At 36.5% G+C, this 123201-nt stretch overlaps 1 protein-coding gene across 7 annotated transcripts; it reads left to right on the top strand.

Annotated features, from left to right (window-relative positions):
- Positions 1 to 203: 203 nt before the first annotated feature.
- YTHDC2 (YTH domain containing 2) lies at positions 204 to 91723 on the top strand. Of its 7 annotated transcripts, XM_031666397.1 has the most exons (30): positions 204 to 592; positions 1766 to 1856; positions 11571 to 11767; positions 13181 to 13380; positions 19437 to 19603; positions 20554 to 20656; positions 21890 to 22046; positions 25634 to 25741; positions 27506 to 27654; positions 28917 to 29052; positions 34670 to 34796; positions 35393 to 35458; positions 39576 to 39754; positions 39984 to 40080; positions 40161 to 40248; positions 40336 to 40416; positions 42448 to 42530; positions 47601 to 47706; positions 49847 to 49966; positions 50331 to 50603; positions 52657 to 52783; positions 53863 to 54068; positions 54459 to 54654; positions 66663 to 66772; positions 68489 to 68781; positions 71374 to 71551; positions 77369 to 77572; positions 78335 to 78517; positions 79639 to 79726; positions 79819 to 81596. In XM_031666397.1, exons 1-29 carry the CDS (start codon positions 406 to 408, stop codon positions 79717 to 79719), a joined length of 4293 nt encoding a protein of 1430 aa, XP_031522257.1. In that variant the 5' UTR covers positions 204 to 405; the 3' UTR covers positions 79720 to 79726; positions 79819 to 81596. The 7 variants fall into 7 exon arrangements, with proteins under 7 accessions (XP_031522257.1, XP_031522259.1, XP_031522263.1 ...); XM_031666399.1 differs by lacking the exon at positions 11571 to 11767; XM_031666398.1 differs by lacking the exons at positions 79639 to 79726; positions 79819 to 81596 and adding an exon at positions 91592 to 91723 and having other exon boundaries at positions 219 to 592.
- Positions 91724 to 123201: the final 31478 nt, after the last annotated feature.

Genomic DNA, 123201 nt, shown 5'->3' on the forward strand with positions numbered 1-123201 from the left:
TGGGAGCCCATATATGCTTACTGCAGGAATTAATGAAGGACTAAACGAGATAGCAAGGGAGTGAATAAGAAGACGAGGAGCGACCCTTGGCGGGCGGCGGGGGAAGAAGTCCGCACCACAGCTCGGCAGAGCCTCCCTTAGGCGCGCAGCGGCGGCCGCGCTGAGGTCACGGGCGTCGGCCCTGGTGACGTCATTACGCCCGCGCTCCCCGCCTCGCCGTGATATCAACGGCGCAGGTTTCACTTCTGCTGTTGTGGTGACTGAGGGCTTTCTGGTGACTTCAGCCCAACGCAGGCCGTCTGCGGAGCCGCCGGGTAGTGGCCCCGGAGTCCCACGGTCTTTGTCATTGGCTGTCACCCAGCAGGCCTGGCCGCTCCCGTGCGGGGAGACCATCTCTTCAGGGCAATGTCCAGGCCGAGCAGCGTCTCCCCGCGGCAGCCGGCTCCTGGCGGTGGCGGAGGCGGTGGCCCCTCGCCGTGTGGCCCTGGGGGCGGCGGGCGGGCCAAGGGGCTGAAGGACATTCGCATTGATGAGGAGGTGAAGATCGCAGTCAGTATCGCGCTGGAGCGCTTCCGATACGGGGACCAGAGAGGTGAGGTTCCCGACAGGGACCCTGCTGGCCGTCAGGACACCCCCTCACCCCAGCGCCCCCAAACCTGGGCCCACCGAGTGATGGGGTTGCCTCCGAAGAGGGAGGGAGGACCCGGGCCACCGTCCGGGTCGGGCCTCAGCGGCGGCACCCGGGTCTGGAACGCGGCTGTTAGCCCTGCGGTAAAATGCGAGGTGCTCTGCGCATTAGTGGGGTTATGGGTACTTTGCTCGCTAGCTGCAAGTGTTTTTTTCCCCCGCGTCTTTCAACAGCCTTGGGCGGTTAAGCCACGGTGTTTCAGATATTGGTTAGCCCTAACCCTTAAAAAAATTTTTTAAGAGAGTGTCACCTTAATTGTGGCACGTTTAAGCTACAGATGTAGAAGAGCAGAAAGAAATCAAACATATAAGTAAGTGCACCGGTAATACGTTTGAACCCTGAAGCAATCACGCTACCCACTTAAACTTGTTTGGCACACGAAGCCTCTTCCACACCTCCTGAGGTTAGAAAGCCACTTGTCTTGGATCATATAGTGCAGAACCAGCAACTGACCTGTGGTGACCTGTACAGTATGTTGAGGGCTCATTCGGACCTGCGGGCTTAATTAGGGGACCTCTTACTCTGGACTCTTTATAGTAAAAAATGGGGAATGTTCTGGACAGAGAGATTCTGAATTCACATTAAAAAAAGAGAAAGCCTCAGCAGTATATAACAAATCCCTCTGAAATAGTGAATATGAATTCTATACAGTTTCGAAAGCAAAGACAATGGAGTTTCATGTTGAGAATTCATAATGTTTGAGCATATCTCATCATTTATTTTGTTAACTAAACAAGTAGGGACCAAGTTAAATATGTTCAGTCATTATACCAACTCAAAATTCCAGCACAAGTAAGAGGAGTCGTTTATTGGTGAACATCAGAGGCCTTTATCACATTTAGGTTTAATACATAGATGTCTTTTTATCAATATCAGAATTCTGGTAGACGTTCAGTAGTTATTAATAAAATATATTAATTTTATTAACTTAGAATATGAAATATAAAGTAAGTTAACCTCACATAAAGTATAATAAATTTGATTGTCTATGTTTTTCATATTTTATGTCTGTGTGTATTACTTGAGAGAAAATTGCCTATCTACAAATTGTACTGCTTTTATTTTTTTCTCATGTAGAGATGGAATTTCCTTCTTCTTTGACCAGTACTGAAAGAGCCTTTATTCATCGACTCAGTCAGTCTCTTGGTTTGGTCTCTAAAAGTAAAGGGTAAGCTGGTAGCTTTTCTTATTGTTTTTAAAAAAAGATTATTTGCTCAAAAAAGGGAGAATGTTTCTGAGTACGTTTAAGTAGTTATTACTGTTTTAACTTCACATTCTTAATTGTATCCTGTGTAGATAAAATGATTCAGGTCTGTACCAAATTCACCTCTTTCCTCTTCCTTCTGTCTACCTCTCCCTGCCTTTTTTGTTTTGTTTTCTTTTTCCCTAGGAAAATGCTTTTTCCTCTACCCAGCTTAGGTTCCTTGGCTGGGACCCTGCAAATTAGACTGATAAAAAACATATTAACAAGAGAAAAACATAAGCTCATTAAGATATGCATCATGCATACATAGGGGAAAACTCGATAGTAACTCAAACTAACATGTGTTACTAAAACTCGATAGTAACACATCTTTATTAAGATGTGACATCTTAATAAAGAACAATGAATTTATTTAAAAAATGACAAGACAAAGGAAAAGGACTTTGAACTTGTAGGTGCAGTAAATTGTGGGAAGGTATATATGGGGAAACTAATGGAAGGTATGTGTTGTTTTAGCAAGGTTGGTTATGTAGGTTCCTCTGGTGCTGTCTCTGGGTTAAGAGTCTAGAGTGGTTTCTCTTATTAAGAATAGTCCTGCCCTTTCTGGTAAAGCAGGGGAGGGCAGAGTTCTTTTAGGTCTGCTTCTTCTCAATTGCCTTCAGCTCAAAATAATCTTTATGGGAGAGTGACATATATTTGGGTGGCATACTCTGAACTCTTTCAAAGGTAAATTTTAAGATGTAAGAAAAAAATAGTTTAAAAGTTGAAGTTGATTTCTTGAGAAAAATATTTTTATTTTTTGATAGAAATGAAATCTCATTTAAAATATTGATGTACAAAAGATAATAAGTACAATTATTTATGAAACTTATGTCTTTTACTGTTACTGCACTGTAATAGTAAGCTTTAGAACATATGTTCATTGTTTTCTTTCCTACCAAGTCAAGAATCTGATGATTAGAAATAATTTTAAAAAGTGGTACAGGAGGAAATTGTTTTGTTTTGTTGGGAGGATCACAGAGCTACAGTGGGGAAAAGTCATTTGAGCCATCCAAACTGAAAAACTCTAAATTCTGTGGACCTATTTCATTTTGTCAGTAAGGATGGTGGGATCAATATAAAGGAAGCTTTCTCACTGTTGGTGCTATTGACATTTTGGACTGGATACTTCTTTATTCTGTTTTGTGTACTGTAGGGTGTTTAACAGTATCCCTAGCCGTTACTACTACATAGCACTAACACCCCCAACCCCAGTTGTGACAACCAAAAATGCTTCTGGAGGTTGCCAGATGTCCTCTGGAGAGCAAAATTGCTCAGGTTGAGAACTACTGACATGGAAAAAAAAGATAAAATTAAGTAAATATATTAATTAATAAATCTTCAGACGGTCCCAAGATGAAAGTAGCTGATGTAGGAATGTCTTGCATATGACTGCTTACTACAGTGATAAATTACTGAGATGGGATTTAGTTTAGGTGAATGTGCATTTTGAACATCACTAAGGCCGGTGCTGGAACAGTGGTTAGATTCCTGAGTGTGCCCATATTATAGTCCACTAGGTAGGTAAAATACTGCACCTGAAAATAAAAATATAGTTCAGAGCCATAATACCTTATCCTGAAACACTTGGGCTAAATATGTTTGAGATTCAGATTTTTTAGACTTTAGAAAGGTATTTGGGTATATTTGCAATATGTTATGTAATCTACCTAATAAAATATGGCCATCACCTTTAGTCACATTTATATTTTTGCTGGAAATTTTATGAATATTCACACTGAGACTATTAGTAACCTCATGTCAATGTAATCACATGATCACATTTGATGTCAAATGAGGTTACTGCAAACTTAGAAGTTTCCAGTTTTAGCACTGTTTGGGTTTAGTAGTTGCAAGTAAGAGGTTTTGGGTCTGAGCTGGGAAATGCATGTTATAAATGTACAATTCTGTAGCTACGTCATTTCTATGGTTACATGGGTCTTGCATTCTAAACAGCTAACTTAGAAAAGCAGTCCATTAGAGTAGACTTCCTGTCCTTCTCTTCAGTATCATAGTCGTCTAAGAGTTGATCTGGAATGAATAAATATCTTGGGAAGGAGAAATCAAGAAGGAAGTTATGGAGACAAAAATGGGGAATGCGGAAACATTGAAGAGCCAGAGAAAGAAGAAAAAGGAAAAGAGATGCTAAGGGAAGCAAGGCAATGCCGTCTATTTATCCAGTCCCTAATACCTATAACCTTAATGCTTTCAACCTTCTTAGGAAATACCCTAGCTACTTCCCTCTCCTTTTCATCTTTGAGTAAACTTTGTACTATATTTTCTTAGTGGTCCTTGTGATTTTCAAATGCCTTTTCTTCTTTTCACAAAAAGAAATAAATCACTTTGAATCTACTTCTCAAATCCTTTCTTTTCATTTGTATCAGAATTTGTACCTGACTTATATTTCATGAAATAATCTGTTCACCCTTTCACTTTTTTTTTGTAGGGGGAGCGGGGGACAAGGTCTTGCTCTGTCACCCAGGCTGTAGTACAGTGGCATGATCATGGCTCACTTCTCACTGCAGTCTCCATCTCCCAGGCCCAATCAATCCTCTCACCTCAGCCTCCTGAGTAGCTGGGACTACAGGCATATGCCACCATATCCAACTAATTTTTCTGTTTTTTGTAGAGGACAACATCTCACTATGTTGCTCAGGATGGTCTTGAACTACTGGGCTCAAGCAATCCTCCCTGCTTGGCCTCCCAAAGTACGTGAGCCACTGGGCCCAGCCGGATTTTTGTGAAAAATCTTATTGACTTGGCAAGTTAGTTTTCCTCTGTGTGTGTGTGTGTGTGTGCGCGCGCGCGTGTGTGTGTGTGTGTGTGTCTGTATGTGTCTGATATTATAGTTTCTTAGTACGTATTTGAGAGGACACCTGGTATAAAGGGCAGAAAGCCTGGATTCTATTTCGAGTCTCTCATTGCCTCATTCTCTTATTTGGGCTTCTTATATAAGTTTTAAAAGACAGATTCCAGACTTTTTGTGATAGTTCTTAATTTTTTTCTGGTCAGTTTTTTTCTTTTTGATATTCTTTCTTTCAAAATTAAGCCATTTGTGATGGATTTTGTTTTTCATCTTCCAAATAATTGACTTTTACCTGCTTTGATTTTATTTATTTATTTATTTATTTATTTATTTATTTTTGAGAGTCTTGCTTAGTCACCCAGGCTGGAGTGCAGTGGCGCGATCTCATCTCACTGCAAGCTCTGCCTCCTGGGTTCATGCCATTCTCTTACCTCAGCTTCCCAAGTAGCTGGGACTACAGGCACCCACCACCATGCCTGGCTACTTTTTTTTATATTTTTAGTAGAGACGGGCTTTCACCATGTTAGCCAGGATGGTCTTGATCTCCTGACCCTGTGATCCACCTGCCTCGGCCTCCCAAAGTGCTGGGATTACAGGCGTGAACCACTACTCCTGGCTTTATTTTTATTTTTTAGGAATCTTCCTCTGTTGCCCAGGCTGGAGTACAGTGGCACAATCATAGCTCACTGTAGCCTCAAACGCCTAGGCTCAGGCTATCCTCCCAAGTAGCTAGGACCACAGGCATGCACCACCATGCCTGGCTAATTTAAATTTTTTTTTGTGGAGATGGGGTCTTGCTATGTTGCTCAGCCTGGTCTCAAACTCCTGGGCTCAAGTGATCTCTTGCCTAGGCCTCCCAAAGTATTGGGATTATAGGCCTGAGCTAGTGTGCCTTGGACCTGTTTTGATTATTTTTTGTAATTGCTTGTCTTTTAGTGAAAACATTCTTGGAGTAAAAGCCCCATTTTGTGATTTTTAGTATATCCTAAAGTTTTCTTTGAAATTCTAGTCAGGTTTCACATACCAAAAATTTCACATCATTATTTACTTCTTTTCCTCAACTTCAAAGGTTGTGTTTAAAGTCACACTGAGGTCACTGTGTTTTAGTCCTAAAGGCTCACTTTTCTAAGTCTTTGCCTTGTTTATAACAAAAACAAAATCCCGTCTCGATTTTTCTCAGTCCAAGTTAGACAAAAATGGATTTTACAAAATGAACTTTGTTAAAAATCTGTAGAATGGGAAAATATGAAGTATATGAAAGTAGATTTTCCAAGTACAAGTTTCTTATTCTGTGACTGCTAAGGTCACTGCCTAATAGGTACCAAATAGAGTACCAAGTACTCTACTTACCCTGACCAGAAGACTCCCAACCTACAAGGACATTCCCCTTTTCAAATTTAGATTACTGCCCATCTTGCCTCCTGTCTTGGAAAGTTGCGTACTGCATTCTTCCTCTCTCCTCCCAGCTAAAGTAAGAAAAATGGTTTTCAGGTAGTGAATTTTTGGATATCCACTAAAAAGAAAACCTGCTGTGTCCAATAATAATAGGAGTTAACTCTTTTTTTTAGTGGCTAAAATTATCTTACAGTTCTGGAGGTCAGAAGTCCAACAACACAGGTCCCATGGACTTAAAATCAAGATATCGCAGGGCTGCATTCCTTGAGGAGGCAAGAGCAAACATTTATTAAGTGTTGTTGTGTACTTATGCTAGGTGCTTTAAATGGATTATCATTTAATCCTAACAACAGTTGTTTTTTTTTAATCATTATATAAATTTAATCAAGATTAGAAATTTACTCACACAAATGCCTATTCAGAGGTAATTTAAATGAAAGAGTCAATAAACATAATTTCTTTTCTTATTACTTTTATTTTACTTTAAGTTCTGGGATACATGTGCTGAATGTGCAAGTTAGTTACATAGGTGTACATGTGCCCTGGTGGTTTTCTGCACTTATCAACCCATCAGCTAGGTTTTAAGCCCTGCATGCATTAGATAGTAGTCCTAATGCTCTCCCTTTCCTTTCCCCCTAACCCCCGACAGGCCCCAGTGTGTGATGTTCCCCCCATGTCCATGTGTTCTCATTATTCAACTCCCACTTATGAGTGAGAACATGCAGTGTTTGGTTTTCTGTTCCTGTGTTAGTTTGCTGAGGATGATGGCTTCCAGCTTCATCCATGTCCCTGCAAAGAACATGAACTTATTCTTTTTTATGGCTGCACAATAAACATAATGTTATTTTTACTTCAGTTTTTCGTGGAGAATCAAAGAGAGGGACACCTCCTGTTTTTTATGAAACTAGTATAACTTTGCTACCTAACTCAGATAAAGAAAATATTAGAAATGAAAATTATGAGCTTATCTTACTTATGATCATAGGTGTAATATGCTAAATAAACTATTATTAAATAAAATAAAAAATTAGATCACGTTTAAACTGGGGTTTCCCAAGAATAAAAGGATTACTGAAAATAAAATAATCTCTTAGTTTTTTTTTTCTTTTTAATGAGAAGGAGTCAGCATTCTCATATTTGGATGAGAGCCTTTGGGGCTGATTCATCTCTGGCCTGGTGTTTACCAAAGGGAAAAGGATAGACCTTGACCTGAAAGTGGGTGACTCCCATGGCCTTAGTGCACTTGCTGTTTACAGAAGTGAGTGACAAGGACCAGTGGTTCCTTCTTATGCATTAAATGCAGCAGGATGTATGTCAGAGCATGCCTTCATTTGTGTACTAGTGTGGATATAGTTTATTTTTCAACTTTTAAGTTCAGGGGTACACGTGCAGGTTTGTTACATAGATAAACATGTGTCAAGGGGATTTGTTGTACAGATTATTTCATCACCCAGGATTAAACCTAGTACCCATTAGTTATTTTTCTTAATCCTCTCCCTCCTCCCATCCTTTACCCTCTGGTAGACCCCAGTGCCTGTTGTTCCCCTCTGTGTGTCCATGTGTTCTCATCATTTAGTTCCCACTTACAAATGAGAACATGCAGTATTTGGATTTCTATTCTTGGGTTAGTTAGCTAAGGCTAATGGCCTTCAGCTCCATCTGTGTTCCTGCAAAGGAGATGGTTTCATTCTTTTTTATGGCTGCATAGTATTCCATGGTGTATATGTACCACATTTTATTTATCCAGTCTACCATGGATCTTAACAACAGTTTTATAAGGCAGAGTCTATTTTAACACTTGGCACCTGTGTAACACATGAGGCAATTAAAGCCTAGAGATGTTAAGTAATTTTCCTGAGACCACACAGCTAGCAAGTGGCAGAGCCAGGATTTGAACACAGTTAATCTTAACTAATTGTTTTTTGATGTTCACATGAAGTTCATAGCAATGTAGGAGGTGCTTTGAGGAGTTAGAACAGAAATATTGGATAGATCTCATCTTCAATTTAGCTTATAGTTCATTAAGACCAGAAAAATAGGCCGGGCGCAATGGCTTATGCCAGTAATCCCAGCACTTTGGGAGGCTGAGGTGGATGGATCACCTGAGGTCAGGAGTTCGAGACCAGCCTGACCAATACGGTGAAACCCCGTCTCTACTAAAAATACAAAAATTAGCCGGGCATAGTGGGGCGGGGGGCCACCTGTAGTCCCAGCTACTTGGGAGGCTGAGACAGGAGAATTGCTTGAACCCAGGAGGCGGAGGTTACAGTGAGCTGAGATTGTGCCACTGCACTCCAGCCTGGGTAGCAAAGCAAGACTCTGTCTCAAAAAAAAAAAAACCCAGAGAAATAAATTTACTGTAGGCATAGTGACCATGCCTTGAAAGCAACTGTGCTGTTTGGTGACAACATGAAGTGAACTGGTTGGTTTATTAGTTTTTAGGTAGTCTTAAAAAAGTACAAATTAGTGTGATGCAAACTTTAATACATTTCCAATCCTGTATTACAGTATTGGGGAGAAAGTGGTTTGGAGCTAGATCTTTGCATCTGTCTGCCTAATGGAAATATAAATTAAGGGAATATGAAATTAAGTATTTAGTAGGCATCAACTGAATGCCTGTTTTGTTGCTGTTGTTGTTTGTTTTTAAGAGACTCCTGTGTCTGTGAGCTTTTTAAGTAGTCATTTCAGATGTTGGCTCTTCAGCTGATCTTTTAAACTGTTTTTAGATTTAGAAGTAGGGAATATCGAGGCATATGTTTATATTTGATTTAAATGTTTAGTAACATCCTTTGTAAATTAATAAATTGATTATTATTAACATTGTGTCAAATTTGATTACTTATAGCATCATTTTTCTTTCTAAGGAAGAAGCCATTGAAATGCCAAAATGCATTGGTTACTTTTATTTTTCGAAAGTTAGATGTTATGATGCTCTCATCTGTAATTTTATTACATTTACTTTTATATTTTGAAGTTGCATATGGGGTTTACATTTTATTTTAAAAACTCTTGTGAATTTCACTTAGCTAGCATATTTTCCATATGTGCAGCTAGTTTTTAGTTAATTTTGCTTTGTATAAAGGATTCCTGTGTTTATCATCAAACCATAGTTTCAGTTATCATGAAATGAAAGCATAATGAGGAGATCCATTTGTTAGTTTACATAGTACAACAAATTTCTACTGTATTTAATGTTTCCATCCTCACAACGAGGTGAATATTTTACCAAAAATTTCATTAATCCTTTTATGATATATTAGTGTCACTGTGGTGCTGACTGTGGTAGGAATAATCAGTTAAAGCACAAGTAGAATCCTTTACTAAAACATAAAAACTATCAAGTTGATATTATCTTTCCATTCTACCATATGTGTTCAAACAGAATTCAGTAAATTTTAAATGGTAATGGCTAAGTAGTCCCACCTGCTTGTTATGAGTTTTTTAAAATACCTAAATGCTATATTAGGTAACCTATGTTAGGAAGGTTTCAATCTGACTTATTATTTCAGTTGTGAGCTTGTTGAGAAAGGGTATATTTTACTCAATTTTGTATTCCTGGCTTCTACCATAGTGCGTGGCATAAAGTCAGTGTTTGGTTTATATATGATAAATGACTAAGTGAATGAATAAAATAAAATTAAAGGTGAAATATAGCACAACCTTTCTGAGATGATTTTTAAGAAAATTAAAGCATCTTTGAGTTCTTAAAAATGTGAAGTTTGAAAAATTAACCAATATACAGTGTCAGAAAAGTAAAATGATTTGCTGTTGATCATATAACTAGTTGAAAGTTTATTACTAGCTGAATATTAGCCTCCTACCATTTGCCCTGGTGCTCATTTCAGCTCACTTCCTGCCTTTTGTAGTTAAAATTTTATGAAATGAACATCACAGAAGGGAAATGAATTATTGAGTCTATAATGACTGTCCTGAAGTTTCAGAAAGGTCCATGGGAAAATAACCTACTACAGAGAACGTTTCTAGAATTCAATAGTTTGAATTTATCATGGAAATAACTAAAACTTCTAGATCAGGTTAAATTTTATTTCATCTTTATAGCATCATTTTAAGCACCACCAAGTACTTGTTAAGGAGTAAATAACAACATAGAAAGCTTATAATTCATTGAAACATTCAATAAGGAGTTTCCAGAAATTTACCTCGGTAAATTGGAAGCCTCACTTAGAACACTTATATGCTAAGACTGTATAGGTTAATCACTAATTTGATATCATTCTTACTGTGAAGATACTGTTGACAAAATTTACATCTAATGAAAATTGAAAAATTATAAAATTTGCTTTGTAAATTATAAATTTTTCATTGTAATTAGGCTCTGTTGATTATTTCTATAGTATAATAGTGACATAAGAAATGGCAAAACATTTTATGAAATATTTTGGGTAACTTAAAATTTAAGAAATAATATCGTTTCTGACTATAATAATAGTTTTCATTTATTTAGAATCTACTTTGCAACAGATACTGCACTTTGCTCGTATTATCTTAATCATATGAATAATCCTTTGAGGTATATATTATTATTGTGTCAGGCTCAGAGCCATTAAGTAGTTTACCTGTAGTGCCACAACTAGTAAGTGGTAGAGGTGGGATTCAAGCTCAGGTCTGTGTGCCTTTGGAGCCTGAGCTCTTAATCAGTATTACACTGCTACATTATAGGCATGTATTATGAAATCATTCAAAACACATTTGGGAACTTCCTGTTATATAACACTATACTACTCTTAGAGCTACAGAAGTCATAAAAGATATGCTCAGTCCTGGACCAGCTGAGGAAACAATACACCTACAGTAAATACCTTGAACAGTTACAAATCATCATTACCTTATAATTGAAGAGTAGAACCAGAAGCTCTGAAAAATATTTTATTAAAAATGCATCTGAAATTATTTGTCAGTAATGCTGATTTATGCTTTTTTGGTCCAACCACTAAACTTGGCTCTCATAACAGGTTTTCATGGGAGTGTCTCATTACCAACTTACTGTGGAAACATTCACTGGGACATATCAGTCTGAACTATGGACCATAACTTTTTCATTATCATTTTTAGATTCTATTGTTCAGATTGATGTTTTCCCCCTCTGTATGCTTCCCAGCATGTATTATATTAACTGGTGATGTTTCATCTACCATGAAGTCTGCTAAAGACAAACTTTAACACTTAAGGGTAAGTAAGCCTTTTTAGTGGACTTAAACTTGGATTTGCAGCACTTGAAATTTTAACTGAAAATAGTTTTATGGCCACTTTAGCCCAAATCTTTCTTTATTGAATTTTTTTGGACTTTCAGCATCTTCTCCCAAAGCATTTTGATTTTTTTCAATGTTTTGCTTGAGACATATTTTCTAAGTAGGCATACATCATATGTGAACAAGTTGACTGTATATAGTAAATAAATGATTTTTATTAATATTCAGAAAGGGAGCAAATAGATACCTAACTGTGAAGAAGAAAGATGGATCAGAAACAGCTCATGCAATGATGACCTGTAATTTGACTCATAATACAAAACATGCTGTTAGGAGCCTAATTCAAAGATTTCCTGTCACCAATAAAGAGCGTACAGAACTTCTGCCTAAAACAGAAAGAGGAAATGTGTTTGCAGTTGAAGCTGGTATGTATTTTCTGGGGAGCTTCCTCATTTACCCTATTATTTGATGACTATTCTTTTTCTATTTTAGATTTATTTTCGAAAACTAAGATGAAATAAATTTCTCCATTGGAATAGTTTGTTAGAAATGATTAAGAGTTGTAAAAATTTGAAACAAAGTGTAGTGTTAAAGCATGTAATTAAGTTGAACCAAGTTTTTTTTTTGAGTGTTATAATAATATCAATAGCTACCATTTATTGAGCATTAACTGGGTGCGAGGCGATATACTAAACCCTTTATATGGGGCCTTATAGCAAGCAACCCTTGCAAGGTAAGAATTTCCCCTATTTCACAGGTGAAGAAACTGAGGCTTAGAAGAATTAAATAGTTTGTTCAAGGACACCAAACCAACCAGTAAACTGCAGAGTGGGTATTTGACTCCAGGGACTAGGCTTTCCTATATTATGCTGCCATGACACACTAATAAGTGAGATTTTGAATTGGGGCTTTAGCTCTGGTAAGAGATTGGACAGAGTCTTCAGTACGTTAAGTTGCTCAAAGGTAGATAAATAATGTATTTGGGTTACAAAATAAAGATGTAATTTCACTGTTTGGAAAGATCACTTCCCTAGTAAGAAAACTATTTATTGCCTATGGTGATAAAATTTACATAGTTATTACTGTCTATTGGAATAGATCAGCAGAATATAGAAAATATGTGGTCCTAGATATCAAAGAACTTGCACTTTAAACATAGACACACAAACATATTTTGAGCTACATGGATATAAGACATTTCATACCTCTTCTTTATTCCTGTCTGTTTAGTTAAATGTGGATGTTGGGCTAAAATACTCCATTAGGAAATTTGTTAACATTAGGACCCTTATATTTAACACATAATTATTTTATTTGATCACTTAGTCTTACATGTATAACATTAAACATACATGGGATATTTTCTTTTTTTGTAATATGTTTTCCTAATGTAGTGACAGATCTTATAAGTATGCACATTATTTCCTACTATAAAAATTTAATTTTCCATGAAATTATTGATAGAAATTTATAACAAGCCTAAAAATCATTTGGATTATCAAGATTGTTTTATTTTTAATGGTTATTGAATGATTTATTTTTATCAGTTTTTAAACATTATGTACCAGAAATATGTCTGAGAGGTTTGCTTTCTAATTGGTACTGAAATTTGTAACATGTTCAATGAGAATAGTATGTGTAAGAGTACAATTGAGATATTGCTTGACAACTTTATATAGACTGAGTAGAGAAGAAAACATTTGAAAGGAATTATGTTAGAAATTACCTCTTTTGACATGTTTTTCTCAGTTTGGCAAAAAAAAATACTTATTTTTATTTTTAACACTTCTTTTTCAGTGTTGATCATACATTTTTTGTTCTTTTATTCATTTTCAAAGAAAACCGGGAAATGAGCAAGACAAGTGGGCGACTCAACAATGGCATACCTCAGATTCCAGTGAAAAGAGGAGAATCCGAATTTGATTCTTTTAGGCAGTCTTTACCAGTGTTTGAGAAACAGGAAGAAATTGTTAAAATAATTAAGGAAAATAAAGTAGTTTTGATTGTAGGAGAAACTGGGTCTGGAAAGACCACACAGGTTTGTTTCTTTTTTGTTGTTTATAGAAAAATTATATATATATATAGTCCCATATTATAATTTTATATCAAATTTACACTGCATATGTTTAAAAAAACAGAAAAAGAAACTTGTGGATATTATAGTAATGGTTATTTCAGAAATAAATTATTACTGGAATATATTTGGAGAATTTGTAGAAAGAAAATGTTTTAAATAATTTACTTATTTTTAAACTAGTGCATTAGGCCTTTATTTAAACAGAGGTGGGAAAGCGATTTGGTATCATGGAAGGAAGATGGGCTTTGGCCTTGAGTTTAGATTCCAGTTCCCTCACTTATGGAAGTTCTAGGCTCTTTTTGTAACCTCTGTGAGTCAGAGTTCTCATTTATAAAATGAGACTAATAATTGCTACCTTTCATAGTGAGGTGTAAAGATTATCTCTGTAAAGTGCCTAGCATAGTGTTTTGCATATAGGAACAAAAGTAAAAGCAGTAATAACATATTAATATGAAGTTGACTGTAGAATGAAATTAATATGATAGGTTTGACTTGGATTTTTAGAATCAAAGTAACTCCTTATGAAGTTTCACTCATAGGATAACAGATTGGAAGTAGTAAGTATGACATCATATGACTTTCTTGTGTACATTCTTGCAGCATTTCAGCTTAAAATTACTAAAATTACTTTGGTTTTAATAGAGGTTCAGATAAAATAATAAATATATTTGTAGGTTTTCTTCCTTTAGGGACATAATTTTGTTTTTGACAATTGCCTAAGATTTGATTGTATTGGTTGGTTTAATAGGCTTAGTTTCTAAGGCAAGGTGGGAGGAGAAGTTGATTATAAAGTTTACCAGTTTTTTACTTGAAGGACTTAAACATTTTTACAGAATTATGTCTCTGTCCTTAAAACTTGATCCTGTAAAACTGAATAATTAAAAACATGATGAAAATTTTTTCTGAAGACAATATACAAGATCTTTCTTTAGCATGAGTTCTTTTTTTTGAGACCAAGTCTCTCTCTCTCACCCAGGCTGGAGTGCAGTGGTGCGATCTTAGCTCACTGCAACCTCTGCCTCCCAGATTCAAGCGATTCTCCTGGCTCAGCCTCCTGAGTAACTGGGATTACAGGCACACGCCACCACGCCTGACTCAGCATGAATGCTTTTATGATTAAGTGAAATTCCATGGAGTTACTCCAGATAATTTGTTTAGCTGTCTTAGATTGTTACAATTTTTTTTTAGGTTGAGTAGTTTTGCCATTAAGTATTAATTGTAGCAGTTCTAATTATGTAGAATAGAGATTAAGGAAGTTTCGACAAAATGTAATAAATAGGTCTTTGTTTAAATTATTTGAATGTCCTTGCTAATGATATCTATATATTGGAATTATGGATGCCTATTTTCACAATTATGTATATCATTTTACTAGGTATGAAAGGATACTTTAGAATTTAATTCGTAGTTAAATATTATACTCTGCTTTTTAAGAAGAAACTATTAATTTAATGAGTTCAAACCTGAGAAATAATTTTGTCCTATTTAAAGAGTTAATTAAAATACTAATATTTTTATTCTTTGAAATATAAAACAGAATGTAAGTGGTATTTTATCTTACCTTTAATGGTATTAGGAAGTTAAGTGCTTTTTGAATTTTTTTTCTTATTTGTGTTCATTGTGTGAAACTTGAACGTTATGGAAAATATTTTATAGAGAGTAGAAGATTTTTTTTTTTCTCTTGAGACAGGGTCTCACTCTGTTACCCAGGCTGGAGTGCAGTGGCGTGCAGCCTCCACCTCCCGAGCTTCATCAATTCTCCTCCCTCAGCCTCCCAAGTAGCTGGGACTATAGGTGCATGCCACCATGCCTAGCTAATTTTTAAATTTTTTGTAGAGAGGAGGTTTCAACGTGTTGCCCAGGCTGATCTCAGACTCCTGGGCTCAAGCGATCCACCTGCCTTGGCCTCCCAAAGTACCAGGATTACAGGCATGAGCCACCATGCCTGGCCAGAAAATGAAAGATTTTAAATTCTCTTGCCACCCTGTATCACTGCATTACTGTCAGAATATCCAGATATGTGCTGGTGGATTTTTGTTTGTTTGTTTTTCTGTTTTTGGTGGTAGTGGTGGTGGTGGGGTTTGTATGTTTTGTTTTTGTTCTCTTTACAGCGTTGTTATATATTGGTTTTTTAACATAGGCTAAGAACATATAATTTTGCATCTTGATTTTTTTTCACAACAGATTTGGATATGTTTCCAAGTCAGTGCCTGTAGATATGCCTCATTGTCTAAACAACTGCATAGTATTCCTGAACATTTTTGTAATGATAATAAACAATGGTGAAAAATGACACTTTACTGTTTGTTGGGTTATATAAGAGTTGTCTCATTTCATCTTCTCAGTAACTCCAAGACATGTAGGTTTTATCTTTTTACAGATGAGGAATAAAAATTAAAACTTATAGATGTTAATCTACTCTAGTTAACATAGCTAAGAAGTGATAGAGTAGGAATCTTTCTCTTATATTGTACTTACTTGTATCCTAATTTTTTTTGCTTATTTGTAGGAATATTTCAATAGGATAAGTTTCCTAGAAGTGGAAATGCCAGATCAAGGATATGGCAGTTAAAAATTTTAACAGCTAGATTCACTAGTTATTGTTCCATAACTCTAAAAAAGAGTTAACATGTTACCATATTGAAAGTATTGAAAGTTCTTGTTTCTCTAAAGCTTGGGCAAGGATGGATATAATTTTTTAAACCTTTATCAAGCTGATCAGCAAAAAATAATATTTTAACTTGCATTTTGTTGATTCTTAGTTATCTTTTATTTGCCTCTTATCTGTTTATCTTGTATGAGTTCCTTATTTTTATTCGTTTTGGCTTAATAATTTTGGATTTATTTTTTGGAGTGTTTATATATTATAGATGTATGCCTGTTGACCATTAAACATCTTAAAAATAATTTCTCCCAATTTTTTGTTTACTTTTTACCTTCGTTTATGGTATCTTGTTTAGTAGTTTTACATTTTTATTTAGTCAAATCTGTCAGTATTTTTCTAGGGCTTTGGGGCATGTTAAGAGTGGATTAATGGACATTTTCTGTATTTATTTATTTATAGGTGTGGTATCACTGTGTTTCCCAGGCTGGAGTGCAGTGGCTATTCACAGAGTTGATTATAGCTCACTATAGCCTTGAACTCTTGCCTCAAGGGATCCTCCTGCTTCTGCCTCCTAAGTAGCTGGAACTATCGGTGCATACCACCACACCTGGCTCTTTCTATAAATATTTTATTCTAATACTTTTATATTGTTTAAAAAATTCATCTGAAATTTATTTTTTTGTATTATATCAGGTAGGAATTTTACTTTTTCTTCATGTTATTTCCAGTTCAGATATAACTTTTATTTAACAATCTGTCCTTCCCTCCAAACTCCCCGACCCGATTTAAGATGCTATTTTTGACCAAATACTAACTTTCTATAGTACCAGGGTCTATTGCTAAATTTTTTTTTATGTATCTTTAATCTCATTATCTATTCCTGCATCAGGATTCTGCTTTTTGTTGTTTACAGTGTGAGCCTGATATTCTTCTTCATTATCTTTTACCTTTTTTAGTGGTTGCTCTAGAGTTTGCAATATACATTTGCAACTAAACCGAGTCCACTTTCAAATAACACTACACCACCTTACGGGTAGTGTGAGTACCTTAAGTAAAAAAATAACCCTAATTCCTCCCTCCTGTCCCTTGTATCATTGCTGTCATTCATTTTACTTATATGTAACCATACATCAACATACATGTACACACATAAGATATATACATACATAATCAACTACATTGTTGCTATTATTATTTTGATCCAATTGTTAAGTGTTAGATCAGTTAAGAATACAAAAAATAAAAGTTAAAAAAAAATTAGTTTTTTACCTCTATTTATTCCTTCCTTAGTGTTCTTTCATTATGAAGATTCAAGTTTCTGGCCTATGTTATTTTTCTTTCTCTGTAAAGAACTTACAAAAAACATTTCTTGCAAGGCTGTGGTCTACTGACAACAAATTCCCTCAATTTGTATTCATCTGATAAAGTCTTCATTTCTCCTTCATTTTTGAAGGATAATTTTGCAAGGTACAGAATTCTAGGATGGTGTTTTTGTTTTTGTTTTTTCTCCTCTCACCTCTTCTCTCCGCTCTTTAAATAATGTCTGAGGAAAACTTGGTTGTAATTCTTAGCTTTGCTCTTTGTAGGTAAGGATTTTCCCCTGCTCTGGCTTCTTTTAGGATTTTTAAGAAGATATCATTGATTTTCTGTAGTTTGAAAATGATACATTTATCTTCTCTTTTAAAATATTTCTTGGTGGTACTTATGCATTTATGCTTCTGGATGCGAGGTTCCGACCTGCAGACCCTGACCCAGTGATGGATGAGAGACATATACTGGCACAGATGTTTTGCCTGTCAGTTAGGCTGAGGGTCTGGGCCACTCACCGACACCAAGGAAGGTACTGTAAAGAGCTGTAGCCGAGGCCCCATCAGCCAGCAAAGCTCACATTTATTCAGTATAGATTAAATGACAAAGGTCTTGAGTAGACACCACTAGAGGGTAATTGACATTGCCGACCTCCCGAGTAGAGAGCAAATGCACGGGGGTTGATTAAAGGTTGGTCTTAGGACCACATGAGTAAACAAGCTATTTAGATAAGCTTCTCTACATTCATATGTATCTATGAGCTCAGCTTTTAAGAGAATTCAGCTGCCTTCAGCCACTTTATGCAAACCCCCAGACTTTCCAAGAGGGTTTGTGTTTATTTCCTATAATTTTACAATTTCTTTCACCATCCTGACCGAACTCCCACATCTGGAGGAACTAGTCAAGTTTAAAAAAAAAAAAAATCCTAGGGGCTGACACATGCATGAAAAGATGTTTTCTTTTACTCACAGTTAAAAAAATAAAAATAAATTATATTTTTTAACTCTAAGATTGGCAGAAATTAAAAAATTGATGATACCAAGTATCTGTATGGGTGTTGGAAGGCAGCTCTTCTGCTTTGTTGCTTTGTTGGTAGGAGTATAAATTGTTTTGAGGAGCAATTTGATAATTTTTTCATATAAATTAAAAATTTGTGTACTCTTTGACTCAGCATTTTCACTACTAGTGATTTCACGACTAGTACATATATCTTTCTAAAACTCTGTGGAGACAGGTGTTTACTGCAGTGTTGTTTATAATATCAAGCAACAACATCAGTAACAAACCTAAAAAACTGGAAATTACTTAAATGTTTAATCATTTGTTAAGTTATAGCATAGCCACGAGATGGAATATGTAGCTGTTAAAATGGGCTAGGTAGATCTGGTATGTTATGTGAAAACTGCAAATTACAGACATTAAGTACAATCATCTCTTTGCATGGATGAAAAACATGCTTGTATATACAAATATTCTGGGTTGTGTAAACATTTTTTTTCTTGAATGAGTTCATAAGTAACAGTAGTTACCTTTATGGAGAAGATATAAGGGCATTGGTGGTAGGGAGTAGGTAAGAATTTGATTTTTAAATCTTTCCAACCTGTTTGAATTTTATTTACAAAAAAGTATCTACAATCCTGGTTTATAGGCTATTTTTGTTTTTTTTTTTATGCTTTTCATCATTTAAAAAATCCCAGTGGAATTTTTATTTTTATTTCATTGACTTTATGGAATAATCTGGGGAGAAGTTAACATTTTTACAGCATTGATTATCCCCATCCATGAATATGGCATATTTCTTTATATATTCAGGTCTTCTTTTATGTTTTTCCAGTAACGTTTTATAATCTTCACATAAACCTTAAATATTCCTGTATATATTTGATTTTAGATATTTTAGCTTTAGTTTCTATTGTGAGCAAGATCTTTTCAAATCACATTTTTTAGCGATTATTACTAGTTACATGAATGTTGTTGATTTTATGATTATATTTGGACTTGTTATAGAACTTCTTGAGTTCTAATGGTTTTTCAGTTGATTCACTTAGATTTTTTGTAGTATGTGATCATGTCATCTTATAGTATTTTAAAACTTTTGTTTCAGATTCCTCAGTTCCTTTTAGATGATTGCTTTAAAAATGGTATCCCTTGCCGTATATTTTGTACTCAACCAAGACGATTGGCAGCTATTGCTGTGGCTGAAAGAGTTGCCGCAGAGAGAAGGGAAAGGATTGGTCAAACAATTGGTTATCAGATCCGATTAGAAAGCAGGTAAAAACAGTTCTCATCTATCTTCTCTTTTATCATGCTTAAAAAAGACTATGTATATTTCATTAAAAATAGAGGATGTGTTAGTTGAAAAGTTAGATGATCATTTTGCTCCAAGTAAGTCTAAATCAGGATATTGAAGTCTTGTCTAAATCTAGAGAAGTTTTGAATGAAGAGTTTGAAAAATATTTGAACCATAGATAAAAATTCCATTTCATAGTTTCATGATCAGTTATTTTACTTATTTGAGCCTCAGTGTCCTCATCTGTAAAATGAGTCAAAGAAAAGCATCTAGAGTACAGGTTTGATGTGAGGTTTATAGTAAACGCTCAATAACTGTTAATGAGTGAATTTATTATCAGTAGTAGTATAAATTGAGCATCTTACATCCAAAAATCTGAAATCCATGATGCTCAAAAATCTAAAACTTTTTGAGTCCCAACATGACACTCAAAGGAAATGCTCATTGGAGCATTTTGGATTTTTTATTTTCAGATTTGGGATGCTCAACTGGAGGTATTCTAAAATGTGGAAAAATCTGAAAGCTAAAACCCTTTCTGTCTCAAGCATTTTGAATAAGGGATACTCAGCCTGTAGTATTAGTAATGCCTTCTTGACAAGTAGTACTTTTTTTTTGTTCTCAGTAATGATACAAAATCTGATTCCATTTGTAACATACTTTATTTGCAAGCAAAAAGTACTTAAGATTTTTTTTGTTTTTGGAGCAGCTGAGGTTCTTTAACAAAATACATCACTTAATATAAAAGGCTATTGTCAGGCAGTCTCACATAACTGCAAAACCATATAGCTTTACTAATAAACTGTACATACCAGTACAGTATTATATTAGTAATATTTATTAAAATGTGTACCAGGCCAGCATTTAATGTGATTATGTTTTAGTTACATGAAAGACTTCCAATTGTGCACTTTATTTTGCTTTTTTTAAAAAGGGTTTCTCCAAAGACACTTCTGACATTTTGTACTAATGGGGTATTGCTTCGTACATTGATGGCAGGAGATAGTACGTTGTCGACTGTGACACATGTTATTGTGGTAAGAATATTGGTGAATTTGTCATATGTAACTAACTCAGATTGCTTAAAATTTAAATACATATGCCATTTCAGGGTAGTCTCAAAAAATTTGAATACATAATTACATTTTTGGAATAGGGTGGAAAAGAGAACCAACTTATTCTTTTGAACAGGCTATAATGATCAAGTTATTTTTTGTCTATAATTATTAGAAATATTTTGTATTACAAAAATAATAAAACCATCTGGCTTTATTGGGGGAAAATAAAATAAGCAGGTAGTTTTTAAAAATGTGCTTTTCATATATGAAAATGATGCATGTACTTAGAGTTCTCAAAAAAAAAGGGGAGTTTTCTTTTATCTCTTTACGTGGTCATTTGATCCCTTCATTAATATATATTTCCCAATGATAGGGATATACTTATAAACTCCATGGTTAAGCTGCTAAATTAACTAACTGCTGATGAACTAAGTTGATGAGTTTACCTCTTTATTAAGGAATTCTAACCTTTTATCTAGTTTGTGTCAGAAAAAAATTAGATTCAGTTTTATAAGCTTGGAATAAGCAGCTTTCAGAAACTTACCCACACCAAAGGATGCACTTCATAAGCTCTGATGCTAAAAGAAACATATTTAAATAGATTTTTTATGTATTAAAAGCACCTTAAATTGGACTTATAATTTTTTGTAGTTTTATATTCTGTGGGAAAAAAGGGCAATATAGACAGCCCTTTGTATCTGTGGATTCCATGACTATGGATTCAAACAACCGCAGGTTGAAAACATTTGAAAAAATACTGTATCTGTACTGAACATGTACAGACTTTTCTTGTCGTTATTCCCTGAAGAATGTAGTGTAACTATTTACCTAGCATTACACTGTACTAGGTAATATAAGTAGTCTAGAGATGATTTAAAGTATATGGAAGGATTTGCATAAGTTACGTGCAAATACTATGCCATTTTTTTTTTTTTATCAGGGACTTGAGCATCCATGAATTTTGGCATGGGGGAAGGCCCTGGAACCATTCACCCACAGATGCCAAGGGATAACTTTACTTTGTCATCTACATTTCATTGTTGATGTCTAATTATTTCTGAAATTCCTGTAATACAAAATTTTCATGAATGTTGATTGGCCTTGTCCACATTTAATTTGAATTAGTGTGAAACCCAGTAGTGCCATTGTTTTAAAGACTTAGTCATCAATAATGTTTTAACTGTTCCATGGTTTTATTTCTCTTTACTACAGGATGAAGTGCATGAAAGGGATCGATTTAGTGATTTTTTACTTACAAAGTTAAGAGATTTGTTGCAAAAGCACCCAACTTTGAAACTAATTCTTTCTAGTGCCGCCTTGGATGTGAATCTCTTTATAAGATATTTTGGAAGTTGTCCAGTGATATATAGTAAGTTAAATTGTCAGATTTCTTCTCTAATTTTTATGAAAGAACACTTTTGGACATTATTTATCCTAATAGAAACTGGGGAATGTTCTGAAGTAGAGGCCATCTATTACTGTTCCCCCTGAGATAGGCTTAATAGTACTTCGTTCTGATTTCAACTTCTCCTTTTCTATCAACAGCTCTTTGGTATTGTGTAGTGAGCCTAATTCTCTTACCTTAAAAGGAAATATGCTTTATTTTCACTTTGTGTTCTGTCTTAAATTGTCCTATAACTATTTCCCTTTATTGGTAGATATCTTTAAAAAGTAGTCTATACTCCCATGTTTTACTTCACATTCACTTCTGAAAATGCTAAAACGACGTTTGCCCTTGTCCTTTATTAAAAACTGATTTTGCCACCAGTCTTTAAAAAAATGATAAATTCCTCTTCGAAAAATACAAAAATTAGGCCAGACGCTGTGGCTCATGCCTGTAATCCTAGCACTTTGGGAGGCCGAGGCAGGTGGATCACAGGGTCAGGAGATCAAGACCATCCTGGCTAACATGGTGAAACCCCGTCTCTACTAAAAATATGAAAAATTAGCCAGGCGTGGTGGCGGGTGCCTGTAGTCCCAGCTGCTTGGGAGGCTGAGGCAGGACAATGGTGTGAACCCAGGAAGTGGAGCTTGCAGTAAGCCGAGATTGTGCCACTGCACTCCAGCCTGGGCGACAGAGTGAGACTCTGTCTCAAAAAAAAACCAAAAATACAAAAGTTGTGTTTACTTCAATGAAATAATACGAAAATATATAGAGAAAAAGTTCAGTTGCCCCATCCTTGTTTCATGTCCTAGTTTTCTGATTTATGGATGTTAACAGTGTTATATATATTCATTCTCACCTAATCTGTGCTCATACAAATGTATGCAAATAGATACATATTTATAATGTTTACAAAAATTGGTTTTATGGATTTATGATTTATGGATGTTAACAGTGTTATATATATTCGTTCTTCATGCTCACAAAAATGTATGCAAATATATACACATTTATAACATTTACAAAAATTGGTTTTATAAAAATGAGCACATGGCTAATACATTATTTTCAATTTGCTTTATCATGAACAGTTTTCCAGTTCAGTAACTTTGTATCTAGTTCTTTATTTTAAGCAGCCGCATAATAAAGTATTTCATAATATTGATGTACTATGACTTATTTAACCATATCTTTATTTTTGGACATTCAAGTTTGTTCTAGATCCCCCGCCTTGCCCCTGCCAACAATGTTACAATGAACATCCTTTTACGTATATCCTGATATACTGGATTTCTAGGGATAGATTTCTGAAAGTGAATTTGCTAAATAAGAGTATATCTATTTTTAATTTTAACAGCTTTTGCCATTTTACTTTTCAAAAGGCTGAAATGATTTACATTTCTGAAGTGTGTAGGGCTATTTATTTGAATTTTTACCATTGTTGTTTGACATTAACCTAATTGCCAATCTAATATTCAAATTTTAGGCAAAAATCTTACTTAGCTTTTCTGTGGTATCTTTTATGGTTGGCTCTCTCTCTTTTTTTTTTTTTTTTGTGAAATGCTCAGATGCTGTAATTCGTTTGATAGCATTGCTGCTTCCTGAACCTCATTCTTCATTATATCCCATACTTTCTGTCTGCCCTGTGGGCTTCTCTTCTTTTACATGGTGCTTAAATAGTGGTATTCTCTAGAATTATTCCCTTGATCTGTTTCCTTTTTTTCCTGTTCGCTCCATCTTCCTTCCTTCCTTCCTTCCTTCCTTCCTTTCCCACTATTCCCACCGTCTTGTTTCCTGCCCTGTGCTATACTGTACTAGATATTGGAGATGCCTAGTTTCCCTGGAAGCTTTCATTCATGCCCTGGGCTTCTGTTTTTTTCTTTTACACTGATGACTTCTGAATCTTTATTTTCAGTTGTTCTCCAGAGCTCTGGGTTTCAATATTTCTAATATGATCCAAACCGAATACTTCATCTCTTCTGTGAAACCTATTTCTCTTCTTGTGTTACCTGTCTTAATCATACTACCATTGACCTAATTACCTGAATCACAAACCTATAAGTTCTTAACTCCTCGTAATAATCTTGGGTGATCAGGGACATCAGATCTGTACATATGCTAATTGAAAGCTCATTTCTCATTTTACATGCTTAAAACCAAACCCCATTTCAGCAAACCTGTTCTTTTCAGCTTTCTTTCTTACGTCAGAGAATGACATTATCATTCAGATTTGCAAGCCAGACGTCCAAGGACTATATTTGACACTTTCTTATTTTATTTTTTTTCTATATCCAATATAATGCTGAGTCCTATGGATTTTACCTCCTGACTAGCTCTAGAAATTGTCTGCTTCTTTTTGGTTTTCACTATTATTAATCTCATTCAGGTTAACCTGAACTAGTGCAGTAACTGCTACTCGGTTTGATATAGCCATTCTGCTGTCTTTTAAATCCATTCTCCATATTGCAGTCAGAGTGGTCTTCTCTGAAGTAGAATTCTGATGATGTCGAGCACCTTCCTGAGCTTAAATCTTTGAATGACCTTTATCTCACGATAAAAACATAAACCCTTAGTAAGACTTATCTTTTCCTCTTACCTCATCTTGAACGATAAGGTAATCCACTCCCACCATTTTTCTTTTTTTTTTTTTTTTTTGAGACGGAGTCTTGCTCTGTGGCCCAGGCTGGAGTGCAGTGGCCGGATCTCAGCTCACTGCAAGCTCCGCCTCCCGGGTTCACGCCATTCTCCTGCCTCAGCCTCCCGAGTAGCTGGGACTACAGGCGCCCGCCACCTCGCCCGGCTTGTTTTTTTTTTGTAGTTTTAGTAGAGACGGGGTTTCACTGTGTTCACCAGGATGGTCTCGATATCCTGACCTCGTGATCCGCCCGTCTCGGCCTCCCAAAGTGCTGGGATTACAGGCTTGAGCCACCGCGCCCGGCCACTCCCACCATTTTTAGGTAAGTTGGCCTTTTAGTTCCTTGAAACACCTTTAGGTCCTTGAAACTCTTTTCCAGCACAGGGACTTTGCACATGCTGTTTTTCATCATCATTATACACTTTTTTTCTTTTTTCATATGGCTTTGTTGTTTTGTTTATCTTCTTGTTTCTCATTTTCTTAGTGAGGATACTTTTCTTGATGTGGTCAAATCCCCCCTGTTATATACTGTCATGGTGTCTTGTACTTGCATCTCATAGGACTCTTCACAACTCTGTATTTACATTTATATTCCGGATTTTTGGATTAATTTCTGTCTCTTCTGCTAGCTTGCCTCCAGGAACAGGAAATAGCTCTATTTTGTCTTACCATTTCTGCTTATAATACAGATGATATCAATGCCCGACACATGGTAAGTGGATAGTAAACACTAGAGGGAAAAACCCAAGCACATGAACAGTTGTCTAATAGTTGTTTGTAAGTCAAAGTTATAGTTAAAGGAAAATATTATAGGAGTCACTTGAACTATGAAATCGCTTTTGGATATTATACTCAGGTTTATTAACTTGGTATTCTCATGTTTTTATGTGCATTTTCTTTAAGATGCAAGTTGAGTAATTTTTTAAAAATTATTTAGTACAGGGAAGACCATTTGAAGTAAAAGAAATGTTTCTGGAAGATATTTTAAGAACAACTGGATATACAAACAAAGAAATGTTAAAGTACAAAAAGGAAAAACAGCAAGGTAAATTTTTTAATAAAAGAAATTACTGTTGATAATGACTTTGGAGTACTCCATGGACACTTGAAAGTGTTTTTCTCTTGTGTATAATTGTTTAACATTATATTAGAATATTGTCCCAAATATACCTTTGCTTTCCGATTTGTGTCCAGAAGTTATACTCTATGGAGAGGAACTGAAAGTGGATGCCAGAGTTGAGGAGGTGTCTGTATCCAAAGATTCAGCCACCTTTTAAGGAGGTGGAAGAGTATATGCTGGTTGCCCACGGCATATCTCATAGTGAAGGACTGGGAAGTGAATGGGAGGGAGTGAAAAAAGTAGTATGTGAGTAATAAACTCAACTTTGATAAGATGTTGAGTTTTCCAAATCTTGATGATGTTATGGGATTTCATTGATTTACTTTGAATTTAGCATTATTTGCCTGTTAATACATCTCTTGTAATGACTTATATTTCAGCTGTTGAATTAGGGTTCAGATTTCTTTTTCTTAATTTTAACTTCATTATTCATCATAGAAGACTTGGCTTCAAGCTTTGATACCTTGTTTATTCTGTATGCCCTTGGACAAAAATCTGAACTCCTTTGGATTCTCCCCTTGAAAAATGTAATCAGCAATGCTGATTTCACTGGGCAGCACTGAATTACTGATGTGTAAGTTGTAAAACTCCTAGATCTTGAAACTCAAAAAAAAAAAAACTAAAAAAAAAATTTTTTAGAGACAGGGTCTTGTTCTATCACTCAGGCTAGAGTGCAGTGGTGCAATCAAGGCTCACTGCAACCTCTACCTCCTAGTCTCAAGGGATCCTCCCATCTCAGCCTCTTGAGATGTAGACCACTGTGCCCAGCTAATTTTTTAGATATTTTGTAGAGACGCAGTCTTGTTACATTGGCCCGGCTGATCTTGAACTCCTGGCCTCAAGCAATCCTCTTGCCTCAGCCTCCTAAAGTGGAATTACAGGCATGAGCCACCATGTCCAGCTGAAACATTTGAAAGTGAAAATTATATATAATTGTATCTCAAAAAGCTGGCACGGTGGTAGAAGTTCAACAAATGGTTTTCTACAAACTGCTGTATGAATTGTGGTCATTGATTTAAACAATAGTTATAACATGGATAAAAATACTCTTAATTCTGGACTTACTTAGAAGTAAACTTATTAGTAGGATTTGGAACAATAGATGAATACATGAATGTATAAGCCCGTTTTCACAATGGTGTAAAGATACTACGCGAGACTGGGTAATTTATAAAGAAAAGAGGTTTAATTGACTCGCAGTTCTGCATGGCTGGGGAGGCCTCAGGAAACTTACAGTCATGATGGAAGGCAAAGGGAAAGCAAGGACCTTCTTTACATGGCAGCAAGAGAGAGAAGTGCAAGCAGGGGAAATGCCAGATGCTTATAAAACCATCAGATCTCATGAGAACTCACTATCATGAGATCAGCATGGGGGAAACCGCCCCCATGATCCAGTTACCTCCCACCAGGTCTTTCCCTCAACACCTGGGGATTATAATTCAAGATGAGATTTGGGTGGAGACACAGAGCCTAACCATATCAATGAAGTTTTCAAGCAGTTTCATGTATCTTTGTGTTTCAGCATAACACATTTTTTATTGAATATTCTTAATATGTTTTTTAAAAGTAACTACAGAATACGGCCAACTTTTAAGAGATACCAGATTCACATAATTTATTTAAACAAAGGAATACATTTCAAAAAGGAAAAGATTTGTCTACATATTCTTTCTTTGATAATTAATTTAGAAGAGAAACAACAAACCACACTTACAGAATGGTACTCAGCTCAAGAAAATACTTTCAAGCCTGAATCTCAGAGGCAGAGAACTGTTCCAAATGTGACTGACGAGTATGACTTATTGGATGATGGTGGTGACGCTGTCTTCAGTCAGCTGGTATGATCGCCCTGGTTTCCCACTGATATTTTGTGTGAAAATTGTGTAGGTTAAAGATCATTTTATGAGATTATACTTTTTTTTTTTTTTTTTGAGACAGAGTCTCACTCTGTTGCCCAGGCTGGAGTGCAGTGGCGTGATCTCTGCTCACTGAAAGCTCCACCTCCCGGGTTCATGCCATTCTCCTGCCTCAACCTCCCGAGTTGCTGGGACTACAGGCGCCTGCCACCATGCCTGACTAATTTTTTGTATTTTTAGTAGAGATGGAATTTCACCTTGTTAGCCAGGATGGTCTCGTGATCCTGACCTCGTGATCCACCCGCTTTGGCCTCCCAAAGTTCTGGGATTATAGGCATGAGCCACCGTGCCCGGCCAAGAGATTATAATTTTTTACTGCATAATTGAATGGTAATTCTCTTAGTTTATTTTAGACTACAATCAATTTTTCAGAGCAACTTTCTACTCTTTAAAAAGATAATTTACCCTTTTTTTGGGCATGTGACAGTATATAATGCAGATATGCTTGCAGTTTTCTACCAGTGTTTAAAGTTGTAATGTATCCAAATGAACTATACATGAATTTTTAAAAGTACTTTTAAGGAATATTTTAAAATTGATAATAAAAATTGTTATTTAACATCTTTATGGATATGCACACTAAATATACTATATATAATATATATATATCCTATATGCTTATAGGATTATAACATGCTATATGTAAAAACATATAGTGTAGATTTATTTGGGTCATGAAACAGCATTTTGACCTTGTGTATTTGTGGTTCTTAAGAGTGGCTGTACATTCTGTCACCTGAGGCGCTTTTAAAGCCCTGTGGAATCTGACACCCTGCCAACAAGAGATTCTGATGCACTTGCTCTGGGGTGGGACCTGGCATCAGTATTAAAAAGCTGTAGGTGCTACTTCCCTTGATGTGCAGTTGGGAAAGAGAACTACTGAGGTGTATGTGCATTTAACAGTATCATATTGGAAGCACAATTAACATTGTGACTGGATCATAGTCCTTTGTTGACAAACTCATTCTCAGATAAAAGCTAAGTATAAGGACAAGATACCATGTTGTGAGTGATAATGTTTGTGATGAAATGAGAAATTTTTTTATGTCAAAGCCTTTGCTATGTAGTGTCATAGGATTAGTAGTCCTTATGGCCATTGTGGTCATCTTATGTTCTTTGCAAGCAAATGTTCATAAATTGTTAGGTAATTTGTGATAATTTATGATTTTTACTGTTTTTTGTAGCCTGAAAAAGATGTGAATTGCCTTGAACCGTGGTTAATAAAGGAAATGGATGCTTGTCTTTCTGATATATGGCTACATAAAGATATTGATGCCTTTGCTCAGGTCTTTCATCTCATTTTAACTGAAAATGTTAGTGGTAAGTTTATTTTAATTTTAAAAATTTACCTTTGCAGTTATTTATGGTGAAAGTATAGTTTAATTCAAAATGTATGTACTACCAATAATTGCACAACCAAAAATTTTATTTTTTAGGAGTATTTATTTTATTTCAAATGCACAAATCAGGATCTTCTTACTAGCATAGCATAGTAGAAATAAATACTGTGTTAAATCAGAGATTCTTAAGCTCATGTCACCATTGTAGTTTGAAGAGCTATGTGATTACATGACAATTACGTGCAAAAATGCTTTTATGTGTATGTGTTATGCATATACTCTTGTCTTTCCCTTCCTTGGAAAGGATTTAGGTGTCAAGTATTTATTCTCTCACCTAAACCCCTCAGCATTATTATTGTAATTATTACTGATTACTTTCTTCTTGAAATATTTTACTCAGTTAACTTCTGGTATTTCATACTTGGCTTATTTTCTTCTTATTTCCCCGGCTCTGACTTCTTGGTTTTCTTGGCAAGATCTTTTTCTTTTTTTCTGACCTGTAAATATGAAATTTCCTAGGTCTCAATCCTTAAGACCTTAATTGTATTTATACTTACTCCTTAAGGGGATCTCAAATAGTCATTGCTTTAAATATCTATTTAAATGACCCCTAAATTTACATTTCCAGACCTCACCTACCACCTGACTTAAATATACCTGATCACTTGTTATCTCCAGTTGGATGTCTGTTAGGTGAATAAAATTGGATATGCCTCAAACAACTTCTGATCCCCTCCCTACATACCTTACTCTCAACCTGCACTTTTCATGTGTTTCCCTTTTCAGTAAATGGTCACTATCATTCACCTAGTTGCTAAGGCAGCAAAGCATACAGAAAGTCTGCTGTCACATTGCACATATAATTCATTAGCAAATCCTGTTTACTTTGCATTCTAAAATAAATCTGGAATATGACCACATTTCATTTCCCCTACTGTACATTTCACTCCCCTAGTCCAAGCCAGCCTCTCTTCTGGACTATTACAGTAGCCCGTTAACCATTTCTGTTTTTATGTTACTGCAGTCTGTTCTCCACAGAAAAATAAGATTGATCCTTTCATAAAGGAAATTGGATCATTCCACTTGCCTGTTCTCAACTCTCCCAGGCTTCCAGTTACACTGTGGATGAAAGTCAAAGTCCTTTCCATGATTAGGCCTCTGGCTACTTTCTTGATCTTATCTTCTGCCACTCTCCTCCTTGTTCACTGTGCCTAGACACACTTGTCTCCTTGATATTCTTCATGTTTGCCAACACATTCCCTTCTGTGAGATTTTGTTTTGTTGTTTCCTATGCCTAGAAAACTGCCTCCGTCGGTAATCACACGGCCCAGTGCCTACTTATTTAGGTCTCTGCTTACATACTGCCTTCTCAGAGAGGCCTTTTCTGATCGCCTTACTAAAATTGTACCCTTTTCTCACTATATCTTCTTACCCTGCTTTATTAGTCTTTATTGTACTTTCATTACCTGTCATGTGTTTTTTATTTTTATTACCTATTTCATCTACTAGAATGAAAACTACATGAGGGCAGAAACTTTGTCAGTTTTACTTATCTCTGTATCACCAGAGGTTCATCGTTTATTAAGTGCTGAAAAATCTTTGTTGAATAATGATATTATTATTATTATTGTTATTTTTGAGACAGAGTCTCACTCTATACCAGGCTGGAGTGCAGTGGTGCAATCTTGACTCACTGCAACCTCCGCCTCCCCGCTTCAAGTGATTTTCCTGGCTCAGCCTCCTGAGTAGCTGGGACTACAGGTGTGCGTCACCTCGCCCAGCTAATTTTTTTGTATTTTTAGTAGAGATGGGGTTTCACCATGTTGGCCAGGATGGTCTTGATCTCTTGACTTTTTGATCTGCCTGCCTTGGCCTCCCAAAGTGCTGGAATTACAGGCAGGAGCCACCGCACCCAGCCGAATAATTATATTACTTTTAAGCATCTTTACCACATGATAATCTGTTGGAACATGTTTAGTGACAGGAAGTTCACTACCTTTCTTTTGAATTGTTTCAGGAGTTAACTTTTTAGTATGTTGATATGAAATCTAACTACATGGCATTTGCCTTTTTTCTGCTTCTGGAGTGATCACATGTATTTATACCTGACAGACTTCCAGGTATACGAAGATGGTTATTCTTTTTCCTTTAAATTTTTTGTTTTTTGGGCTGACTATACCTATTACTTCAACTATTCTTTACTGTAACATGATATCTGGTCCTCTCCTTCCCTGGTCCATCTTCTCTGGATATGTTCTGTTTTATCCCTTTTAAAAAGCATAGTATCCAGTTCTGAGTGTTAATCTCTTAGTAACCATCTTAGCCTAAAACCTTCTACTCTTTACTTACATTAATCCAGCCAACCCCATTGTCTTATTGATTCATATTGTTTTTGAAATTTTTAGTTCTTTTTTTAAACCTATGATTTTATTAAATTAAATTTTTTAATCATCATGTACTTGTTTTGGCTTTTTCTTGAGCTTTAGACATTCTGTTTATTCATTATAAATTTTATCTTAAAGTTAGATTTGGCCCATTGTTTCTGTTTAACAATTTAAAAAAAATTCTAATTGTTATCTATTACATTAATAAGCTTTCTCTGTTGATTAATTTGAGGTGCCTGGGTCAATTATCAAGCATGTGGTATGCTACAAGGGACTTTAGGTCAATATTTGGGTGTGGTTGTTCAAGCAGTTATAATCCTACACATCTTCTAGTCTAACTTCTTAAAAAATAAATGAGTATTTTTTGACTTTCTTTATTCTCTTTGTAAATGTATGTTGGCTCCTAGTGATTTGCTTTTTAAAGTTCATTGTCTTGTTTTGTTTTGAAACAGGGTCTCATTCTGTCACCCAGGGTGGAGTGCAGTGGTGCAATTGTGGCTCACTGCAGCCTTGACTTCGGGGCCCAGGTGATTCTCCCACCTCAGCTTCCAGAGCTTTGGATTTAGATATTTCTAATATGCCCCAAACTGAATACTTCATCTCATCTGCAAAACCTGTATCTCTTTTGTTGAGAGCTGGCCAGGCTGGTTTTGAACTTCCGGGCTCAAGCGACCTGCCCAACTTTGCCTCCCAAAGTGCTGGGATTACAGATGTGAGCCACTGTGCCTGGCCCTCATTATTGATTTTTTGAAAAATAATTGATCTCCATTTTTAAAAGTAACTTTTTGGATTTGAAAGTGTAGATATTTGTTCGTCTCCAGTTTTCTGGCATTCTTTCTTTTTCCATTATTTAAAAAATATTTACTCTGAAGAGTTTAGCAATCTTACTTGAAAGTTAAGGAATTTAAATTCTGAAAACAGTGGCTTTAAAATATTTATGATGCATTTTAAGTACTTAAGTATTATCCTTAGCTTTCTTCCTGATATTTCTTTAGTGAATACTAGACTATTAATTTGATAATGGTCATCCTATGTAGGCTCAGGTCTCTCTTCTGCTCTTATGTACAGTTTGTACATTTCCCAGAGTCCTGTATTCTAATGTCTTAAGCCATGTGAGGAAAACTAAAATGTTATAGTAGCTCAATCATTCACTCCTCATCTTTTTATTTCATTTCTGAAATCTCAACCCTTGATTTCAACCAGAACTGAAAATATGTCATATGATTTAGGAAACTCTGGGCTTCATAGATTTCTTCTTAGTACCATCATTTTCCCTATGATCGTGTAGAAGCAGATAATAATCAGTTAAGACTTGACATTCTCTGTCATACTTACTGTACTAGTCATCTATTCCTACATTACAAATGATTCTAACACTTAGAAGCCTGAAACATTTATTACCTCACATAGTTTCTGAGAGTCAAGAATCTGGGAGTGGTTTAGCTGAGTGGTCTGGCTCCAAGTCTCTCATGAGGTTGCGGTTAAACTGTTGGTAGGGGCTGCATTAATCTGAAGGTTTGTTGGGGCTGGAGGGTCTGCTTTCGAGAAGCCTCACTTACATAGCTTTTGGCAAAGGGCCTCAGTTTGTTGCTGGCTGTTGGCAGAATAGCCGTGAGTTCTTGTCAGCTGTCCTCAGTAGGGCTGCCTTATTCTTCCTGTGTGGCTTCTCTGAGAGTGATTCAAGAGAGAAAGTAAAAGAGCAGGCAGGAAGTTGTAGTTACTTTTTATGACCTAGTCTCCAGAGTTGCACACCACCTCTTTCACATTATTCTGTTTGTTAGAATGAGTCACTTAGTCCAATTTATAGTCAGAGAGAAGGGAATTAGGCTCCACCTCTTGAAGGGAGGAGTGTTAAAAATGTTTTAAATGTTTCACATTTATTCATACCCTTGTGCTCAAAATACACACAGTTTGATACATTCTCCAAGGCCATGGATTGAATATTCAGTTGAAGAAGTAATTTTCATACAGTGAGTACAGATAAAAATAAATTAATCTTTTAAAATGCCTGACCATCCCCGATTTATTGAATCTGAGTCTTGGAGTAAGGTATGGCTATCTGTGCTTTTAAAAATACAAAGCGGAAACAACGATAACAACAAACCCATCCCAAAGAACAAATCCCAAAGCAAAATAAAAATACATGCCATTATATATTTGTCCAAATCCATAGAATGCACAAAACCAAGAGTGAATCCTAATGTAAACTATAGACTTTGGTTGATGTGTCAGTATAGGTTCATCAGTTGTAACAAATGTTCCACTCTGGTGGGGGATGTTGATAATTGGGGAGGCTATGCATGTGTGAAGGCAAGGGACATATGGGGTATACTTGTATTTTCCTCTCAGTTTTGCTGTGAACATAAAACTTGTTCTAAAAAAAAGTCTTAAAAAAAAAGCCTGAGGCAATTTTCTCGTCTCTGCCCTACTTTAAAAGAACACTGATTTGTATTGATAATGGATACCATGTTTCAGAGTGTTTATTGAATAGAAGATAATTGGGTATACATACTGTGTATCAATGATTAAAATTTTCCTTTTGTAGTTATCTTGAATTTTACTATGGAGGGCTTTTTTCATGAAATCTTTCTGAAATTACCAATTTTGTAATTTAAGCAAATTAGTCCTAAGCAATTATATTGAATTGCTTGAGAAATATATTCTAGGAAGAAACTTCAATAGAACTTTAATTATTTTTCTAATGTAAGGGTTTTATGAGAAATAAACTTTCTGTCAGTGTTAATCCCATTAAGCATCTTACAAAATAGCCTGGAATGGGGGATTAAAAGCAAAGTAAAATAACAACAAAACATTGTCTCAAACTTTGCTTTTGAAGCTTTTAAGTATTCATTACCAGTTACTGATGAAAATTAACTTTTAAATTATTTAATTATATCTTGTCATTTGGTGAACAAATAGCTTTCCTTTTCTGTTGAAATCATGTAGATGAGCTTAAAACAGTTTAACCATGATCTTTCTTTCTCCTATCTTACAACCGACAGTCTTTATTCTATTTACACTAGACGTATCATAACAGATTGCTGTAGATCATCTAAGTTAAGTGTTACATAGTGCTGTCATTATGTAGTTAAGGAGCAAGTCTCGGGCTAATTATCCTGACACTCAATTCTGCTATTTCAAATTTTTTAAACAGTGAAAATGGTTTTAAGTAGTTTGGAAATTTAAGTTGTATTTATCTTTTCTTTTTTTTAGTTGATTACAGACATAGTGAAACCAGTGCAACAGCTCTGATGGTTGCCGCAGGACGTGGCTTTGCAAGTCAAGTAGAACAGTTAATCAGTATGGGAGCCAATGTCCATAGTAAAGCATCAAATGGCTGGTAATTTTAAACTACGTTGATTCTTCATATATCTTTGTATAGCTACACATATCTTTTTTGATTTCTTATGTTTGTCTTTATATTAAAAACTTGTGTAATAATTGCTGGTGAATTTCTGTTTTAATGGGTTAATAATTTTGAATGACTTGTTTTTTTTTTTTTTTTTTTATGAGGTCTGGCTCTGTCGCCCAGGCTGGAGTGCAGTGGCCGGATCTCAGCTCACTGCAAGCTCCGCCTCCCGGGTTTACGCCATTCTGCTGCCTCAGCCTCCGGAGTAGCTGGGACTACAGGCGTCCGCCACCTCGCCCGGCTAGTTTTTTTGTATTTTTTAGTAGAGACGGGGTTTCACCGTGTTCGCCAGGATGGTCTCGATCTCCTGACCTTGTGATCCGCCCGTCTCGGCCTCCCAAAGTGCTGGGATTACAGGCTTGAGCCACCGCGCCCGGCCTTGACTTGTTTTTTTAACTATAATTTATCTTACTTTTTATTTAAAAAGTTTTTTGAAAAGATAGGGTCTTGATGTTGCCCAGGCTGGTCATGAACCAGTTTTACAATTTTGATGACATCTTTTTTATATATCCTTTGAATTTTGGCAGGATGGCATTGGATTGGGCTAAACACTTTGGGCAGACTGAAATTGTGGATCTTCTAGAATCTTACAGGTAAAACTTTATACTATTTTAAATTAATTCTACCTTCTTTAAAAGAGCTTCACCATATAAATTATGGACTATACAAATGTAGACCATTTATAGTCTTTTATCCAGAGATTTTTTTTGTAATTCTAAGGAAATTTTCTGTCTGATCTACCATGGTATATTAAATTTTATTTTAAGAAATCAGAAGAGGGATTTCCAATTAAACATGGTAGATACGACATAAGTATTTATCTCTGCATTTTCTCAAACCTTTTACATTTCCCAAAACCTCACTAAAATGACAATGAAGCAATATAAAGGAATTTAAAAGGTGTAAACCAAATTCAAAGAGAATGGAAGAGGACAGGGCAACTGATAGAAGATGTTAATTTTGGGATGATAGATAGCTAATTGATTGACTTAGCAGAACTAAGAAAACTCACAGTGCCGTAGAGAAACACTCATTTTAGCTTTGGAACTCAGAGACTCATTCAGTGGCCTTTGAGTGAAGCAGTAAAAGAAAATTCATTATCAAAGAGAAAACTTATAATACAAACCTATAGTAAAAGATATTGCATTCATGAAATAAAAACAGTGTGCTATCAAAAAGGAACAGAACACAAATCTTTGTTCAGATTTTGTCTTCATGAGACCTACCCAAATTTGCCCTATTATATTACAGTCTAACCCCCGCCCGCACTGTCCATCCTCTTTAACCTATTCTACGATTCTTTTTTCTCCACAGCCCTACCACCCTCTAATACACTATATAATTTACTTGTTCACTGTTTTGTTGGTTTATTATCTATCTCTTCTCCCTACTAGAATGTAGTAAGCTTATTGTCTGCTTGTTCAAGAACAGCAGCTAGATGTAGTAGATGTGCAGTGAATATTTGTGAATGAATGCATAAATAAGAAAGAATTCTTATAAATTAAAAATATGATAGCAGAAAAAAGAAGAGTTACAAGGTAAAGTTTAGAAAATTGCTTACAGAGTAGGAAAATTGTAGAAAAAAGATAAGAAAATTTGCTTCCTATGTACTCCTTTTTTAGGAAACTGTTAGAGAATGTGCTTCACAAAAAAGAAGTGAAAACAAAAACAAAAAATGGGGGAAAAAAAAAACAGGTAGGTACAGCACAGGGGATAGGTGAAAGGAATGCTCAGGATGCTGGTAGAGAGGATTGTTTTGATAACACCAGTGTCTAGTAGGCCTGATCGCATAGGAACAGAAGATGTGGGGCTCTAGAGGGAGGTCTCTGTGGGGTAAAAATTTACCTGGCATTTTCAATCATATTAAAAAGCTTTATGAATCTGTCAGATAATTTGGGAAGAATTACTATCAGATCACAGAAAACTAAGCAAATAAAAATTAGACAGTTGTTACTCTAGGAAAAACAAAAAGTTAAGAAAGGAGGTATAATCATAGTATATTATTAGGCTAAGCAGTGAATGTTTACTCAGTCATAGTAAAAGGCTGAATGAAGATTTAACAAAAATTGTAGGAACTGGTGTGGGTGGAAAGTGTAGGGAAGTGGAAGTGGTAACCTCATTTTTCATTAGTTGGAGGTTCACAGATAATGACTACATTGTTAAAACAATAAATAGCAGAAAATGCGTGTTGCTTAGAAATATGACAGCAAGTGCTAAAATGGCTAAAACAGTAGAATAGTTCTAAGCAGTGTGACTAGGAGTTTTTGTTATAACTTCTATAAAACCATTTATTAACACTGTGTATATGTATTGCTTTGATTTAACAAAAAAAAAATCACAAGGGAATCCTGTAAAACCAATCAATTAACTGTCTTTTAGATGGAGATTTTAGGTAACTTTAGATTAGATATTTAAACAAATTATAAAGCTTTCAGATTAGATATTAAATTTTGAATATATATTTTATAATACATTGATAGCTTCTGTTTTCAACCTTTAGAGACTCAAAAAAGAAAACAATGGAGCCTGAAGTTAAAATATATTAAAATATCTGTTATTCAAGAACATATAAAATGTTTTATTTTACCTGGGTTTTTGTACTTAATTTTATAGATGTGGAACTGGAAATGTAGTCTCAGACGTTAGAAGAAATAAATGTTTGAAATTAGTTGTGACATTGAGTCTCAAAATTCTTGATAGGTTTAAATGCTATTTCTGATATGGTAGGTTTAGATGTCATTTCAATAATAGCATCCAGAACTTGCAGTCCTTTTATTGTTAACACTTTGAATGTTCCAGACATTCTTATGGTGTTAAGTAAAGTTCACTAGATACTACAGGTTACTAGGTAAAGCGTTTATCTGGATAATATTTTAATTGTCCTGGTAACTGGGCTTTCTTTTTATTTGATAGATCATGATATTATCAATTATAAATTTCAGGTATTTAAAATTAAATATATTATTATGTTTACTGGATTATTGATAATTTATATCCAAAGGTTATAGCTTTAAATAGAATATAATGTCTTCTTCATTTATGTGTTAAAAATTAAAAAACAATAAACTTATAGTGTTTTAAAGTAGATCTTAAAATTTACAAGAGCTGAGAACACATGGACACAGGGAGGGGAACATCACACACCAGGGCCTCTTGGGGGTTGGGGATAGGGGAGGGATAGCATTAGGAGAAATACCTAATGTAGATGACAGGTTGATGGGTGCAGCAAACCACCATGGCACATGTATACCTATGTAACAAACCTGCATGTTCTGCACATGTATCCCAGAGCTTAAAGTATAATAAAAAATTTACAAGAGCCAATTATTAAGTTGTAGAAGTTTAATATTTTTCCCATTGAAAAAAGTCTTATGTTATTTTTCTGCTAAATTCTTTAAGAGAGATTGGATTTAGTTGAACTTCTTAGAAATTCTGTTGATAATTACTAGTGATAGCAATAGTTTACATTTTTACATGTAAGATGAAGAAGCAAGGCATTTATTTCAGTAATTTATATTGATTCTTGCTTTTGGAAAATAGCATAATCAACCTGCTGTTAGCACAGAATTTTCTAACAGTCATGTTAAGTTGGTGCCTATTGAGTTTTTTTAAAATGTGAACTATACATCAGAATATTGTTTATAATAGTAAACAATTAGACACAACCTATTAAGAAAATATAAATGATAGCTGAAAGTTTGTTTTTAACAGTTTTATTGAGATATAATTAATATACCATGTAATTCATCCATTTGGGTGCACAATTTGATGGTTTTTCATATATTCACAGACTTATGCAATCATCACCACAATCAATTTTAGAACAGTTTCATCACCACAAAAAGAAACTTGTACCCATTAGGTATCTCTCCCTGTTCCCCCCCAGCTCTCTTAAGCCTCCTCCAGCTCTAGACCAACCACTAATATACTTCTAGTTTCTATAGATTTGTCTGTTGTGGACATTTTATATAAATGGAATCATGTGATACGTGGTTTTTGTGATTGGCTTTTTTCAGTTAGCATAAAATATCCATGTTGTAGCATTCTTTTTATGACTAATACATATTCTATGGATATACCAAAGTTTGTTTGTATATTTGTCAATTGATGAACACTCAGGTTGTTTCCACTTTCTGACTATGAATAATACTGGTATGAATATTTGTGTACAAATTTTTATATGGATATATTTTTTTCATTTCTTTTATATATACACCTAGGAGTGGAATTGCTGGGTCATATGGTAACTCTATGTTTAACCTTTTGAAGAACTGCCACATTGTTTTCCAAAGCAGCTTTACCATTTTACATTTCCACCAGCAATGCATGAGGGTGTAAATTTCTCCACACCCTCTCCAACTCTTGTTATCGTCTGTCTTTTTGATTGTAGTCATCCTAGTGGGTGTGAAGTGGTATTTCATTGTGGTTTTGATTTGCATTTCCCTGACAGCTAATGATGTTGAACATCTTTTTATGTGCTTATAGGCCATTTGTATATTTACTTTGGAGAAATGCCTTCAGATTGTGTTTTTCTAAAAGCATTCATTGCCAAATTTTACTTTGAATAATGTACTTGAAATCAAAATCATATTATAGCTTGGACATTAAGTGTCACTTACCTTAGCTTCCTTAGGGAATATTAGAAATTTGAAGGACCTAAGGATTACTCTTTTTAATAGAAATTGACTTCATCTTTTTTTTTTTTTTTAGTGCTTCACTGGAATTTGGAAATCTGGATGAAAGTTCTCTGGTTCAAACAAATGGAAATGACCTCAGTGCTGAAGACAGAGAGCTCCTGAAAGCTTATCATCATAGTTTCGATGATGAAAAAGTAGACTTGGATTTGATCATGCATCTTCTATACAATATCTGCCATAGTTGTGATGCTGGTAAATAAGTGTTGTCTAAAAGAACTGGAGCAAAATATATACTTCAAGAATTAATATTTTAAGTGTACAAATTTTTATATAATTGCACTGATAGTAATAAGCAAATAATCTCATGTCATCTTATGATAGTTTACCAGTACATGAAAACGTGATACAGATTTTTATAATTCTGTTGATTGCATCTGATTTCACAATGAGATTTAATATTAAAAAGTCATTCTTCCCCAAGGTGCAGTACTAATTTTTCTGCCTGGATATGATGAAATTGTTGGACTGAGAGATCGCATCCTGTTTGATGACAAGCGGTTTGCTGACAGTACACATAGGTAAGGGCTAAAGCCTTATGTCTGTTGCTTAAAATAACAGACAGGTCCTAGAGTATATTTTCTCTTTTCATTGTCAACAGATACCAAGTTTTTATGCTTCATTCAAACATGCAAACATCTGATCAAAAGAAAGTGTTAAAAAACCCACCTGCAGGTGTTCGAAAAATAGTAAGCTTCATAAAATCTCCTTTTTAACATTTTTATTAGTTATTTTTTCTGTTTTTATATTAACTTTAAAGTAATATCTTGTTGCAGATCCTTTCCACCAATATTGCTGAAACCAGCATCACAGTCAATGATGTTGTCTTTGTTATTGATTCTGGTAAGGTGAAAGAGGTATGTATGGGTAAGTTGTAGTTTTACTTAAGTGGAGAAGATTAAGTTCTACTTCAACAAATGCTTTTATTTATTATTTAGTTATTTTTCCTTTAATTTTACCACTACTCAAGACAGCTTGGACCAGCATGTGCTTTTATAAGCAGAATTTAAGAAAAATGTCTGGTTCTAGATAAATTTAACATACTAAATATTGATTTTACTAAATATTCTGCCTTAAATAATTCAGTATATAAAATCAATTTTTGTTATTTTAACTAAGTATACAAAAATGTTTCTCTGCCTACCAAATACTAGGAAGAAAATAAAGGGTTTGGTTAGTTACAGTGAAAATGTTGTCACACAGTATGGGAATTTGATTACATATTTTTTATGTTTTCCTTCTACATATGGACATGGATTATGTCCTTGTTCACTATTAAATCTTTAGTGCCTCACCTATAGCAGGTGTTCAAAAGATACTCAGCTCAAGTGAACCATGCTGAAAGAAAGCAAAGAAATAGATAAACCATGAGATAACCAGCAGCTAAATTGGACTTAACATTTGCTTTTGTAAAAAAAGTTTCACTGGAACTCAGCTACGTCTGCTTTTACCTTTTCTCTATGGCTGCTGCTTTCACACTGCAAGGCAGATTGGAGTATTTGTAACAGAGACCCTCTCAAAGCCTAAAATATTTACTATTTGGCTCTTTTCAAAAAGTTTGCCAACCTTTGATATAAAAAAAAAAAGGCATTTATTTCCTTTTAGTACGGGAATGCCCAGCAATTGTCCATGTTCCTAACTTTTGGTAGATAACATTTGCTGAAAAAATGAAAGTGGGAAAGATAATTGATTTTTCAAGGGAAGAGATATTATTCATGTGTGGAAAGCAAATTATGTCTAAATTTAGTGAATATAAATCATAATTTTTAATGTGAAAAAATTAATTGCCTTATAATGTTTTCAATGTAATTTTAAGGAATATTTTATAGAAAATAAAATTTTATTATAAAAATTGGCCATATGCATTATAATTGAATGCTCTAAAGATGGGATAAATTTTATTTTTATATAATCGTACATTTTACTTAAAAATCTTAATGGTGAGCCAACGAAAATTCAGATTTTATTGCCCTAAAATTACCTAAAGTGGATAAAGTGGGTTTTGAATATTTTAGAAAGTTCCTTTGGGTGTTATTTATTTATTAAGTAACTGAAATTTAAACATGGGTAGTGTCAAAAGTTATTTAACATACAAAATTGACAAATGTAATGTTATATTAAAAACTAAATAAGAAGCTTGTTTCCTAAAAATTTTAAAAACTATTATGCAAACATTTTTATTTGCTCTCTGCAGTTATTTTATGAAAGGGAAAGTATAAGTACCGAGTGACTGAAATATATGTTCTAGTTAGGCTTGTATTTCTTTTTAAAGTATTTCTCTACAATAAATTTTCACTATAGGTTATTTGAAGAAGTATGTGGCTAATAATGGTTCTTTTTTACTTTCTTCATTGTAAAATTCAGGAAAGGCTAACTTTGTTAGTAGCTCAACAGGAGGTAAAGTGGAAGTGTTTAAAAATATTTCTCTTTGGGATAAGGTTATTGATTGTTATTCTTACTCCGCAAGGTTAGGTCCCTGAAAAGTATTTCAGAAAATGTCTTTCCTTGATCTTCTTATTCTTCACAATGATGCAAATCTGATAGAAAAGGACCTCAAGGGAATAGGTCAGTTCTCTCCAATCTTGATGTCTTATGAGAGCTGGCTGCCATTATCCAACTGTGGCAGAGAGCAACAGATAGCTCAGCAGAGCACAGAATGGGGAAGTTATTACAGCTTTTCTGAGTTTAGTTTTTAAATCCTTTTTTCTTAGTGTGTTTATAATCAGAAAATTAGGGTTTATTAAAAATCAGTATTGCTGTTTTAATTATTTAATCAGGAGAGGACCTTGAATTAAACTTGGCATGTTAAAATATGTTGATAACATTTCTTGCTATTACCTTTTAAATACCTTTTATATTCTAACATAAAGATGGTTTAAATATTACAGAAATCCTTTGATGCTCTGAATTTTGTTACAATGTTAAAAATGGTATGGATTTCCAAAGCTAGTGCCATACAGCGGAAAGGCAGGTAATGTATATTTAATGTATATTCATTCAATTGCCTGTAAAATGGAAACATTTTTATATGTATTACACATTTATCACATATTCCACTTTTGATAAAATAATAGTTTTCATGTTAAAATTTTTATATTATTTTTGCAAAGCAAGCCATTTTAATACTTCTTTAAAAGTTGAATTTAGGTTATGTTAAAATTAAAAACTTTTACCTAAATGTACATTCAGATGTAAGAAGCTTAAAAAACAAAACCAAAAAGTCTAAACATATGCAATATAGGACAAAGAGCTAATTTCCTTATCATATAAAAAAGCTCTTTGAAATCAACTAAAGACCAGTTATCCAGTTAAAATGGATAAAGGGCACAAATAGGGAATTTACCAAAATAAAAAATATGCATGTTCTACTAATACATTAACCACACATATACTACCTAATATGTATCAAAATAAATGCAAATTAATGAGATATTATTTTTTGACTCTCAGATGGGCATTGATGAAAATGTTTAACAGTATGTACAGCATAGAGGAAAAACATGGGCCAGTAGACTTTCATATTTTACTGATGGGAGTATAGATTGGTGTGACTTCTCCAGAGTGTAATTTGAAACTATCTAAATCTACTCTTTCACCATAGATTCCACTTCTCATAATTTATCCTGAGTATGCTTGCACATGTGTGCAAACATATATGTTTAAGACTGCTCTTTGAAGCATTGTTTATAATAATGAAAAGTCTGGGAACAGTGTGGTGTCCATCAATACTGAAGTGATTAAATAAATTGTAGCCACACAGTGGCTTTCTAAGTAGCTGTTAAAAGGAAAAATGTAGATCTATGTGTTCTTATGTGGAATGAGTTTTCAGGATGCATTGTTAATTGAAAGGATATAGAACATGCATCTAGTAATCTTTTGTGGTGAGAAAAATATTTGTATATTTGTGTATGTATTTCGACACAAATGCATCGAGAAGTCTGGGAGAAACATTAAAAAACAATGAATGGTTATTTACTCTGAGAAGGAGGATTTGTGGGGCTCTTGGAGTAAGGAGACAATTTTATTTTTTTTTTGTAATTTGGTTATTTTACTATGTGTTTGGGTTTTTAATTTTCAAAAGATAACATTAAAAAATATTTTTCAGTAATTATCTTGCATTTTATTATAATTAGCAAGAAAACGTGAAATGCTGACTTTAAAAGAATGCCTCATATACTGAAGACTCACACGCATTATTTGTTTACCTTGTAACTTCATAGAATGCCCATGAGGGCTTTGTTGTTGTTATGTCAATTGTTTTCTTATGACCAATAGTGGCTTGATACATTAAGCTGGACTTATATGCTATTAATAGTATATTATTGTAGGTAAGGCTGGGTGTGGTGGCTCATGCTTGTAATCCTAGCACTTTGGGAGCCTGAGGTGGAAGGATCGCTGGAATCTTAAGAGTCTGAGACTAGCCTGGGCATCATAGTGAGACCTTGTCTCTACAAAAAATTTAAAAATTAGCTAGATGTGGTGGCACAGGCCTGTGGGCCTACCTACTTGGGAGGCTGAGGTGGGAGGATAATTTGATCCTAGGAGGTCGAGGCTGTAGCTGCCATGAGCTGTGATCATACCACTCCACTCCAGCCTGAGCAACAGAGCCAGACCCTGTCTCAAAAACAAATAAAATAACAAATAAGATATTATTGGAGATGAAGGCCAGAACTGTAAAAATTTTCATTGCCATTTTTCCACAAATGTTTATCAAAAGCCTTCCCTTTGCACGTATTATGGATACAGTGATCAATAAACCATAGCCTGATAGGTAAAGCTGGAGGTAGGGCAAATGTTGCAGTCCATATGGGAGTCGAGTAAATTAAGCAATTTTAATACAGTGTTATCTGTGCTACAACTGGATGTTTCCCGAGTTGTTAAGATTGAATCTGAGACAATTGTGAATAAAGGGGGAGTTGTGGAAAGCCATTTCCAAAAGGCAGAGGGAAAGTATAACCAAGTATACTTATTTGCCTAAAGGCAAGAGTGAATAGGAAGGATGTTTGGATGGAATTTAGTTTAGAGAATAGTGAAAAATGAGCTGAAAGTTGGAGACAAGTTCTTAAGGACCATTTTGAGTTTTCTCTCTTTTTAAAAAAAATAAACAATGGGATAACCTGATTATAGTATCCGTTCAGCTCTCTGAAGAATGGATTGGCAGAGACAAAAATGATGGTAGGAGGACCCAGTAGGAGGCTCCTTCATTAGTACTTTCCTATAATAAGGTAGAGATGAAATAAAAATAAATAGGTAATTAATTCAAGAGATACCAAAGAAAGTAATGTTGGTGATTGATTGTGTATGTAGGGGGTGAGGGGTAAGGAAGAGAGTGGAGTTAAGGATGTCATCCAGGTTTCTATCTTAGAAAATTGAACAGTAGTGCCATAGTCAGATAGGGAAAATGGGAAGAGTGTTTTTACTGGGGAGAATAATTAATTTTTGGTTATTTTGAGTTTGAGTTGCCTGTAGGCGGGCAGATCACAAGGTCAGCAGTTCGAGACCAGCCTGGCCAACATTGTGAAACCCTGTCTCTAATAAAAATACAAAAATTAGCCCTGCGTGGGGGTGGGTGCGGGAAGAATGTTTTTACTGGGGAGAATAATTAATTTTTGGTTATTTTAAGTTTGAGTTGCCTGTAGAAAATCTAAGTGGATTGGGAGGCTGAGGCGGGCAGATCACAAGGTCAGCAGTTCGAGACCAGCCTGGCCAACACTGTGAAACCCTGTCGCTAATAAGAATACAAAAATTAGCCCTGCGTCGGGGTGGGTGCCTGTAATCCCAGCTACTTGGAAGGCTGAAGCAGGAGAATTGCTTGAACCTGGGAGGCGGAGGCTGCAGTGAGCCGAGACCACGCCATTGCACTCTAGCCTGGGTGACAGAGCAAGACTCCGTCTCAAAAAAAAAAAAAAAAAAATCTAAGTGGAGCTGTCTAAGAAGTTTCTGAAGTATAGGCCTAGAATTAGGATAAGAAGATATAATACAGATGGAAATTGAGGTTATGAATATAATTAAAGTTACTTCAGGGGAGAGGGTAGTGTAAGAAGAACAGATGGCTGAGGATTCAATCTCAGAGGACCCATAAACATTTAAAGACTGGGCAAATATAGAAATCTCTCAGAGGAGCCTGGATAAGTCAGAGGCTGAAGGGAATAGTGTAGGGAAGTATAAGGGGCCTTCAAAAACTTTATGGAAAATACATCTTATGAAAAAATTATGCATGGAGTTCAACATTTTTTTGCACCAGAATAAACTCATATTAACTTGTTATAACATATCTGAGCAGGATCTCATTTAAAGCACTAAGAAAGATAAGACATCAGTTTGAAAAAAGCCCCTATAAGAGCAACATGAATTCTTCTACAGTTGAAGTAAGAGCAAATAGCACATTTATGGTGACAGTGCCCTGAAGAAATCAGCAGTTTACAAATGGATAACTCATTTTAAGAAGGGACGAGATGATATTAAAGATAAAGCCCATAGCAGCAGACCATCCATGTCAATTTGCGAGAAAAAAAAAATCTCATTTGTGCCCTAGTTGAAGAGGACCAACAATTCACAGCACAAAAATAGCCAACACTATAAACATCACAGTTGGTTCAGGTTACCCAATGTTGACTGAAAAATTAAAAGTTGAGCAGACTTTCCACTTGATAGGTGCCAAAACCATCGCCTCTAGATCAGCTGCAGACAAGAGCAGAGCTTTCAATGGAAATTTTAAACAATTGGAAGCAAGATCCTGAAGCATTTCGTGGAAGAATTGTAACAGAAGATGAACCATGGCTTTACTAGTATGATCCTGAAGACAAAGCACAATCAAAGTAGTGACTACCAACAGGTAGAAGTGGTCCAGTCAAAGCAAAAGCAGACTGGAGGTCATGGCAACAGTTTTTTGGGATGCGCAAGGCATTTTGCTTATTGTCTTTCTGGAGGGCCAAAGAACAGTAACTTCTGCTTATTATGACAGTGTTTTGAGAGAGTTAGCCAAAGCTTTAGCATGAAAACCCATAGGAAAACTTCATTAGAAAGTCCTTCTCCACCACAGCACTGCTCCTGCTCATTCCTCTCAAGGGCAATTTTATGAGAGTTTTGGTGGGAAATCATTAGGCATCCACCTTATAGTCCTGGCTTGGCTCTTTCTGAATTCTTTTTATTTTCTAATCTTAAAATACCTATAAAGGACCCCAATTTTTCTTAGGGTAATAATGTAAAACTTCATTGACATAATTACATTCCCTGGACCTTCAGTTCTTTAGGGAGGACTAAATGGCTGCTGTCATTACTTACAAAAGTATCTTGAACTTAATAGTTGAGAAATTTTTTTTTTTTTCTTTTAATTCCATTTTTCCACAAACTTTTTGAAGTCCTTTTGTATTTGATGAAGGAAAGAATTGATCAGTAATGTCAGATTTTATAGCACTTATAATGTGGTATAGTGATGATTGCCTATCTGGGTTGTGAGCTCCATGAAGGCAAGAATATTTCTATATCTCTATCCCTTAGCATGGCTAGCCCTGCCATTAGCTGATATAGTGACTTCGGGTGATTTTAGGAGACTGCTTTTCTTCCAGGTATTTTTCTGCTGCTTCATAGAATATTATACAAGTCTTTGTGATGACAGGATAAATGGCATTCCCTTGGAGCTGTGTAATGCATAGTTTGTACAACTCTAATCACTGGGCCTGAACACAGTGCTTGATATAAGCTCAGTAAAATTGATTGAATTTAAATTACCAGTATTCATTCATACTTGGTTTTTTGCTCACTTTCATATGTATGCTATTTCTTTTGATTTTTGCCATAACCCTACAAGTTATATCAGGTAGGTGTCATTCATGAATTTCACTGTCTACAAAATAATTGAGTCCCAGACTAGTGAAGTGCTTTCCAAAATGATTCATAGAGGATAAGAAACAGAATAAGGATTTAAACTCAGGTGTCCTGATCCTGGATCATTTTTCTGTTTCCTAAATCACATTGTGTTTACAGTTTATTATAGCCTTTATTCCTTGTTTGAGTCGTAATCTTGTATTTTATTTTTAAGGGCAGGGCGATGTAGACCTGGAATTTGTTTTCGTCTGTTCAGTAGACTCCGATTCCAGAATATGTTGGAATTTCAGACTCCAGAACTTTTGAGAATGCCATTACAGGTAAAAATTTATTTAAATATAAAAGGCATTTTTGTGGGTGAGGGAAGAGAGGGGCCATTTCAACTTTTATGGATTAGGCCTTTAAAAAATCAATTTGTAGGCCGGGCGCGGTGGCTCAAGCCTGTAATCCCAGCACTTTGGGAGGCCGAGACGGGCGGATCACGAGGTCAGGAGATCGAGACCATCCTGGCTAACATGGTGAAACCCCGTCTCTACTAAAAAATATACAAAAAAAACTAGCCGGGCGAGGTGGCGGGCGCCTGTAGTCCCAGCTACTTGGGAGGCTGAGGCAGGAGGATGGCATAAACCTGGGAGGCAGAGCTTGCAGTGAGCTGAGATCTGGCCACTGCACTTCAGCCTGGGCGACAGAGCGAGACGCCATCTCAAAAAAAAAAAAAAAAAAAAAAAAAAATCAATTTGTAAAACAAAATTATTCAATATATATTATGGAGGGTGGCTATGTGTATAACAGAAATATTTTTTCTATATAAGAAAATTTAATTCATAAACCTTCAAAATTTTAAAGAACCACTTGAATGTATTTAAATTATGGTACAGTTTTAAAGTTTAAATTTTTTTTTTTTTTTGAGACAGAGTCTTGCTTTGTTGCCCAGGCTAGAGTGCAGTGGTGCAATCTCAGCTCACTGCAACCTCCACCTCCCAGGTTGAAGCGATTCTCCTGCCTCAGACTCCCAAGTAGCTGGGATTACAGGCACCCACCACCGTGCCTGGCTAATTTTTGTGTTTTTAGTAGAGACGGGGTTTCACCATCGTGACCAGGCTGGTCTCGAACTCCTGACCTCATGATGCACCCGCCTCAGCCTCCCACAAGTGCTGAGATTACAGGTGTGAGCCACCGTGCCCGGCCATATTTTCTTAATGCAGCATTTTATGAGTTTCAACTATATAGTGTTCACCTTTTAAATTCTCAGAGGGATTAGAAAACAAATTACTTAAGGTCCAAAAGATAATACCCAAATCTCAGTATAAGATGCTGAGATTATCTAGTAGTTTTAGAACTGAGTTCACTGAGATTTTCTGACCTCTGTTAATTGTGTTGTGTGTGTGTGTTTTAAGTTTTCTAACTTGATGGAACAGCCAGACCCTGTAACTTCTAGGGAAGATTAGCAGGATGCATTCATTTGATTCTTTAGTGTGTTTGGCTAATGCTGGCTTTCAAACCCTTAAAGAGAGGCAGGATAATGTGTTAAACATCCGTATACCTAAGATGATTTCTCACTTCCCAATGCTTATGTGTGATTTTCCTTTCCTCCTGGGATAAAATTCAGAATTCTTAACAAGAGTGTGAATTAGCTGTTCCTGCCTGTGTCTCCAGTCACAGGCAGGAACAGGTGATTTCTTGTTATTTATCCTCTCTGACACCATTGGTTTTAGTTTCTCAAGCACATCTTTTTTCCTTCTGCCTTAAGGCTTTCACATGTATCTGCTCTCTCCTTAGATTCCTTCCCCTTATTCCTTTTATGGTTACTCCTACTCAATCTTTACATCTTAGTTTTAAGTGTCTTTCTTCAGGAAAACTATCTGTAACTTCACATGGTCTGCCTCTCCCACCCTTTTCTGAACTTAATTAAGTCATATTTACTTTAGCTCCCTATAGCCTTCATAGCACTGATGATAGTTGTAATTAAGTAGTTAATTATATAATTAATTCTTTAAGGTCTGCTATTCACATTACAGTGTAAACTCAATGAGAATGGACGCTTCCTTCTGTCCCCTTCTTTTTCTCCAATTTGCACAGGGCCTTGCACCTAGCAAGCACTTAAATATTTGCTGAGTAGATAAAATATTCTAGAATGTAGTAAGTATAAAGGGGAAATTTTTTTTTTTTTTTTTGGACAGTGACTATGAATGTTATGTGTAAGAACAGTGTGAGGAGATGTTGCCAATGGGAGCAATGACAATCTTTGTATAAGTTGATTGAGGAAGGTATTAAGGTTCTGGCATCTAGGGCAAAGTATGAGCTCATCTTTTACAGAAAGACATTGTTCCTTCTACTGTTCATTCTAATCAGAGACTCTATTAGTCTGTGTTTGGGAACTATAGTTCCCATGATTTCTTTAAATGTTTAGGTTAGTATTCTTTTTAATTTTTAAAAATTATTTACTGTTTTGGTTTATAGGAACTTTGCTTACATACCAAGCTGTTAGCCCCAGTTAATTGTCCCATTGCTGATTTTCTTATGAAAGCTCCTGAACCTCCACCAGCTTTAATTGTAAGGAATGCTGTACAAATGCTTAAGGTTGGTGTCTTCATAGTTTTATTTTACTTGACGTTTTTACTTGAAATTTTAAACTAAATGAAAATATGTCTTAACTAATTTTGTATAATTATTTTTTTCTTCTTGTCCTACTACGTGTGTCCAGATAAACTAATTTTGTACTTTTAAACAATTATCTTAAATGATCATGTACTTTAATACCGTCATGTATAAAACATTAGGTATAGTTCTTTTATATAGTGTATTAGAAACAAAATATATTTTTATGAGATGTAGCAAAAGAAAATCTGTATTCTTATCTCTTATTTAGGGGTTTTTAATTATGTGGTTTGATTAAACATAGTGTTTGCTCATGTCAAAATCTGTTCTGTCTCCTTTTACTTAGACAATAGATGCAATGGATACATGGGAAGATCTGACTGAACTTGGGTATCATTTGGCTGACTTGCCAGTAGAACCACATCTTGGTAAAATGGTCCTGTGTGCTGTTGTTTTAAAGTGTCTGGACCCCATCCTTACAATTGCTTGTACACTAGCTTATCGAGATCCTTTTGTGCTACCTACTCAGGCCTCTCAAAAACGTGCAGCTATGCTTTGTAGGAAACGTTTTACTGCGGGAGCTTTCAGTGACCATATGGCACTTCTCAGAGCATTCCAGGTACTGTTACTGTCATTTTATTTCTGAAAATGTTGCTGGTTAAACACATTTCTGGGGCAAATGTAGGAATTTTAAAAATAATTTATAAATTTTAAAATTGCATTAATTTTGTTTCATTGTGAAGTCACATTAATAGTCCTGAAAAATACCTTCTTGCTGTTATTATGTTAAAAGAGTTTTGCTCTTTTTTTCTCATTTTCTCCTTATAGGAATATATGTGTGTATTTGTATATATATTTATTTATATTTATGCTTCCATTACCAGGTTTCTTTAAATCATGTCTTGGGCAAGCAGTGTTCTAAAATTTTAGTTAAGAAATACTGTATACTATTTAAAGTACATAGAACAAAGCTTGTAAGAAAATTATATTGAATTTAATGTCTATCGATTTTTCTTAGAGTTCTTTCTTGTGTGCTCAAGACACTATGCTGAGAACTTAATTTTGTAAAGCAAAATACAAAAGTCACTTAAAAACCTTTAAGATGATAGTAATGGGAAGTTGAGGAAAGAGGCAAATGGAAAAGAAAAGATAGGGAAAATAGGATCCTGGGGAAGATAAATTAAATGTAATTTAGAATTTCAGATATGTGGGGAAGAATATGTTATTTCTTGAAAACATAGGCATTGTATTTATCCTTAAATCTTGAATGTAGGAAGTGTCTATACTTTTTTTTTTTTTTTTTTTGAGACAGAATCTCGCTCTGTCACCCAGGCTGGAGTACAGTGGCACAGTCTCGGTTCACTGCAACCTCAGCCTCCCCTGTTCAAGCAATTCTACTTCCTCAGCTTCCCAAGTAGCTGGGATTACAGGAACCCACCACTATGCCTGGATAATTTTTGTTTTGTTTTGCTTTTGAGACAGAGTCTCGCTCTGTCGCCCAGGCTGGAGTGTAGTGTCCGGATCTCAGCTCACTGCAAGCTCCATCTCCCGGGTTCACGCCATTCTCCTGCCTCAGCCTCCCGAGTAGCTGGGACTACAGGCGCCCGCCATCTCGCCCGGCTAGTTTTTTTGTATTTTTTTAGTAGAGACGGGGTTTCACCGTATTAGCCAGGATGGTCTCGATCTCCTGACCTTGTGATCCGCCTGTCTCGGCCTCCCAAAGTGCTGGGATTACAGGCTTGAGCCACCGCGCCTGGCCATTAATTTTTGTATTTTTAGTAGAGAGAGGATTTCACTACATTGGCCAGGCTGGTCTCAAATGCCTGACCTCAAGTGATCTGCCAGCTTTGGCCTCCCAAAGTGCTGGGATTACAGGTGTGAGCCACCATGTCTGGCCATATCTTTTAAAAATCTAACTTTGTTTATGCAGAAGTACTCTTTTTCAGACATAAAAGATTTCTTCAACACATATATGATTTTCAAAAATAATTACAAGCTCTTTTGTATTATCGATCAATGGATGACTCATTGTTATTAATTTGGTATATTGAATACCATATATTATAGTACATTAGTTGAGTGAGAAGTAGAGGGAGATTTAGAGTAGAATTTCTGTCTGTTCTTTGCTTTTCTCCCAGCTCCTTCAAAAGCAGAGAGAATAAATTATTGCTTCAGTCTTTTAGTTATATATATTCCAAAGCAAGAGAACCTTTTCACAAAGGAGAGCTTTTTATACTACATATAGATGATTTATAGAAATCCTACTTTCCATTCTTAGGTAGATTCCAGGGTTGACATAGAGATTATTTTTTGGAGTACAAGAGTGGCATGATTCTTAGATATAAGTGTTATGAAGCCTTAGTTGAAAACCTCCTACACTTTTGTAGAATAAAATTAGCAGATGCATCTGAGAAGGCAAATATTTTTACATTGTTCGTCATTTAGGCTACTTGACACTTAGTTCTCATTGAGATTTTATAAACTCAATGGCTTATTTGAGTGTAAATTAATGATAAATATTATTTAATCATAAAGTCTTAGGTTTTATAGAATAATTAGAATAAAGCAAATTGACCTTGAGGAATTCATATAGTGATTTGCAGTAACTTTGTTGCCTCACTAAGAAGTGGTTAGTAAATGTGTCTTGTTATGCAATTATTCTCTTTTTATAGGCCTGGCAAAAAGCACGAAGTGATGGGTGGGAGCGAGCCTTTTGTGAAAAGAATTTTCTTTCACAGGCTACTATGGAAATAATCATAGGCATGAGAACGCAGTTGCTTGGTCAGCTTAGAGCATCAGGTAAAGTTTTCCCTCAAAGAGCCTATTTAAGTTACTGAGAGTACCCTGCCCATATTTTATAGTATTTCTTATGTTAACAGATGCCATCTATTATTTTTATGACATTATCATGTTGTACATCTTATATTCATGCATGATTTGTAGACTTCTATATGTCTTCAACTTTTGCTTATTGATGAAAAAAAGGCTATTGCAGGAGGTATATTTGAGAAACCTAGGGACAGCATCTATGCCCTTTTGATACTGTTGGCAATGAACAATTTATATTTCTTGGCAGAGATCAATTTAGATCTTATAGTTATTTTCTTTTATCACCATTAATGAATACTTATTTAGTTCTGTGAAATATAAATTTTAAAAAATTGATATGAATGCTGCTCTTCATATTTGTGGAACACAAAAATGACTGGTAATACTTGAAGTCACTGTTTTTTTGTTTTTTTTTTTAAGAGGATGCTAGTATTGCTATTACCTTTTAGAATTGCTTTTTTGAGTAGCAAAAAAAAAAAACTGATGTGATAGTCAGAAGAAAAGTACCGGAGCCTGGATTCATGGGTTAGCTGAAGTGCCAAAGTAATATAAAGAATGAACCACAGAATTTAAGAGTTGACTTGAACATGAGGAAATATGAAGGACTTTTGAAACTCAAGCAAAAATTACCATATATTTACTTGACTTCATCTACAGAATTAGTATCTATCGTAACCAAAATGTAGTTAATAACAATCAGAAGAATGGTTTGGGTTTCCAGCTATGAATTTAGTTTGTTCTGGCAGCAGATTATGAAGAACTGTATTGCAAGAATGTGCATTTAAAAAAATTTAAGCCCCCAATGATTCTTATACTTACTCCAAACTGAACAGATCTACACTTCCCTAGAATGTTGGTTCTGTATCTATTTTGGCGGGGGCAGGGGTGGTGGTTCATATTTTAAACAATTTCCAGAGGAGATTCTATTAATTGTTGTGAAATTTGAATATCACAACATTTATATGAGTTGTACAAGTTTTTGGAAAAAATACACAAAAATATCTTTTGCAAATTAAAAAAGTTGGTGTGGTTTTTTTTCCTCTCTCTAGGTTTTGTTAGAGCACGAGGTGGTGGTGACATTCGAGATGTTAACACAAACTCTGAGAATTGGGCTGTCGTTAAAGCTGCATTGGTGGCAGGCATGTATCCTAATTTAGTCCATGTGGACAGAGAGAATCTAGTGTTGACAGGGCCAAAGGAGAAAAAAGTACGATTTCATCCTGCTTCAGTTCTCAGTCAGCCTCAATATAAAAAGGTAAAATATTTTGAATGCTCTTGGGTTTTGAGGTGAAACTAATTTAGGCAGTTGACTATCAATGAAAAATGCTCCAAATACCTGCCTGCTTTAAGAAATTAGTAAGTTTTATATATATATGTATGTGTATGTGTATGTGTGTATATATGTGTGTGTGTATATATATAATATTGGAACAAAACTTATAAATCTTAGAGTTGGAAAAGGTAACGTGTTAAGTAATGAGTATTTTTGTACAAACTACATGAGCAATGACTTGTTTTAATTTTTGCTTAGATACCAATATGCATCATCTATTTCGCTGAGAGACTTTTTACAGTTTACAAGTATTTCCAGTAAACTAGGTGATAAACACAATTAACAATTTTTTAAAATTTATTTTCTTAATAGATTCCTCCAGCCAATGGCCAAGCTGCAGCAATTAAGGCACTGCCCACAGATTGGCTTATTTATGATGAAATGACCAGAGCCCATAGAATAGCTAATATTAGATGTTGTTCAGCAGTGACACCTGTCACTATATTGGTATTCTGTGGACCAGCTAGATTGGCAAGTAATGCTCTTCAGGAACCTTCGTCCTTTAGAGGTAAGTGTATTATGAAGGAAATAAAAATCTATTTGAAATGAATTTTTTTGTTTTTTTTTTTACTAAACCAAATGATGAAATTATAAAAATTTATATAGTAGCAGCTCTATTTTGATATACTAAGACTAATTAGGAAATACTAAGTTATACTACTGTTTTTGAAATTTATAAGGTAACTCGATATTGATTTGTGCATTTTTTATTAATCTTGCTGTTGGGAAGAAATTTTTCTTTTCCACTTGAATTTAAATGATAGTTTAACATAAATAAGGGTAATTGTAAAAGAAATAATGATAGCCACCCATAATCTCACTTTTCTCATGCTAACACTTTTTAATGTTACATTTTTTCTACATGTTTACATATTTTAAATTATGTCACACAAACTGTTATTTTGTATTTTGTTATTTTCATTATAGAGATATCAAAAATATTTTTAGTATTTTATATTAATGACTGCAAAATAGTGTATCACACAAGTGGCATAATGCAGTTTTTTTCCTTCAACTTTTAAGTTCAGGGATACATGTGCAAGATGTGCAGGTTTGTTGCATAGGTAAACATGTGCCATGGTGGTTTGCTACACAGATCATGCCATCATGTATCTATCAAGGCCAGTGTCCATTAGCTATTCTTCCTGATGTTCTTCCTCCCCCCTACCACACACCCCCAGCAGGCCCCAGTGTGTGTTGTTCCCCTCTCTGTGTCCGTATGTTCTCATCATTCAGCTCCCACTTATAAGTAAGAACATGCAGTGTTTGGTTTTTCGTTCCTGCATTAGTTTGCTGAGGATAATGGCTTCCAACTCCATCCATGTCCCTGCAAAGGGCATGATCTCATTCCTTTTTATGGCTGCATAGTATCCCATGGTGTATATGTACCATATTTTCTTTATCTAGCCTATCATTGATGGGCATGTCTTTGCTATTGTGAATGCACTGAACATACAAGTGTACGTGTCTTTATAATAGAATGATTTATATTCCTTTGGGTATTTACCCAGAAATGGTGTTTCTGCCTCTAGGTCTTTGAGGAATCACCCTGCTGTCTCCCACAGTGGTTGAATTAATTTACACTCCCACCAGTAGTGTAAAAGTGTTCCTTTTTCTCCGCAACCGCACCAGCATGTTGTTTTTTGAATTTTTAATAATAACCATTCTGACTGGCATGAGATGGTATCTCATTGTGGTTTTGAATTGCATTTCAGTAATGATCAGTGATGTTGAGCTTTTTTTCATGTTTGTTGGCCACATGTACGTCTTCTTTTGAGAAGTGTCTGTTCATGTCCTTTGCCCACTTTTTAATGGGTTGTTTTTTCTTGTAAATTTGCTTAAGTTCCTTGTAGACTCTGGATATTAGACCTTTGTCAGATGGATAGATTGCAAAAATTTTCTCCCATTCTGTTTCCTATGGTGATAGTTGTTTCTTTTGCTGTGCAGAAACTCTTTAGTTTATTAGATCCCATTTGTCAATTTTTGCTTTTGTTGCAATTGCTTTTGGTGTTTTTGTCTGTGCCTATGCCCTGAATGGCATTGCCTAAATTTTCTTCTAGGGTTTTTATGGTTTAGGGTTTTACATTTAAGTCTTTAATCCATCTTGAGTTAATTTTTGTAGAAGGTGTTAGGAAGGGGCCCAGTTTCAATTTTCTGCATATAGCTAGCCGGTTCTTTCAGCACCATTTGTTAAATAAGGAGTCCTTTCCTTGTTGCTTGTTTTTGTCAGGTTTGTCGAAGATTAGGTGGTTGTAGGTGTGTGGTCTTATTTCTGAGTTCTCTATTCTGTTCCACTGTTCTGTGTGTGTGTTCTTGTACCAGTACCATGCTGTCTTGGCTAATGTAGCCCTGTATTATAGTTTGAAGTCAGGTAGTGTGATGCCTCAACTTTGTTCTTTTTGCTTAGGATTGTCTTGGCTATATTATCTCTTTTTTTGGTTCCATACGAATTTTGAAATCATTTCTTCTAAGTCTGTGAAGAATGTCAGTGGTAGTATAATGGGAGTAGCATTGAATCTGTAACTTTCTCTGGGCAGTATGGCCATTTTCATGATATTGATTGTTCCTATCCATGAGCTTGGAATGTTTTTCCATTTGTTTATGTCCTCTCTGATTTATTTGAGCAGTATATGTAGCTCTCTTTGAAGAGGTCCTTCACTTCCCTTATTAGCTATATTCCTAGGTATTTTATTTTATTTTATTTTATATTATTTCATGTTTTTGAGATGGAGTCTTGCTCTGTCACCCAGGCTGGAGTGCAGTGGCACAATCTCAGCTCACTGTAACCTCCGCCTCCTGGGTTTAAGCAATTCTCCTGCCTGAGACTCCTGAGTAGCTGGAATTATAGGCACGTGCCACAATGCCTGGCTAATTTCTGTATTTTTACTAGAGACAGAGTTTCACCATGTTGGGCAAGGTGATCTTGAACGCCAGACCTCAAGGTGATCCATCTGCCTGCCTCAGCCTCCTAAAGTGCTGCAAATACAGGCATGAGCTACCATGCTTGGCCTTTTCCTAGGTATTTTATTCTTTTTGTAGCAATTGTGAATGTGAGTTCATTCATGATTTGGCTCTCTGCTTGCCTGTTGTTGGTATATAGGAATGCTAGCAATTTTTGCACATTGATTTTATATCCTGAGACTTTGCTGAAGTTGCTTATCAGCTTAAGAAGCTTTTGGACTGAGACAATGGGTTTTCTAGATGTATGATCATGTCAACTACAAACAAAGATAGTTTGACTTCCTCTTTTCCTATTTGAATATGCTTTATTTCTTTTTTTTGAGATGGAAGCTCACTCTGCCGACCAGGTTGGAGTGCAGCGGCATGATCTCAGCTCACTGCAACCTCTGCCTTCTGGGTTCAAGTGATTCTCCTGCCTCAGCCTCCGGAGTAGCTGGGATTACAGATGCCTGCCACCACACTCCACTAATGTTTTTTGTATTTTTAGTAGAGATAACATTTCACAATGTTGGCCAGGCAGGTCTCAAACTCCTGACTTCAAGCGATCTGCCACCTTGGCCTCCCAAAGTGCTGGATTATAGGCACGAGCCACTGCACCCACCCAGACTGAACACTCTTCATTTTTTTCTCTGGCCTGATTTCCTTGGCCTGAACTTCCAATCCTGTGTTGAGTAAGAGCGGTGAGAGAGGACATCTTTGTCTTGTGACAGTTTTCAAGGGGAATGCTTCCTGCTTTTGCCCATTCAGTATGATATTGGCTGTGGGTTTGTCATAAATAGCTCTTATTATTTTGAGATATGTTCCTTCACCACCTAGTTTATTGGGAGTTTATAATACAAAGGGATGTTGAACTTTATTGAAGGCCTTTTCTGCATCTATTGAGATGATTATGTGATTTTTGTCTTTAGATTTGTTTATGTGATGAATTACATTTATTGATTTGCATATGTTGAACCATCCTTGCATCCCAGGGATGAAGCCAACTTGATTGTGGTGGACAAGCCTTTAGATGTGCTGCTGTATTTGGTTTGCCCGTATTTTATTGAGAATTTTTGCATTGATATTCATCAGGGATATTGGCCTGAAGTTTTCTTTTTTTGTTGTATCTCTGTCAGGCTTTGGTATCAGGATGATGCTGGTCTTACAGAATGAGTTATGGAGGAGTCCCTCCTTTTCAGTTGTTTGCAATAGTTTCAAAAGAAAGGGTATCAGCTCCTCTTTGTACTTCTGGTAGAATTCAGCTGTAAATCCATCTGGTCGGGCTTTTTTTGGTTGGTAGGCTCTTTATTACTGCCTCAATTTCAGAACTTGTTATTGGTCTATTCAGGGATTCAGCTTCTTTTTGGTTCAGTCTCGGGAGTATGTATGCGTCCAGGAATTTATCTCTTTCTTCTAGATTTTCTAGTTTATTTGCATAGAGGTGTTTATAGTATTCTATGATGGTAGTTTGTATTCCCGTGGGGTCAGTGGTGAGATCCCTTGTATCATTTTTTATTGTATCTATTTTATTCTTCTCTCTTTTCTTCTTTATTAATCTAGCTAGCAGTCTGTTTTATTGATTTTTAGAAAGAACCAGCTTTTTGATTTGCTGATTTTTTGGAGGATTTTTCCTGTCTCTATCTCCTTCACTTCTGCTCTGATATTAGTTATTTCATGACTTCTGCTAGCTTGGGTTTGTTTGCTCTTGGTTCTCTAATTTTTTAAATTGAGATGTTAGGTTGTTAACTTGAAATCTTTCTAGCTTTTTGATGTGTTCATTTAGTGCTGTGAAGTTCCCTCTTAACACTGTTTTAACTGTGTCCCAGAGATTGTGGTACATTGTCTCTTTGTTCTCATTAGTTTCAAAGAACTTCTTGATTTCTGCCTTAATTTCATTATTTACCCAAGAGTCATTCAAGAGCAGGTTGTTCAGTTTCCATGTAGTTGTGTGGTTTTGAGTGAATGTCTTAGTCTTGTGTTCTAACTTGATTGTGCTGTGGTCTGATAGACTGTTATGATTTTACTTCTTTTACATTTGCTGAAGAGTGTTTTACTTCCAATTATATGGTCAATTTTAGAGTAAATGCCATGTGGCGATGAGAAGAATATATATTCTCGTCTTGTTTTTGGGTAGAGAGTTCTGTAGATATCTATCAGATCCACTTGATCTGAGTTCAGGTCCTGAATATCTTTATTAATTTTCTGTCTTGATAATCTGTCTAATGTTGTCTGTGGGGTGTTAAAGTCTCCCACTATTATTGTATGGGAGTTTAAGTCTCTTTTTAGGTCTCTAAGAACTTGTTTTATGAATCTGGGTGCTCCTGTATTAGGTGCATGTATATTTAGGATCATTAGTTCTCTTTGTTGAATTGAAGTCTTTACCACTGTGTAATGCCCTTCTTTGATCTTTATTGGTTTAAAGTGTGTTTCATCAGAAACTAGGATTACAACCACTGCCTTTTTCTGTTTTCCATTTGCTTGGTAAATTTTCCTCCTTCCCTTTCTTTTGAGCTTATGTGTGACTTTGCATGTGAGATGGGTCTCTTGAAGACAGCATACCCATGGGTGTTGGCTCTTTATCCAGTTTGCCATTCTGTGCATTTACCCCATTTACATTTAAGGTTACTTTTTTTTTTTTTTTTTTTTTGAGACGGAGTCTCGCTCTGCTGCCCAGGCTGGAGTGCAGTGGCCAGATCTCTGCTCACTGCAAGCTCCGCCTCCCGGGTTCACGCCATTCTCCTGCCTCAGCCTCCCGAGTAGCTGGGACTACAGGTGCCCGCCACCGCGCCCGGCTAGTTTTTTGTATTTTTTTTTTTTAGTAGAGACGGGGTTTCACCATGTTAGCCAGGATGGTCTCGATCTCCTGACCTCGTGATCCGCCCGTCTCGACCTCCCAAAGTGCTGGGATTACAGGCTTGAGCCACCGCGCCCGGCCAGGTTACTTTTAAGGTTAGGTATTATTATGTGTGAATTTGATTCTGTCATCATGATGCTAGCTGATTATTTTGCAGATTTGTTTATGTGGTTGCTTCATAGTGTTACTGGTCTGTGTACTTCCGTGTGTTTTTGTAGTGGCTAGTAATGGTTTTTCCCTTTCATATTTAGTGTTTCCTTCAGGAGCTCTTGCAAGGCAGGCCTGGTGGTGACACATATCCTCAGCATTTGCTTGTCTGAAAGGGATCTTATTTGTCCTTCACTTATAAAGCTTAGTTTGACTGGATACGAAATTTTGGGTTGGAATTCTTTTCTTTAAGAGTGTTGAATATCGGCCCCCATTCTCTTCTGGCTTGTAAGATTTCCTCAGAGACTACTGTTAGTCTGTTGGGCTTCCCTTTATATGTGACCTGGCCTTTCTCTCTGGCTGCCCTTAACATTTTTTCTTTAATTTAGACCTTGGAGAATCTGATGATTTTTTGTCTTGGGGTTGATCTTCTCATGGAGTATTATACTAGGGTTCTCTGGATTCCCAGAATTTGAATGTTGGCCTGTCTTGCTAGGTTAGGGAAGTTCTCCTGAATGATATCCTAAAGTATGTTTTCCAACTTGGTTCTATTCTCTGGTATTTTTTTGGCTATCCCAGTCAGTTGTAGGTTCAGTCTCTCTAAATAATCCCATATTTCTCAGAGGTTTTGTTCATTTGTTTTTTGTTCTTTTTTCTCTATTCTTGTCTGCCTGTCGTATGTCAGAAAGATAGTCTTCAAGCTCTGAGATTCTTTCCTCTGCTTGGTCTATGCTGCTATTGATACTTTTGATTGCATTGTGAAGTTCTCATGTTGTGTTTTTCAGCTCCATCAGGTTGGTTATGTTCTTCTCTAAACTGGCTATTAGCTCCTGTATTGTTTTATCATGATTCTTAGCTTCTTTGCATTGGATTACAACACGTTTCTTTAGCTCAGCAAAGTTTGTTATTACCCACCTTCTGAAGCCTACTTTTGTCATTTCAGCCATCTCAGCCTCAGCCCAGTTCTGTGCCCTTGCTAGAGAGGTATCACAATCATTTGGAGGAGAAGAGGCATTCTGGCTTTTTGAGTTTTCAGCATTTTTGCATTATTTCTCACCTTTGTGGTCTTATCTACTTTTGATCTTTGAGGATGCTGACCTTTGAATGAGGTTTTTGTGGAGTCTTTTCTGTTGATGTTGTTTTTGTTTTCTTTTTGTTTTTCTTTTAGAGTCAGGCCACTCTACCATGGGGCTGGTGTGGTTTGCTGGGGCTCCCCTCCGGACTTCAGTTGCCTCAGTTTTTCCCCATACCTGGAGGTATCACCAGTGAAGTCTGCAAAACAGCAAAGATGGAAGCCAGCTCCTTCTTCTGGAAGTTCTGTCCCAGGGGGTTATTGACCTATTGCTGGCCCGCATGCACCTGTAGGAGGTGACTAGAGGCCCCTGTTCTGAGGTCTTACCCAGTCAGGAGGAATGAGATCAGGGACCTGTACAAAGAAGCGATCTGGCTGCTTTTTGATACAGCAGGTGTGCTGCATTGGTGGGAACCCTTCCTGATCCAGACCGCCCGTATAGCCATCAGGCTGGAGTGGCTGAGTTGACCAAACCACAGAGATGGCAGCCACCCCTCCCCCAGGAACTTGGCCCCATCTCAGACCGACCAACGCACTGCTGTTGGCTGGTGGGGATTCCAAGCCAGTAGGTTGTAATTGGTGAGGTGCCATGGAAGTGGATCCCACAAAATGATGCTGCTTGGCTTCCTGGATTCAGCCCCCTTTCTAGGGATATGAACAAACAGATTTCCTGCCTTGCTAGGGATCCCAGGGCCAGAGTATGTAAAACTCCTAGGTTTCTGTGTGTGCCTTGAGTGGCTGCTCTGCTGAGACTCCATACAAATCTGTGGCATGGGCTCACGAAGGGATCCCCTGATTCACAGGTTGCAAAGATCGATGGGAGAAACATGGTTTCCCCGGAGGGGTCATGTAATCACTCACTGCTTCCCTTGGCTGGGTGTGGGGGTTCCTTTGGCTCTGTGCTGCTCCTGGGTGAGCCGTCGCCTTCACCTACTTTTCTTCATTCTCCATGGGTTGATTTGTATGCCTAGTCAGTCCGAATATAAGAACCTGGATTTCAGTTGAAGGTGCTGAATTCATTGTGCCTTTTCATTCCTCTTTGTGAGTGCTGCAGACTGCAACTGCTTCTAATAAGCCATCTTTGATTGATCCCCTGGCATAACACATTTAAAATGTTCCTTCATAGTTGGACATCTTGATGATTTCAAATTATTTGCTATTTAGTGATTCAGCAAATATTTAGTACCTACTATATGTCAGGTACTGTGCTAGGCATTGAAGGTGTAATAGAGTGTGTCTGTCCTTAGGAATTTACACAGTAGTGAGGTTAGACAGTAAAAAATAAATTATCTGCATGATACTATTAAGAAAATACAAAGAGGACTGCCTTAGAGGTGACCTACTTGAAGCCTAAACAAGTTTTTCTGAGAAGACTTAAATTGAGACCTACAATATGAGAAGAGCCAGCCACATGAAAGAAGCAGAAATGTGCTACAGGTAGAGAAAGAGGGAAAGCCCCAAGAGTCTGTGCTAGGAAATGATCTAGGAATTGACAGAAAGGCTGTGTGATTGGAGTGCATTGGTCAATGGAAGAGGGCAACGATAAGGTTGAAAGGAAAGCGTGGACTTGTAGGCCATAGAAATGCGAAGAAAAGGAAGCCATTAAAAGTTAAAGGAATGACATGATGTGATATGTTCCAAAAGGTCATTTTGGCTAAGGGGATAAATTAGAGGAGTAATTACAAGAATAGAAGAGTGGAGGCAGGTAGGAGGCTTTTGCAGTAGTCTTCTAACAGAAGATGATGGCTCAGAGATAGGATAGTGATTGTGGATATGAAGAGAAGTAGATATAAAGTTATTTTGAAGGTACTAGTAACTGCTAGATTGAATGTGGGTAGTAAGGGAAAGGGAGGAGTCAATTCTCAGATTTTGTTTATAGTAGCTTGTCACTCATTTGAGATTCAGAAAACTGCAAAGAGCAAGTTGTGTAGGGGAGAAATTAAGGGTTCTTTTTAGACATGTTAAGTTTGAGATGGCTAAGACATTCTAAGTAAAATTTTTTTTTGAGGAAGCAGTTGGATATGCATTTCTGGAGCTCAGGGAAGATGTCTGGGCTAGCAATACAAATTTGGAAGTCATCAGCTTGTAAATGATATTTATAGACATGAGAATGGATTTCCTAAAGAGAATGTATAAATTTGAGTAGCGGAAGAAAGAGTGGTTCAGTGTTGGAGGTAAATCTGTTTCAAGAAGGGAGTGATTAGCTCTATTGAATGTGCTTTGAGAGACCGAGGGCATTAAGTTTGTATGAAGAGAGTAGAAATAGTATGGTTGATAATTTATGAGATTATGGGGCATTGCTACATTGACATCTTCATCTGTGTGTCCTTTTGCTTTAATTCATTTAATATTTTCTTTGTGATAAAACTTTTTGAAGTGGGAATTTATAAAAATATAGATACTATTTATGCTTCTTCCTCCATACTCAACCATATTAGCACCATTGAGAGTGAATTTCATGGCAACTATGCCATCATTTGGTGTTGGTTTTAAAGATAAAATATTTAAAGATTCCTTCATTTGCTCTTTTTATTTCTGTCAAAAAGAAATAACTCTCCATGCACTTCTTTATATTTCCCTTTAGTTGAGTTTTTTTTTCATCTTCTGCCTATTTATTTGGTTGATTTGTATGCCTAGTCAGTCTGAATCAGTAAAAACTGATATTTTACTCAAAAATTTGAATGATAGCTTTATAATTTAAAGATATTATTAATATTTTTTCTGTCATGTTCAATTCAATCTGTTACTCATTTTAATGTTACGTATTTTGAGTTCTGGTTTTGATTGCTGTGTATTTAAACTGAATAATCTTTTCCTATACTATTCACTTTCAAAACTGAGAAAATTTCATCCTTCCATTGATGTGATAAGTATTGTTTTTGTTTTCTGTAATTTGATTTTTAAGATTTTTTAAACCATGTTGTGTTGATTCTGTCTTAAAACAAAGATCTAAGTTTTTCCAAGCGCTTTCCCCTCATCTGTACAATTTATTAGGTCGTTCTTATATATCCTCCTTTAGAAAGCTTGCATGATTGCATATTAAATTTGATATCTTTAACCTTTTTGTATACTCTGTTCCTTTACATTTCTGCCTTTATATTGCACCTTCTTGTTTAGTATTTTTGTTTAATAAATTCTTATATCTGGTAGTAGAAGCTCTAGCTGTTACTCTTTACTGCCTTTCTGTTATTGAGCTATTGTTTGATAATCTTACCTATTTTTTAAATAATGAATATTCATTAGTCATCTTCTTGTAATCCTTTTGCAAACAACAGTTCTTTTGTGTTTGTTTGTTTTTTTGTTTGAGGCAGGGTCTTGGTCTGTCCCTCCAGCTGAAGTACAGTGGTGCAATTACAGCCTATTGCAACCTCTGTCTCTGAGGCTCAAGTGATCCTCCCACCTCAGTCTCCCTAGTAGCTGGGACTAAAGGCACACACCACCATGCCTGGCTAATGTTCATATTTTTGTAGAGATGGGTTTTGCCATATTGCCCAGGCTGGTCTTGAACTCCTGTGCTCAAACAGTCTGCTCACCCCGGCCTCCCAAAGTGTTGGGATTATAGGCGTGAGCCACCACACCTAGGCCTCTTTTTGTGTGTTAATTTAATGTTTCCATCCATGAAATTTAGTATCTTTTATTTAGCCGTGCCTTATTTTAAATTTATCTTAAAAATATATATATTTTTTGGTAACTTTTATAAAGGTTGGGGATATTTCCTAAGGTGATTCTTAAGATTCTTTTGTTGCTGTTTTCAGTTGTCATGGTGAGTGGATTCTTTTTGTGTAATTTTCTTGCTGAACTTTACAAACATTATTGCAGACATATTTTATGTACCTTGTTACTTTACTAAACTCATTAATCCTTTGGATTTTGTATTTATTTAATTATATTACCTTCAGGTGGTAATACTTTCATTTATTACCAAAATGTATTCCTTTAATTTCTTTTTGAAGATATTAGAAAACTGAATTAATGGTCCATTTTGTCTTACTGAATTTTAAAGTTTCAGATTCTAAAGTTATACTATTGGTTATAATGTTAATTTTAATGAAAAGTTCCTTTTAAATAACGGAATAGTGTTTTTTTTGTGTGTGTCTGTGCATGTGTTTGTGTGTTTTTGTTTTTAAGAGACAGGGTTTCACCCTGTCACTCAGGATGGAGTGCAGTGGTGCAGTAGTCATAGCTCACTGTAACCCTGAACTCCAGGGCTCAAGCGATCCTCCCACCTTAGCCTCCTGAGTAGCTGGGACTATAGGCATGAGTCACCAAACCTGGCATAGAAGGTTTTTTTGTTTGTTTGTTTTGTTTTTGTGTGTGTGTTAAAAATTTGTTGAATTTACTAAATAGCATTTGAGCATTTGTTCATATAATCAGAAATTATTTAGTCTATTGATGTGGTATATAGATTTTCTTACAAAACTGTTATTTTGTTCTGAAAATAAACTTTCCTTGGACTAAGTGTGATTTATTACATTGCTGGATATTTTTCTAACATTTTATTTAAAACTTATATTTCTCTTCATTGGTGAGGCTCACCTGTAGGGGTTTGTGTGGTGTGTGTTCATACATGTTCTGGTATGTAGCTTTTAGGTGTTAATCAGGTTTTGATTTAGGTTTAGATTTGTCTTATTAAAGGAATGGTCATTATTTGATTCCATGCAAAATTGAGAGACTTGGTGTTCTGGATTTCTTTGTTGATGTTCTTTAAGGATAAAGGATATCTCTGTTTCTTCCTTAAATATATTTGGGTTCTTCTAATTCCTCTACTTTCAGTTTTAGTAATTTTCCTGTAGAAAATAATAAATTTCTTTGAAGATTTCAAATTTATTATTTATACATACTGTATATTATAGCCTATATCAATTTCGTATTAATTTTATAATACATTCTGTATTAATTTTTATAATATCATTTTCACCTGATTTTGTAGATAGATTTTTGCTTTCTTCTTTATTAAATTTACATAGGGTTATCTATTAATCTTTTCAAAGAACTGGGTTATAGTTTTAATTATCATTTTGTCTTTCTAATTCATCTTTTTTTATTTTCTATTTTCTTCTACTATTCTTTGGGTTTTGTGCTATTTTTCTTAGATATATTTAGCTGTATACTTTTTCTTTTTAAAACTGACCTGTGACTTTATAAGAGTATTGCTTTGGGCACCTTTCGTTGTTCTTGATATGTAGTGTAGTCATTCCTTCCTTGAATTATGTTGTTTCTTTTTCATCCAGTTATTAAAGATTGTGCTTCAAATTTTATATTCTTGTCTTTTTGTTTTGTTGCATCGTGATGAGAGATTATAGTCTTCAAATTGTCTCTTTTTTTTTCCTTTTAAATAAATATTGAGATTTAATATGTGATCTTTTGGCTTTGAAGAACTTCCCGCACAAATTGTTGTATGTCAGGAGGGTTTGTGTATGTGAAGCGTATTTATTCTTCTTAGTGTTTTGCCATAATGTAAGAAGGTAAAAGTGATTTTTTTTTTCATTATGTACTTGGACAGTGGATGGCATTCCCAATGACAGTAGTGATAGTGAAATGGAGGACAAAACTACAGCTAATTTGGCAGCCTTGAAACTTGATGAGTGGCTCAATTTCAAACTAGAGCCAGAGGTAAGTTGCTTTCAAGTAGTGTAATACATTTCTTTAATTCAGTTAGTGTGAATTGATATATAGTATGATAAAAATTTTTCCTTTACTGTTGAGCCCTTAGTATCAGAGAATACAGCTTGTTTTTCAGTTTTCATAGGGACCTCATTCATTCTCTTCTGTATTGGGGTTTATTCCAACAGAGGACTTGGAAAACCTAGTTGTGGCTCATTATTTAAGCAAGGTAATTGTCTTAGTCTGTTGTTGCTGCTATAGTAATTTATAAAGAACAGAAATTTATTTCTCACAGTTCTGAAGGATGTTAAGTCTGAGATCAAGGTGCTGACATTGGGCGAGGGCTGCTTAACCCTGCCTCCTCTAGAGTGGAGGAATACTGTGTCCTCACACGGTGAAAGGCAGAAGGGCAAGAGGGGATGGACTCCCTCCATCAAGCTCTTTTATAAGGATACCTAGTTCCATTTGTGAAGCCAGAGCCCTCATGACTCAATCACCCCTCAAAGGCCAACACCTCCCATTATTATTGCATTGGAGGTTAAGTTTCAACATGAAAATTTGGACAAAAACTTCTAACTATAGCAATAATCCTTGAATATTTCTGGATATATAAGAAAGTATTGAGTATCGGGTACACAGGAACTCCCTTTATTTTGTATAACTGTGTTTCTGAGAGAAAGATATGATTCCATACTATTTTCTCTTTTTCATATACTTCTGAATTGGGGGTTTGAGGGAGGAGGAATGTTTCTTTTCAAATTACAAATTTTTGTGACAGAGCCTCCCCTTGATTCTATCTCTACTGTCCAAGATCATTCTCTATACATTTTTGGGAGGCGCCAAGCTGTCAGTAGTTAACACTGGCTAGGTTTACTATTTTAGCATCCATTCATTCATCACTTCAACCTACTACACTCTCACTTCCATTCCCACCAATCCATCACTTCACTGAAACTGTACTTGCTAAGGTCAACTGTGTCCTTCTGTTATCAAAGTCGGTCTACTGTCCTGAATAAATGTGACCTCTCTATATTATTTATCACTATTGTCCATATCCTCCTTTTTGTACTCCTGCCCTTCACCAGTTTTCTTCCTTACTCCTGCCCCAAATTCTTTGTCACTAGTTACTGTAACATTAATCTTTCTTAATTCTTTCTCTGTAGTCAGTCCTTCTTAGTTGTTTCACAGACCCCCCTGTATGTGTTTGTGCCTTAAATTTTAAGTTGTCTAGCACTTTGTGGCTTACTCTTATCTTCTTACTCCCTCTGTACAGTCCCCGGGGACTTTACCTCTATGTGTATATTTTGCAATAATTTAGGAACTGGTGACTTTCTAGTTTAGAGCTGTATCTTAGACCTTTCTATGAATCCAGCTGCCTTCAGGACATGATCATTTGGATGTTCTACAGGCACTAAAATAACACTATGAACTACATATGTTTTTATTTACCCTGCTGCTACTTTTCCAGTATTAATCACACTCCACCACAACTATTGTTTACTGTTTTTCTTATTAGACTATTTAATTTGATTTTGTGTCTTAGTGCCTAAAATATAATAAATAAATTTTATTTCATTCACCCATTAAATATAATGAAATTGGTAGTAAATTATATGAAATGTGAAATATGTTTATTGGAAACAGTTGCAAACTAATGGAAACTAATCAAACAGGTGTTTTGCATATGTGATATTCATTTACTTGTATCTATTTGAACTATTACAGGCAGCTAGTTTATTGCTGCAGCTCAGACAGAAGTGGCATAACTTATTTTTACGCCGAATGAGAGCTCCATCTAAACCTTGGTCTCAAGTTGATGAAGCTACCATAAGAGCAATTATAGCTGTTTTAAGCACTGAAGAACAGTCTGCAGGTTTACAACAACCATCTGGGATTGGTCAAAGGCCAAGGCCTATGTCTTCAGAAGAGCTTCCTTTGGCCTCTTCTTGGAGGTCAAATAATAGTAGGAAAAGTTCAGCAGATACTGAATTTTCTGATGAGTGTACTACTGCAGAAAGGTAAATTTATGACATTTTACCAAAATGGGTCACTTTTTCTTCAGGAAAATGAATTATTTATCTTAGAATCATGTGCTTTTATAATATTTAAAAATTACTTTTTTATAATCTAAGATCCATGAAAAGGTAGCAATAAAGTGGAAAGAGTTTTCTACTTGTCCAACTTAATTCTTCTAAGTATTGTTAATATGAATTTTAAACTATTGGTATCTGTCAGTTATTTAATAAGGCAACTTTTTGTCAGGAAAAGATCAAAATATCTAATTTCTAGAATTGGGTCTCTCAAAAATATATAGGTATTTTAAGATTATATATTTTACTTGATATATGTGAAGTAACATTTTACCTAGATACTCTGAGCCATACTGGCTATGGCCATTTAGAAGAACAACCTCCTTATAAGCCTTATCTAGATATCAGTACTGCTGACTAGCATTCCTATAGAAAAGTACTTCAGTCAGTGACACATACAATGCCAGTTCTTGGTGTGAGGGATCTAAAAGTGTACAAAAGAGATAAGATCTCCTCCAGAGGATTTACATTTGATTGAGGGGAGGCATATAATAAGTAAACAAATTTACTGTCATATGACAACATTTCTGTTATAATTTAGCCAAATTCTTCTTTTGTTCTTTTGCAATTAAATGTGGTGGTGCTTTTGTTTATGAATATTAATGAGACACCTCATACTGAATTATTTATGTAAAAAATATATTCCAGTAATATGATAGTGGTTACAATAAATCATTGGCCATGATTCAGAAGTGTTTCTGGTTATAAAAACATTTGTTAGAATCAAATTTATTTTATATCAGGTTTTCACCTTGTTGAAATTCATAACAAAAAACATTCTTGGCTATGAGGCTAGTTTTGGCAATACTGTAGAAAAGTCTCTATAATAAGAATTTGATTTTATAGTTAAACTGAAAATAGAAACAATGGAAACATAAAAAATACATAATGCTTACTGTTTTTCAAGGATCAGGTGGGGTTTTTAGTACTTTTTTTTATCAGATTTTTGCATATTTGAATGAAATATAAAGGCTTAATATCATTTAAGACTTTAATTAAAGAGGAATAAAACATTGGTTTCCATGTTCTTCAGATACTACATTTTAGTAGTAATTTAACCAGTTTCCAAGGAAAGCTTGTAAAATGCATGCCTGAACCTTTCTTTCTGGTCTAGACCCTGCTGAGAAAAAGGGAGACTAAAAAGTACATTTTTTACTTAGATACTCCCCAATACTCACCACTTTTTGAAAATATTGTTCTAGAATTTTATTGAGCATTAGTTATTTAGAATGTGGGAATATATTTCCATAGGAATTATTCTGTGGTAGAGTTATTCCTAAACCAGTCTATGAAAAATTCTGTTAGATTCAAGAAACATGACATACTAATATATAATGCATGAGTGTTCCTTGTATGCTGATGCAAATGAATCAATAATTTGAGACAATTGAGGAAATTATTATTTTATTGGGATTGGTAACCACTTTGGTTATGTAGGGACAATGCACCCCATTTTAACAGATGCATATTTAAATATGGAAGGATAAAATGACATGATGTGTGGAATTTACTTTTAAATATGTAAGCCAAAACAGAAAAGAAGCAAGAAAGAAAAAACAAAATAATGTTAGGTAAATCAAGTCGGTGAAATGTTCAAGAAACTAGGTCAGTGGTACTGTGAGATGTCGTACATTCTGGATTTGTCTCTGCTTTTTTCCTGGCACTATGTATTTCTATACCCTATGTATCTTTTATTTTTTATTTATTTTTATGTTTTATTTTTTGAGACAGTCTCTCTTTGTCACCCAGGCTGGAGTGCAGTGGCGCGATCTCAGCTCACTGTAACCTCCGCCTCCTGGGTTCAAGCAATTCTCCTGCCTCAGTCTTCTGAGTAGCTGGACTTGCAGATGCACGCCACCACGCCCGGCTAATTTTTGTGTTTTTAGTAGAGGTGGGGTTTCACCATGTTAGTCAGACTGGTCTCGAACTCCTGACCTCATGATCTGCCCACCTCAGCCTCCCAAAGTGCTGGGATTACAGGCGCAAGCCACTGCACCCGGACTCCATACCCTATGTATCTTATGTAAGCTGGTGGTTAGCTCTCAGGGCTTGATTGGATCCAATGTTTTAACAATAATATTTTATAGGTGGTGTTGTGAACTTTATATTGCAATACATCAGGAAGCCCTTAATGTCTGATTGTCCCAGAAAGACTCGTACTTTAAGAAAAATTATGAAATTCCTGACTGCCATGTTTGTGGCATTTATTCATAGAATTTTAGAATAGAAAAATCTTGGAGTTTAGATATAATCCTTTTATTTAACAGATAAGGAAATTAAAGCTCCGATAAGTTAAGAGGCTTGCCCAGATCTCATACCTAGTTAGGCGTAAATTTAGAGCTGTCATAGACATCTGTATTTCCTGACCTTAGTATTTTTAAATAATATTCCATAAATCATAAGATCATTGGGACTTTGAATTAAAATGGCGTCTGCTTTGTATTATAAACTTATACATAACTGATCTTTGTATTACGAACTTATATATAACTGATCTTTGCTTCCTCCTCCTTGCTCAAGAATACTGATGAAATCTCCATCTCCAGCATTACACCCACCTCAGAAGTACAAAGATAGAGGAATTTTACATCCTAAACGAGGCACCGAGGACCGATCCGATCAGTCTTCTGTGAAATCTACAGACAGCAGTAGTTACCCAAGTCCTTGTGCTAGTCCTTCTCCTCCATCCTCAGGAAAGGTAGAGTATCTGAAAGAAAATGTAGTAAGGAACAGATTTGTAGCACATGTAATGCTAAGTAAATAAAATTGTAAAACAATTAGAGTACTTTTCTAATTGTGGCCTCTTTTCTAGATGTAAATTGAAGCTAGCAAACTTGATACACTTTGAGTAAATGTAAAATTTTTCCTGCATGGCAAATATTTCTAGTTATTACCATCTTGGGGTATTTTAGGATGCTTTAAAGCTATAGATCATTCACTACTGGCACGTAGTTAGGCTGTTTATTATTTGTTTCCTATTTGTTTCGAACCTTTTTTTTTTGAAATGGGGTCTCACTCTTTTACCCAGGCTGGAGTGTTGTGGTACAATCATATCCACTGCAGCCTTGAACTCCTGGGCTCAAGTGATCTTCACACCTCAGCTTTTGAGTAACTGGGACCACAGGTGCATGCCACCATGCCCAGCTGATTAAAGAAAAATTCTTTTTTTTATAGATGGGGATCTCCCTTTGTTGCCTAGGTTGGCCTCAAACTCCTGGGCTCAAGTGATCCTCCCATCTCAGCCTCCGAGTGGCAGGGATTACAGGTGTGAGCCGCCATGCCCAGCCCTTTAGAAACTTTTTTGCTAAAATAAATAACAAAAAGATTAATTTAACTTTGGTTCATAATTTCAGAATTGAAAACAGTGGTTTCTGTCTGTTGTTAATTGATTTCTACAGTGGTTATATTTAAAAAACAAGATGGGATAGGGTTAGGAAGGTAGGAAATGTTGATATGGAATTGAAAACTGTACCTTTAAAAAAACTTGTAATAAGAATAATTTCAAATGTTCATTATGTGATTACTTTTACTTTCCTGTTTTAGTAGCTGAGTAGGTATTTGATTAGAGGTTATTTAGCTGCATATTGTATTTTGGTGAATGTGTCTATTGAAATACTCTTTGTTAAATAAGAGGAAAATAAATGTTTTTGTAGATTTGCATTCTTAGGTTTTGAAGTTTTTTGGTTTATTTATACACCTTTATTAAGGTGTAATTTACAATAAAATTCACCAGTTTAAACTGTATAATTTAATGAATTTTGACAAATGTAAACAATCATGTAACTATACCACGATCATCTACATATTTCCATCACCCCTACTCCTTGGTAACCCATTGTTCTGCTCTTTGTCCCTTGAGTTTTGCCTTTTCTGGAATTTCCTGTAAATGGAATCATATATATGTAACGTTTTGTGTCTAGCTTATTTCACTTAATAGAATCCTTTTGAAATTCTATTAAGTGAAATAGGCCAGACACAAAATGCTACATACATAAGATTGAATGTATCAACAATCTATCCATATTGTTGAGTATATTATTAGTTTATCTTATTGCTGAGTAGTATTCCATTTCTAGATAGACTGGTTTGTTTTTCCATTCATCAGTTGATGGACATTTGGGTTGTTTGCACTTTTTGGCTGTTATGAATAAAGTTGCTAACATTGTACTAACTGGTACTAACATTCAAGTTAAATCTTCGTGTCTAAATATGTTTTCTATTCTTTGGCAAATCCCTAGGATTAGTATTGTTTGAGTTGTTTGATAAATGTATATTTAGCTTTACAAGAAACTGTCCAACTGTTTTCCAAAATGACAGTACTATGTTGCATTTCCTTTAACAATCTTTAAGAATTCCATTTGTTCCATATTCTTGACAGTATTTGGCATTATTAGCCTTTGTAATTTTAGCCATTCCAGTTGGGTATGTAGTAATAGGCCATTATAGTTTTAATTTGTATTTTCTCAGTTACTAATGATGTTGAGCATCTTTTCATGTGCTTATTAGCCATTGTGTATCATCTTTGTGAAATGTTCAAATTTTAGTTCACTTTTTGTTGTTAGTTTTTGGTGATTTGTCATCTTTCACTGAGTTGTAAAAGTTTTCTGTATATTCTGGGTACAAGGCTTAATTATTATATGTTTTGCATATGTTTTCTAACAATATGTGTTAGATATGTTGTTTTTCCATTTCCTTAACAGTGTCTTTTGAAGAGCAAATGTTTTTCATTTTGATGGAGTCCATTTCATCAACTTTTTCTATTATGATTCGTATTTTTTGTGTACTAAGAAATTTTGTGTACCAAACCCAAGATCATAATTTTCTCCTGTGTTTTCTTTTAGAAGTTTTATAGTTGGCAATCTTTTGCTTATACAATTTTTCTAGTACCATTTGTTAAAAACCATTTTTTTTTCCATTGAGTTACTTTGACACCTTTGTCAAAAATCAACTGGCCATAAATATGTTGTCTACTTATTGGACTCTTTAGTTTCATTAATCTCTCTCTCTGTCTCTCTCCCCCCCTTTATATGTGATATATATTAATATATTTATATACTATGTATTTATATATTAATATATTGTATATAATAGTATATAATATATAGTATATTTATATATGATATTTTATATATTTGCCAGTGGTACACTGACATTATTTTAGTAGCTTTATAGTAAGTCTTGAAATCAAGACTTGAAATCCTTCACCTTCAATCAATTGTCCTTCAACTTTGTTTATCTTCTTCAATATTGTTTTGGCTGTTCCAGGTCCTTTGTACTTTCGTATAAACTTTAAAGTCAGCTCATCAGTTTCTACAGAAAAATATTTTGGTATTTTGAGTGGGATTGCATTGAATCTATAGATCAATTTGAAAAAAATCAACAATTAACACTTTTTAGTCTTCTAATCCATAAGCATAGTATATCTGTTCATTATTTGGATAGTCTTTAATTTCCCTCAACAATGTTTGATAAATATCAGAGTACAAGTATTACACATTTTTTGTTAAATTTATCCCTAAGTATTTAATGTTTTTGATACTGTTTTTTAGAATTTTAATTGGAGGTGTTCATTGCTAGTATATACAAATACATTTGATATTTATATATTTGCCCGAATCTTACGACCTTACTTCATTTATTAATTCTATTAGCTTTTTATGCCATCTGATAATAAAGATAGTTTTACTTTTTTTCCTTTTCAATCTGATTGCTGTTTCTTTTTTACCTTATCTCTCTGGCCAGAGCCTCCAGTAAAATGCTGTTCAGTGTTGAGAGCCACATATCTTTGCCTTGATCTTAGGAGGAAAGCATTTTTTGTCTATTAGTATGGTGAATTCCTTGCTTGATTTTCTTATGTTTATACCTCACTTGGTCATGGTGTTATTTTTATATATTGCTGGATTTGATTTTGTTAAATGAGGGATCTTTGTTCATGAGGGGTATTATTCCGTAGTTCTTTTTTGTTATGTATCTTTGTATGGTTTTGATGTCAGAGTAATGCTGGCCTCATAAGATTAGTTGGGAAGTGTTTGTCCCACTTCAGTATTTTAGAAGAGATATGTAGAATTGGTATTATTTCTTCCTTGAATATTTGATAGAATTCACTAATGAAGCCATTTATTTATTTATTTTTATTTTTTATTTTTTATTTTTTGAGACAGTCTCACTCTGTCACCCAGGCTGGAGTGCAGTGGCGCAATCTCGGCTCACTGCAAGCTCCACCTCCTGGGTTCACGCCATTCTCCTGCCTCAGCCTCCTGAGTAACTGGGATTACAGGCATGTGCCACCATGCCTGGCTAATTTTTTGTATTTTTTAGTAGAGACAGGGTTTCACCATGTTGGTCAGGCTGGTCTCGAACTCTTGATCTCAAGTGATCTGCCCTCCTCAGCCTCCCAAAGTGCTGGGATTGCAAGCGTGAGCCACAGCGCCTGGCCAACAGTGTTCTTTTATTTTACACTTTACTCCTTTGTGTTACTGTTTTCATACATTTTGTTTTTATATAAATGCTATAATGTATTATTTTTACTTTAGTCAATTATCTTTTACGAAGATTTCAAAGCCAGAAAAATATATTTTTATATTTATTATTTACTAATCTTGTGCTCATTATTCTTTTGTGTTAATACGAATGTGCACTTTGTATTATTTACTACTGCCTGAAAAACCTCCTTTCTGGGACTCTGGATACACAGATACAAGACCATTGCATATGGTTCAACAGGTCACCAATGTTCTCTTCATTTTTTTCAGTCATTTTTGGTGTCTAATCTGGTGTTCTTTCCTTCTCATGTGTTTTCAAAGGCTGTATTTTCATCTCTAGAAGTTCCTTTTGCGTCTTTTAAAAATTTTAAAAATATATATATATACACACACACACAGACACACACACACACACACATATATGTATATATATCTTCTGGCTGGGCTTGGTTTATGTCTGTAATCTCAATGGTTTGGGAGGCCAGGTTGGGATGATAGCTTGAGGCCAGGAGTTTGAGAACAATCTGGGCAACATAGGAAGACCCCATCATCTCTACAAAAGAATAAAAAAACTAGTTGGGCATGGTGATGGGCCACCTGTATTGCTAGCTTCTGGGGAGGCTGAGGCAGGAGGATCACGTGAACCCAGGAATTTGAAGTTATAGTGAGCTATGATTGTGCCATTCCAGCCTGGATGACAGAGTGAGACTCTGTCTCCCTAAAAAAAATTAAGTAAATAATATCTTCCATTTCTCCTCTCATTATGTTCACGTTTTCCTCTACTTTCTTGAACATAATGAATGTTTTTATAACAGATGCTTTAACATTTTTGTCTCCTAACTACATCAACTCTGTCATCTCTGAGATGTTTCTGTTTATTACTTTTGGCATTTTTTTTCTTTTACTTTTGTTTCTGTTTTGTCTTCTTGTTATCCAGTGCTTTGTGGAGAAAATATGAGAGTACAAATTTTATATTCCATATGCACATGGGAAACGGGTTCAGATTTGTAAAGAGCTAATAAAAATCTACTTGTAGATGTGTCTGATTGCCCATTGCAATCAGAGTCTCAAGATGACAACAGTATTTAACTTCTCTTTGGCCTTCATTATGTAAATAACAACCTTTGTATATTCTCCTGTTTTGTGTTTCTTGTAATTTTGTTGGGCAGCTAGGTTTTTGTATATTCCTTTCAATAGGGTGAGACTTTGTTCTAATTCACAGTTTAGTTGCAATCAGTTGAATCCTTTTGAAGTTTGCTTTTAAGTAATGTTAGGGTTGGGCCAGAGCAGTCTTTATTCTGTTATTAATTTAGTTCCAATACTAAGGTATGGCCCTTCTGTGGGCCAGTACCATATGTATTACAGGTTCTATCTCTTCTGGCTGAAGATAACATGAAATATTCCCAGCCATGTGTGAGCTCTAGGAATTGTTTGGTCTACTTGTTTTCCTTTGGATCTTCCCCTAGCCTTGGGTTATTTATCTTTTTTCTCACTCATGTTCAGGTCAGCACTTAGCCAAAAACTTGTGGGAACCCCTCTGCATTTTCTTTGGAGCTCTCTTTATGTGCAGCTCCTTTCTATCTAACATAGTACATTGCCATGCACAGTAGCCACTTCGGTCTCTGAACTCCAGTTTCTTTCTGCACAACTTAATGAGACCACTGGACTGTTTTTCTTTGTCCTCTGAAAACTGCCTCCAGGCAGTAAGCTGGAGAAGTATTTATTTTGTTTTTGGATTTTGAAAGTATATTAAAACATTTCCTGAAAGTATATTTGAGGTATAAACCAAAGTTGGCACTCCAGGATCCTTTGTTGATGAGGGATTTTGAATGCTGTGAAAATGAGTACTTGTTTTTAGCTAACTTCATTTTGGTTGAGTCTTGTATAGGTTTCAGACATGATAGAGCTATTTGCATTTGTTGAATATATGGTAAAATATTTTGGCTTGTATGTTTATGAAAATGTTATTTAATGGAGCCTATTGGTTTTGAAAGATCAGATTACCTTTCAAGAACTTATGTATTCTTTTATAGGGATCAAAATCTCCTTCACCAAGACCAAACATGCCTGTTCGATACTTCATAATGAAGAGTAGCAATTTGAGAAACCTTGAAATTTCTCAACAGAAGGGTATCTGGTCTACAACTCCTAGTAATGAACGGAAGCTTAATCGAGCCTTTTGGGAAAGCAGCATGGTTTACTTGGTATTTTCTGTTCAAGGATCTGGACATTTTCAGGTGAGCCACCCTGAATCAGTAAAATGGGGTTGTTCTGGCTATAGGTTAAATCATAGAGATTTTTAGAAAAACAGCTGGCTTTTCATTGCATCAGAATGCAAGAATGTCTTCTGCTTGATTGAGAATGAGGGATATATTGCATCTCTTTAGAGGATGATAGAACTGAAATCCTCTTTGTTTTTGCCTTGTCTTACCAGAGTCTTTCCAGATAAAGTATGTTTCCTTCTGAAGACAACTTTAGATTTACTAATTCTCAGGTGGATTCAAAGTAATGAGAAGCTTGACCTTTTGGTAAAATATTTATTTAAATAGGCTAAGGAAGTTAGTATTGACAATCAATAAACTAAGTATGTTTCTTAACCATCACCCATCTTGACTTAATGTATACCTGAATTTATAAAATAATACATTTATTATTTGATGTTTGTTATAATTTTTGGAAATGAAAGCCTAGAAGTTAACTTGTATCCATTTATCATGGAATAAATATGGACTTAGAACTGTTGCTGTTTTATTTAGAAATTATTATTGATATTTGAAATTGTTAGGAGGCTAGAACTTTTTTTTTCTCTAAAATTTGCTAAGAGAGCTTTCAATGAAAAATTTAATAAGTAGCTTATTTTTTGTTTTCGTTAGGTTTCTGTTATTTTAATATTATATCTTTATCTTAAAATTTTAAAAACTCAGCCTTCTCAGATAAATTAAATTTAGACATGTTAATCGCCTCCTCACCTCTATTCCTTCCTCCCATTTTACCTACAGGGATTTTCTAGGATGTCTTCTGAGATTGGAAGGGAAAAGAGCCAGGACTGGGGCTCTGCGGGACTAGGAGGAGTATTTAAAGTGGAGTGGATACGAAAAGAAAGCCTTCCCTTTCAATTTGCACATCATTTACTCAATCCATGGAATGACAACAAGAAAGTGCAGATAAGCAGGGATGGGCAGGTATACAATGGCATTTTTTATTAACCTTTATTTCTGTTTGTTTTCTTGTTATCCAGTGCTTTAATTGAGAATAAAATGTAAGAGTACAAATTTTACATTCCATATGCACATGGGAAACAGGGGTTCAGGTTTGTAAAAAGCTAGTAAAAACTTACTTGTAAATGTGTCTGATTGTTCGTTGCAATCAGAGTCTCAAGATGACAATAGTATTTAACTTCTCTTTGGCTTTAATTATGTAAAGTAAATAACCTTTTATATTCTAGTGGCTTGTTTATTTCTGTTGTTTTGCTTTGTCTTTATGATGCTACTTACATGCATTTTAAGCTAGTTAAGATGATGGAAATTAATATATATTGACCAAATACTATGCTAACTGCTTTATAAGATATAATTTATTTCTTATGATTAAATTATTAGTCCAATTTTATATAGGAGAAAATAGACTCAAAGATTAGTTTTGCCTAAGGTTACACAGCTAGTAATGTATCTGAACCAGTATGACTCGTTTCAAATCACTGTGTAAAAAGTGTTTGGGTTCCTCTTAAGTGCTTATCATAGGTATCATTCCACAGGAGGACTATAAAGTGGCATTCTTTTCAATTGTGTGCGAATAATTTCATTTTTATTCTGTAATGATTTTGAAGAAATATCTATTAGTTAGAAATAATTCTTAGAAGAAAAAATATTTTAATAATTTTCAAGATAAGAAGATGTAGTTGCTTAAGAGAGTTTCGTGGGAAAAATCCAACATCAAATATGCTAGGTTTCACAGTAAACCTTTGGAAGTTCCAGCTGAGTGCTTTTGCTAAATCTCTATTAAAAACAAAATCCATTATTTTTAGGTAGAAACAGTTCCAGAAGGACTCCATGGGAATCTGTTGCCATTTTGTCACAAAAGTTGAGAGATTTTGCAGATTAACTGTGATCTTAAATCTGGAAGTCAACTCCATAAACTTTAAAGCAAAGAATTAGAACAATTCATACCATATGATTTTAACATACTCTAGTAGGAAAATGAAATTTAAAGTGTTTTTCTTACATTTTTATCAGTATAGGTTTTGGTCATTAAAAATTTTCAATCCAGTTCTTTTTATGTTTATTTTGACTTCTGATTTATCTAGGAACTAGAACCTCAGGTTGGTGAACAGTTGCTCCAGTTATGGGAACGTCTTCCCTTGGGAGAAAAAAACACAACTGATTGACACTCAGGTTATACCATCTTGACTTTGAGTATTGGCAGTATTTGTGATCATTAGGAACTTTTCAGATTATTTATCTTTTTTTTTCCCCCTTTCTTCTAGAACTCTTAGCTGTGGAAGAACATCATGCCTATTTATAACCACTGAATGCACTGACTTTCAAAAACTGAGATGGAGTGTGTATTACGAATGGGCTTTTTAACACTTTTAGAGTGTAGCTTTAGAACTACCATCTTCATATACAAGAGAAAGGAATCATTTAAATTTTTATAGTGATCATAGAGAATGATTATATGATGTTTGTAATGAATAAAATAGTAGTTTCATCATTTGGCACAATAGCAGTTATTTTAAACAAACTTAATTTGAAGTTAAACATTTCATTTTTAAAAACACTGAATTACAGTTCTTATTGATGACTTTTTAATGCAGAGTAAGTTGTTTAAGAAAGGCCTGAATATGTCAGAACATCTGAACACCATTTTAGAAGAGTCAACTCTTAAGATTATCATTAGAAAACAAATACATCAACACCTATGAAAAGCGGGGAAAACAACAAGGACAACAACAAAAAACCAATGAAATTCTACAAATGTCCCTTTTAAAAATCGTATGTGCTAAGGGCCATTCATTCTGCCATTTTTAACTTGAGACACATTAAGAAATAAGATGGATGTTCTTTTTCTGTGATTATGAAGTGCAATAAAATCTGAATATGGGGCAAAGTTTCTTCCTGATCAGATTAGATTAAATGCTTAATTTTATTCCTAATCCTGCCCCTTTTAACCTGATGTGTACCTTACTCTTTCCTCCCTCTCCCTCCCTTCCTCCTCTCCCCGCTCCTTCCCTGCATTTCTCCCTTCCTCCCTCCTCACATCTCTTATATGAGCACAGCAATTATGACCTTTTTGTTTTGGCTACAACTTGATTGAAACAAGTTCAAAATTTAAACAACTTCATACAAGTTTTTAAACATTCTCAACTGGTAGCTTGCTTGCTGTGTGTCTTCCAAAGTAAAACCTGCAAGCACCACAATTCTAAGTGCTGCTTTCCATTTTTTTTCAGTATGTTTTCACTGGCTTATGTTTTCAGATATGATTTTCCTTTTTCACATATATGGTTTAATAAATGGGGGATAATTTTTTTGTAAACCTGTGCTAGTGCCAAGTCTCATATTTCTTTGCCATCTCAGAATTATTTATCTTTTTACCACCACTGTTTATAAAATTTCCTTAGAGATTTTTGAAGTGAAAATAGAGCAACAGGGAAAAATGAAAGAAATGTCTTGGTTACTGAGCTCTAAATAGACAGGTTTGATAGCACTTCTCATGACACATTTTAGTTATTCTTATAAAAGCAAACGAACAAACATGAGTGTAAATTAAAGACAAAAAGAAAACTCTGGTTTTATATTTGAGAACAAGTGAAAAATCATGGGTCAACATAAAATCTTGAGAACCCTTTTACTTTCTCTAGGAAAGCATTAGATAGTGGTGCATTAGTTTAGAAAGTCAGCTATAATTTTGCCTATATTTCTAGTTATTAGCTTTGGGAGTTTTTTGTACTTTAAGACATACCTGTAAATTGAACCTATGTGAATTATATTCCACTGTATGTGTATTATAGTTCTTTTCCTATTAGAGCAACTTGTGTTTCCCTGATAATGTGTAAATTTTTTAGGTATATACTTAATAGTTTACAATGTTCTAAATTTGGAAGGACTTCAAAAAAAACTTGTTTTAATTTCCATCTGTTTTGTAATATCTAGCTCTATATGTAAATGATGGGTTTGTTGGTATTTAAAATGAATACAACTTGAATGTAATTAAAATGCTGTTTTTTGGAAGTGATAAACTTTAAATATACTTATTAAAATGAAATTCTATTAAGTTATTCAGATGTTATTTCTTATACTTTATAATAAGACTAAGTTAACAATGATCAACAATATCCCCTGAGATAATAACTAATTTCAAATACCTTGAAGAATACTAAATTGATATAGAAGGTGATGGTTTATATTGAAACTCCCTTCCCTGTAAATTGTCTTATTTCAATAGGAGATGGCAAAAATCTCACAACTTGTGTTTAGTATAAAATATTTTAAATATTAATAAAATATGCAAAAATAGGAAACTTAAACTATATGGAAACATTTCTAAATATTATGAATAGTACCTTGTACTTAAATGTTAGTATTTTTCTAACTTTATTTGCAAAGTTCTTGTCTAAACATCCAGGAGAAAGTTAGTTATAGTACAATATCTTTTTTTTTAATAGTATAATATCTTGGTAGCTAACACTACTTTTTCTGAATAATTTAGTTCTTTTCTGTCAGCTAGTTAATGTTTCATTTCTTTCAGCTAATGAAGCCATCCATTCCGAAAAAGTGGAGCACCTGCTGTTTTACCCAGACATTTCTTTGTAGAAAATGGTAGTAGTATCTTAGATACTGGGGTTCCATCAGTCCTTTCATTTCCCAGAGAATTTTAATATTTGCTTTCACTAATTCTCTGGAAGCAGTTTGTTGTCTTTTTTTTTTTCTTTTTTTTTTTAAGTGAGGTCTTGCTCTGTCACCGAGACTGGAGTGCTGTGGTGATTTCACAGCTCACTACAGCCTCGGTCTCCTGGGCTCAACCAGTCCTCCCACCTCAGCTTCCCACGTAGCTGGGACATGCCACCAAACCATGCCTGGCTAATTTTTTTTTAGAGACAAAGTCTCACTGTATTACCCAGACTGGTCTCAAACTCCTGGGCTCAAGTGATTCTCTGGCCTCAGCCTCCCAAAGTGCCGGATTTACAGGCGTGAGTCACTGTGCTCAGCCATATTGTCCTTTATAATAAATATTTAATATCACGTACAGTGACATACTAAGATATAACAGGTACAATTCTTGCTGTCCAGGAGGAGTTTATCTTTTTTTGGGTAAAAATTTTATTTAAAGTTGTGAGTAACAATTTTATTTAAAATTGTAACAATTGTGCACTTTTATATCACAATTGTTATAGACAAAGGTTAAGGTATTTAAGAGGAGAATAATCAGTGAGGTCTTCATCGTTGGTAGAGCTGCATTTGAGCATGCCTTTAAGAAGAGAGAATTTGTAAATGGATTAGAACAAAGTTAAAACTAGTGAAGAGCTGGAAAAGGACAAGGTGTATTTGGGAATATATAAGTCACAGTAGCTACCTGGTAAGGTTTTGTGTAACAGTTTTACAATGTGAAATATAGAGTGTTTAAGAATAGCTAAGAAGTGATCATTGAATCAAGTGGAACTTGAGCTTTAATATGCAGGTGAGGTGGCTGTTAAAAATACTTCCTTGGCTTATACACAGGGTCTGATCAGTAGGTCATTAGTTTTGTAATAGGCCTCAAGAATCTTCATGTTTAGTACATACTTCAAGTACTGTCATTTCAAATGGACAATAATACTGAAACAGATTGATAAACTGTGTTTTAAAGTTCATGTGGCATCAACACAAAATATTCACATTTTGTATTTTATGCAATAAAACAGAAGTGATTGGAATACTAAACGTAGAGATATATAATGAAGGATTTACCTTGTTGCAAGATATTATAATGTGTTATATCAAGAAATAGCTTTACATTTAAGGTTACAATACCTGCATTTGAGGCCAAGCTCCAACACTAGATGTGAAAACAGCAAATCACTTAACTTTTCTGACTTCTGATTTCCATGGTTGAAAAGTGAAAATGGTATTTATCTATCTTACAAGACAATTAGAAGGGTCAAATGAGAGTGCTTGGAAAAGTATGAACACTATACAAATATAAATAGTATTATCTGTCTAATAGTGTCCAGCACAGAGAGGGCACTCAAGTGTGGTAGATCCCTAATGTATATTTATTCACACCTTTTTCTCTACTAAGTTCAAAGCCCGTTGAGAAATAAAATAGGAAGAGACTGAAATATTAGTTTTCTTGCTAATGAAGTTGAAGTGAAGATCATGGCTCAGATTCATGGCCACACAAAATTTCTAAATGAAACTATTCCTCATTTCTTAAACTTAATCCTATGGTCATAAGCCTCACCTACAGGGACAGGCCACATATGCTGTTGTTGAGGAAGAGAACATGTGCATCTTGAGACCATGAGACCCAAAAAGGAAAATCCAGGAAGGAAAAACTTGAGAATACTCAATCCCTTCAGAAATCAGTAAGACGATGTCACTTCTGCTGGAGGGAAGGAAACAAGGGCATAAGTGCTTTTCTCATTACTTCTCTATGGGCAAGTGTTACTTTATAGTGCAAGCAGGAACTCTGCAGAAGGAGAGCATGTATTTTTCCTCAGGAGACACAAGGCAAAGAAAGGCAGAAAGAATCATCCATGAAGTAGAAGAGTACCAGAGTAACCAACCCTGAGGATAAGGGAGCAGACTGCTGGAGTTGATCTGTCACGCTGCAACACTGGTTTTGCAAAGATGTTTTATCTGAGAGGAGATGTCAGTAGATTCAGTAATTTTGGATGTTAAGCTGAAGTGTCTTATGATGAAACTGCTAAATATGCCTATTAACCCATTTATGCTGGAGGTTGGAATATTTTGTGAAAAATCAGACCTTGGCGATGACCTTGAGCAGTTGTATATAAATAACTCCCACATGCTTAGCGTTCCAATAATGGAACACCAGGTATAAAGGGATTAAGAAGTGTGGCTTAATCTGAGTTACTTGTGTATTTAATGAATACTCAAAGACCATGTATGTTCCTTCAGTTTCTAAGAAAGGAAGAAAGAATGACTTAATGGGTTGTTTTTTTGGGGAGAATGGACTGCGTGTGCTCAGTTTAAGTCTTCCTGAATTCTCCATCTGTGTACTTTTTCTTTAGGCAACTGACAATTTCATTAGGGGAAATGTATATTCTAACTTAAAATGAAAGAGGGAAATAATTTATATGCTAATATCCTCATCTCACAACTTTTTTGCATGATGTTCAAGCCATTTGAGCATAGTATGCTAATAGAGATAAGCTCTTGCAGATATATTCTTCAGTTTTTCCTCCCTCTATATCATATACATATCCTAATCTACTTATATAAATTAAATCAAGACAGCACTTTAACATGCACATTGAAAGTCAGTGAATGTTTGATAAATATTTTCAAGTCCTCTGCTATGAAGTTGAAAGTCAAGAGTTTATAATATAGATTATCAATGTATTTGACACAAATTCAGAGAGTTCTCATTTAGCCGATTGGAAAAACCCTTTAATTTTATTAATCAAAATGAGAGATCAAGCCTAGAATAATACAAATATATACTCACATACCTGTGCATATATTGTATGCACATGTAGTGGGAACAGGCTTTTGGGTTTATGTTCATAGTAACAAAAAAGCTAATGCCATTTATTCCATTCTATTGCAGTTAGTCAGTATTGGAAATTAGCTTTCAATTTAGTATACTGTAAGTTTTCCTAAGTTAGTTGTGCAGAGTCTTTTGGTTATTATATGAAACAGTTTCTTCATATTTTTAATTAGCTTTGAGACACAAAAATTCACTGTGCACTTATAAGAAAATACTGATATTTAGGAAATTAAAATGTATTCTCTTAGAGATTATATAAGTGGATGAATAGAGAAAATGTTTATTTGATCAAAACTTTCTGTGAGGTGGATTATTTTAAACTAGGGTAATTTTGGCAGCTTAACAACTAATGGTAAGAATGAAAAACACAAAATAGTACAAAAATTGCTGTTCTTAGCAATTTCTCAAGATAATATTTCCTAACTTCCTGTCATTCTCAAAGAATATATAGTGGCAAAATAATTACTCTGTGATTATATAACAAAATCACAGAGGCTTTAAAAAATCATTGTTCCTCATGCCTCACTGCCCACTCCCTCACCCCTCAATACATGGCCAACTTACAATGATGATATATATTTAAATTATTTGTATGTCTACTGCACACAGTTATGAATCTAAGATTTGACTAATTTTTTAATTGTGAATTTTTTTTTAATGGGATCTCACTCTGTCACCCAGGCTGGAGTGCAGTGGCACAATCACGGCTCATTGTAGTCTTGACCTCCTGGGGTTAAGTGATCCTCCCACCTCAGCCTCCCAGGTAGCTGAGACTTCAGGCATGTGCACCATAACCATCTAATTTTTGTATTTTTTGTAGAGACAGGGTTTTGTCATGTTGCCCAAGCTGGTCTCAAACACCTAGGCCCAATCAATCTTCCCTCATTGGCCTCCCAAACTGCTGCAATTACAGGCTTGAACCACCATGCCCAGCTAATTTGTGATTTTTTTTAAAAAAAATTGTGATTTTTAACATCAAACGTCAATGCACAAAAAGAGAAAGTAGTCAAATCCCATTTTCATGATTGATATCTTTGTCATAATTTTTCCAAATACTGTATAGTTTTTAGCATACTGAATATACCTTCTCAAAGCTGCTGTGGACTAAATACAAGGCTACTTGGAAAACGCAGATGAGGCTGGGCGTGGTGGCTCACACCTGTAATCCCAGCACTTTGGGAGGCCAAGGCGGGCAGATCACGAGGTCAGGAGTTCATGACCAGCCTGGCCAATGTGGTGAAACCCCGTCTCTACTAAAAATACAAAAATTAGCTGGGCTTGTTGGATCGTGCATGTAGTCCCAGCTACTCAGGAGGTTGAGGCAGAAGAATCGCTTGAACCTGGGAGGCGGAGGTTGCAGTGAGTCGAGATCGCGTGACTGCATTCCAGCCTGGGTGACAGAGTGAGACTCCATCTCAAAAAAAACAAATAAAAATGGCAGATGAATGTAATATGAAGGAATATTGGAAGCTTTCATTTCTAGACATTCCCTTGTTTACCTATTCTGATGCCTACAGATTCATTATGAAAAATCTATTCCCTTGGATCTAGTATTGAGCCATTGTATTTTGATCTCTTGAGAAGGGTTGTATATGGATTTATTAGTTAACAACCTAGTTGGAAGATATTTGGGTTTGGGATTTGGGATGGAAATAGGCTGTGAAACAGAGCTATACATATATACATGTGTTCATGTATAAACCTGGAATCCAAAATAGTACTATTGATAATTTCTATTTGGGGGAATGGGAAGGGCCAGAAGGAGACATCTTGTGATGTTTTTATTTCATAATATGCACGTAAAGATTTGCAGCTGGAGCTGATGTCAGATTTCACTGCTGTTTCCACTCTGCCTTCTTAAATCAAGAACTTAATTTTCATAGATTAATTTGTCAGTTGCCATTATTTTTCATTTTATCTGGTACTTTGTCTAAAACTGTTCTTCAGTGAGTTTGTATATTTCACACCCCTATCCACAATTCATATTTGTTCCTTCTGATTCTCTGGGCAGCTTAGATTACAGCAGCCATCCACCTTGTATCTACTGACACCTTGTATTCACTGAACGACTCAGCCTGGCTCTAAAAACTACAGCAAAGATAAACAATGAGAAAAGAATAATCTTGAATGAGTACTATAAGAAAAGACATATTCATTTAAGAATTTGTTCTTAGAGATGCATTCTTCACCATTTAAAATGTTATATCCTGAGACAGAGAAAGTCTTGGTGAATAAATCAAATAAACTTCACTCCTGAATAAAAGACCACAACTGAACAGGTAAACTACAAGTGACTACAACCTTTTAGTTCTGGTGTGGAATGAGCTTTCCAGAACACAGATTTCCCCACTCTGCTCCAGAACTCTCCACAGTTCACCAAAAGGACCACACAGCGCAGTCAGTATGCCTCAGGCCACTGGATGCACCTTGATCTTTCCAGCCAAATGTAAAATCTTCATTTGGCTGTTAGAATCTCAAACAGCATATTCACAATTGAACTATTCTTTCCCTCATCCTGATTTACCCAAAGGTGTCCTCCCTTTAACTGATGGCTGGTTTAAGTCTTTTGGTTGCTTAGGCCAGAAAACTTGAAGTCGTCCTGGACTCCTTTTCAATTCATTTTTCAATTGAATCCATCAGAAAATTATCTTGAGTCTACCTTCTAAATTATATCTCAACTCCAGCTGTTTCTCACCACATCTGTCACAACCACTCTGTACTGAGCCACAATCAGTCATTATTACCTGGGTTATCGAAGTAGCTTCCTAAGATATCTTCCCTCTTCTGCCTCCTCTTCTCTTCCCCCTACACAAATCTATTTTCAACATAGCAGTCGCAGTGATCTTTTTAAAACATTAAATCTGTTCATCTCGTATTACTTTTCTGCTCAACACCCTGCAGTCGCTCCCTATTTAATTCAAAAGCCAAAGTGCTTACATAATCTGGTCTCTCATTATCTCTGACCTTCTGTCCTCTACTCTCCTTTGCTGCTGCTCCTACTTTAGCCACATTGACCTCCTTACTATTCCTTGAATACACCAGGCATGTTTCATTCTCAGAGACCCACTAAAGCTCTTCACTTTGCTCTTCTCAGAATATCTGGACAACTAGATGTCACCATTTAGTATTAGTTTACTACCAAGTTTTCTTTTAAATGTCTTTAACTTTTAAAATGAACAGAGTAAAATGAAATTTTTAAAGACGTACAGTTCTTTGAATTTTAACACATGTACAAATTTAGGTAACCTTCACCACAATCAGGATGCTATTTCATCATCCTAAAAAATTTCCTTGTGCTACCCCTTTGTAGTTACATCAACCCCCCACCCCCACCCCAACCCCTGCCAACCACCATTCTAGATTTGTCTTCTTGAGAATGTCCTATAGATAGAATCATACAGTATGTAACCTTTTGAGACTGGCTTCTTTCACTAAGAATAATGTCTTTGACATTCATCCAAATTACTGTTTTTATCTACAATTCATATTATCTTATTGCTGAATAGTATTCACTATTTTTGAGAATGACTGTATCATTTTGCATTCCTCCCAGTAATGTCAGAGAGGTCCAGTCGCTTCACATTGTTGATAGCTGTTAGTATTGTCAGTATTCTTTATTTTCAGTATTCTATTAGATGTGCAATAGTATCTGATCATGGGTTTAAGTGGTATCTCTCTAATAGCCACTAATGTTGAACATCTTTCCATGTGCTTATTTGTCACCCATATATCCCCTTTGGGTAAGTCACCCATATTTCCTCTCCAAGTCTTTAGATCATTTCAAAATTGTTTTCTTACTGTTAGTTTGAGAGTTCATTATAGATTCTGTCCTTTGTCAGATATGTGATTTGAAAATACTTTATTTGTAGCTTGTCTTTTCATTCCCTTAACAATATTTTTTATAATTTTTAATTTTGATAAACTATATCTTTTTTTATGGATAGTGATGTTGGTGTCATGCTAAGATCTCTTTGCCTAACCCCCAGTTATGAAGGTTTTCTATTTTTTTCTACAAGTTGTATAGTTTTATATTTAGATTCATGATCCATTTTGAGTTAATTTTTGGATAAAGTATGAGATAGGTTGGGGTTCATTTTTATGTACATGAATGTCCAATTGTTCATCACTATTATTTAAAAGACTACCCTTTCTCTATTGAATTGCCTTTGCACCTTTGTCAAAAAATCATTTGGCCATATTTGTTTGGTTCTTGAGTTCTTGTGTTGAGGAGACGAAGTTGAGAGTGGGAAAACCAAAGCACCTAGAGCTCATAGAACAGACAGAAGACCAGAGATGAGAGAACTGCATAGAGAGTAAACCGCAACACTCTGCAGGGGATCCCTCTGGAGTGTCCAGCAAGCTGCTGATCAGTGCATGCATGCAAAACCTACCTGAAGTCAGGAAAAGAACTATCTGAAAGGATTAAAGAAAACAGTGCCTGGTGCTTATAAATGGCAAAAAATAGTGCCTGTTCCCACCAGACAGACTTGCAAAACTTCAAAAAAGGGCAAAAAAGGGAAAATGGTACAAAAAACAAATGGAAATAGCAAATAGAAACAAACACAGCAACAAAAATAGAAAACAGATAATAGACTCAAACTGAAAGAATTAGTAATCTAATGACACGGCTTGGCTGGGTCCCCACCTAAATCTCATCTTGAATTGGAGCTTCCATAATCCTCATGTGTCATGGCAGGGACCTGATGGGAGGTAACTGAATCATGGGGGTGGGTTTTCCATGCTGTTCTCATGATATTGAATAAGCCACACGAGATCTGATGGTTTTATAAAGGGCAGTTCCCTGCACAGGCACTCTTGCCTGCTGCCATGTTAAGACTTGCCTTTGCCTTCACCTTCCACCATGATTGTGAGGCCTCCCCAGCCATGTAGAACTGTGGTCCATTAAGCCTCTTTTTCTTTATAAATTACGCAGTCTTGGGTATGTCTTTATTAGCAGCGTGAGAACAGACTAATACATCATATTAAATGGAATGGTCCAAAAATTCCAAATAAAAGGGAGAGCTTGTCAGATTGGATTAAAAAACCAAGATCCACGTACATGATGCCTACAAGAAATGAATCATAAATGTAAAGACACACAGGTTAAATGTTTAAAAAAATGAAAGAAATTATGCCATGCTAATATCAACTTTTAAAAAGCTAGAATGGTTATATTAATATCAGGCAAAGGAGAATTCAGAACAAAGAATATAATTGGGATAAAGACAGTAATTTAGTAATAATAAAGGATCAATGGATATAATAATCCTAAAAGCTTATGTTCTTAATAAAAGAGCTTCAAAATGACTTAAGTAAAAATTGATAGAACTGCAAGGAAAAATAGGTAAGTTGACAATTATAGTCAGAGATTTCAATGTCTCTCAATAATTGATAGAAAAAGCATAAAATCAGCAAAAAATAGCAGGCTTGATAAACACAATCAACTTGACTTAATTAACATTTATAGAACTTAACACATAACAGGAGCAGAATACACATTCTTTTCAAGTGCCTATATAATACCATGATAGACCAATTGTGGGCCACAAAGCAAATCCCAATAAATTTAAAAGCATTCAAGTCATACAAAGTGTGTTCTCTGACCACAATGGACTTAAATTTGAAATCAATAACATTCTACTTTGAACTAGCTAGAAAAAGCAATGTTCTCCCACTGATTTCCTCATAACTTCCAGTATGGACTTTCATTGGATCAATTGGTCATGTACTTGTCTCTACACCAATCACTGTGCTAATTAGTCTCTGTCAAATTTCTTCCCAAACACATGGACCAAGAGTAGAAGAGAAATGGTTCCCCAAAGGAATAGCAAAGTCATATTATCACAACAAGGATTCTGGGGCAGGCAGAATTATTAGTTTCCCACTACCAAAAGCTACTTGAACTAATTAATGAGTTTAACAAGGTTCCAGGATACAAAATCAATATACAAGAACCCAACTGTATTTCTATATATTGGCAACAAACAATTGTAAGTTAAAATAAGAAAAAAATGCCATTTACAAAGCATCAAAAAAGATCAAATATCTAGGAATAACTGACAAAAGATATGAAAGACCTATACACTGAAATGTACAAAATGTTGCTGAGAGAAATTAAAGATGACATAAAAAACAAAGATTTACTTTTTCATGGGTTGGAAGACTCAATATTGCTAAGAAGCCAGTTCTCTGCAAAATCTATAGATTCATCAGAATCACAATCAAAAGTTGGCTTTTTTGTAGACATGGGCAAGCTGATTTCAAAATTTCTATGGAAATGTAAAGGACCTTAGCATAGCCAAAACAACTGAAAAAGAACAACTTTAGAGGGCCCATACTTATTTTTTATCTAATTCAAGACTTAAAGCTTTATGCTATAGTTTGGATATGGCTTGTTTGACCCCCTCCAAATCTGATGTTGAAATTTGGTTTCCAGTGTTGGAAATGTGTCCTAATGGGAGGTGTTCGGGTCATGAGGGTAGATCCTACGTGAATAGATTAATCCCCCTCTCTCTTGCTTTCTTGCTTGCCGTGTGATCTCTGTACAGCTGGCTCCCCTTTGCCTTCTGCCATGAGTGGAAGCAGCCTGAAGCTCTCACCAGAAACAAATGCTGACACAATGCTTCTTGTACAGCCTGCAGAACCATGAGCCAAATAAACCTTTTTTTTTTTTAAATAAATTACCGTCTCTGATATTCCTTTATAGCAACACAAACAGACTAAGACACTTTAGTATACAAAACAACTTGGTTTGTACATAAATGTGAAGACATAGAGCAATAGAAAGTAATGGAAAGTCCAGAAATAACTCAACATCTATGGGCAACTGATGTTTTTCACAAGGACACAAAGACAATGTGGTAGAAAAAGTACAGTCCTTTCAATACAGGAGTTGGAAATTATTTAGGCAGATAGGGTAAGAAAGTCCTCAGTAAGCTTTCCTTTTTGTAAAAGCAGCCCCCAAATCATTTCTTTTCTAACAAAAAGCAGCCTGAAAAATCAAGCTGCAAGCATAAATAAGCAAGCTAAAATCTTTCATAGGTTAATACCAGCAGCTGTGCCAATAGAGAAAGGCTACCTGGGGGCCATGACGTTCAACATGGTGGCTCCATCTTCACTTTTATTTATGAACCACGTGTACAGTAAGGAACAGATAACGTGGCGCTGGCCAGGTAGAGAGGCCATCTGCATAATAAAAGATTAGGGTGGGATGGGCAGCTTCCTTGAACCCCATGCAAACATCACAACTGGTTCGACCAATCTCTTGGGCCCTATGTAAATCAGACACCACCTCCTCAAGCTCATCTATAAAACCCCCTGCATTTCATCACAAAACTGGAAGACCCACTCAGGTGCCCCTCTCTCTCTGCAGAAGAGAAAACTTCTTTTTCTTTGATGTATTAAACCTCTGCTCTTAAACTCACTACTTGTGTATCCGTGTCCTTGAATCCCTTGGTGTGAAACAACGAACCTCGGGTATTTACCCCAGACAATGTCGCCGCTTCATTTTGGGGCCCCATCTGGGACATCGGAAGGGTGAGTATAGGAGCAGACCCTCAACTCTGTTCTTTCATTTCGAGGCTGTCGGCCTCCATTCTGGGCATTTTGGCTATGTTTTGAACTGATTTCCCTTCTTGGAAACCTAGCCATTGCATGGGGCTGGAAGAGGTCCTGGAGCAATTGAGGATTTCTGGCCAGGTCTACACCCTGGTGTTATGTGAAGTCTTCTGGACGGGCCGCTTCCAACTGCCCAATCAGGCATGGGCAACAGGAGCTCGAGCTTTACTTACCATAATTTCCTCCTTTCCTGTCTGCGACTGCCATGTCTCCTATGCAATGTGGTGGGAATTTTTACAGTTGAGGGAAGTAGTTCTATTAGGCAAGATCAGGAAATGCTATAGGATGCTGCAGTAACCAGGAATATAGCTCAAGGGAATGTCATTTTTGTGATTTTTCCAGGAACAGAGGGTCTCCTGTACTCCCTCTGCCCCACCACTGTGAGCATTTCTCTGCCCTTGGGCTGGAGGGCACATGGCATTTCAAGGTCAACAGCACCACCTAGTGGAATAGAAATCTCCATGAGGCACGTTGTCGGCCCTTTGCCAAAACGCTTTAGCTTCCCAAATTCTCCTCCCTTTTGGCACCCTTCTACTAGATACCAGGCTTTATGCTGCTTCTGTAAATGGAAAAACTCTCCCTTCAGCAATGAGGAGGAAAAAATCCTCCAAAACCAAATTTCAGTCTCAATACTGTCCCATCAGCAGGAAAATGGCCATTCGGTCCCCACGTTCTTTTAAGGCACATATTCTGCCTCCCACTAAAACGGTACTTAAATAGTAAGAAGACTTTATGTCCGGAAGTTCACTGGAACCATTCTCTAAGGGCAAATGCTTTAGCATGGGCCATAATAGCAGGATATAGAGTTTAATCTAGTACACGCCCTCCATTAAATGGGTCTTGCCCAAATGAAACTATTATGTAGTTTTTCCTGAGATCCATCTTTCTGGGAGCCGCACAGACCAGATGAGTCTAGGAAATCAAAGGGATATCACAAGGGGAGGACGAAAGTCACATGAGTGAACATAATCCCAATTGCTTAGTTCCCTTGGTTCCATGCTGAGGATCATGCCTGCAACCATGGGTAGCACATTTAATGGATGCCAGGGCTCAGGGAACTAGGGAGGGGAAACAGTTGGGGGTATGCTCCCACTGTCTTTACCTCTACCTTGGGCCATTTCAAAGGAAAGGAAGGAGACTAAAGGGATACCTTTTTCTTGCTTCTCTTCCTAGATAGGTAACAGACCATCTTCAGCCTGAATTCCTCTGGAATGCATTCTGAAGCACTGGGACTCCTTTGACCCTAGATTTTAAAGAAAAAGTGGCTCACTTTCTTATGCACAAGGGCATGGCCTTCTTACTAGACCTTTGCAAGTGTTGCACAATCAACTCAGCTTTTTTGCCAGTCATATCGGGGGGCCCAAAGGGAATGATTCCCCAAAATTAGAGAAACAAACCCCCGGGAAACCCTTGAATGCAATCCTCGAATGCAACTTCCAGATGCTCTGGCCCTTCCTGCCCCCATCCACATGTCAGCTCCTCCAGTTCTACAACCCAAACCCCTAGACTTTTCTATGGTATTTCTCCTTCCTTCTTTCACAGTTTAAAATGGCTCCTTTTCCTTCTTTTATAATGTTCCTTCAAACAGAGAAATGTTAATTTCCCCAAACCTTAAAGTGCTTGGCTTAGAGTTGAACTCGGGAGAAGCGAACCCAGAAGCCTGACATGCCAGCAAAAGGCTAAAAGGTTTTTTTTTTTGTTTTTTGTTTTTAAACCATATGGGTTTTGGCCTCTCTCTCTCTGGGCAAACTGGTAAAAGGGATAATAAGGATCACTGATTACATTCTCTGTAAAGTTTTAATTAATGAAAAAGGATCTGTGTGGTTGGTCTTAAGCTGTCATCAATCTGGTGTGCTTTGCATGTCTTTCTGCATGGTTCTGTCAAAAGAAAGGGTGCCTTGGGATAGGATGCAAGTGTAGGACCCCATAAACCTGCTGTTCAAGCCAGCCCTACAAAATGATCAGTGCTAAACTTTGCTGCAGGCCTCCATTTTGTTTTATGTCCTTGGGAACATGACCGGTAATCACCTGGCAATACTTTGTTTTAGACTCTGCCATTTTACAATGGTGGCTGTCTTCTTGTGCTGAGTCAGTTCCTGAGTGGGGGCTACAAAATCAGATGAGCCAGTCTGTCAGTCTGGGTGCTGCCAGTTGATCCATCAAGGGCAGGGTGTGCAAAGTATCTTGAGCACTGATCCTGGGAGCAGTTTAGGGAGGGTCAGAATCTTGCAGCCTCCAGCTGGATGACTCCAAGCCATGGTTTCTAATCTTGTGGCTAGTTTCTTGGTCTAGTCCCAAGACAGGAGGGAGGCTTTTTTTTTGCGAAGGAGTTGCTATCATCTTCGTTTTGGGCTGTAAACTGTAAACCAGGCTCCTCCCAGAGTTCGTTTGGCCTATGCCTAGGTATGGGCAAGGACAACTTGGGTGTTGGAAGCAAGATGGAGTTGGTTGGGTTGGATCTCTTTTACTGTCTCAGTCATTTTGCAATGACAGTTTCAAAAGTTGCTTACCACCCCTTTGAGAATACCTCATACACTCGTGGTTAAGTCATAACCTAATTGAGGCTTATTGGTTTCACCTGTGAGGTTACTTTTGTTAAAGTTCAAAAGCCAGAAGTCTTAACCAGTTGGTGTGGCTAATGTTGAGTGACAAGAGATCTTAAAGGATTTTCTTAAAGAGAGCTCAGCTTCATTAAAACTGGATATCCAAGCTATAGGTATATTTAAAAGGCCTGTACGTTTTTCTCTTCTTGGGTCTTGTTTTTCTGGAAAAAGGTTTTTATTCTCACTTGACTGAATTATTTTTCTCCATTTTTTTTGTCTTGCCACTCTTTTTTTCTTTTTTGTTTCTTTTTTGAGACAGAGTCTCACTCTGTCCCCCAGCTTGGAGTGCAGTGGCACGATCTTGGCTCACTGCAACTTCTGCTTCCCAGGTTCTAGCAATTCTTCTCTCTCAGCCTCCCAAGTAGCTGGGACTACAGGCACATGCCATGATGCCCAGCTAATTTTTTGTATTTTAGTAGAGACGGGTTTCACCGTGTTGCCCAGGCTGGTCTCGAACTCCTGAGCTCAGGCAATCCACCCACCTTGGCCTGTGAAAGTGCTAGGATTACAGGCATGAGCCACTGCACCCGGCCTGTCTTGCTGCTCTTAATGCAGATATGAGATGCCCTAAGATAACTTTGGTAGCCTGGAATTCCTTGGGAAAAACAGAGGAGATGCCACAAACCCTGTTCTGGGGGGGGGAACCCTCTGTTTTCCTCATGAAATCCCAGGAATTAAAAGTAGATAAATCCCTCTCAAAAATCAAAGGCTCTGTTCTATTTTACATTGTGTTATCTGATGGTTTAGAGTTATGGGGAGTATCAGAAATTGCTTCACATTAAAGAGAGCTTTGGTGTGTAATACCTAGGTAGGAAATATACTTTAAGGAATGGCTAGTAGTAGTTACAGAGGGATACTTGACTCTTCGCACATTTGGATCAGAGAAGCATGCTCTTGACCACCAGGAAGATATGGAAACATCCCCACCCTCACTGAGAGATAAGACTCCCATGGGGGATGGGCTGATTACAAAATAGGCTTATTGGCTTTGTCTTGCCTTGCAATAAAATGCATGGTAGAAGCACTGCACTGTCTTCTCCTGTAGTATTTCTCTTCTTTTGAGGATCCAGGATCCAGTATAAAATGGCACCCTTAATTTTGGGGATCTGTCTTTGCCTTCAGTTGTGGCTGCTTATTAGACCCTAGAAATGAATGCTTTCCTGGCTCTGTTCCTCCAAGGGCTCCACCCTGAAGCCAGTAATTCTGTTAAGAAACTGGCAAATGAAAAATCTTACAAGTACTGAATCTTCTGTGTAGCTATATATGTGTTGTGTGTAATGTCTACAAAAGAGCTCTAATTGATTGGCTTAAAGAAAAATATGCATTTAAATCAAATATTTTTTAAAGCAAAGATAAAAGCTATAATGCCTTTCAGTGCAAGTGACTTTAATCTTTAAGAAATAAAAATAGTCTTAGGGATTATTAGTAAAATACAAGTGTCATCACAATGCAAACGGGTGGTCTACATCATATAAATCTGATACTAGGTTTGCTAAATGTTTCAAGATTGTAAGCTGCCTGCTTTACAATTTGGTAAGGCCTGGGGACATACAAAATTAACCACGCCCCTAACTATGCTGGAGAAAGTGACTTTATCTGTGTCTAGAACATAAAACAACTTACTAGGTTTCACATTAAAGTTAAAAACTACTAAAAGTTACCATGATAACATGTAACTTAAACCACTAAAAATAGATTTACATATGAGGTGTGTAAAAGCAGTAAAATGTATTTTTAGTAGAAGATTATAAGAAGGCAGGGAAATGTAAATTTCACCTAGGAATAAAGGATTGTCTTAAATTAGATAAGAGAAATCTGAAGATTTAAGCAAGTTGTGGTGGAAATATTGTAAAATTAATCTTGCAAAAAAATCCTGTATGTAAACATTAACTAAATTCAAGAGTAATACAAAAGGGTATTATATGGTCTTTTCATAAGTTGAGCATTGAAATAAAAGTACAGTAAGGTTGTCTTAATACACTAGTCTGCCTTTTAGCAAAAGGGTTATAAAAGGTTTGTAAAAATTTCACCTCGTGGTCAAAATGGTTAAGATTAGACGGAATTGTCTATGAGGTTTCACTAAAATTTGGGGTTAACATTAATAAATTAATGCAAGGGTAAAATTTGGCTTTGAACAGGATTTTCATATAATAGTAAAGGCTAACGAAAGGTTTTTGCCTTTTAAAAATTTTTGAGTCATCATTTTGGCAAAATAAATAATTTGTGGTAATCTAGAATTCTATTTCATAACATCAATATTTTAAACTTCTAACGTATTTACCAGGTTTTCCAAAATCAAACCTCAGTTTCAAAATTGTCTTTCCTGACACTTCGCTTTTCGGAGGCTCCAGAAGGGACCCTGGAGTGTCCAGAAAAGAGAGAGAAACATGATTATTTAACAGGTTTAGGTATATAAGATTGCCAAAATGATGTTTAAACTTCGTCAGGTTATATTTTAGTGAATAATATTAATATATGTTCCAAAATTGTGTGGGATATCAAAAAATTCTAATGATAAAATATGTTATATTTAATGGCAGTTATCTTTCTGGTCATCTTTAAGAATTTGGTATGTGTGGCTGGGCGCGGTGGCTCAAGCCTGTAATCCCAGCACTTTGGGAGGCCGAGACGGGCGGATCACAAGGTCAGGAGATCGAGACCATCCTGGCTAACACGGTGAAACCCCGTCTCTACTAAAAAATACAAAAAACTAGCCGGGCGAGGTGGCTGGCGTCTGTAGTCCCAGCTACTCGGGAGGCTGAGGCAGGAGAATGGCGTGAACCCGGGAGGCGGAGCTTGCAGTGAGCTGAGATCCGGCCACTGCACTCCAGTCTGGGCGACAAAGCGAGACTCTGTCTCAACAAAAAAAAAAAAAAAAGAATTTGGTATGTGTATCAATCAAAAAGTTCATTGTAAATTAATTCTGAGCTAAGCAGTAAAGAGACTTATTGGAAGGATGTCAAGCGATTCACAGAATTAATGAGATTGAAGAACTAGATATTGAAATGGGCAGGGGTGTGGGTAGATGGAATTTTAGCCAAGGAAGGGTCAGGCCAGGACCTCTCCCTGGCTTCGCTGCCACTAGACACTGCAGAGCTGGATTTTTACGTCTTTCTTCAAACACTTTTCAGCCTTCCCTCTGTCTTTGCACCATGCTTTCAAAAATCAAAGTCTGTTTGGAGCAAATGACCAGACAAGTGGGTGCTTTTCTGGCCAAAGAGAATCAGGCAGGCCTCTTCTGCCATGTCAGGTAGAACCCTACTTCTCACCAACCGTAATACAATGCAGTAACCTCCACAATAGGAAAGGCGTTTGAATTATGGTTGGATTTTTTTTTTTTAAAAGACAATAGATGTGCTACAGCATTTACTGATTCCCATTGATTATAGGATCCTTTTTCATTTGCCTAGTGATTGAAATAATGTATAAAGTGGAGGTTCTTAAACCGTGGCCTATGCATATGATTCAAGGGTCATATATTGTCTAAAATTGTGTGCAGAAATTTGATGTATATGCCTTTCGCATTTTTGGAGGTGGGAGGGTCCATAACTTCTCCAAGAGGTCTACAATCTACAAAAAATTGAGAAATACTGTCTGGAAATTTCTATATAATTGCATTCTTCTTTTGAAAGTTCACTCATTTGTCTGCATTGTCACTAGTATTACTGCCTTTTATCCGCTAGATGGTGACATTGTACATGTTTTCATACACCAATCATCCGCTTCATTGATACGAATTGAAAAAGCTCAGTGGTTTAAATGGAACCTCTTCAAAACCATTTTAGAGAAGGAAGGAATTTGAGAAATTGTATATTCCTTTTCCTTGTCTTACAGATGAGGAACTGCGTTCCCAAAAGTTTAAGAGAGAGCCCTGACTGAAAAAAAGCCCTTTGAAAAAATGGAAAGGACACCCTGAGGGGAAGAATCACCTGCAGTCTGGGCTCTCCTCTTTCAACTCCAACTCACTTTAGGTTGCACCTCTGGCTGGCTGAGGGACGGCGGGTGGTGCCGGTTGTGAACTTTAGATGTCTTTGACTCTGAGACACATGTATTTCAGTTATGACCATGACTGAAAATCCGATCCTTCTCTTGGGCAGTAGGGATCCTGCTAATGCTAAAGAGGGCTTTACTTAGGGAAGAGTTTGCAAAGATAGTCGTTTTTCTGTGACATAAGCCTCCCCTCTCCCCTTTCCTGGTTAGCTTTAGACATTTCTTATGTTCAGTATGTTATTTTCAGAGCCAAAGGTAACCCTATAGATATATGTATTATGATAACAGGAATGAGTGACTGAGGCAAAAGTCTTGTTATCAGTGGTGAATATCCAAGTTACTGTTGGAGAATCTGTATGGGTCTGCAGCAACCACAGTTCTTGACTCCTCAGAAGAAAATTCAACTGAGGGGCATAAGGCAGAAGAAGAGACCAAGGCAAGTTTCAGAGCAGGAATGAAAAGAAAGTAAAGTACACTTGGAGGAGGGTCAAGTGGGAATCTTGGAGGTAAAGTGCCCTGTTTGACCTTGGACTTAGGGTTTTATATGCTGCCAGTGTCTTGCATCCCTTTTCCCTTGATTCTTTCCTTGGGGTGAGCTGCCCACATGTGTGGTGCTGCTAGTACTTGGGAGGTGAGTATGTGCAGTATGTTTACTGGAGTTGTATGCATGCTCACCTGAGGCGGTCTTCCCTTTGCCAGCGGAATGCCCCCATATATACCAGTTAATTTCCACCATTTTGCCTCTTAATGCATATGCTTGAGCCCACTCACCTAGTTCCTGAGATCTTATTGGGAAACTGCCGATCACCAGTTTCAGTTGTTTTCATCTAATGGGAAACTGCCTTTCTCTGGCAGAGGCTGTGACCAATTATCATCTTAGAGAGGCCATGTGGCAAACTGCTTTCACCTGATGGTTGCCTGGCATTCCTGGTGGTGGTTGGGGGAGCCCTCTCCTGCCCGGCTCGTGCCTGATGATATGGTTTGGCTGTGTCCTCACCCAAATTTCATCTTGAATTCCCACTTGTTGTGGGAGAGACCTGGTGGGAGGTAATTGAATCATGGGGACAAGTCTTTCCCATGCTGTTTTTATGATAGTGAATAAGTCTCATGAGATCTGATGGTTTTAAAAAGAGGCGTTCTCCTGCACAAGCGCTCTCATTTTTGCCTGCTGCAATCCACGTAAGATGTGACTTGCTCCTTCTTGCCTTCTGTCATGATGTGAAGCTTCCCCAGCCACACGGAACTGTAAGTCCAATTAAACCTTTTTCTTTTGTAAATTGCTCAGTCTCAGGTTTGTCTTTATCAGCACCATGAAAACTATCTAATACACCTGACTGGCTACCTACCGAAACAGTCGCAACTATCTAGGTTTATTAAGCAAGCTTTAGGGTATGTCTGGGAAAAAATAAGCCATAGACACATTTGTGATTGTTTTTCAGAGAGGTTTTCAGGAGGTTTAGTATTTAGACATTTCCTTAAAGCAGGGGAAGACATTTGGAACAGAGACAGGTAGGCAGTTAGGCGAATGGTTACATTCTTATGAGACTTTAGTTAGTGGCCAGTGAATCTACATTTTACATAGGATAAGGTGAACCCCTGAAAAGAAAAAAAGGTGTAGAGAAGAATCAATAATGCAGACATTTCTGGGTAGATGGAGGAAGTGACTGACCTCATCTTGTCTTTGTTCTGTACCTCGTAAGATAAGCTTATAACCAGTGTATAACAGACTTTAGTCTTAGGAACCAGACTTAGATTGTAGACCTACAGTTATAATTGGCATGTCCTTGTATATGGGAAGCCAGCAAATAATTTACTTATGAGTGACCTGTGGGGACAGCCCTCCCTAGATGCCTGAGGGCTTTCACTTCTCCACCTCTCCTTGACAATCTGGCTGATGCATAATGCTAGTAACAGCTATTCATTTGCAAGAGGATGTTGCATGACTCAGCCTTCGGGCTTAACCTTCCTTTTGCACAAGGAGTTTGGGGTCCTGAGATTCTTTAAAATTTTCCTTTACAATAAGGAGTTTTGACAAAACTTAAGAGATGTGCTATAAATATTAGTGTTTGGAGTTCCCAGACATGAAGATAGAGAAAGCCTCAAGTCACATGGGCTGCGACAGGGGAGCACTGTGGAAAAGTGGCTGGACAGATTCTCACAAGCAGTGAGTCTTCCTCAATGAGTTCTGTGGCATCCTTCATGTTCAGACCATTAAACCAAGGCACCAAATGGAGCTACAGCATGTGCTCAGGACCTACCTTTCTGGAGGATAATCCTTCCAAATGTATCCTCCAAAAGAGTCTTTAAGCAGTATCCAAAGATACTGCTATGTCTTTTCCGCTCCACTTCCCTATTCTTTTTGCTCCTCAGTCCTCAGCCACACCCTAGAGAAGACAAGAATCAAAGTACCCTTCCTTCACACCTCTTTCCACCAAAGCTAACAATATTAAATTAACAAAGCGCCTTTTAAAAACCAACCTTTCCATTTGCACTAATAGACAAGCCTGGCTATATCTAAAACTCAAGATTGTGTCTGTTGAATTTCAGTAAACATTTGTGAAAGTCATGATGATGGATAGTCACTGTTGTCTCTACAGGTCCACTATCCTATGCCTCAATATGCTGACCTTTATGTTCTTTGATTTCCTGTTAGGTTTGGCCAATGGGAAGCAACAGCAAGAGATGGATAGATGGAAGGAGAGAGAGTTGGAGAATTTCTTTCCCTGAATCTGTTGAGTAGCTGGGCAGATTGGCTGGGTCTGAAACCAAACACAGGTTTAGCTACTTACCACTTGCAAGGTCAAAAATCAAGGACAAGGTGTGGTGGAAGGAAGGAAAGGAATGGCCAAGGTTTTGTGCCTGAAAGGAACCATTTCAAACTCTAGATAGAATGCAAGGGCTTAAAAAGGGAGATTGATGGCAGGGGGGCATGCAAGAGGGGCAAGGAGGCGCCAGTCAGTCTATGTAAGTTGCTCTGATGACTTACCTTGAGTTATTGCCCCATCTGTTGAATGGGCTGGCACCATCCCAGGCACAATCAGGTGGAAGCTAACTGCAGCTTTGAGTAGTCTCCTGGTGGAGGAGAATTCCATAGGTACCTAGATTGTTTCAAGACTCAGTCCATGGAACTTCCAAGAAAACATATAATTAGATGAGGGGGATATTGTGCAAGGGAGTGCCTGGTAGAAGGAAAGAGAGCAAAGGTTACCATATAATTTTCAAGCAGCTAAACATAAAGTAAGCAAGGAGGAAAAGGGAAAAAAGGTTAAAAAAAATTGAAAATAGAGTATTTGGTTACATGTCCTTGACCCTCTGCTGAAGGCCACAGCTTGTGACCACCCTCTCCTAAAGCTACCAGAGTCTCTGGTTTCCAGTAACTCCTTGTTCCTTCCTTTGGCTCATCAGGCCCAGGAATGATAGCAGCTTCCTGTTATTGCTAGTCATGGGGTGTTTCATTCTCTCTTGTCATTTTTCCTTAACCCTACTTGCTCCTTTGTAAACAGACCTTTCACTAATAACTCTTCACTCTTTCCATCGCTTTCAGCCAGAACCCTGACCTGCTCAGCTAGAAACTTCACTGAAGTTTCTATAGTCCTCACTTTACGTTAGATCTCCATACTTATTCATTCTACATATCTGCAACTTTGTGTCCTTTGACCTGCATCTCCTATTTCCTCCCTCCTTCCCCCACCCCACCTCTGGTAACCATCGTTTTATTCTTTATCTTTGCGTCTTCGACTTTTTTTCTTTTTTAAATATTACACATATAAGTGAGATCATGCAATATTTTTCTTTCCATGTCTGGAGTTTCAGGTCTTACCTTTAAGCCTTTAATCCATTCTGAGCTGATTTTGTGTGTGGCATAAGAAAAGAATCCTATTTTATATTTTATTATATTTCATTTGGTTTTTAATTTTTCATTTCATCAACTGTGACTTTGTTGTTTGAAAAGAGTGGGGATAGCAAATCTCTTGCTCCACTTTGGAAATGCTCTCACCACCCACTAAAGTGGAGATCTCTACCTAATCTAACTCCTGGAGGGTTGTTAACAAAAATTAAAAAAGAAAGTGAAGTGGACATGCTTTAAAAAAAATGTGTTTTATAAGAGAGGCAGCCTAATCTGGAGACTCAAAACACAGACACCAGAGGCAACACTGGGTTTGAAGCTCCAGCTCTGCCTCTGATAAACGTTTAATTTAAATCTGTGCCTCAGTTTCCTCATATGTAAAATGAGAATAATAACAGATGTACTTCTTAGGGTTGTCGTGGGAGTTAGATGAAATACAATATTGCCTGATATATAATAAGTTCTCAATGAGTGTTACTTTTTTTTTTTTTTTTTTTGAGACAGAGACTTGCTCTGTTGCCTGGGCTAGAGTGCAGTGGTGCAATCTCGGCTGACTGCAAGCTCTGACTCCCGGGTTCATGCCATTCTCTTGCCTCAGCCTCCCGAGTAGCTGTGACTACAGGAGCCCACCACCACGCCTGGTTAACTTTTTTTGTATTTTTGGTAGAGACAGGGTTTCACCGTGTTAGCTAGGATGGCCTTGATCTCCTGACCTCGTGATCCACCTGTCTCGGCCTCCCAAAGTGCTGGGATTACAGGCGTGAGCCACCGTGCCTGGCCCCAATGAATAGTACTTTTTATTACATCCCTTGATATTGTAATCTGTATATTACAATACAATACAGATTCTTCCTCTTTGAGAGGAATTTTATTTATTTATATTTTCCATGTGAATATCTAGTTTCCACAACATCATTTACTTATTGAAGAGGCTGTCCTTGCCCATTGTATATTATTAGTGCCTTTATCTAAGATTACTTGGCCAGCCGTGGAGGCTCATGCCTGTAATCCCAGCACTTTGGGAGGCTGAGGCGGGCAGATCACAAGGTCAGGAGTTCGAGCCAGCCTGGCCAATATGGCAAAACCCCGTCTACTAAAAAACCAAAAAAAGTTAGCCAAGTGTGGTGGCATGCACCTGTAGTCCCAGCTACCCAGGAGGCTGAGGCAGGAGAATTGCTTGAACTCAAGACACGGAGGTTGCAGTGAGCTGGGATGGTGCCACTGTACTCCAGCCTGGGTGACAGAGTGAGACTACCTCTCAAAAAAAAAAGATTACTCGACTATATATGCATGGGTTTCTTTCTGGACTTTCTATTCTGTTTTACTGGCAGATGTGTCTATTTTTATGCCAGGAAAACAGTAATATACTTTTTGATTCTTTTAGTTTTGTAATGTAATTTGAGATCAGGAAGTATGTTGCATCTAGTATTGTGCTTCTTGCTCAAGATTAAGTATTCTGAATCTTTTATGGTTCCATATGAATCTTGGGATTTCTTTTTTATTTCTGTGAAAAATGCCCTTAGAACTTTGATAGAGATTGCACTGAATCTGTAGATTGCTTTGGTAGTGTGAAATTTCAACAATATTGATTATTTCAGTCCATCAACATGGGATATCTTTCCATTTATTTGTATCTTACTCAATTTATTTAATCAGTATTTTATAATTTTCATGTACAGATCTTTCACCTCCTTTGATTAAATTTATTTCTAAGTATTTCATTATTTTGGATAGTATTATAAGTTGGATTATTTTCTTAATTTCTTTTTCAGATAGTTCAATGTTAATGTTTAGAAAAACAGCTGATTTTTTTGTATGTTAATTTTGTATCCTAATTTGTTTATTAGTTCTAACAGTTTTTTGGTGTTCTTTAGGGTATATGTGTGTGTGTGTGTGTGTGTGTATATATATATGTATATGATCATAACACCTGCAAATAGAGACATTTTTACTTCTTTCTGATTTGGATGCATTTTAATTCTTTGTTTTGTCTAGTTGCTTTAGCTAGAACTTCCAGTACTATGTTGAAGAGAGAGGGCATCCTTGTCTTGTTCTTGATCTTAGAGGAAAAGCTTTCAAGGCTTCATCATTGAGTATGATATTAGCTAAGGGTTTGTCATATCTTTGTTGTGTTGAGGTATATTCCTTTTAATCTGTTGAGCATTTTAATTATGAAAATGTATTCTGTTTTGTGAAATGCTTTTTCTGCATATATTGAGATGATCATATGAATTAATCCTTTATTCTGTTTATGTAGTGTAACCATATCATATATTTAGATGCTCCAATATTTGATGTATATATATTTAATATTTTTATATCTTCTTGAATTGACCACTTTAAAGTCTATTTTGTCTAATGTAAGTATTACCCATACTTTCTTTTGGTTTTCATTTGCATGGAATACCCTTTTCCATCCCATCACTTTCAGTTTTTGTGTAACCTTAAAGATGAAGTTAGTCTCTTGTAGGCAGCATACAGTTAGATTGTTTAAAAAATCCATTCAACTATTCTGTGTGAGGGATTCTTAAGATTGTGTGTCTTCTCTTCATCCTGAAAAGTCCAGCCAAATGCTGAGAGCCTCCCATTTGTTTTCTCTGGTGTGGTGCTCTAAAATGCTCAGGTTTGTGTGCCTTTTCCCAGTTCGGCAGTGTTGGGCTGGTTGTCAACAGAAGACACTTGCATTCTCATGAGGGCATACTCGAGGAGTCAGCCTGGAAAGGAGGTGAGGTGAACAGAGTATTTGAAATGCCTAAGGGCCAGCTGGTGGAGGTAGGAGTGTCCAATGGCAAGGTATCCCTAGCAGCTTGTGGGCAGGCTTTCTGATGGAGAGTATGGAGCAGTTAGTAGATTCTGTGGCCTTTTTTCTCTGCTCCCAGTCTCTTCCAACAACTCAGCCATGATGGTTACCTCAGTATTCTGGGTGGCCCAAGAATGAAGTGGGCTTCTTGAGCAGCTTTCTAAATGACTGAGGGAGTTGGGCACTCACCCACTATGCCTTCACTTTCCCTCATGGAATACATTATGGCCTGGGATTGGTGGGAGGTACTCTTTGGCACTGAGCTGTGCTGCTCTGGGAGAGGGATGACATGCATAAAGTGAAAATTCTATTTACTCTCTTCAGTACACATATTCTTGGATGTGTGCTGAGTTCCACCAGGTTCCCTGACTCCCACAAAGGTACTCTCCTCTGTGGATAGTTGTCTAAATCAATGCCTCTGTGGGGAAAATAGTGATAGAAAACTCTTTATTCCACCATCTTGCTGACATCACTCCTGTGGGATAGAATTTTGAATCTGGATTATCCACCACCTTGTTGTCAATGAGGACTCCCATCACCAGGAACAAGTGGAGTGCAGATAGCCCCAGATACAAGGTAGCAATGCAATTGTTTAAACTTTTGACCATGCTTGAATCACATCATCACCTACTCACTGTAGACTGAATGACAGGGGCAATGACAGGGGACCTGACTTGGGCCATATACCTTGTAGTTGGGAACAGGGAGGACACTGTGATGGAGGTTCAATAAAGCCACATGAGTAGGGTTAGAGTTTACCAAATAAAGGGATGATGTGGTGTCCAGTCCAGTTCTAGATGTAGTTCTAGTTCACATGGCCTTCAAGGCTCTAGTTGACCTGGCCCCTGTCTTTCTAACTTCATCTCCTTCTCCTCTTCCCCAAGCATTCTAGGCAACACTGGCCCTTTTTGCTATTCCTTAAATATGCTGAGGATTTAATTCCTGCCTCAGGGCCTTTTGCACCTATTCTCTTTGTTTAGGAAGTGATCCTCTTCATGTTACCATGACCACTCCCTCACTACATTTGGGTCTGTGTTCCAATGTCACTTTTTCAGACAGTTCTTCCCTGATCCCTTCCAGAATCACTTTATTCATCTTCTTAGTCTTTACCTAACTTTATTTTTCTCGAGAGTGCCAAATTGCACTTGAAATTGAATTATATTTGTTTGTAACATTGTTTCTCATTCACATGAATATGAGCTCCATGGAGAAAGAATTGTGCCTTTTTCAGCACTGAATCCATTGCTTTCAGAGTAGTACTTAGCATATAATAGGTTTTGGATAATAATTATGAAATGAGGATAAAAGTTAGACTAAAATTGAGATGTCAGCTAGGGTGGTTTAATTTTCACTGGAGAAAACAATGATAAAGGTTTCATGGAGGGGTACTGCTATCACTTTTTTATCCAGGCTAGACTGTAATGGCATGATCAGGACTCACTGCAGCCTCAAGCTTTTGGGCTCAAGAGATCCTCCTGGCTCAGTCTCCCAAGTTTCTAGGACTACAGGTGTGCACCATCATCATGCCCAGCTAACATAAAAAATTAACAATTTTTTTTTTTTTTTTTTTTTTTTTTTTTTTTTAGAAAAAGGGTCTTGCTATGTCGCCTAGAGTGGTCTCAAACTCCTGGGCTCGAGTGATCATCCTGCCTTGGCTTCTCAAAGGGCAGGGATTACAGTTGTGAGCCACCACATCCTGCCCAATGAGATGGCATTTGAATTGGACCTCAAGGGATCGGCAATATTGGTAGGCAGAAACGGAAAAGTCCAGGTAGAGAAACTTGTGTGGGGAAAGGCATTTTGGGGTACATATACAGGAGTGAGTAGTCTATATGGGGTAGTTTGGTAACACAGGCCAAGTCATCTGGGGTCTGGTTCATACTGTGATCCAAGTTCAGTTGATAAGTAATGTCTAGCTATGGGATTCATATTTTCAAAAGGTATTGCTATTATGCTTTAAGTTAACTAATTTGTGGTTCCTGCTCATAGTTCAAATGAATTTACCTACTTAGTAACACAGCAGCTAGTTAATACTTACCTATAGTATGTGCAGTTTAAATAGTTACCCTCTTTGTTATCCCTGTGCAGGATTCTAGGATAATGTAGAGAAGACCAAGGTTCTAATAAAGTCAATAGATGATATGGGAGAGAGTGATGTTGATTTCTAAGCCTGTGTCAAAGGTCTACGTTTTGATAAAAGTTTAGGTAAGGCTAGGTGTGGTGGGTCATGCCTTTGGAAGGCCGCAGTGGGCAGTGGAACAGGAGTTGGAGACCAGCCTGGTCAACATGGTGAAACCCATCTCTACTAAAAAATACAAAAAGAAAATTAGCCAGGCATGGTGGGAGGTTCCTGTAATCCCAGCTACTCAGGAGGCTGGGGCAGGAGATCACCTGAACCCAGGAGGCTGGAGGTTGCAGTGAGATGAGATTGCGCCACGGCACTCCAGCCTGGGTGACAGAGCGAGACTCCATCTCAAAAAAAAAAAAAAAAAAAAAAGAAGCCTAGGTAAGTGCTCTTACAATGGATAGCAGATAGGTTATTGATGTTTGCATTTTTTGTCTTGTTTTTGACATTCAATATTGTATAGCTCTGTTTATTTAGATTCCTAATATTTAATCAATATTTGAGAAATACTTAATATTTAACAAATATTAAATCAATAATTTAAATATCCAGATTATAGAAATTTCTGGAAACATGATTGAATGAGAGTAAGTTTGCCTTATTCTTCTTCCTGAAACCTACAGATATGAGCAAAAAGAGTCAAATAGAAAGGAAAAAATGTATCTACAACAAAACCAGCAGACAGCTAAATTCCACATCACAGACTACTAAAGAATATCTCCTAGAAGCAAGATCATTTGAACCAAATTAATTGAAGATGGATGTTCAGAACTTTATCCTATATCCTCTGATATTGGGAAAGAATCAAATTTCGAATCAGTGGATTAAAAAGAGCCTTACTAGTAATCTTTAACCTGACACAGAAAGGATTAACTCTATGGATGGATCGAGGAGAAATAAAGAGAACCTTGACTGGGGCACCATTCTGTTCCAAAGAATGGCAAGAAAGGTGATGTTAAAAGGAGATCATGTGTTCCCACAGTCTTTGACCTGTTCCCTGACCAGGATAACTTTCAGAATGTCAAGGATCCTAAGAGAGTACACTCAGAACCAATATGTTTACACAACAGAGGATTAATCAGTTTGGTAGAAAAATATTTAGTATTAAGGATGCTTGCTGGCTGTTTCTTGGCTCACTCCACATTCCTACAGCTGAAAGATCAGCCAGAGACCAAGAGACGAATATTGATGTAAAAATCCAAAATAATATATTAAAAAAATAGAATCTTGAAGGATATTAAAAAAGAATACCTTCTGTTCAAGTGGGGTTTATCTAGTAATACAAGGATGATTCAACATTAGGAAATAAAGGAATAGCAGAAGTTAAGTGATACCACTAGAAAATAATAGACATTCTGTAAGATAACTGGTCATTTTTCTTCAAAAGTCAGTGCCATGGGACAAAAAATAGAGATTTTTCTAGATAAGAGACTGAAAAAATGTGACAACCAAATGTAATGCATGGCACTCGATTAAATCCTGGTTTGAGAAAACCAAATATGAGACAGTTTTTTAGATAATTGTAAATATGTGACTACAAATGGGCCTTATATAATACTAGAAAATTATTATTTATTTTAAGATATGGCGATGGTATTGTGGTTATGTAAAGAGAATGTCATTTTTCTTAGAAGTTGCTGACATATTTAGGGGTGAAGTGTTATGATGTCTGCATCTTATTTGCAAATGATTCACTATACATAAGTAAAGAAAGTAGAATGAACATGGCAAAATGCGAATAATTTTTGAATTTAGGTAATGGATATGGGTGTTTATTGTACTATTTTTTGTATTTTTTGTATGCTAGCCATAATTGTAAACATTGGGGGTGAAAGAATACACTTAAATATATGAAACAATTGAAGAAGTTACAAAAAGTCAAATGAGTGATGCTCAGACAGCCTGGCCAACATGGTAAAACCCCATCTCTACTAAAAATACAAAAATTAGCCGGATGTGGTGGTGCACACCTGTAATCCCAGCTACTCGGCTGAGTCAGGAGCGAACCAGAGAGGCAGAGGTTGCAGTGAGCCGAGATTGTACCACTGTACTCCAGCCTGGATGACAAGAATGAGACTTCATCTCAAAAAAAAAAAAAAAAAAAAAGGAACAAATGAATAAAAACTGAATCAGCAGTAGTACAAAAATTTAAAATCAACACAGCTGAAAACAGAGACCATGACATGAAATAGAACTGAAAAAAATCACAGAGGATAAAGTAAAAAATAAAAAGATGAGAGCAATTAGAGAAATGATAGATATGGCTACAAAGATCGGTTACAAAGATCCAACATATATGATTAGTATTCCTAAAGAGCATAAAATATATTCTGGGGTTTCCTACCTAATTGAATTCTTTCAGGACTCACTATGTTTAAATCTACAGTTAATATCTCAAGGTATATCTCAAGGTATTCAAATTTATGTAATAGATAGGGGAGCTTAGGTTTCTATGGAAAATTAAAAAAAAATTTTAAAAGCCAAAAACTTTAAGGAGGGCAAAATGGAGATTGTGGCAGAGGTATTTTAAAGCGAGTAGTTTTGACAATAAAATGATCAAAAAAGAAAGTGTTAATAATTATGAAAATGTGGTACTATTCAATGCTACCATGCTTTTGTAGAAATGTCTGATCCCTAGATTGGGTCTAAAGAAAGAGGAAGAAAGGAAAAATTCTGAAGTCATTCGCACACATGCAAGTTTCTCCAACTCTGTTTGATTATTGTTTCCCTATAGTTAATGTTAGATCTTGGTAGCATTAGTTCTTGCAAGCTAAACAATTTTTATACTAAGTAGGAAAAGGAACTGGTGAAACAAGGCAACTTCTGTTTTCTGTATCCTGACAGGATGAAGAATTGGCTGGAGGTAAAAATCTCATTGAAAATCTTTGTCAGTGGGTGAGTTCTCTTTTCTTACTTCTAGGATATCTGTATCCTCTTAGGATACAGAAAACAAAATTACCTAAATTTCATAAAACTTTCCTGATCACACTTAGGAGTTTAGTAGGAAAAAGGAAAGAAAGGGCTGAAAAACTACATTCTCTTCATATATACCTTTCTTACTTCTTTCTTAGGTTACCAGCTATTCTTACTTCTTACACAGGTTACCAGCTATTCCTTACCATTATTTCTATAGAAGTTCTATAGATCAAATACAGGGTTCTAACTTATGGTTCTGCTATTTATTTATCTGTGTGACTTGGGAAAGTTTTGAAATATATTCTAGTTTTGCCTTTGCAAAATGCAGATAATATGCACTTCATAAGGTTGTCGTGAGGACTAAACAAGATATCATGGAAAATATCTGGTTCAGAGTCTGGGGCAGAGAATGCCCGCAGTAATATCCTGATGTTTTTTATTCAATGATAAGAGCTCATAAGCAAGGAAATAGGATATGCCAAAAAGAATACCTCCTTCATTGAAGGCTTTTATCCATGACATCTGTTATATGACTCTATAATCTTAAAATTAGCACAGCATAGAATTCTGCAGGACATTTTGACAAATGAAAATAATTAGAAATTTTATTTTTAGTTCAAATAATGGTCCCTGAGCATATGAAAGTCTCCCTGATTCATTGGTAGTGGGTTTTTAAACTCCATTGTATCTATGGCTGTGAACCTACTGTACACATCCTCTGGGCATTCTTAACAGGTTTTAACTTGATGATAATTAATAAATTGATAATTGGTGCTAAGAGAATTTAATGTGTCATGAAAGGAGAAACAGAACAAGTAAGAAATATGTATTTCTATAAGTGACATGCTGCTAGAACAAAAGAAAAGCTTGAAGGCTGACTTGACCTTGGCTAACACACTAGAACATTAGATAGATTACCCCCACCCCCTCAAGAGGACCCTTCATTTAAACACCGATGGTTGATGCTATGAAAGTTATGCTTTATTATACAGTGATCTGACAGAAACTCTTGAATTATTAATAATTAGTGTTTAAATGTGAAATTCACACAGAATTATATCTGCAGCCTTTAAAGGAAAAGTGATGCACATATTACCTTTGAAAAACTTGTAGTAGAAAGTCATATTCAATATTCCAGTAATTACTCTCCTTTAGTAAGAAAGATCTCTGTGTACACTGTCTTCATCATTCTCAATAAGTTACCTAATGTTCAACACAGTTGTACTCACCCAATAATAAAAGTTAAGAATCCATACAATGCTTTTTAAAGGGCTCCTGCAAGTTGTTTTTTTTGTTAAATCTATTATTATTATTTAATGTCCAGAAATTGGAAATGTTTACTTATCAGAGATTATAGGTTGTTATGTGCTTCAGACTAGAGTCATGGCCTCAGAATAGGGCTGTCCAGTGAGAATAGCGCCTCTGGCATCATTACTTCCCTTGAAAAATGGAGAAAGAAGTAAGAAAGGTATATGTGAAGAGAATATTATTTTTCAGCCTTTTCTTTCCTTTTTTTTTCCTAGTAAGTTCCTAAGTGTGATCAGGAAAGTTTTGCTAAATTTAGCTAATTTTTGTTTTCTGTATCCTAAGAGGATGAAGAGTTGGCTGGAGGTAAAAATCTCATTGAAAATCTTTGTCAGTGGGTGATTTCTCTTTCTATTTCTATGATTTCTAATGTACACAGATTACTAGCTGTGTCTACTGTCTCACCTACTGACTGATCATGTGAAAGGTTTGAGGTCCACACTGTCTACTCAGTATCTCAAAGCAGGTGTCTCAAAGAAAACTTAAATTGCCATGTCTAAAACAGAATTGAGCTCATTGTTTGTACCTCCCACCCCTATGTGTTCTCCTTTTGTGTTTCCCAACTCAGCAAATGGCACCACTAATTGCTCAGGTGACTAAGCCAGGAACTGGAGGATTATTCTTGCTCTGAATGTATCCTTGTACTTCAAGTCCCACTATCACAACTGACTATTTTACTTCTTAATATCTTTCAAATTGATCTGTTTCTCTTCATCTTAACTGCCATTGCTTTAAACAAGTCATCAGCATCTCTCACTTGGATGACTTCAGTAGCCATTTAATTGGTGTCTGTATTTCCCTTCTCCCTTTCCAATCGATTCTCTGTCACGCTAGTGATAGTTTAAAACCAAATTGGATCAACAGACCTAGTTAAAATCATTGCTGTTGGGATAAAGCCTGTTTGAACTGGCCCCGTCTTATTCCTCCGGGTTGATCTGTCATCTCCTCTTCATTGGCCACATATGTCTTCTTAGAATTCTTCAGCTGTAATGTGCTCTGTCTCACAACACAGCTCACTTCAGTTCACTCCTATTCATCTTTCAGACCTCAGAGCAAAAGTTACCCTGGGAAGCTTTCGTAGACACTTCAGGCTCAGTGAAATACTCATTCTGTGCTTTTATTGCACTGGGTTCCTTTTACTTCAACATTTATCACACATATACATTGTGTGATCATTTGTTTGATATCTGTGCAGGAACCCTGTCTATTAGGCTCACCATTGTAGCCTGGTGTCTGTCATATTGTAGCTTCCCTCTCCCCTTGTTAATATTCATTCCCTAGTTTCATTTTATGGCTCTTTTCTATGTTTCATCTTCAGGGTTGGGTTGGGAAGGAAGTCAGAGTCTATTATAATTAGCCATCTTGTCAGGAACAGAGAACTCCCTATTTCCATTTCCTGTAATTTTCATAGTTAAAATTGTAATGACTTCAGTATGTTGCACCATGATGGTTAATATTAGGTGTCAGCTTGACTGGATTGAGGGATGCCCAGATGCCTGATACAGGATTGTTTCCGGGTGTATCTGTAAGAGTGTTCCCAGAGGAGAGTGACATGTGAGTCAGTGGACTGGGAGAGGAAGACCTACCCTCATGGTGGGTGGACACCATCCAATCGTCTGCCAGTGCAGCTAGAACAAAGTAGGCAGAAGAAGGTGGCTAAGTTTGCTTGCTGAGTCTTCCGGCTCTTTGTATTCTTCCTGTGCCAGACACTTGCTTCCGCTTCTCTTGCCCTTGTACATCAGCCTCCAGGTTCTTTGTGCTTCGGACCCTGGGACTTTCACCAGCAGCTTCCCAGGGGCTCGTGGGCCTTCAGCTGCAGACTGAAGGCTGCATTGTTAGCTTTGCTGTTTTTTAGGCTTTTGGACTTAGAGTGAGCCACTACTGGCTTCTCTTGTCCCCAGCTTGCAGATGGCCTTTTGTTGGACTTTGCCTTATAATTATGTGAGGCAGTTCTCCCTAATAAACTCGCTTTTATTTATACATATATCCTATTGGTTCTGTCCCTCTGGAGCACCTTAGTACATCCACCTTATTAATGTGCTACAATGTGAGATATTTCCTAAGGCAGGGAAAATGAAACAGTAGTATTTAGGATCATATACACGTTTTAAAAATATAAAAAGCAATGAGATGGCTACTATAAAAGTCAGGATAGATATTACTTCTGTGGGAGGAAAAAGATTGTAATTAGTAAGGAAAATGTCAGGAGCATCCGAAGGGTGGCAAACTTTTTGTTTCTTGACATGAGTGGTGATTAGGATGGGCTACATAATTTGTGAGGCCTGTGCAAAATAAAAATGTAGGGCCTCTGGCTTAAAAATTACTTAAAAATCTCAACACAGAGACAGCAGAGGAGTAAACCAAGCATGAGGCTCTTCTAAATGTGGGTTCCTGTGTGACTGCATGCCCATGAAGTCAGCCCTGACGGTGATTGTATTAGTATTCACTCTAAAATACTTTGTTCAGCTAGATATTTATATTTTACACATTTTCTCCATGTTTGTTGTATGTTACAACAAAAAATATTAGAAATAATTGAATAAAAAGAAATATCGAATAAAAAGAATGAACTAGAACTCTAAATGATTACCATGAGGTGTTCTTACTGATTAGGAGGAGAAAAAAAGGATAGAAATATAAACAAATAAGGCCGGGAGTGGTGGCTCATGCCTGTAATCCCAGCACTTTGGGAGGCTGAGGTGGGTGGATCACGAGGTCAGGAGTTCAAGACCAGCCTGGCCAAGATGGTGAAACCCCATCTCTACTAAAAATAAAAAAAATTAGCCAGGTGTGGTGGTGAGCACCTGTAATCCCAGCTACTCAGGAGGCTGGGACAGAGAATTGCTTGAACCCAGGAGGTGGAGGTTGCAGTGAGCTGAGATTGTGCCACTGCACTCCAGCCTGGGAGACAGAGAGAGACTCATCTAAAAAATATATATATATATATACACACACACAAATATAAAGAAATATGGAGAGTAGGAATAGTCTTAACCTCTGTACAATAGAAGACTCCAAAGGAGAGGAAAAAATAAGCAAAGAGGTATAAATATTTTAAGAAATAATAATGGAGAAATTTACAGAATAAGAAGAAGTAGAAGCAACCTAAACATTACAAAATAGTATAGTTAAAAATAAACTTACACTTAGATATACTGTAATAAAATGTAGAAACAACTAAGAACCAAAGAAAACTCTAAAAGCTTCTGAGGGAAGGAACAGATCACCAGTAAAGGAACAAGAATAAAATTAATGTCAAACTTCTCTTTAATGACATGAGATGCAAGATCACAATGAAGTAGCATCTTCAAATTGTTAGAGAAAAAAATCCTTAGACCTTAAAATACACCAGTAGTCTTCTAACTTTTTGATCTAAGAACTCCTTTACACTCATAAAAATCATTGAGGACCCTAAAGAGATTTGGTTTATGTGTATTATGTCTATCAGTATTTAATGTATTAGAGATTAAAACTGAGAAAACATAAAAATAATGTTATTATTTCATACTTCATTTAAAAATTACTAATTTTATTTTAACACAAATAATATACTTTTATGAAAAATAACTATATATTTCAAAGCAAAACACAATTAGTGAGAGGACTGGCATCGTCACTGTCTAATCTGACTCAGAACTTGATCTCTGGGAAAAGATCTATCCCCAAGGCATTTGTCAAGTGCGATCTATGGAAATTCTTTAATATTTCAGTTTCCTGAAGCTGGGCTACCAGTTGGGGCAAACAAACCTGGCCAGATATGTAATAGGAAAGTCTGGGAAATAAGAGGTACATAAGAGACTTTGAAAATTTTTGACATATTTTTTAGAATCTAGAAGGCCATGTGGATGTGCAATGCTTTGTAAATACCCAGGAAACACCAGAGCAACAGAGAGGGCCTTAGTTTGGTTGACCTAGAGGCACCATATAAGCAGGAAGTGAAGACTAAGGCAGAGTTGTAACTACCTAAGTGTTGAATGCATACCCCAACACACACCCAGAGTCCCCAGACAAATCAAATTGCTTCTTAAAATGCTTCTGAGAAGGGGAGAACACAATTTTAGGATAAACAAAGATACTTTACATCTAGAAAATGAGTGTTCTTTTGGTGAGCAAGAGAGAAGATCTGAACACAGTTAAATGTCTCTCTCTTCTCTATAGGTGCTGTATAAGTGATGACTTCATTGCAGTTTACCTCTTCTCTGCCTGTACACTCTCTAGGGTAATTATAAAGGCTTCTGAAGTAAGAATGTGGATAATGAGAAGACCCCAGGTTATCTCATAAAGCATACCCTAATGTTGGACCTTATTTTCACTAAACTTAAAATCAGTAAACAAAAGCAAGCAAATGAAATAAACCATCTAATCACTTTTAAAGCATAAAAATGGACTTCAGGGTGCAGTAAAATCTAGGACAACAGTGTTTTAGAATATAATATTAAGAAAAATAACGCTGAAAGCACAGTGTAAATAAAACCTGTTTTGAAGCAAAAGGGCTAAGACTAAATAAAAAATAAAAACTTAGGCAGTCTGGGGAACACAAGAAATATAAGATTAAGCTGAGTGAGTTATGAATAAGGAGAAATTCAACATCTACTTGGGAAGTTTTTTCAATTTAGGACTGATAAAACTAAGCCCTGCCATTTAAGAGTTAATTCTTAGAAAAAACAAACCTTTATCAATATAGCTGTCTTGCTCTGTCAATTCTCTTTCAAACGGTGGCACTGAGAGTGCGAATGGTGTGAAAAGAGGTCACAGGTATCTCCCAATATGTGTTGGCTGTGTCCCAATCCAAATCTCATCTTGAATTGTAATCCCCATAATCCTCATGTATCATGGGAGGGACCTGGTGGGAGGTAATTGAATCATGGGGTGGTTCCTCCATGCTGTTCTCATGATAGTGAATGAGTTCTCATGAGATCTGATAGTTTTATAAGTGTCTGGCATTTCCTCTGCTGGTTCTTATTCTCTTCCCTGTGAAAAGGTGCTTTCCACCGTTATTGTAAGGTTCCTGAGGCCTCCCCAGCCATGCGGAACTGTGAGTCAATTAAACCTCTTTTCTTTATAAATTACCCAGTCTCAGGTATTTCTTCATAGCAGTGTGAGAATGGACTGATACACTCCCTAAATTAGCAATGTAAGTTTTTCATGTTTTTATGGGGCCTACTGTGTTTTGATCATTTTTAATCTTATTATGAATAGGACCAGGGGAGGAAACCCTATAGGAGAAAGAATAGATTCATATAATTTTTTCATCCTGTTGCCTAATCTTAGACTTGCCATATTTGTGAAGCATTACCATTTTTGGAGTTAAGAAGAGAATTGTGGTAAATCCCTTAAGTTCACTTCCTGCTGGTTAGGTGTAGGAACCCATGTATGCCTTTCCTTGCTCAAGTAGGAGTTAGGTATATTTGAGCCTGATCCATTCTTATAAACTGGGCACCCAGAAGCAGATGAAGCAATAAACAGACAACCAAATTAACATCCCCAGGTAACATCACTATCAAATATAGAAAAATGGTTTATAACTGGGTTAGTAAAAGAAGTTATTACTATTTTTCAAATTCAACTAAGCACCGACATTGTACCAGGCACTGATCTAGGCACTTGCACATATATTACTTAATTTCATTCTTAGTGTTTTTATCCCCTCAAAGTTCCAATGGGAAATTAAATGATAGTGTAAACCATTTGTGTCTAATATTGCTGCCAAATGCTTAGAGAAAATGCAGGCTTTTCTGAATGGTTTATTTCAAGATTGAGCTGAACCAATCTCAAATGGTTTTCTTTTCCAATTTAGATTTTTTGTTTGTTTGTTTGTTTTTGTTTTGTCTCTTTCCTTGGATCTCCCACAAAATGTCACACATCTGAGAATTTGTCATCCCAAGCATTGGAAAAATGCAGATACTTTTGAAAAGGACAAATTCCGCAAAGACGTCAGGACTCATCTACCCTTGTCAAAAAGTCTTTTTAATACATTGATTCAGCTAAAAAGTTTGCAACTGTTAACTCCTCTTTGAAATTTACAAGCTGCATTAAAATCCCTAAGAAAAAAACAGCTGAGTGTGTGGATGCATATAATAAGATTTTATGACATTACCAAAGGGAAATTCTAAGTCACCCATCCAGATAAGATGTTAACAGAGGGGACAAGGTCAAGATTAGGCATGGGAATCCAGATGACTGGACCACAACATATATTTGTAGACCCATCCCAACTCCAGACAGAAAGCTTTTCTAACAGCTGCCAAGTGAGATGACTTACTGTCTCAGTTTTTAACCCTTACTTCAGATGATTATACAAAAAGGCATATAAGAAGCATGGTTGTGATGGTTAATTTTAGGTGTGAAGTTGATTTAGCTGTGACTGGATTAAGGAATACCTAGATAACTTGTAAAGCATTATTTTTGGGTGTGTCTGTCATTGTATTTCCAGAGGAGACTGATGTGTGAGTTTGATTGGATTAAGTGGGGGAAGATCTGCTCTTAATGTGGGCCAAGATAGAACAAAAACAGAGGAAGGGCAAATTGGTCCCTCTCCTGGAGCTGGGATACACATTTCTTATTCTGCCTTGGGGCATCAGAACTCCAGGCTCTCTGGCCTTTGCAATCCAGGGCTTGGGTAACCTCCTGGATTCTCAGGTGTTTGGACTTGGACTGAACTATGCTACCAGCATCTCAGGGTCTCCTGCTTGCAGACCACTGTCATGGGACTTTTCAGCCTCCATAATTGTATGAGCCAATTCCCCTAATAAATACCTTCTCACCTCTCTCTCTCTCCTTCTTCAATTGGTTCTGCCTCTCTAAAGAACTGTAAGACAAAAAATTGGTATGGAGAAGTGGGGCTGTTGCTATAACAAATACCTGAAAATATATAATTAACTTTGGAACTGTGTAATGAGTAGAGGCTGAAAGAATTTGGAGGAGCAGCCTAGAAAAAAATCTAGATTGTCATGAATGAAGTGTTAGTGTTCAGGGCAATTCTGGTGAGGGATTAGAGGACCTCAGAACTAAAGACAGTCTAAATTTTCTTAGGAACCACTCACGTGGTCCTGGTCAGAATGTTGGTACAAATATAGACAGTAAAGGCCATCCTGATGAGGTCTTAGACAAAAATGAGAAAAAAGATATTGGAAACTGGAGTAAAGGCCATCCTTGTTATATAGTTGCAAATGACTTGGCTGAATTGTATCCATGCCTTTAGGGCTTTATGGAATGCAGACCTTAAGAGCAATGAACTAGGATATCTGGCAGAAGAAATATCTAAACAGCGAAGCATTCAGGCTGTTGTGTGGCTACTTTTAACTACACACAGTGAGATGTGAGAGGACATAAATAACTTAAAGATGGAATTTATAATTAGAATAGAAGCAGATCAGAAAAATATGGAAAATTCACAGTCTGGCCATGTAAAGAGTAGAAAAGCATGTTCAGGAGAGAATACTAAGGGTGTGGCCAAGCAACCATTTGCTAAAGAGATTAGCACAGATAGAAGGAAGCCAGGTGTCATTCAGCAAGACAATGGGAGAAACACCCCAAAGTTATTTCAGAGATCTTTGAGGCTGCTCCTCCCATCACAGGCCCCGAGCTCTAGGAGGTCAGGATGGTTTCAAGGAATGGGCCTGGAGCATCCATGGGCTCACTGCCCAGGGACTCCTTGGGACTGTGATTCCGCATATCAGCACAGCACCCTTCAGCCACCCCAGCCACAACTCAAATGGGCCCAGGTGTGGCTTAGGCTGCCATTCTGGATGGCACTAGTGGTGAGTCTTGGTGGTATCCACATGGTGTTAAATCTGAAAGGTCTCAAGATGTAAGAGCCATAAGGGGATGGCTACCTCCACCCAGATTGTAGAAGATGTCACAGATAGTGCGGGCATCTGTGCAGAAACTTGCCCAGGGATGGAGTTGCCACAGAGCATCCCTAATAGGGTAATGCCTAGTGGAACCATGGGAATGGGACTACCACTGAGACCTCAGAGCTCTAGGGCCATGAGTGTGCAACTCCAGCCTGGGACAGCCACAGGCACAAGACTCCAACCTTAGAGAGCTGAAGTGTGGACTGAGACCAGCAAAACCATAGGAGCAGGGGCGCCCAGGCTGCCCAAGGCTCTGGGAGTCCAACTACTCCCCAGGATGCCTAGGATGCAGAATATGCAGTCAAAGGACATTATTCTGGAGCTTTAAAACTTAACATTGACTTTCCTGTTGGGTTTTGGACTCATTTGGGACCTGTTACTCCTGTCATCTTGCATCTTTCTCCCTTTTGGAATGGGAATGTTTGTCCCATGCCTATCCCATTCTTGTATTTTGGAAGTAGATAACTTGTTTTGATTTCACAGATGAAGGAAATTTGCTTCAATATGAATCATGCCTTGAGTCTCACCCCTATCTGATTTAGATGAGACTTTAGACTTTTGAGTTGATGCTGAAACAAGACTTTTGGAATGATTGTGATGGAATGAATGCATTTTGTATGTGAGAAGGACATAACTTTTTTTTAGGGGGTGGCAGGGGTGGATTGTTATGGTTTAAATGTTTCCTCCAAACCATTTGAAATTTGATTGCCATTGTGACAGTATTAAGAGTGGGACCTTTAAGAGGTGATTAGGTCACCTAACGAGGCAAAGCCCTCATGAATGGATTAATGCCATTGTTTGCAGGGGGGGTTATTGTGGAGGTTTGGACCCCTTTTTCTCTTGTTCTCATGTGCTTACTTGCCATTCCACTGCCACCATCAGATGACTCTTGGCAGATGCCAGTGCCATGCCCTTGGACTTCCCAGTCTTCAGAGCTACAAGCCAAAGAAATTTCTATTCATTATAAATTCTCCAGTGGCATTCTGTGATAGCAGCAGAAAACAGACTAAGACAGTGATACTTCAAAGACAGGGTCAGGTTCAAAACCTGAGGGCATTTGTGGAATCCAGTGTGAGGACAGGAGTAAAAGGGACAACAGGAGATTCTCTCCCTTCAACATTGGGACCCTTCACTTCCCATCTTCAGTCAGCATTGAAGGCAGGGGTTGGGAGGCCCTTACTCACCTTCCTCCCCACTTTATATGATACAGTTTCAGATAGTTCTGAATCTTTGATGGATTTTCTCAGTGAAACCATCTGACTGTCAAAATGTTTTCTCGGGGGTCAAAGTGCCCTTTGAATTCAACTGACACCAATGGCGTAGCTGACAGCTGGGGGGAAACAGGAAGCACTCTTTGCAGAGATTGATGGGTGGCAGCACAGGCACAGATAGGTGCTTGAGCAGAACAGGATGAAGGCCTTGGGGTCCACTGCTGCCTCCTCTCCATGATGAGAACACTGCTTCCCACTACGTGCAATTGAGAAGCACAACTCCAAGGCAGAGGAAGAGGATTTACAGCTGGTGAAAGTGTGCCTCATAGGATTGGTACTCTAAAACAAAAATGGGATTCTCAGCAGTACATAAGCAAGTACGGGAGCATGGGACTGAGGAACTTTTTATTTTGAGAGCAAGAACACAGTTTTGGGTGTGTGTATGTGTTTTATTTTTTACTTGTTTGAAACAGAGTCTTGCTCTGTCACATAGGCTGGAGTTCAGTGGCATAATCATGGCTCACTGTAGTCTTGACCTCCTGGGCTCAAACAATCCTCCCACTTTGGCCTCCTGAGTAACTGGGACTATAGGCATGTGCTACCATGCCTTGCTAATTTTTTATTTATTTATTTTTTTTGTAGAGATGAGGGCTTACTATGTTACCCAGGCTGATCTTAAACTCCTGGCCTCAAGTGATCCTCCTGCATTGGCCTCCCAAAGTGCTGGGATTATAGGCATGAGCCACTGCACTCTGGCCTATATGTGTTTTACCATGGTAAAATATATATAGCATAACAATTTCCACCTCAGCAATTTTTAAGTGTACAGTTCAATAGTATTAAGCACATTTACATTCTTGTGCAACCATTACCACCACACATCTTGAGAACATTTTTATCGTCTTGAACGCCATACTCATTAGACAATAACTCCCCACTCTTTCCTCTCCCCAGTAATATATAATAACAGGTATTTTTCTTTGTCTTTATGAATTTGACTATTCCAAGTATGTCATATAAGTAGAATCGTGCAATATTTGTCATGTATATATATATATTTTGAGACAGGGTCTCACTCCTGTTGCCCAGGCTGGAGTGCAGTGGCACGATCTTGGCTTACTGCAGCCTTGAACTCCTGGGCTCAGGTGATTCTGCCACCTCAGCCTTGCAAGTAGCTGGTTATTACAGGCACGTGCCACCACACCCCACTAATTTGTTGTATTTTTTAGTAGAGATGAGATTTTGCCACATTTCCCAGGCTGGTCTCCAACCTTGGGCTGAAGCCATCCACCCACCTTGGTCTCCCAAAGTGCTGGGATTCTAGGCATGAACCACTGTGCTTGGCCAATGTATGTCGTTTTATGTCTGGCTTATTTCACTTAACATAGTGTCTTCAAGGTTCATCCATGTCGCCACATGTATCAGAATTTTCTTCCTTTTTAAGGCTGAATAATATTCCATTGTATGTATGTACCATATTTTGTTCATCTATTCATCCACTGATACACATTTTGGTTGTTTCCACCTTTTGGCTATTGTGAATAACAACACTGCTATGAAGATTGGTATGCAAGTATCTGTTTAAGAGCCTTGTATTTTTATCTTAAAAAATTACGTGTTATCTATAGTTTGTTTAGGGTTAAAACATTATTTATTCTTAATAGGTTAGTGTTTTCATCCTTGAGCATTGTACCAGCCTGAGAGAAAGGAAAATCTTTTCAAACGTTTCACTAGAAAAAGTGGACATGACCTGGCAGCCTGAAGCATAGCATCTATAACGTAATGGTAGTTTAAAAAAATCTTCTAATGGAAAAAATCTTTCTTAGATGATTATGCTGCCAAACTTTAGAAAGTGTTGGTTGGTTTGACTTTCTAAATCCTAACTAAT

Source organism: Papio anubis, chromosome 5, assembly GCF_008728515.1.
Source record: "Papio anubis isolate 15944 chromosome 5, Panubis1.0, whole genome shotgun sequence".
Classification (NCBI taxonomy): Eukaryota; Metazoa; Chordata; class Mammalia; order Primates; family Cercopithecidae; genus Papio; species Papio anubis.

Coding starts and splice junctions, on each gene's coding strand:
- YTHDC2 (XM_031666397.1), top strand. CDS start 406: ATGTCCAGGCCGAGCAGCGTCTCCCCGCGGCAGCCGGCTCCTGGCGGT. Junction 39,755..39,983: donor CTGCCATAGTTGTGATGCTG/GTAAATAAGTGT, acceptor TTCTTCCCCAAG/GTGCAGTACTAATTTTTCTG. Junction 77,573..78,334: donor AAGGATCTGGACATTTTCAG/GTGAGCCACCCT, acceptor TTTTACCTACAG/GGATTTTCTAGGATGTCTTC.